Below are 143,066 nucleotides of genomic sequence, written 5' to 3' on the forward strand. Positions count from 1 at the left end.
TGTTTCTGTTTTCTTAGCCATGTTTGACTGTAAAAATCACTTCAAAGGAGAGAGGACATAGTAAAAATTTCAAGAAACACAAAATTACTGTTATGGACTTTATGAAAAAAAAATGTACCTTTATGCTACTTCAAAAATGTTAAGGAAATAGATACTGAAGACAGGAGGCTTTTTAAAGTCAAGCCCAGACGCACTGTTACATTTTAAACACCTCCATATAGTCACATTGCTAGTCCTAAAAGTGGCTCCAAATTATAGAAAATATTTCCCATTATTAATGCTAAAGCCATCTAAGAATGTCCGTCAGCTGATGTGTGAGGAAAGGCTGGCCGCCCCTGACCAGGGCCCTGTCGTCGTCCCACTTTTTTTTTTTGAGACAGCATGTTGCCCTGTTCCCCCGACCAGAGAGCAGTGGCATCAGGCTAGCTCACAGCAACCTCAAACTCCTGGGCTCAGGCCATCCTCGTGCTTCAGCCTCCCGAGTAGCTGGGCCTACAGGCATGTGCCTCCTCCCCTCCTGGCTCATTTTTTCAATTTTTTGTAGAGACGGGGTCTCACTATGTTGCTCAGGCAAGTCTTAAAACCCCGGGCTCAAGTGATCCTCCTGCCTCAGCCTCCCAAAGTGCTAGAATTAGAGGCGTGAGCCGCCACACCTGGCCTGTCCCACTGTTTTTTCTCCTGTTTCCCACAAGCTCAGACATTGAGGATGAGCCCAGTTTGCACAGGCTCAGAAGTGCTGTGTTCCGCGTTAGCTGCTCTGCTGGGCCCTCTGTGCTCGCCCACCCCGACCTCCCACAGCGGGAAGCTCTCTGGCCATAGTCTTCCCTTTACTGGATTGAAAGCAATTTGAGGGGAAGTTCTAGGTTTTGTTGTTGGATTTGGCTTTGTGGTGTTTTTAATTTTATTTTTTACCAAAGCATTTTATGTGCATAATATAAAAAGCCAACTAGTTATAACAGGGTCATAATGAAAACCAGCAGGGCCATATCACCATGGGCTTCCACTTCCCAGAGGCAGCCATTTTAGTACTTTAAATTGTTTTTCCTGGTATTAACCTCTGTATTTATGAATAATGTGGTTATATTACTTTTTAAAAATTTCACTTCTATGTCTTATTTGTTGATTTCCTCTTTAGGAAGATAAGGATTTGGCTCTAATAATCTTTCTTCCAGCCATGTCCCAAGCACATATCTCCTAACTGGCCCCCCGCCCCATGTCATAATTTTTGGCTTTTGCGTGATTAAGACTACTGAAATTTTTTACAGCTGTGCCTAGGATGTTCTTTGATTATATTTCCCTTTTGGGCATAGCCCTTTGTTTTTCCTGAAGTTGCTAAATCTTAGTGTTTTATTTGCTTAGTTTCCTATGTATCTATCATGAATTCAGGCCCAGACCCTGACAGAAGTGTAAATCTCAGCATGTTGACACACACGAAGCAATCTGTGATTTTTCTGGTTTTCTTAGAGAGGCCACTCCTGGAGCTCTCCGTTCTCTTGCTCCTCTCTGGACTGAGCGCTGTCTAGGTTGCTGTACAGATCTCATCCCGGGAAGGCCCTTCACTCACTATCATCTTTAGAACTCCCTTTCCTCTGTTCTGGGGAGGATCGCTAGCTTCCTCTTTATTGTTACACTACCTCATTTGCAGAGAGCACATCCTTTAGCAGGTCTCCGAGAAAGGAGTACATGGGAAATATATATATATTTTTTGGGAACTTCACATTTCTGAAAATGTCCCATTCTGCTCTCCCACCTGATTGATAGTTGTACTGGGTATAAAAGATAAGGTTAAAATCATTCTGAGGATTTTGAAAGCATTGTTCCATTGATTTCCAGCTGCTAGTGTTGCCCTTAAGAAATCTAATGCCATTCTAATTCCTGATTCCTTTTTTATTTCTGGTAAAATTCTTCAACTTTATTTTCTAACCTTCTTATGTGTGTTTTTTTCCTGCTAACATATTTTTCAAGAGTTCTTTCTTTTTCAGTTATTATTCTTTGTTTATGGCAACCTGCTATTGATGTATATTTTTTTCACTGAGGATATTATAGTTCTTTGTTGTTGTATAAGTTCTTTTTTGTTGTTCTATGAGGGGAACTAGAAAATGGTGGTGGTATGTAAAGGGTTGAAATTTCACTGAGGATATTATAGTTTTTTTTTTGTTGTTGTCTTTATATCCCCTTTTATCTGCTATCCAGTAGTCACTTTGGACCAGGTTTGGTCTCCATCTGTTATTTTAGAGACTTTCCTCAAATGCCTGGAGATCTTTGACTGTCCTTATGTATTTATGAGTGAGCACTAAAAACCTGATCGGAAGCTGCATATGTGTAGATAGCATTCGTTTAATGGTGGGTTCCTATGAAGCTAACTGGGTAGGAACGTAACAGATGCCTCCTTTGGGAATTTCTAGCTGTCAGTGTCTGTAGCTAGTTTAGCTTGAGCTTGTTTCTCTGAAGAGGGATCTTCCAGTGACCTGCCCGGCAGCACTAAGTCTGGTCCCTGTCTTTCTAGGAGCCACATGGAGGAAGAGGCTGTGCAATCACTGCTTAATGGATAGAGTCTTATTTACTATGGGTTGAGTATCCCTTATCTAAAACGCTTGGGACCAGAAGTGTTTCGGATTTCAGACTTTTTTGGATTTTGGAATATTTGCATTATTCGTACTGGTTGAATATTCCTAATTTGAGAATCCAAAATCCAAAATGCTTTAATGATTGTCATGTTGGTACCCAAAAAGTTTTGGATTTCAGAGCATTTCAGATTTCGGACTCTCAAATTAGGTATACTTAAACATGTATCTATATTTTTAGCATGATACCTTGCCCTGGCTGTCCCTACGTTGAAAGATTGCCAGGTTAAACTTTTGGTTTCTTACAGGCATTGGAGAGAGGATGTTGGGGTAGAACTCTTTTTAAAGACTTATGACATATTTCAAAGATTCCTCCTGTTTTCAACCTCACTGCTCTCCTGCCTTCTGAGGTTCCTGGGGCCACCACTTCCTAAGACTTTGGGGAGCATCAGTGGCACGAGTAGACTTGCTTCTGTGCCCCGCCCTGCCACCACCCTGCCAGTGCTTTGCTGTTAATGATAAACCGCCCTTCAGCTTTCCAAAGTCCAGGATTTGCTGACATTTCTTGTTGGCTATGTTGTCGTCTCCTTTTCTGTTTATCCATGTGATTTTGTGCCTTTTGATTCTTTTCTCATAATTTATTGGGACTTCAGAAGGGAGTAGAGCTAAAAGCACATGTGCAGCTGCCCAGCTTGGCTGGCAGGCCTTCCAGTGCGCCGGCATGGTACCTGGCACATTCTGGGTATGTGGGCCTTCTCAAACTGTGACAGCTGATTTCAACAGAAGTAGTGACCACCTAAATTTTGTTAAGTTTTTTTTTTTGTCTCCTGAGGGATTAAAAAAATATGAAATATAATAGGTGTGAGAAAGGCAGGTTACTAACAACACCCGGGAAATAAATACTACATCACTGAAAAAAGACTCATCCTCACTGCAAGTTTATTTGTTTAAAGCTATTTCTCTTAAAATACATCGATTCCTTTAGAATCACTTCCCAGTTAAGGTCTTCCCATGACTGGTATCGGGGCTGGATGGCTCCAGGAACCATCAGGTTTCAGCCAATTTTATTGGTGGAGAAACTGAAGCCGTCCGTGTATATTGTCTCAATCTCAATATGTATAGAAATAAAACAATAAAACAAAAGAAAAGAAAAAAGAAACTGAAGCTCCAGGTGGAGGGTGGGTGGTGGGGTGCGGAGGCTAAGGGTGGAAAGTCTCGGCACCTCTCCCTTCCTCCTCGGCCTTTGCAGGATAAGAAGCTTGCGATGGACTCTCAAGGGGCCTGTGCCAGGCCTTGTGGCCTCCTATTTGGGGACAGCTTTAGTACCTTTCTAGAGATACCCTGGACAGTAGAAAACAGGCCCATCAACATCAAAATTCCAAGCCAGTATGTAGAGCGTGTGGTTGTCATCTTGATGCTTGAATTCAGTGCCTCCAACCAGGACCCATTTATTCATTTAACTGGTATTTACTGACCTCTTGGTATGTGCCAGGCGCCCTTCTGCACACGGGGGGATCCACTGGAGAACAAGACAGACAAGGGCCCTGGCTTCAAGGAACACAGTCCAGAGGAAAAGGGCTAACAATGAATAAGGGAACGAACAAATAGGATGTTTTCAGACTTCAGACCTGATGATGCTGTGATGAAGACAAAACAGGTGCTGAGATGGGCAGTGGCTGTGCTTTGGTGGTGGCCGGGTTGGGGTGGGCAGAGAGTCCCGGGGAGGGAGGAGCTGATGCAAAGACCCTGAGAGCGAACAAGCTCGACGTGATTGCAGAATGGCAAGGAGGCCACTGTGGCTGGGTGGAGGATGCAGGTGCCAAGAGGAGCTGCCTGGAAGCTTAGGTGAGCTCTCGGAATGTTGACAGGTAATGTGCTGCTATTGTCACATCCATTTAAGGGGGCTGATGTGTGTGAGAAGGAGCCGGATTTCAGTCACTTAAAGCCATCAAGATCAGATTGGAGGCTGCACACCACGGCCCAAGTTCACCTCCCCCCTCGGCTCCCACCTGTGACTAAAGGCTGTGACGCTGCCAGGCTGGGCCCTGATGCAGCTCCACATTCTGCGTCAGAAAGCCCCAGCACCTCACGCCTGAGTCACCCGGGCTCCCAGGAGAGGACGCATGGGCCAGGGCCACGTGCTGGCCGCCCACCTCACCAAGCCACACACTGCTGCTCAGCCTGGTAGCACCGCTGGGAGATTAAACACATGCGCTTAGAGAAAGGCAAAGAAATAACTTCTTTTGATAACCAGCATCTGTTAGTTAATGGGCCTCTGAGAGCTGTATACAATTTAAACTTTTTATTAAAAAAAAAAGCTCATTTGCTCTCCTGGGAGTTGAGCTATGAAATTATCAACTGCGGGGCTTCCCCCCCCCCCACCCCCACCCCCGCCCGGCTTTAAAACGTGACTGAACATACAATGCAGAGCATTAATTGTGTTTTGTCTCGTTTCCCACTAGGACTCTGGGTTTTCCTTCCCCGTGGGTAGCAGCTCGCTCAGGTCTCGGGTGCAGGGTAGAGACCAGGTGAAAGTCCGGAGCAAAGGGCCGGAGGGCGTGGTGGCCTCGGGCCTCCGCCCCTCCCAGAGAGCCTCCTTGGCCCCTTGGCCTCTGAAATGCCCCTTCCTTTGTCAGTCTGGGCAGCAGTGACCCCTGCCCAGGAGAAAAGGGACTGTGGCCTTTCTTCAGCCTTCGTGTTTGCTCTCAGCATCCGCTGGCCCAGAGCCAAGCAGCCCTGGCGGGAGGGGAGCGGAGGCCAGTTGAAGGGAGCCAGGAAGCGTCTCTCCTGCTCCAGGCACCCCTAATGAGAGACGCCTCCCGAAGGTCCCACGGAGCAGACCACATTGCTTTCCCCAAATCCGGTCAAGGAATCCCACTTCCTCTGGGAGCCTGGACGACACCCCAAGCCCGCAGGCAGCCGCTGGAGTTTGGATGCTGGTCTCTCTCACAGTGTGACCTCAGGCAGGCCCCTTCCCCTCTGTGTGTCTTCCTGTTCTCGTGTGCACCATGTAGAGAATCATACCCTTTTGCCCATCTCAGCGGGGCCTCCTCGGGGACACCGCACCTGACAGGTGGCAGGGGCCTGTTTACCAACCTCAGTGCGAGGCTCGGCAGGGATCACCGTTTGTGTAGTCAGCCATGTTTACCGAGCTGCCCTGCGGGAAGAGCACAGCGCTGCCCGTGGAGCTTCTGTTCCAGGCAGAGGAGGCAGAGAATAAACATGAATTAATAAGATCGTTTCAGACAGTGATTAGCATGCCTTATGAAGAACATAAGACACTGTGATGCAACGAATTGACAGGACAAGGGGAGGGACTTTTTCTTGGGATGCTAATGGTGGGTCTCCTTGAAAAGGTGACATTTGCTCTGAGACTTGAATGAAGGGAAAGAGCCAAGATTCTGAAGGTCTAGGGGAAGAGCTATTAGGCAGCAGCAAGGACATGTGCAAAGGCCCCAAGGCAGCAACAGCTTGTGGGATGGAGAAACAGAAAGAAGGCCACTTGGGGGGTACGGCTGAACCTCGCGGGCAGTCATGACCCAGGGCTGGGATTTTATTCCGAGTGCAATGGAAGCCCTGGGAGTCTTGAGAAGGGCAGGCAGTGGCATGAGAGCGGAACTGAGAGCACTGGAGTTTGCCTTCACTGGTTTTATTCTCTTTCACACATTCTCTAGAAGACACTCCACTTCCTTTCTTTAGAACCATAATCCCCTTGGTTGACTTTAATAACCAGCAAGAACATTTTTCAGGCTGTTTAATTTTATTAAAACATTCAAATTTGATGATAAATGGTGGCATGGTTACTTCAAGCCTTGGATACAAGACTTGTTCAGCTGTGGACATATTACCGACACCCACCGTCACCCCCACCAGGAACTCCTCCCAACCCCGATGTAGTCTAAGGCCCTAAATAATCTAATTATTTCTTGTGCTTTGGTAAATATGTCAGGAACACTCGTAGCTGCCTGAGACCTACAGAGAATATTAACTTGGAGGTTTTTTTTGTTTTTTTTTTTTTAAAGAAGAATGGGTAATAAGTTAGAGTAATTTCAGCGGGCTGATTGAACCCTACACAGTCTCAGGGAGGACAAGGGCTTCTTTCTGAAAGCATCATTAGCCTCACAGACAATTGTTGTTCAAGATCTGTGATAAGAGCCAGAGATAGGAATTGGAGGGGGAAGGGGGTCAAACCATCAGCCCACAGTCCTGAAAACCCTTGAGCCCACCAGGATGCCAGTTAATTTTGCGGTGTACAGATGAGGCCCTGGGAACATAGGCAATGTCCCCGGAGGGGCACAGCCGGTCCCCACCAGGATGACAGCCTCTTCTTAGCAGACGAGGACACTCCTACATTAGCATCATGGCAAGGAACTGGGTGAGGCGAAGCTTCCTGGGCCCTCATGTCCAGATGTTGCCCTGCAGCCTGGCCACCCTGACCTCTCCCTGGGGTGGTCCCAGAGATCACATGCCGAGGCTCTCTGTCAGTCAAGCACAGGGAGTCTTGAAAACAGAGGGCTGCTGTGCAGGGCTAATTGCAGAGCGTGTTAGTGCTACTGCTATCATTAGTATTAATTACTCTCTGAAGGCTGGAAACGCTGATTTTCTCCCTAGACCTGGCCCCAGCAGCCAGCCCGCGCGCAGGCTGGCATCCGTGTGGGCGAGGGGGCTCGGAGGCCGCAGCCTGCTGGGGGAGACCAGCTTCTCAGCTTGGAGGGAGCCCTCCCCACTCGTGGCAGGCCCAGGAGGACTGGATTTATTTGCACGTGGTGCTGACAGCTTGAGGTTGGACTGGCAGAAGCACAGGCAGATGCAGGCAAATGCCAGCAGTCAGGACTCAGGGAAGCTGAGTCGCCCCCAAAGAGAGGAGCCCTTTGCCAGAAAGCTGAGAACTACTGAAAGCCCTAAGCTGCATCTTTAATTCATGGCCCCGCGTTGAGTATGTATTGCTAGATTCGAATTAATAATCATTAAACAACAACCTGCAGCCTTGGCAGAGCAGCTGGCACTGTCCCCAGGCACCACCCGGGCATCCTCTCTCCCGCCTCACACACTCCCAGGGGTGGGGGACGGGCAGGGACTGTGAGCCGGGAGGCTCTGTGTGGTCCCCTGGCCAGCGCCCGTCCTCGAACTGCTGATGATAAGGCAAGTCGGAAAATCGGGACTGAGCCTTCGGGAGGCCATCTAACGATCAGCGCAGCTGCCGCGCCCCAGCCGGGGGTCCGTGGACCCCAGTCTCTGCGGGGGCATAGGCCTCGCAGGTGTTGGGCTCCTGCGCTGGCCACGTGGGACGCGGCTGGCTGTGGAAGCAGTGGGGCTGCGCGTCCATCCGTGACATAGAGGAGGAGGGTCGGTCCTTCCCCACTGAGTCAGAGGCGCCCGTGGGGGGGGCAGTCCGCAGAGTCAGAGGGGTCCAGGGGAGCCACCTGGCCGTGGAAGGCCGATGTCACAGCCACCGGAGGAAGGCCGCCCCCAGCACTAGAGGCAGAAGGGGCAGAGGGGCCACGCGAGGGTCCGGGCCCCCGCCGCGGGGGGCCTTGGGCAGCGCCGGCCTGTGCTGCGGGGGCCCTGAGGGGTCTCCGGCGTCCCCACCGCAGAGCACCAGCGGCGCCTGGTAGGAGGTGGGGCGCTTCTCCGGGGTGTCCGGACTGGACCCATCCGTGGGCCTCTGTCCGATGAAGAGCAGGCTCTGCCCCAGGGCGTCGTGCTCCACCTTGAAGAGCTCGTACTCCACGTGCGGGAGCCTGATGCCCAGCGGCAGGCACCCGTTGGTGGCCGTGACGTCCCTCTCAGTGCCCACGGACCAGGCCCCGGGACCCCCGCAGCTGCTGGGCTCAGAGATGTTGAGCATGGCGGTGGTGACCCGGTCCATGGGCGTCACGTGGGCCCGCGTGACCTCGAACACCAGCTCGGTGGCGCCGCGGACCCTGGCGGACGGCGCGCCCCGGCTGTAGCGGCCGGCGGCGAACACGGTGAAGGTGGGCTGCCGGCAGGCGGGGTCGGAGAAGTGGTGGTAGCGCCCCTCCCAGGAGCGGCTGGGCCCGTGGAAGGCGAAGACCCGCGTGAGGAACAGGACGGCCGGGCGCACCTCGCAGCCCGCGCTCACCCAGCGGCCACCCAGGCGCAGGGGCCGCGCCAGCTGGGCGGGCAGCGCAGGCGGGTGGTGTACGTCCGAGCGGGCGACCAGGCTGCAGGCCGGGCAGGGCCGAACGTGATGCTGGCAAAAGACAAACAGGAAAACGGTGGCTGTCCCAGGTGGCGAAGGCGGGGGTGCAGCCAAAGCAGGGTGAGGTCACCATCTTTCTCCCTCCAGCCAGGACCTCTGCACTGTGCTCTGACCTGGGCAGCCTCGCCTCCCCAGGCCGTGGCACTGAGGTCCCTGCCACCTGGAGCTCCCACCCAGGGGGACCAGCCAGCTCCTCCTACGTAGGTCTCCGCTGAGAGCGGCCCTGAGAGGCCTATGATCACCCACGGAAAGCATCCTGGAGGGCCATCCAGCGCCCTCTTTTATTTTTCTCAGACACACCACCCCCATAGTTTCTCTTTTCTCCGCCCCTCCTCCTTCATTAGATTGTAAGTTCTAGAAAACCCGGCTGTCTTTCTGGGCTACTCAGTCCCCAGGGCCTAGCACAGTGCATGGCTCCCAGCAAGCACGTGGTTATTGCATGAATAAAGGAGAGATGAACGGGGCTGTAGGGGGCCTTATGTCTTAGGATTTGAAAGAAGTTGTCCTTTCTCGTGCCCAGCCTGCTTGGTCCTGATGTTCGACCATTGAGCTTCTCTTCTTCCTTGCGTTTGTTACTGCGTCCTCACTCTCTGAAGTCCTCCGGAAGGGCTAGGTGCTCTGCTAAGCGCTTCCCAGGCACCTGTCACATGTCACAGCTGAGGAAGCTGAAACCCAGAGGGTCAGTTGGCCTGCCCAGGTCATCCAGCCCGGAAGGGTAGAGGCCAGCCGCAACGCAGCCTGGCTGAGGCCATGCCGGTCTGAGCACCCATTTTTCTGTCCCGAAAGCCTCATAGTATACCAGGTAGGGAGGGGGGGCTTTTTATCTTAGGAATCTCACATTGGAAGGTGAGCATTATCGTTCTACCCCCTTGGAAAGTGACCATGGCAACAGGGATGAAAAGCCATCAGAATGCTTGTGCCTTTGGAGCCCGTTGCTCAGCGTCTGTGCCAAGGAGATAGCTGGAAAGCTGTAGAGACCTGTGGCTCAAACACGTTCATTCTGGTGTTACATAAAATGGAGAGAACCAACCACACTCGAGTTTTCAGGTGTCGCCACAGCCCGTGGGCGCCGCAGGCTGGGAACTGATCTTCCTCTGTCCTTGGCCTGATTTACAGTTGTCCTGCCTTACAGATTCTCAGGAGCTGGGTTTGCAGTAAAACATGTCAACAGGAAACAGATGCTGAACCCAATTGCGTGGGAGTAGTCAGTCTGCATTTTGGAGTGAAATGGTGCAGTAGAGGCCAAGAAGGAACCAGATACAGATATCTCATTGTTTTGTTGTTGTTTTTTTTAAAGGAAGCTGCTGCCCAGAATTTAGTCCAGAGCACCATTCTGAAAGGTAAATGGCCTTGGAGCTGCTACTTGTCACAGCTGACGTGGGAACGAGCAAACATCCCCTGCTTTTGGGTCAAGGGTCCGAGCAGGACAGGCCAGGGTGTGGGGGCATTTTGAGGGCCCAAATGGAAAATTGCCTCCAATATATTTTTTCTTGCAATAAAAAGACCAAAAAGATTTCCACAGATCACCGCTGGGTGAGTTTCATGTCAAAACAAGAGATGTTTGGGAGTTCTAGCTCAGAAAGAAAATATTGGATGATTGAGAATTTGGATTGCCACGTTTTAAAAGCTCTTATTATTTATTTTTGTCACTAACCTAAACCCTGCTTGATTTCCGTAATATAGGAGACCACATTGCTTTCGGTTGGGGGATTTTTGACCCAAAGTGCTTGAAGGCATCTGAAATGCCCGCAAATGGCTGCAAAACTGTGACAGAAACAAGCAAGCTTGGTAGTTAGCGAGAGTGTCAGTAATTGGGATGCCGACTGATAAGAGTCTACTTTAATTTAGGCATTTTAACCCACATTCCGACTGTTGTCACACTAATGTGTATCGACAGGACATAATGCGTTACATCAAAATAATCCCAGAGCTGCCCTTCCCTACTACAGAGAAGAAAAAAAGAAAAAAAAAAAAAAAAAAAGAAAAAAAATTAGATATCCTCTGCATGCAGAGGGGACATTTGGGGATGCTAGTTGGTAATTTGGGGCAAGTGGTTTTCTGCATAGCAGAAACAAATTAAGAACTGGCAAGCTTTTTTTTTTTTTTTTTTTTTGAGACAGAGTCTCACTCTGTTGCCCAGGCTAGAGTGAGTGCCATGGCGTCAGCCTAGCTCACAGCAACCTCAAACTCCTGAGCTCAAGCGATCCTCCTGTCTCAGCCTCCCGAGTAGCTGGGACTACAGGCATGCACCACCATGCCCGGCTAATTTTTTTCTATATATATTTTTAGCTGTCCATATAATTTCTTTCTATTTTTAGTAGAGATGGGGTCTCGCTCTTGCTCAGGCTGGTCTCGAACTCCTGAGCTCAAACGATCCACCCACCTCGGCCTCCCAGAGTGCTAGGATTACAGGCGTGAGCCACCGCGCCCGGCCCGGCAAGCTTTTAAGGTGAGAGAGGAGATGGAACAGGCATTTCCTTCTCTGGTGCTTTTGAAGGTGCTGAAATAAGATTCCCATCTCTACCAAAAATCTTCCGGGCATCTTTCTGCAGAAGTCCGGAGTTGCACGTGTTAATAAACAAGGCCTCCAGCCAGCAGAATTCACACTTGTGCGGAAGCCAAACTCGTACTGGTTTAAGCCTGTTACATAAAGTTATTTCTCAAACAGCAAATAACAGTTTCTAATTAACCCCCAGAGGTGACACCAGGCTCAGATGATTTTGGTGGAGTGTTGGCTGATTGATTAGGATTCTATACCCAGGCAATGAATTTGGGGATGAAATTGGTTTTAAATTAACTTCTAAAAATGTTCATGTTTACCATCTGGTTTGGGTCGTGGGCAAGGCTTGGGCCCTGGAGAGCAGAAGGTAACGACTAATCCGTTATTTGGGGATTTATCTGCAGCATTTCCTTCTTTTAAATTATCTTTCTTTTTTTTTTTTTTTTCCCCGAGAAGGGGGGCAGTTGGTGCGCGGACATTCAATTTAATGTCTGTGCATCTGGCACTGCTTGTTTCTGCATACATTGCTATGTGTTTTGCTTCTCGGTCACATTCCAGGCGGCTCTGGCCACCCGGGCTGGCCAGGCGGCAGGGAGGACAGAGACAGCTACGGACCCAGAGTCCTGCCTGGGGAGACATGAAATTGTCAGGCTGCAGCCCCCAGGGATCTTCCCTCTCTGCATTCAGAGCACTTTCCCTCCTAATGAGGTGGTGGGGGCCGGTAATCAACTCAGCACCCGCGCCTTCTCTTCTCTAAGTAGGATTAACGCCAGCCCAGCCCAGAACATTGGTTGCCAAAAGGGGAATAATTTTGAGGTCATAAAAAGAACTGTGAGGCTGATTTTCTGATTATGAGAACTTCTTGTCTGCTCCTTCTCTGCTACCCAGATCCTGGCTTTGGAGGCGGGGAGGGAGAGGGAGAAGGTGGGCAGGCACTGGGTCTGTCCCATCCCCAGTGTTCTTGCTAGGGGCTCTGACAAGTGGCTGCTCCCAGGGGAGGGAAGTTGCCCCAACTGGTTTAGTTCCTTGAGTGTCTAGTACACAGTAGGCACTAAATATGTGCTAAGTGACGTGAGGGCAGCCTCAGGACTCAAAAGCACTTGATAGGGACGCCGAGCTCATCCATCCCCTTTTCCATCCATTTTCACTTTCAAAAAATATTCACTGGATGCCTTGTGCAGAAATACTAAACTCAACTACATTTTCAATAACCTTTAATAAAAGTTAACATTTCTTCCCATTGTGAATGTAGGCAGCAAACCCCAGTAGCATCGGTAGAACCTCTGACTTTGTCACCAGCCTCACAGTAACGGTGTTGCAGATGCTGGAAACGTTATTTACGCTTGTCACTGCTTTGACATGAGGGCAAATAATGAATTCATATTCATAGTATTCTCATATCATAAATTAATGTTTTAGGACTTGGGTAACGTTTAAAATAGAATTGTTTTTCACTTAAATCCCATGCATTTTATCTTATGCTTTTAAAACCATTTTCCCGCGGAGGGGTCCTTAGGCTTCAGCAGCCACCAGAGCGGTCTCCGTCACTCCGCACCAGCTATGTTCCGAGCGGTGTGCCGGGAGCAGCCACACAAATAAAGATGCTTCCTGCCTGTTTGCTCATCAGGCAAAAAGGGCGACCAGACCTTACCCAAATTAGGACAGTGTGTTTGCGATGGCTTCACTTAAAGTCTAAGCTAATCAGCTGAGTGACATTCACTTGGGAGTCTGGGGGAGCCTCAAAGAGAAGGCAGTTCCCATCCGACTGGAGCCCCCACCCAGAGGGCGGCCCACAGACCACCTAGGAGCTTGCTAGGAATGCAGAACCCTGGGCTCCCCGCAGACCCGCTGAGACGGACTCTGCACTCTAGCAAGATGCCCGGGTGATGCTGTGACGCCAGGGTTTGGCATGAAAAGGTGTGTTTCGAGGGCTCTGCCTCCAGGTCAGCAGTGAGGCTCCACGCTGAGATTTTGATGGGGATGGCATTTGGGCGAGGGAGCCCTGGAGAAAGCCGATCTTTTCCTAATTGATTCACCAACATTTATTGGCCCTGATCATGTGCCAGCCCCACGTGGGGAGGTGGCAGCGGCCCCGGCCTTGTGGAGGGTCTGGCACTAGAGCCAGGAGGCAATAAACAAGTAAACAACAGAGCTTCAGGGTGTGCTGAGTGCTGCGATAGACCCAAACGGGAAATGTTAGAATGGAAATGGAGGGAACCTTTGAGGCAAAAACCCAGGGAGGGCAAACCTGCTCCAGCCCACGTGCCCAGCAGGGGCAGAAATGGGGCCCTGCCGGGCCCACAACTGACTCTGGAGGATGTGGGCTGGAGAGGACCAGGCTGGGAAGGCCAAACAGTGTTCCTTCTGGAAAAAGCCAGCCAGCCTTATAAAGGCCTGAGAAAAGATGTCTTCAGCAGAGGGAACAGCCTGTGCAAATGTCCTGAGGCAAGCAGACCAGAGTAGGAGGGGCAGTGACAAGAGCAGGCAGAAAAGGGCTAGGCAGGGACCCGCTCACACAGGGCCTGTTGGGCTGGGGCTCAGAGCTCTCCCCCCCAGGGGCCGAGACTCACCAGGGCACTCTGCAGTGGGCGCTGGTAGCCGGTGGGCCGGTATTGCTGCCTCTCTGCCCAGTCCGTGTGGATGTCCCCCAGGTACAGCTCCTCCACCAGCCGGGATGCGGCCCCAGGCTGGGGCTGCAAGTAGCGCTGCACTCGGACCAGGCTGAGCTCGTGCATGGTGAAGCCCAGGGCCACCATGCAGTCCCCCTCAGCCCGGGCACTCAGCAGCTCATACAGCGCTCCTGGCAGCCAGGCCTGGGCGGTGGGCAGCCGCCTTGCGCAGTCCTGGCCAGCCCGGGTCTGGTTGAGGCGCCTGGTGACATCGAGCAGGGCTTGGCGGCTGTGGAAGATGATGCCCACCTTGTGCAGGTGGTAGTCAGCCTCAGTGGCACCCCGGGTGACCCAGGAGGCCCGGCGCAGGCGGACTTTGCCCTTGATGAGCAGCGAGTGGGCAGGCTCCTGGCAGAAGGGGTCCCTGTAGTAGAACTGGTAGGCTCGGAAGAGGCGGTTGGGGTAGAAGGTGTAGGAGCGGGTGAGGAACTCTGGTCCGGGGCGCACCTCACAGCTGCCAGGGGAGGAAGGAGACAGGGTTTGGGGAGGGAAGCGAACGCCAGCCCCCCTGGGCTGCGCTGCTGCCCACCAGCCTCCACTCCAGGGCTCGGCTCAGGACTGTTCCCCGACATCCTCAGCTGCCCTGACCACCCTCGGTCAGCCCCACCTTGGGGCTGGGGCCTTCCCTCGCTGCCTTATGGCCTCAACAAAAGCCACCTAGTTCTCCTTTCGTTTGCTCCTAATCGCCCTAACAGGGGGCCCCTTTGCACCCTGCTGTACCGTGAGCCCTTGGGAGGCAGGGTCCCACTTGTTCCTGTCCTCACTGGACCTGAGCTCTTGCTTAGTGGACGGAGGGAGGGATGGACGAGTGAATCGGGGTGACGACTGCTTGCGTGGTGCCTCCCCCTTCGATAGGCTGGCTTCCCTGACCAGGGTCATCCCTGTCTGTGACTGGGCTTGTTGACCTAAGCCAGGGGTCAGCAAACCTTTTCTGTAAAGGGTCAGGTAATAAATATTTTTGGTTTTGTGCAACTACTCAAAGTTGCGACTGGAGAGTTACAGCAGCTCTAGACGATGGGTTAGCGGACGTGCGTGGCTGCGTGCCAGCGAGACGTCTCGCACAAGACAGGCGGCAGGCTGGACCGGGCCCGGATCTGCCCTGCCGGTGGTGCAGACAGGTCCGGGCTCGGCGGCTGCGGGGGGACGGAGGCTACGTGACTCCTGGGCCCACAGCCTCTGGGACTCCCCATCGAGGGCTCCGAGGGGCAGATGGAGGACGCGTCTGGGGGGACGCCAGGCAGGGCCCTTCACAATCTTGCCCCAACCAGGCACCCCCCGGGGCTGCTGCTGTTCTGATGTTTTCCTCCCAGGGCTGTTGGAGAAGAGGAAGCACCTTATCACTCTGCGAGGAAATAGTAACAGTTCCCTTTCCTCCTCAGAGTCCCGCGTGCCGACCACTGCACGACAGAGCCTCCTTCTGTCTCCCGCTCTTTCTGCCCACGTTGAGGAGAAGGTCTCCGCTGGGAGCGGCTGCATCTTTAACGCCAGCCCGTTTCCTCCCCGAGAGAACAGACGCGGAGCTTTGGGTAGGCAGCAGATCTGGAGAGGGTTTAATTATGTTGTTTGTGGTTATGGAGTTTCTTTTTACAGTGGCCTCTTATTTATGATAAGTGGCTCTGTTCTCCACAACCAGACTGATATTATGCTTCCTTTAAAAATAATTCTATTACCCTGCAAATGTGTGGAGTGGTACTGTGTGCCAATTATACCTCAATAAAGCTGTAAGAATAAATGAATATGTTTAAGTAAATAAAAGCAAGTTGGTTTACAGAAAAATAGTAAATACTCGTATAGGTGGTAGTTACAAATGGGGAGGGGTGACCCACAGCCCCGAGGGTCTCAGGCAAGGCCTGGAGAGGGGGAAGATTTGCCTAAGGGGACACGGCCAGTCACACTGGACATCTCGGTGGTTGCCAGACTGGACCCTTTCCCACGCTTCTCTCAGAGGCAGCAAGGTCTGCCTGGGGAGCACAGTGGGGAACTTTCTAGAGAGTTCTAGAAGAGGTTTCTTAGAAGAACTGCTCCAGAATGCTGTTGTCTCAGAGTGACCCTGGCTAGTGGGTGCCTGGATCCCACCTGGACCGTACAGCAGGGTGGGGGCTGCATGCAGCCGGCAGAGCCTGGGAATGTGCTCAAAGTGACTTTGCAGAACTCACATCCCTCCCTCCACCCAAAGCACTAGCAGATGTTTGGCAGTTGAGTTTCTCCCTGACCTCAGGAGGTACGTGGAGGACGTGCAGAGGCCAGTCCTTGACCCCAGAACAGGACTGGCCCAGTGGGGATGGGGTAGAGGGAGGGATGGGCCAGATGCAGAGGAGGCCACAGCCCCCTTCTCCCCGACCCCCAGCCCTGGGAGGCGGGACTCAGCAGGCTGCTATGGGGTTTGTGCACCACAGATGAGGGCAGAACAGCCACTGGACCCTTGAAATGTCAGTGAGCCTGTCAGGTCAGAAAGAGAATCAGACGGGCCTGCCACTTCCTGCCTCAGGGCCTTTGCACCAGCCTCTGCCTGGCTCTTCCCTTGGCTCTGTGCATGGCTGACTCTTATTTCAGCTCTCAGCCAAATGTCACCACCTGCAAGAAGCTTCCTGTGAGAACTCGCTAAAGAACGCTCCAGGCCACTTGCTGTCACAGCCACGGATTTATTTCCTTCATTGCAGAGCTTAGCACTATCTAAAGTTTATATTATTTATTTCTGTGTTCAACGTTTAGCACATGTCCCACTGCTTACCCATGCACCTAGCTTGTCATGGGTACTCAATAAGTATTCGTATAATAGGAGCTTGAGGTGTTGAATGAATGGATTTTATCCATTTGCTGTTTGTGGCTGGGTGAGATGCCGGACGCAGTCCCCGCCTCCCGCTGCACCCTGGGGCGGGGTGGCAAACAAAGCCGTGGGCTTGGCAGGTAGCAACCTCTTGGACAACTGGGTGAACTGCACCCATTTCACAGATGTGCACACAGAGGCTCAGAGAGGCAGAAGTCTCCCAGCCCAGGGGGCCATGGTTGGGTGACCTGGGATCTTACCCAGTGGAGATCCAGGGCCCGTCGAGGCGCGGGGGCAGGACTGCAGTGCTGGGCATCCTGTCTGGCAAGGGGTGCTGACAGCGGGGTTCCCAGCGCAGGCGGCCACCCCCTGCTGCCCCAGCTGCCTCTGCTGTGCGAGCTGCAAACCAGACAGGCCTGGATGAGAGATCCCAACACAGCCCAGGAACGCTGCCCGCCCCGCCTGCCTTCCCACCACCACCGGGGCCTCCCTGGGAGGCAGCAGGGAGCTTGGGGTGCTGTGCTCCCACCTCTGCCACAGAGTGCCCCCAGACCTCCCCTGGTTCTGGAGCCAGGGATTCACGTCCTGTACTGGGGCACCTGGAGTTAGCTTCCTGACTCACTTCCTCCTGGGTTTCCAGGTGTGACCACCCTGGGATCCTAGCCTCCCGGCACAGAGCAGGCCAAACCTGCCGCCCTCCCCTCGAGGCCGCCCACTTCCCATCTCGCCTCAGTGCTGGGCCTTCGGGGTGTCCATCTCCGTATCTGCGGGCCCCAGCCCAGTGCCTGGCACCTGGTTGGTGCTCAGTCGGTGTGTGGTGAGCGAATGAGCGCAGGGCCCTTCTCGCAGGGCCTCATCCCCAAGCGGGGGGCTGGGGGAGGAATCGACAGGCTCAGGGAGGAGGGTCCTGGGGGATGGACACAGGAAGCAAGGCCCAGTGCATGGGGCTCCCAGTCCTCTGGAGCGACCCCCAAATGCGCTCAGCTCGGCGCTGGAGATGAGTTAAGCCAGGGCGTGGGACTGTTCCCAATCTCTTCTAGGCACTGCTCAGAGGCGAGGGCGCCAAGACCTTCAGCTGCTGAAGAGCAGCGGTTCCCGCAGAGACCGTCATCTCCACTCAGGAGCGACGGCTTGAGACGGCCCAGATGGCGGGATGTCGTGGGAAGCTTGGCGGTGAGCAACGCCCAGATATTACAGCCACGGGCTGTGCTCGCAGGGGGCTGGCGACCCTGGCGGCCCGGCTGCTCCCACGGAGCCTGCGGCTGGAGCGGGTGGGCAGCGGCCGGCCCAGGGGCGCTGGAGGCCCTGGTGGCCCTGGCAGAGGCTGCAGCCCTCCAGGAGGCCCGGGAAGGGCTGGGGGCTGAGTGGGGAAGGGGACAACGGCAGGTTCTGCCCCGTCCCCCAGCACATAGCCAAGCCTTCCCATCTGGGGTTTGGGAGGCCTGGGGACCCCACGCTGCCCCCGTGGAGCTGTCTGACTGGACACCTTGACCCCAAGCTCCCCGCACCCCAGGGGCCTCTCAGGAAAGCAAGGCAGAGTGGATTCCTCACTTCCCTCGAGGTTGGGGGTCACATCTGGAGACTTGGGGTCTCCAGGAGCAATGCTGCCGATGACGACGGTCACATGGCTTCTGTTAACTGAGTGTGGACTCCGTGTGTTTTCACACATTGTCTCATCTGGCCTCTGCAATAACTTGGGAGGTGGTGGCAGCCTTATCTTCCTCTCACGGCCAGAGAGAGGGACTCCTCAAGACGGGTTCGTCTTACACAGGGTACGTGTCCCCCGAATGTGACAAAGCCAGGATTTGTCCAGGTGGTTGGACTTCGGGATGTGATGGCTGAACTGTGACTTGTCGTGCATCCCTGGCGAGCGCAAAGGGGCCGATTTGGAGACTGGCAGAACTGTCGGGACACGAGGGGGAAGGACCGAGTCAAAGCGCTGCTGGAGTCCTGGGTCCCCGTGTATTCCGGGCTGACCCCACCACCGTTCACTGGCTCCAACCGGCCCAATAGGAGAGATGAGAGCAGACACCAGCCAGCCAGCGCTGAGGGGACCCCACACCTCGGGCCACCCCGAGGGTGCTCAGGGCAGGGTGAATAAAATGCCAGTGGGGGTCTTGCAAGAGAGAAGCCGTGGCTTTTCCATATTAACATGGCACATCTAACTTGGGGGCGGCCCGAGCCCGACATTGCGGCCGGTGGGTAGGTGGGCGTCAAAGCTGGGCCACGTCCCGGCATAACCCCACGCAGAGTCCTGAGCCCGACGTGCAGACACCCCTCGGCAGCAGCACCTCAGCACTGGGGGGCTTCTGCAATCAACTCGGTCCACAGACGCTGGGTTCCCGGGATTCAATTCTGCAGGTTAATTTGAACATCTCGGTGTCAATGAAACCTGTCCGAAAGTGTTGATTCGGAGAATGGACGGAAGCAAAGCGAAGAAAAAGATCAAACGGGGTCAGTGTTATTTGCCTGGTGGGAAAATCGAGCTCACATCTCAGAGCAGAATAGCGAATGGGCCCTGAAAATTATCTTGTCATTGTTTCCACGAAACTTGGGTTCCTGAGGAAATGTTTTCTGTTCTAAAGAAAACAAGCTCTTTTTCTTTTTTTTTTTTTTCCTGTACCCTTCCTGAAGGCCAGGAGAAGAGATGGCCCTTGACATTATATTTTGTCACGAATCCTTGATGCTATGTTTCTGCTAAGTTGTTTTAGTTTGTCTTGTTTTTCTGTGAGAAATTAGGGTTTAATTACATTGGGAGATGAGGAGATACAGCTAAATCTCACTGCATTCAGAACGTGTACACGCAAACACAAACAGAACCAGAGACCTTGATGAGAACTCCAGAGCGGAATATAATATCGCCTCTTGGTTCTTCTGGAAGCCTTACCTTCAAGGTTGCAAAAATAAAATTAACCAATTTTAAATGATTCCATGACATTTTCTCAATCGTATCTTTTTGGGGTAGATGTTTTTATTTTTTTTTTATTTTTTTTGTTTTCCCTCTCCCTCTTTCTCTTCCCCCAGAAAAGTCTTAACTAAAGGACCAAAGAAACAATCACTGAAAGCAGCTGTTGCCGTGGGCTGGGTCACACAACTTTTTCACAGGGACCTGATAAACTGAGTTAAATACATGGACCAAATTGATTTTTATCAACCATGGATTTTTAATTAACAGTGGTATCCACTTACTGCCATTCATTATTTACTGTTTACCCACTAATTAAAAATTATGCTGCTTTTGCACTCATAAGAGCAGGGACATTTGAAATTAGATAGCATCGTTCAAATTACCTGCAGAATTAAATCTAGAATGCCCAATTGCTCAGACCAGGCTACCAGAGTTTGAAATATGATCTGCTCCAGCTCGAGGTGTTATCATGAGTCAGAACACCAGGGACAGGCTGCAGGGACAAACACCATAAGGGACCTGCCTGGGGCCTTCAGGGGCAAGAGCACTTGCTGAGCCCTACCGAGTGTGGGCACCTGAGATTGTCTCGGGGTCATAACGGTGCCCAGCGCCTCCTGAGCATGTGTCATGGGAGTCCCATGGTCAGATGCATTATCTGCATTATGGCTGTGAGCCCCCCCGAGGTCCCAGGGGGGGCAGTAGGTCAGTGCATGGATGGAGCCCAAGGATCGACAGGCGCAGTCTGCACGACCACCCAGAACATGGATGGTGTCTGTGCCCTCGTTTTGCAGATGAGGAAACTGAGGTTCAAAGAGGCAGAGGGACTTGGCCATTGCCACTCCTCCACAGGCAGACGCTTCTTGGCCAATTTAAAAAAATATATTTTAGGAAAATACAGCTAATGTAAAATGCACCATTTAAGCCACGTTGAAGTGTGCAATTCAGGAGCACTAAGTACATTCAGAATACTGTGCGGCCACCACCACTGTTTCATGCCAGAACATTTCATCCCCCAGAAAGGAGACCCTGCACCCAGGGACAGTCACTCCCCTCTCTTCTTAGACCCAGGCAATGACTAATCTACTGCCTCTATGGGTTTGCCTAATCTGGACATTTCACAGAAGTGGAAACGGACAATACGTATCCTTCTCTCACCTACTTTTCACAACAAGGCGGGCGTGGTTGTTCTATTTTGCAGATGAACAATGGAGGCTGAGACAGGTTTAACTCCCACGTCCACCATCCGCGCTTTCTTCCAAGACCACGAAAGGAGCAGGCGTGGATCAGAAGGGGGCGGGTGGGGCGAAGACGGGGGCTGAGAAGATGGAGGAGCAACAGCTCTGCACTTCCCTTTCTGTTGGAGCAGAGGCAAAAGAAAAGCACTTTTCCTCTCCTAATTGGCTTGTTCTGAGGTTCTTGAGACGAGGCACGGATGCCAGGGTGGGGTGCGAGACGATTTGAGGTGCTGTCGTGAGCTCTTCATAGTCCAATATCACATTAGAGGGTGTTACAAAGCAGCCGTGGTTCTTGTAGCCAACTTGGGCTTTCACAGCCCATTTTGCTGGGGACTGACTTTTGAAAGCGGGTTGATCTGGACTTGATTTTAAAATATTAGGTAATTTTTAAGCAAATGGTATTTAATAAGCAAATGTCTAAGTGACTGGTGGATGTGGTAAATAGCCTTGGGGTGGGGCGTGGAAGCCGGAAGAGGGAGCGGCTCAAGGTGAATTCATTACTTTTCCGTGGAGCGCAGAAGGGAGCGTATGAGTCCCCTGGGGCTGCTGTGACAAAAGACCACAAACTGTGTGGCCGAACACAGGAATTTATTCTCTAACCATCTGGAGTCTGAAAGTCTGAAGTTTGAAATCAAGGTGTGGGCAGGGCCAGGCTCCCTCTGAGGCTCTAGGGGAGGGTCCCTCCTGGCCTCTTCCAGCATCAGGTGGCTCCAGGCATTCTTTGCATTGTGGCCATGTCACTCCGATCTCCGCCTCTGTCTTCACAGGGCTGTCTTCTCTCTTTGTGTGTTTCCTCTGCCTTCGTCTCTGTATCCAAATCTCCCTCTCCTTTCTCTTATAAAGACACCAATCACTGGATCAGGGCCCCCCCCCAATCTAATATGACTTCATCCTAACTTGATGACATCTGCGAAGACCCCCATATCCAAACAGGGTCACATTCACAGGTACTGGGGTTAGGACTTGAACATGTCTTTTTTTGGAGGGATAGAGTCAACCCACAACAGATACCAAGGGCCATCCAAAGCCTAGGTCCCCCCAGCAACCTAACCATCATTCATTCATTCCTTCTACCCCCACCCACACACTTATTGAATGCCTGTTGTATGCCCAGAACCATGACAGGCTGCACACGATGGCCAGAGCTCCTGTTCTCAGGGAGAGGCTGACACTAATTAAATAGACCCACTTTGGAATATAACTTCAAACCATCCTAAGTGTCTCAAAGAAAATTTACACAATGCCCAAGACCTTTTAGAGGCTTCCCAATGCAGTTGGAGTGATGTCCAGGCTTTCCTCTACGGCCTCTGAGGCCCAGGGAGACTGGCCATCTTCCTACCCTTTTACCACCAAATCATCCACCAGATCCTGCCGTCCTCGTCTACAGCGCCTTCCTAGCACTGACCAGGCAAGCCCTTCGCTGCCTCGGGGCTGTCACCCTCACTGTTCCTTCCCTCCGCTCTGCGCCAGGCTCTCGGCTGGCATTGCTCTCCAGGCACCCCCTTCTCCGTTCCTTTCTCTCCTCCCAGGACCCATCCCATCTGGCGATTATTTATCTGCTTTCTGTTTTGGGTTTATTTTTATTTTTTGACTTTTCATTCTGAAATAATTTCAGACTCACAAAAATGTCACAAAAGCAGTAGCAAGAGTTCCAGTACATCCTTCACCCAGTTTCCCACAGGTTAACATCTTGCACAAACACTGCACAATGAGCAAAACCAGGGCTTTAACATCCATACGGTGTGTTTCACCCATTTTCCCACTAATGTCACCTCTCCGGTCAGAGATCCAATAGGATCCCACGTTGCATTTAGCCGTCACGTCTCCGTAGTCTCCTTCCATCTGAGACACTTTGTTTCCATCTTTCACGACCTTGACACCTCTGAAGAGTGCCGGCCGGTGATTGTGTGGCGAGTTCCTCAGCTTGGGATGGTCTGATGCTTCCCCATGAGGAGTTCGGCTCGTGCAGTTTCGGCCAGAACGCGGGAAGCGGTGCTATGTCCTCCTCGGTGCATGCTCCGACGAGACCCGGTCATCCTGTTGCTGGTGGCGTCGACTGTGATCATTTGCTAAAGGAGGTGTCTGCCAGCTTTCCCCACTATTAAATTATTACTTTTCTCTTTGTAATTAATAATTACCTTATGGGAATATACTCAGAGAAAATGGAAGTGTCTTGTATTTCATCATACATTCACCCACTGATTTTAGCATCTACTGATAGCCATTGGTGATCTTGCCTATAACAATTATGACTGGTGGTGTTTTCCAAGTGGCCATTCTGTAGTTTCTTCATGCTTTCCAAGTTTATTGATTGAACTGTGCTGTAAGCAAGTGCTGTCCCTTTCCCCCATTTGCCTGTTTATTCAGTTGCTATTTATATTAATACGAGCTCATAGATATTTATCTTATTATACTTTACCAGTTATAATTCATTACTATCATATATTTTTTTGCTCCAATTGTTCCTGATTTGGCCGTTGAGAACACCTCCAATTTATCTCCTGTGTCCTTTCTACATGGCCTTGTCAGTTTTTTGAAGCACGTCCTCATTTCCTGGCACCAGAATATCTTCCAGGCTCATTTTATATTTTCTCAGCCCAAGCCCTGGAATCAACTGTTTCTCCAAGGAGCTCTGCTTCCTTTTGTTGGAGAATGGTGTTTAGAAACCAAGATCTGGGTGCTAGTGTGCTCACTGTAGTGGGTGTCACTCTAGGCTCCTCAACTTTCTTTCTTTGTTTCTTCTCTTTCTTCTCCTTTCCCTCCTTCTTTCCTCCCTTTCTCCCTCCCTCCTTCTCCCTCCCTTCCTTCCTTCCTTCCTTCCTCTCCCTGTGCCCCTACCAGCCTGCCAGCTCCATGAGGACAGGGTCCTCATTTCTCCTGCTCACTGCTGATTCCTCAGCACCTAGCCCTGTGCCTGACTGATGCTCCATATGTATTTGTTGTGTTAAGTCATGGAAAGTGCTTAGAACAATGCCTTCATAAACTAAGTGCTCAAAAAATGCTAGTTATCATTACTACTTTTAGTTGAATGAATGACTTGTGCTCCATAAGAGCACATGTGAGAGTTTCTTGTTGACCCTTCAGCCCCGAGGATGTGGCTGTTAGGGTCAGGCTTGAAGTGGGAGGGGAGAAAGAGACGGTGACAGCTGTTGGAATTGCTAAGAACCTGGGTGAGGATGAAAGGGTGGTCAGTCAGGGAGTCCGCAGCAGGCTGGGGGCCCAGACTGGTCTGAGCAGGAAGACAGGAAGGAGAAGAGGTGAAGGGAGATTTGTGAGACCCTCAGATCACATCACAGGCTTACATAAGCTGGATCTAGCCTAGCAACCTAACACCAGGTGCTCTGCGTTAAAGCCTTTGTTCACTCTTGGAACCTGCCCCAGCTAAACTAGGACCCTGACATGGTCCCATACTCCTGGGGGAGGTTCCCCTGGCTCCATGGCATGGTCCAACACAAACAGGACGCAAACCATAAAGAAAATCACGTATGTGATTTCACTAGCACACGATGTTTTCTAGTAGCTACATTATATAAAAGCTAAAAAGAAACAGGTGAAGTTAATTTTAACAGTATATGTCATCCAGCCCCAAAATATTATATTTCAACATGTAACAAATATAAAAACTATTAATGAGATATTTTATATGCTTTTTTTATACCAAGTTTTCAAAATCTGGTGTCTATTTTATTAATGCATTCACAGCAAAACTCGATTTAGACCGGCCACAAGTCAGGTGCCCAGTGGCCACAGGTGGCTGGTGGCTGCCTTGCGGGACAGCAGAGCTCCGGTGCAGGAATGGAGTGTGTGTGTCACACTCTGCTGTACGGACGTTTTCACATTTGTTTCTCAAGGCCCCTGGGGTTATTTTTGGTATAGAGGGGGCGGCCCAGCAAGTGGGATCTAGTCTCCTACCCCCAGCATTGGCCCACGCAGCCCCCCTTCCCCTTTGCTCTGGTTTATATACTGAAATTCTGCTAAGATTTGGTTTTTTTTTTTAAAAAAGTCTGAAACCCTCTGGTTTATTTCAAAACCCTCAGCTTGAGGTAATTCACCTAGAATGTTTGAACTTGGAAGCTTGCGCACGTTTTAAATAAAAATTTCAGCAATGGACACCCCCCCCCCGAAAACAGCCCCTCTTGATTAGAGGAGGCCGCCTCTTACAAATTGAGATGTGCTGGCGCGTTCTGATGGGCGCCGGCCGCTCCGCCAGGGAGCTTCAGGAGCCGGCTGTTGAAATGGCAGCCGTCACCACGTTGCCACGGCAAAAGACGCGCTTCCCAATGAAGTCATTGCACAAAAGGCACGCAGAGTTTCCATTTGAACTCCCCTGAGAAGGTTGCAGATTGGCATGCTATGACAGTACCAGCGAATCACACAAATGTGAAGACAAACTTTGAATTCTAAGGAGCCCAGACTTCCCCTCTGGTGTGGGCGGCTGGTCCTCAGATACCTCACATGTCTCTCATTTGCCATAATTGAACCTTCTCATCCATCTAATCCGAGGGGCTTTGTGTTCAGGGCCGGGAGGGGGCTGGGGGCATGGACGTTGCTACCCTGGGAAATGCAGAGACGGCTTGCTCTAGAACGAGTACCCTCCACTCCCCACGCCCTTCCGCACACTCGGCCTCTGAAGTGTGCCCACCTGTGCTCGGCAAGCTCAGCTGACAGTTGCCCCAAGACATTCAACACAGACTGGGCACCTGGCAAAGATTCAGGGACGTGAGAAGCAGGAGGGCCTTCCCACTGAGCAGCGGCAGTTTGGCTGGTCACTGTCCTCCCAGCTCTCCATGAGAAGTCCCAGGTCCGGCTGGAAAAGGTGAGCCTCACTCACCTGGCGCCTCCCAGAGAAGGCGATTGTTTTGTTTGTATACAACGTGCGCGAAGCCAACATGGAGAACGTTCTGTGAGGGGAGCAGCTGGTGCTGAGGACATCTTCCCGAGGCCTCACGTCCTGCTCAGGGAAAGGGAAGCGAAGAGCTCACGGAATGGGAAAGGAATGGGGGCTTTGGTGAGACAAGATCTGGCCCACCATGATGGGCTCCTCAGCCAGGTTTTTCTGTTTGTTTAGGAATGTTCCAGAACAAAAACTGTTCGCATCAAAAGTCTTCCTCAGCCCCATGATAATGCTAATTACTCTCGCTCTGGCCAGGGCTTCCACCCAGATGAAAACTGGAAAATTCCGGCCAAAGCCCAGCTGTTCCAAACAGCCAAGGCATCAGGGTGATTGATGGAAGTTTTTCGCTCTCCTTCCAGATGTTCTGGTGTCTTGGAGACAAGACTTCATCAGCTCGACCTCGGCGCCCTCATTCCCAGCTGCAGTTGGCCCTGAGACATTCATAATTTATGCCGGATTTGGTCAACGCTCTGCGTAGATGCCAACGTTCCACCTGGTGCTTTGAGGAGCCGGGCTGGGGGAGTCACTTGGCTCCCGGTGGGTCTTGCTGAGCATTCTGGGACCTGCCCTAGGGGGGTAGTGACAGTCAGTGTTTGCTAAACAGAACGTGTGACTAGGAGTCTCCCATTGGACTGAATCCCTACTAGTTCTCTTGGCAGAAGACTGAAGCTTTCATTGTTCTATAGAACAGGAATCTGGCAAGATAATCGCAAGGCTTTGACACACCCAATAAGAAAGAAGACGCCTGTATCCATCGTGGCGAAGCCTCCCCGCAGAACCCAGAACAGGGCTCATGAGAAGGAATCTTGGGGCGGCACCTTGGGGACTCTAAGTCTACATGGGGCCTTGGGAACTGGCTGTCCACCGGGTCTTCCCCAGCAGGGCCAAGCACCTGGTGGTGTCACAGAACTATGTAGGTTTCGAGGAGAGAAGGATGGAGCCGGTGGTCTCCACGGAGCCTCTTTGGGTCTGAGGACCGTCGGAAGACGTCGGAGGTCACGGGGAGCAACCGGGGCGTGGGGGAAGCGCACCACTTACTGGGCTGTTTGGGCAAGTCCCCGCAAGGGGGCCCTCGTGAGCTGCGGTCGGGGCGGTCGTGGGCCCCGGGCGCCCGGGTCGGAACCCGACACCGCCTCCTCGGGGCCTGCGTCTGCCGCCGTCGGACCCGAGCCCAGGAAGGCCAGCGCTGGGCCGCGGTTCCGCCCACGTGGGGGACCGCCCTTTGCCCTCGCACGGAGAACATACTTGAGACCGAAGCATCTCGAAGGTGAAGGCCATGGAGCCACCTGGCCTCGCCTCCTCTCGGAGGAGTTGGCGACGCTTTGGAGCGACAGCTCAAAGGAGGGCGACAGCTCGGGTTGGCAACACAAAGGAGGGCGTCGGAAGCTTCGCCACCAACACAGAACATCCGGGCTCCCCGGGCCCTTCTCCAAAGACGCACCTGGGGGTCCGCTGGCATAGGAAGCGCAAGATTCTACATGCAAGAAAATTATTGTAATTTAACACATCAATTTTTCTTACATTGTGTTGAGATGAAGTTTGTGGTCTCTTTCATACATTCAAAGTAAGGAATTTCCTTCGAATGCAATTTTGTGGGAAAACCTACATCATGTTTTGAAAAACTCATTTTGTTAGGAGTTACCAGACTTCATTTTAAGAGAAATGGTAATATTTAATGATGGCATTATTTTACCGTCTAGAAAAATTAATGTGCTTTCGGAGTTTCAGGAGAAAGGCCGAAGGTGAGTCCAAACCCTATTTTTGAATCACCATACAAATAGAATCCCAAAGATGCACATACTGGCTCAGGTGTTGCGGACAAGGCGCAGGGAAGGGTGTTGGCTTCCTAACCGTTAAACAGGCCTGCGATTCGGCCTTCCCTCTCGACCCTGGACACCGCTCTCCTCCTCCGAGGAGTACATAGCGCACTAAGGGGACAAGGTCGCACTAAACTGATGACCACAGAGGATTAGTCGTGGGTGTCGAGGCCGCGCAGTTTTAGAAATCTCTCGGCCTGCTCAGCCGCAGTTATGCATCTGCTGTGGCACCCCCAGGACAGCCCCTCGGGGCGGGTCTGGGACAGGAGAGGCGCGTTCAGGAGGAGAGAGAGCCCGGCCGGTCTCGCTTCTGTCATGCAACCCATATGGGGAGAGGCCTAAACCCAAAACCGGGGCTGGTAACTGTAAAAGGCCCAATCTTTTTCCACCTGCTCTTACAGCCCCTGGTCTTGACTCCATACTTATTGAGCACCTACTGTGTGCCTGGCCACGGGTTGGAAAGATATGCTTCTCCAAGGGCTCAGGGCCTGATGATCTGGGCTGGGGTTCGGCCAGGCTCGGCCCATGCTCCAAAAAGCACACAAACGGGGGGCCCTCAGGAAGGGCTTGCCTGTCTTGCAAGACGAGAAGCTGCTTGACAGATGGCAAGAGCAGTAATGGGCACTCCGGGCAGGAGCTCCGCAGGTAGCAGGGAGGTGTGAAGCAGCAGAGAGCGCTGGAAGAGGACAATTAGTCCCTGTGACGGTGGCGTGTGCAGAGGGTTGTCATGGGGAGGGCTGGAGAAGGAGGCGTCGCCAGCCACCTCGGGACCTGGAGTGTCCTTCAGGAGACAGAGGCGGGGGCGGGAGGCATGAGACGAGGTGTGTGCTTGGAAGAGCAGTGTTTTCCAGAGTGCTGTGCCTGCTGGCTGGCACTGCCGGTGATCCCAGGGTGGTCTGTGGTGGACGTTTCACAGCAGATTGGTTTCATGTCTCTTTTGACTCAACTCAATAACTGATCCATCAAGCCTGGGTTGGTGTTAGGCACAGAGGGATAGATTATTTTTAAAAGCAAGTGAGAATGAATTGATCTGGAGAGAAACATTGACTCAATTATAGGACAGTAGCAAACAGATGTGGCCAAATGGCCGGGTGGCACATGGGGACAGGCAGTTGGGGACCAAGGCGCTGAGGCCCCTGCCAGCTTGTGTTAAGGATGTGGTAGTGCACGTGTGCAGGTCTGGGAAAAGGAGGGGCCTGAGAGGACCTGCGGGGACCACTTCAGTTCCTGGGTGAGGAGGCGAGGCTGGGGCCACTGGGTGTCGAGGTGCACCACAGGAGACTGTGAGGCGACCGGAGAGGGGAGGGGATGCAGGTCCTCAGCCTGGGGGATGAGGGGATGGGGTGTCGGTTGCTGAGATGCAGAACTGGGGAGGGGTTCCGTTTTCTGGGGTGCATTTTGAGAATCAAGTGAGAGCACCCAGCTGGGACCAGCCACCAGTTCACAATGTACATGCGGCTAGAGAAGCCCGCCGGAGGCAGAACCCCCAGGGAAGCAGCTCTGGAGGGCAGATGGGCACAGAGACTGAGCAAGGACACTCGGGGAGATACAGAAACACAGGGAGCAAGTTGTTTTCTAAGTACGGTTGCAGATAAGATACAGGATGCCTACTTCAATTTGATTTCCAGATATACAACAAGAAATTTTTTAGGATCAGTGTGTCCCCGATATTGCATAGATGAGTGTAGGAGTTTGGCTGTGGACAGAGGAGAGAGACAAAATCAGAGAGATGTGTGAGCTAGATTATGGTTAATGGTTTAATTATTATTTTTATATAAGTTCTTTTATGCCATGCACAGGGCAACAAAAAAAAATCAGAAAATACAGAAAAGCATGAAAATAATTTAAAAGCTTATGCACAGTCACCTCACCCACAGTGAGTTGCCATTAACCTGCTGGTACACACTGACCTCGAGATGCATGAGTCTGGGCCACCCAGAGTCTCAGCAGAGGGACTCGGCTCCCCTCTGAACTTCTGTGTCTACAACAATGGCTGGCTTGTGGTAGGCAGACAATATACTTTTGTTGAATGAATAAACAAATCTTCCTTGACATTTTTCTTTCTTATACACACAAGCATTTATTCAATTATTTTCATAAAAATAGGATCACCCTATACATATTATTTGAAATCTATTGTTTTTACTTAATAATAGATTCTAGAGGTCTTTGTAGAAGGTTGATTTTTTTTTTTTTTTTAAGACAGAGAGACTAACACATTCACAGACTGTTCACAGTCTGCAGGGGAGGAACCAGAGATGATGAAGTGGCAGAAGGAGACGCAATAGCTAAGGGAAGCAAGTGCCCTAATCAAGAAGAGTCCAATAAAAACAGGCTACACTCTTCAAACAAAAGCAATATGTGGCTTGCAGTGGAATTTTCAAGATGTATAAAAAAGGTGTAAAATGAAAAGTGCAAGTCGAGTTCTACCCTGAAGCCCTGGTTGCTTTCTCCAAAGTGAATCACTTTAACAGTTCCTTGTGCATCCTCCCAGAAAATGGTTTCATGCCGATCTCTGCACATAAATGTATATGTTTTTTATTTGGCTATTAAAATTTTTTTATGAATGCAATCTTTCCATACACATTGTTCTGCATTTTGCTTTTTACACTTAAATTATCAGAGATGGTTTTGCATCTCAGACTTATTTCTTTATGGAAAAGACAAAATAGTATTCCATTATATAGATGAATCTTGATGCAGTTAACCAGTCCTCCATTGTTAACAGTCATTTGGGTTGTGGTCAATTCTTTGGGTGTGTGATTATCAAAAACAACAATACATTGGAGATCCTTTTAAGTATATCTTGGTGTAAATTTGTGTGTGTCCATTTGAGAAAACAGAGAAATTTTATGTGTGTTTAACATGTCGGCAGATTTGGCCACATTGTCCTCCAAAAATGCTGTTTCAATTTATTCTCCACCAATTATGTATGAAAGTACCTGCGTCCTTAAACCTCTGGCCACATTCGATATTATCAAAGAGAAAAAGCAAAATTTTCATTTTTGCAAGTCTAACATACAAAACACTGGAAGAGAAATGACAAGTTAATGAAGGTTTGTGGTTAATCACACATTTTTTGTGCCTAACAAATAAACAAGGAGCATGAGTTAATCAGCAGACACTCCAGTAACTTGGACTCATACCCTTCTGTTTATTTTCACTGCCACTGCTCTGGCTCAAGCCACCATCATTTCTCAGATGAAAGACTGACAGGGGCCTCTCACTGTTTCCCTGGCACCCACTCTGGACCCTGCATTTCATTCTTCACGGAGCTGCAAGCATGATCTTTAAAATATGCAAATCAACATTCTGCTTCTTCAATATGGCTATCTGAACATTCTGAGGAACTCTCCCACTGGGCACGACTAGGTTTGATATAAATTATATTTATTCATAAAGTTGGGAAGCCTCTGGCTCCCAAAGTGAGCTGAAGGCGGACCTGTGGGACCTCTCGTGAGGGCAAATGTCAATGTCAGATTTGCCTGTGGCAGGAGGTTGGGGGACCAGGGGCTAGAGTGCTGGTTGCTGCACCTCTTGGCTCCTGGGAGAAACAAATATGAATGATCTCTTGAGGAAAGCATTATTTTTTATTTTTAAATTTTTTTTAGAGATAGAGTCTTGCTATATTGCCCAGGCTGAACTTGAACTCCTGGGCTCCAGCACTGTCGCCACCTCAGCGTCCCCAAGTAGCTGGGATCACAAGTGCATGCCACATGCTTGGCTCACAAACATTATTATTTTAGATTCCAGTATTTTCACAGATTAAGATCAAACAAATATGGGTTCTCAACTAAAGATCACCAAATGAACAAGTAAACAACCCACTATGAAGTAATAAGTAGCACAAAAAGAAAAATTACATTCCAAGAACATCAGATATTGGAATTGTTTATCACAGAATACAGAATAATGTGAATGAAATGTTTAACAAAATAATATATAGAATTTAAAAAATGAGGCTGGGCGTGGTGGCTCATGCCTGTAATCCTGGCACTCTGGGAGGCCGAGGCAGGCGGATTGTTTGAGCTCAGGAGTTTGAGACCAGCCTGAGCAAGAGCAAGACCCCATCTCTACTGAAGGTAGAAAGAAATTATATGGACAGCTGAAAGTATATATGTAGAAAAAATTAGCCGGACATGGTGGCACATGCCTGTAGTCCCAGCTACTTGGGAGGCTGAGGCAGAAGGATTGCTTGAGCCCAGGAGTTTGAGGTTGCTGTGAGCTAGGGTGATGCCATGGCACTCTAGTCCAGGTAACAGAGTGAGACTCTGTCTCAAAAAAAAAAAAAAAAGAATTTAAAAAATGAGCAAACAACATGAGCCTATAAAAATGACTCAGTAGATTTGAAAAAGAATCAAATAAAACTTTAAGAAATAAGAATATAATTGTTGAAATAAGAACTTAGTGGCTGGTTTAGGGAGTAGATTAGACACAGTTGAAAAAGAGATTAATGAACTGGAAAATAGATGTAAAGAAATTACCCCAAATTTAGGAAAGAATGAGAGGAGGTTGAAAACTAAGAGAAAGGGGTTAATAGACATAGTAGCTAAAATGATAAAGTCTAACTAATGTCTCCCAGAAGGCAAGAAAAGAAAGGGTAGAGGAAAACTAATAGGTGCAGAAAGATGTCTGATAATTTTCCAGAAGTGATAAAAGACACCAACCCACTGGTATCAGGAAGCACAGTGAGTACCAAGTAGGATTAATAAAAAGAAATCAACAGCTGAACCTGCAAAACATCAAAGACAAAAAGAAGAGAAAATAGCTACCAACCTAGATTTGTGTGCCCAACAAAATAGTCTTTCAAGAATGAGAGCAAAACAAAGCCATTTTCAAATAAATGATACTGAGAGTGTTTACTACTCTATTAAATGGACTTCTAAACAAAGGAATTTATGAAGAAGGAAAATTTATTAGAAGGAAGGTCTGATTTTTAAAAAGAAATAATGAGCAAAGAATTGGAAAATATAAACCTAAAAACATGGGCATAAAATAATTTCTAATTTTGTGGGATCAAAAAATGAGGAAAAGGGACAGAACTAAAATAATAGAAAACAAAAGCATGTAATTTGGGAGAGTAATGATAATATTGGTATTCTAAATTTCTTGCATTAATCAGGAGAAGGCTTAGGTATTATAATTTCAGGGGTAGCTACTAAGATAGTAGAAATACCGTATAACTTCCAAATCAGAAGAAAGAAAAGAAAGAAATAGGAATAAACATAACCAAAATAATTCCTTAAATATTAAAAAAAGACAAGAGAGGAAGAAAAGTGCATAAAAAGTATAATAGGTAGAAAATAAAAAATGATCGAAAGCAAATCTGAATAAATGTAAATTGATTGACTTGCCAATTAACAAACAGAGATTATCAAATTGGATTTAAAAAGCTCCAGTGTTATTTACAACAGACATACTTGAAGCATGAGGACACAGAAAGGTTGGAAGTAAAGGAATTGACAAAAACTTACTTACCAAATACTAAATTAAAGGCAACTGAGTGGCTACATCAATATCAGATAAAGTAGGATATATAATAAAAAGCATTATTAGAGATAAAGTTCATCACTCCATAAAAGATCCAATCTTCCAGGAGGAGATGACGATAAAATAGCATCAAAATATACAAAGCAAAAATTGCTATAGCTACAGAAAGATATTGACAAATCTATCAGAGATTTAATTACTTATAGGACAAGTAGACAAAAGATTAGTAATTATGCAAAAGATTTAAAAACACAACAAAGTTTAATTCATTTTATATGTGTGTGTGTGTGCGCGCGCACGCGCGCGTTTGCGCGCATGCCTGTGTGTGTGTGTGTGTGTGTGTGTAAGTGCAGGATATACAGTAGTCCCCCCATCTGTGGTTGTGCTTTCTGAAGTTTCAGTTACCCGAGGTCAACCACGGTCTGAAAATATTAACTGGAAAATTCCAGAAATAAACAATTTATAAGTTTTAAATTGAGCACCATTCTGAGTAGTGAAATCTTGCACTGTCCCTCCTGGGACAGTTCCGTGTATCCACACAGGACACACTACCTGCCCTGTACAGCTGAGTACAGGAAAAAATGTGGTATATATAGGGTTCAGCTTTATCCATTTCAGGCATCCACTGGGTGTCCTGGAATGTCTCCTGTATGGATAAGGGGGACTACTGTATACACATGTATAAATTACTGTGCCCAACAATTAGAGAATGCACATTCTTTTGAAACACACATGCAACATTTACAAAAACTGAGCCCAGACTAGGCCATACAATAAGTCTCACCAAATGCAAAGAATTTGTATCATACAAGCTACAGTTCTGACCACAATGCAAATAAGTTTAAAGCTAGTAATAAAAATATTCTTAAAATTTTCTATGTGTTTGGATATTAAAAATGCTTCTAAAACACTCAGGCATCAATGAAGAAATCAAAATCAAAAAAATAGATCTTAGAACTAAGCAAAAAGTGAAAATAGTACACATCAAAACTTGAGGAATGCAGAGACAGTAATACTTTGAGGTAAAATAATAGGCTTAGGAACTTATAGTTTAAAAGAAGAAAGTGAGAAAATTAAAGATAATCATCCAACTTAAGAGGTTAGAAAAAGAAGAATAGAGTAATCACGAATAAGGTAGAAGGAAGAAGACAATAAGTAAAAAAGCAGACACTAAGAAAATCGAAAACAAAGCCATTAAGGGAGAATGAATGGTTCTCAGAACCCCCTAGTAAATTATAATACATCAACCTCTGGTAAGACTGGTCAAAAAAAAGAAGAAAAAAAAGGAAAGAAAAATGAGCAGGTGGGGGGAGAAGAGAGGAGAGAGAAATGAATAAACATTGAGAATGATAAGTGATAAAACTACAGATCCAGCAGGTTTTTTTTTTTTAAAGAAATTTATGATCCTCTCTGTATGTGTGTGTATAACCTGAATATTCTATAACTGTTCAAGAAATTGAGAATAACAAAAAATCCACCCCCCAAAAACCAAAAAACTTAAAAAAAAAAACAACAACAAAGAAAACCAAAACCAAAAACAAACAAAAAACAGGCCAGGGTGTTTTTACAAATAAGTTCCACTAAACTTTAAAGAAACAGCTCACTCTAATTTTACATGCACTTTTTCAGAGGGTAGAAAAGAGAGTGCAGTCTCCAGCTCACGCTGTGAGTTCTTATTCTCAAGGGCAGATCCAGATTTTGTGGAGCCTGAAGTTTATTCGATTTGGAGGACCCTCTTAAGAAAAACAATGCAGATTTATACAAAAATCCAAAATTGGTGTAGCAGTAAATATTTATTTAGAAGGGAAAAAAATAATAATAAATTACACATTTTATAAAGCTGACAAGTACCACGAACATAACAAGATTTGGAAAAATAGCATACTGCTTTTATTAATTGGCTGCTTGAGTCCTCTATGACAGTGTTTTTCTACATTTTTTAGGTTGTATAATCTTTGATTGCCTCTTCATATGACAAAGACATTGTATTTTCATTTTCTATGACAGGACTAGAGAGCCCATTCAGTCTTCTTCTGTTGATTAAAAACATCTTTTGTTACTGATAATTTAGAAAGTTTTCTTCAGCCCCACAACTCCTTATTGTAATGTCATAGATTTTTAGGATTGTTATCAAATTTTGGAAAACCTTTCTTAGGTTTCTTTCACATATGAGCTATGAGATTTGCAACAACTTTCTGTAGGCTGGCTTCTTCTGGTTCTGCACATTTCATGCCTTGCTTTTCCAAATGCCTGGTACCAAGGCACATTCTCTAGGCACCGTCATGTCATGGCGGTGGACGGGTATTAGAGTGAGAAGCAAATGTTTTCCAGAAGTCAGTCCCACACTGACTTTGCCAGCGAGAACACAGGGACCCAGGAAAGTGGCTGCAGAACATGGAAATATCTGCCACCGACTAAAAGAATTCCCAGCTCATCTTCCCAAGTTGCATCCCAAAATGCCTGTGATGACTTCGATACTTTACAGCAAGAGGCAAAGTGTGACGGAAGCAGGTCAGAGAGGACAGAACCAGTGAAAGAAAGCATGGCAAGAGACTGTCTCTTCATTGATTCATGTTTAAATATGTTCTCAATATTTACAAAAACTTACATCCATGTGAACACATTGCTAGGGTTCCTGTGCCTCTTCCCTGCTCTGGGTTTTGGAAAAGACCCTTGAAAGAGAGAGACCCCGAAGCCTTTGAGGATGGCATGAGGAAGAAACGTTACTGACCACATGCGAGGGGAAAGTTACAGGCCGATCTCGTTTATGGTTGCAAAAGTCCTCAATAAAATATTGGCACATGAAACACAAAGATGATACATTATGTCCCTAGCAGGTCCATTGCAGTAACACAAGAGTGGTTAACATTAGAAAAATCTGTAAATGTCATCACCACATTCATCAGATTAAAACATCTATTCACAGATGCAGAAAGTACATTTGATAAAATTCCACGCCCATCTGCAATTTTTAAAAACCCTTATCAAAAGAGAAATAATTTGATTTGCCCTTATGTTGATTAAGGGTATTATGCACCAAAAATCTCTATGCTAAACGGTATTTCTCAGTGGTGAAATACTGAACTTTTGAGATGAGGGCCAAGACACGAATGCCTGTCACAGTGCATGCCAATCACTCCCAACGTTTTACTGAAGGGACTAGCAGCAAAACAAGAGAAAGAAACAAAAGGTATGGGGCTAGAAAGGAAAGCAAATGATCATTATTTGTGGGTTCTATGATTGTCTACGAAAAAAATCAAAATCTACAAATTACTAGAAATAAGTATTTAGCAAGATGGCTGGATAAAATAAATCAATGTACAAAAATCAATTACATTCTGTCACAGCAAAAGATGAGGAAAAAGGTAGCATTTACAATCGTAGTAAAAAGTATAAGATACCTAGAAATAAATTTCATAAAAATATGCAAGACATTTTTGGAGGGAAATTATAAAATTTCTTGAAAGAAGATAAAAATAAATGAAGTGAGATATATTCATGGCTAGGAAATAGCAAGAGATGCTTATGCTCTACAAGCCGATCTGTAGGTACAATGGTTTCCAGTCAAAATCCCAACAGGTTATCTTACTTTATTTTTTTAGGATCTTGAGAAGATGCTTATAAAATTTATATGAAAGAGCAAAGGTGTCAGGAACTGAAAAAAAAAAAGATACAGGGGTGTGTTGTATCAGAGATCAAGATTTATTGAAAACTAAAGTAATTGTAACAGTGTATATTCTACAAAGAGAGAAACAAACTGACCAAAAGAATGGACTACAGAGCTCAGATCCTGAATCCTGAAACGTCGAGAAGCTCACTGTTGGGTAGCCCTGCAGGTAAGTGGAGAAGAGAGGGAGGTTCAATAAATAGGGCCAGGGAAACTGGTTATCCACGTGGAAAGGAGAAAGAAATCAGAGTCCTTCCTTGCACCATATCTCCAAATCAATTTCCAGTGGAGAGAAGACTTAAATGTAAAAGGCAAAATGCTAAAGCTTTTAGAAGAAAATGTAGGAGAATATCTTTATGACCTCAAGGTAGCAAAGGATTTCTTAAACAAAATGCAAACATGCAAAAAGTGCTGAAAGACAAGCTGGTAAATGTGACCACATTAAAATGAGGAACTTCTGTTACTCAAAAGACACCACAGAGTGACAAGAAAAGCCAGGAACTGGGAGGAGATATTCATGACACATATTAAATATGACCAGCAAAGGATTAAGATACAGGCTGTGTAAAGCAGTCCTCCAGATATCATGGACATGACAAACCATACAATAGAAAAATAAGCATAAGACAGGATCGGCGTTTCACAGAAGAGGAAACCGAAATCGTAGATAAAGACACGTGAAGACATTCAAACTCATTAATAGTCTGGGCCATGAAAATTAAGACCCAATGAGGTAATATTTTGTGGTCACTAGCTTAGCAAAATTTATGAATTCCAAAAACAGCAAGTGTTGGTGAGGATCAATGGGAAGCCTGCCTGTGGGAACGCAAATTGGGATAACTGCTTTGTCAAAGTAATTTTACAGACGTTTACAGCGTGAGAGCTGTGGTTTACAAGCATTTCTTCTGAATTGCAGTCAGAAATATGTTTTACATCACCATCTGGTATGTATACACGGGCTCACACACACACAACACAAGCAGGCACACATGTACACACACACACACACACACACACACACACACGCATATAATGGAAACGGAAGTTCCGGGAAACAGTATTGGCCCTCACTACGAAACATGCGCTCTTGAGTAGTCATTAAAGACAACGCGCCGGGTGGCCTTGCTAATGCGAGTCATGGCTCATTAATAGATCATGACTTCGATTTTGGTCACTCTTGCACATGTGCATCGGTGACAAGTACAAGAAGGTTCCTAGCAGCCTTGCTTGTAAGAGCAAAAAACTGGAAACAAATGGGGTGTTCGTAGACAGAACAGAAAAATAACTTTCAGCTTCCTCACACATTGGAATATTATCTAGAAGTGAAAATGGAGGAACCACAGCCACACCTAAGAGAGGCTCACACCTTAGAAGCACAATATTGAGTGACAAAAGCAAGCACAGAAGAATACATACAATGAGCTATAACTTTTATAAAGCTCAAGAACAAGCACAGCTAAAAGATACGCTGTGTAGGGGACATCATACCCTGAGCAAAAGCAAGGACAGGCTAAACACAAAATTCATAAAGGGAAGTACATGTGGGTGAACAAAGACCCAGCCAATGTGTGGTCTGGGGGCGAGAGGTAGGCTCACAGATGTCCATTTTGTGTTGTACAGTTGACCCTTGAACGACTTGGGGGTTAAGGGCACTGACTCCCACATGAAGTTGAAAATCCACATATTTTTGTCTCCCCCAAAACTTAACTACAAATAGCCTACCGTTGACTGAAAGCCTCCCCGATAACATAAACAGTCTATCAACACAGATTTCGTATATGTATTATACTCTGTACTCTTACCATAGAGCAAGCTAGAGAAAAGAAAATGAAATTAAGAAATTCATATGGTGTCACGAGCCTATAATCCCAGCTACTAGGGAGGCTAAAGCAGGAGAATCACTTTAGCCCAGGAGTTCAAGACCAGCCTGGGCAACATAGCAAGACCCTATCTCTAAAGAAGAAAAAGAAAGAAAGAAAATCGTAAAAATCATAAGGAAGAGAAAATATATTTGCTATTCATTAGGTGCATGCAGGTCTTCATGCTGAGTGGGCTGAGGAGGAGGAGAGATAGGCGGGATTGGTCTTGCTATTGCAGGAATGGCAGAGGCAGAAGAAAACACGCTGGGTAAGTGGACCCAGGCAGTTCAAACCTGTTGTTCAAACCTGTTGTCCAAGGGTCAACTGTATTTCAAAGTATACACATATTTTGTATTTATCAAATATTATGTAACAAAAATATATTAATACACTTGGTTGTCACCTTCCTATTTAAAACCCCTTCCATTACAAAGTCCTACAAGTCTGATTCCTCTCTTATCCTTTTCTCCTGCGCTCTGAACATCACTGAACCACTGTCTGTTTTTGATCATCATAGCTGTGCTCACCCCAGGGTCTTTGCTCTTGGGGCTCCCCCTGCCAGGAATGCTCCTTTTGGACCTTCTAGCTCATTCTCACCCTTCAGCTCAAGCGTCACCTCTTCAGTGAGCTGAGATGACCTTACCTCAAGCTGGCTCCCCTGGTGTTCCGACCGTTTGCCCCTCCCCTCTCTGCCTCCGCAGGGAAAGAGTAACGGGGTCTGCGCGCTGCCTTTCCGACACAGACCAGTCAGTGCAGATGAGGACACTTATTGATCACACATGTCCTTCAGCCAGCTGTGAGCTCGGCGGGTGCTGAGGTCGCCTCTGTCTCGCTCAACTTGTTATCTGCCAATCCTAGTGCTGTCCCTGCCAGAGTCGTGCAGTAGATATTGGCCACCAGGACCAGAGACACGGTTTGTGGCACCCAGCGCAAATTGAAAACGCAGGGCCCCTTGTTCAAAAAATATTAAGAATTTCAAGATGCTGACGGCAGAGCATTAAAGCCAGTGCGAGGCCCTTCTGAGCGTGGGCACTGTGCCTGACTGCACAGGTGGTGACACGCCCGGGACGCGGCCCTCGTGGCCAGATAAACACATGAGGAACCGCAGCCTGAACAAGATATAGCAGGGCGTGGGGTCACAGTGGCACAGACTCACTGTGAGCCTGTGTGACCTCCCAGGCTGAGCAGCCAGGGGCTCCCCACGCCCCCACACACCTGCCCTTCGTCCTCGCTGTGCCTGGGGCCCCTTAGAGCAGGGACCACGGCTGCAGAGTCCTACGGTTGGAGCCAGGCTGAATCGGACGTATCTAGGTTGGAACCCAGGCCCTGCCATCTCCATGTAATGTGACTTTGGGCAAGATGCCTGTGCCTCACCCCGAGAAGCCTCCGTGTCCTCATGTGCACGGCAGGTCAGAGGATGTTCGGGGACAGAGAGAACGCAGGTGAAGCGCTTCTCGTGGTGCCTGCCACGCAGGAGGATGTGATCTGTGCCGCCACTTCCTACTGCAACACAGAAGGAGAAACATGCGGACCTGTCACCCTGGGCCTCAGCCTGGCGCACCCTGATCTCCTCAGCCGCTGATGGGGCCGCCAGCAGAGCGGGAGCCTGGCCCCCTGGGCTCTGAGTCCAGGGCTTGAGTGACCCGGGGCACCTGGCTTCACCTCTCTGCACTCCCAGCTCCTCTCCCGCAGCCCAGGGCTCACTGCGCCCGCATCGTTCATCCCCAGCACCTGCGGGGGCACCGGCGGAGAGGGTGGCAAGGCGCCGAGCGCGGGGCCCCGCCACACCACGGGCTGACACGAGGCTGACTCTTCATGATCATTTTTATGAGCAGCGGAGGGCAGTGGGCATTTCTACTCAGTCCTGCGCTCCCAAGGTTAATGAGTTCAGGTTGGTTTTCTGAATCCTGAAAAGGCATTTTAGTGTATGCAATTACTGCTTTTATTTAGCAATAACCTGTGCCGAGCCGGGGGTCAGGCGTGGGAGAGACACCAAGAGCAATTGTGATTGCGGCGCCAGAGGGCTTTGCAGTCCGGCCCCGAGCCAGACCCCAGATAAATTATCTTGCAGTGGGGGCCCCCGGGGGTGCAGGCTGTGTTTGCCAGATACTGGAGCAGCCCTTCTCACGTCAGGTGCCAGGCTGGGGGCAGGACGTGGCCGGCGAGACAGCCTGGTGCCTGCCCTCAGGCTGGGGGGGACAGACAATGTTCAAGTCACCTCACAGATGAAACTATGACGATAAATGCTGATACAGGTCTTTGAGGAAACCTAGTGAGCGGGCTGCCTGCGGCTGGGGGCTCGGGAAGCCGACTTGGGAAGTGACAGGTAAGAGTCAGTTAGAGCTGGGGGGGGCGCCCATCGGGACTGAGCAACAGCAAGTGCAAAGGCCCTGAACAGGCCGAGCTGGGGGGGGGGGCGCTTCCTAGCAGCGGGGAGCCCAGGGAGGGGCAGGGAGACCCCTGGGGAGGCCACTAGGGGGCCGGGCAAGGGTGGGTGCGGCCCGGTCTGAGCTGCACTGAGGAAGTGTGGTCTGTAACACTCTCATCCACTGTACAGTGAAAGAAAACAGTTACCCAAACCATGTAGAAAAGTCACTAAAAGCAGCAGTCCCCAATGTTTTTGGCACCAGGGACCGGTTTCATGGAAGACAAGGTTTCCATGGACCAGGTGGAGGCGGAGCTCAGGCGGTGATGCCGGCGATGGGGAGCGGCTGTGAGCACAGGTGAAGCTGCACTCGCCCTCCCGCCGCTGTGCAGCTGGTTCCTATGTTTCACGGGAGACAATTGGTCCACGGACTGGCGTGGACGGTGGGGGCAGGTGGGGAGGAGGCAGAGCTCAGGCGCTGGCGCGAGGCCAGGTTCCTAACAGGCCACAGACCAGTACTACCTGGGGTTGGGGACCACAGACTAAAAGTCACTGTGCAAATACGCAGATGTAAATGAAACTGTCTGAACTTACAGACACCAGCCTGCTCAGAGGGGTCCCTCCGAGGAGTGAGACTGTGCAGGGGTGAGTTGGCGAGAGGGCTCCGGGCAGCCAGGTCAGCAGAGGCCGTGGGATGGGGGGAGGGGCGCTGAGAGCCCTGGGCAGAATGGCTTTGGAGGGGGAGGGGAGCTGAGCCTTGCCGGTGCTTGGGGGCCCCTCGGGGGCCAAGGTGCAGGCAGGGGTGGAGGCCTGAGGGGCAGATGCAGATTGGGGGAAGGAAGCTGGAGCCTGGCCAGAGCCACCTGGGAAGTGGGTTTCCTTGGTTCTCGAAGGAGGCCCAGCCCCCTGCACTGGAGTCTCCCTGCAGGTGGGGAAGGGGTCCACAGATGGGGGGCTTAGATAACAGAAAGCTACTTTCTCGTAGTTCTGGAGGCCAGAAGCCTGAGGTCAAGGGGTTGATGGGGTTGGCCCTTTCCGGAAAGATTGTCCAGGCCTCACTCCATGGCTTGCAGATGGCGGCCTTCTCCCTGTGCCTTCAGGTCACCTCCCTCTGTGCATCCAAATGCTCTCTTTATGGGGACACCAGTCACATTGGATTGGGGCCCACCCTAATGACCTCTGTAGAGACCCTCCCTCTAAACAAGGTCACGCTCTGAGGTCCCAGGGGTCAGGACTTCCACATATGAATTTTTGGGAGGCCACATTCAATCCACAACCCACAACTCAAGATCACACTTTGGGGAGGCGGCGGGGAGGCAGGACCCTGCGCAGCCTCTTAATATATTCTCATATTAAAAGATAATCCCCTGCCGGGAAGCAGAATTCCCATAACGTACGCCTCAATCATTCCTCACCCCTTCTCAGCAGCAACCACTGTTGTTGGTTAGTGTGTTTTTCCAGACCTTTCTCTATGGAGGCATATACAAAAATATATGTGTGTGGGGGGGGGCGGGGCTGGCAGGCTGTTTTTAAAATAAAATTTAAATCTTTGTTACAGTGAAAAACCTGGCTAATGAAAATTATGTTTCAAAATAGACTGAGGCATTCTTTGTGCTAAATATGGTGTTCTTTGTCTCATTTGCAATGGAAAAGTCCCTTGTTTAAAAAAAATACATTATTAAGAGGCCTTACAATACAAACCACATTTTCCAATTCAATAGCATATGAGGTCAGCCATGCAAAGACAATGTAAACTAGCTTCAAAAGCATCTTGCTCAATAATGAAATTTGTTCGGAGGGGCAGCATTCTAATCCGAGCCGGGGGGCAGGCTGCTCTCGGCGATGCTGAAATTTTAGCCTCCAAAATGAACCCCTTCGGTAATTGGGAACCTATTAAAGGGTGCTTAAATGCAGTTTTCAGATATTGCATTTCCTGATTAACAAGGATATAATTTCTTGAAGAAAGAAAAAAAAGGAGGATTCAGTTAATATCTTTGGATTTCCTGAATTGGGCCCTTGTGCGCAAAGAAAGGCCGGGTGCCTCTGGGCGGGGCCCACTCGGACAGGGCTGGCGTGGCCGGGAACAGGGTGCTGAGGGCCGGCAGGGCTGAAGGAGGTTTGAGAGCCATCTGAACTGGCCACACAAGTTCTGTCTGGACCTTGAGGCCAGCTGCATCCCCTGCCCCTGCCCTGGTAACCTTGGTCTCCACCTGCAGGTCAGCCTCCCTGCTAAGCCAGAGCTTCTAGAACACGCTGCCTCCTCCTTTGTGAAAAAGCCCCTGTCCTGGGAGGCTCACCCCATATTTGCCCTGTTGGTGGACACTGTCTTCAGCCACTGGCCCTGACTGCTGTTGGCCCTCTGAGGCCACAGGTACCTGTCTCACCTCCCTACCTCCTTTCTTGGAATCCCCTCTCATCTCTGTCACACATCCCTGGGGCGACAGACCCCTGCAGAGCCCTCCAGCTTCTCATTTCATTCAGTGAACGAGGTCACGATTTTCAGTCTCTTATCCTGTCAGCCTTCTCAGGGCCACGACCTCTGCGACTTGGCCTCAGGAAGATCAGTCCCTCAACCCTGCTCCCTAGACCCCCGGAGCTTCTGGAGAAAGTCCCCAGATATGTGGGGTTCACTAGATATGGAGACTGCCCTGGGACTGCTGTCTCCAGCACCTTGGGGCCCCTCCCAAACCTGCTCACTCCCGAAGCTGCTCCCCTGCCCCTGCTCTCTGCCCCTGTCACCAAGACAATGACGCCCTCAGCCCTCAGCCCTTGGCGCGGAGCCCCTCCCCTCACCAGCTCTGCTCTCCCGCTCCCTCCCTCCTGGATCTGAGCCCCCCCCTCCCTCCTGGATCTGAGCCCCCCTCCCTCCTGGATCTGCGCCCCCCTCCCTCCTGGATCTGCGCCCCCCTCCCTCCTGGATCTGCGCCCCCCTCCCTCCTGGATCTGTGCCCCCCTCCCTCCTGGATCTGAGCCCCCCCCTCCCTCCTGGATCTGAGCCCCCCTCCCTCCTGGATCTGAGCCTCCCTCCCTCCTGGATCTGCGCCCCCCTCCCTCCTGGATCTGAGCCCCCCCCTCCCTCCTGGATCTGAGCCCCCCTCCCTCCTGGATCTGAGCCTCCCTCCCTCCTGGATCTGCGCCCCCCTCCCTCCTGGATCTGCGCCCCCCTCCCTCCTGGATCTGAGCCCCCCCCTCCCTCCTGGATCTGCGCCCCCCTCCCTCCTGGATCTGTGCCCCCCTCCCTCCTGGATCTGAGCCCCCCCCTCCCTCCTGGATCTGAGCCCCCCTCCCTCCTGGATCTGAGCCCCCCTCCCTCCTGGATCTGAGCCCCCCTCCCTCCTGGATCTGCAGCCCCCCTCCCTCCTGGATCTGTGCCCCCCTCCCTCCTGGATCTGCAGACCCCTCCCTCCTGGATCTGAGCCCCCCTCCCTCCTGGATCTGAGCCCCCCTCCCTCCTGGATCTGAGCCCCCCTCCCTCCTGGATCTGCACCCCCCTCCCTCCTGGATCTGAGCCCCCCCCTCCCTCCTGGATCTGAGCCCCCCTCCCTCCTGGATCTGCGCCCCCCTCCCTCCTGGATCTGCAGCCCCCCTCCCTCCTGGATCTGAGCCCCCCTCCCTCCTGGATCTGAGCCCCCCTCCCTCCTGGATCTGCAGACCCCTCCCTCCTGGATCTGAGCCCCCCTCCCTCCTGGATCTGCAGACCCCTCCCTCCTGGATCTGAGCCCCCCTCCCTCCTGGATCTGCGCCCCCCTCCCTCCTGGATCTGCGCCCCCCTCCCTCCTGGATCTGAGCCCCCCTCCCTCCTGGATCTGCAGACCCCTCCCTCCTGGATCTGAGCCCCCCTCCCTCCTGGATCTGCAGACCCCTCCCTCCTGGATCTGAGCCCCCCTCCCTCCTGGATCTGCACCCCCCTCCCTCCTGGATCTGAGCCCCCCTCCCTCCTGGATCTGCAGACCCCTCCCTCCTGGATCTGCAGACCCCCTCCCTCCTGGATCTGCAGACCCCTCCCTCCTGGATCTGAGCCCCCCTCCCTCCTGGATCTGCACCCCCCTCCCTCCTGGATCTGAGCCCCCCTCCCTCCTGGATCTGCAGACCCCTCCCTCCTGGATCTGCAGACCCCCTCCCTCCTGGATCTGTAGCCCCCCTCCCTCCTGGATCTGCAGCCCCCCTCCCTCCTGGATCTGAGCCCCCCTCCCTCCTGGATCTGCAGACCCCTCCCTCCTGGATCTGCAGACCCCCTCCCTCCTGGATCTGCGCCCCCCTCCCTCCTGGATCTGAGCCCCCCTCCCTCCTGGATCTGAGCCCCCCTCCCTCCTGGATCTGCGCCCCCCTCCCTCCTGGATCTGAGCCCCCCTCCCTCCTGGATCTGCAGCCCCCCTCCCTCCTGGATCTGCAGACCCCTCCCTCCTGGATCTCCAGCCTTTCTCATAAATATTCAAGCCTGCTCAACTTCCGCTCACCCTCCCTTGGCCTCAATTTGTTCATTGACGCTTTCAACAACTGTTCTCTCTGTGTGCCTACTATGAACCAGGCACTTCCATTGCACACCAGGAATAAAAAAAAGCCCAAACCAATATTTTAGTTTTTAAGTAGAGCTGGCACTTAGAAAAACAAAAGAACAAATTCCAAAGTGTGCGACGCCGAAAGGCATAAAATGAAGTTTCTGTCTCCATCAACCCTCGTCCTTCTCTCCCTAAACAAACATTCCGCTCAGATCCTTGAGTGTCCTTCTGGGGGAAATATATATATATATATTAATATATAAATTTAAAGCACTTTGCCTTTTTTCTCCCTCACTGAATTTGTAGAGAGCGTTTTCCATCCACACAACGTCGCCTGTCTGCCACGCGCTTTCTGCTGCGTGTGGTGTTCCCATACTGGCCTGTCCTTGCTCACCTTCCCTCCTCTGCTCCAGTCCTGCACCTGGCCCGAGGCAGGTCCTCAGAAACACTCAGAAGGAAACTTCGCTAGGTACCTGACATATTATTTCATTTGATGCTTTCAGCAGTGTTTTGAAGTAGGGAAGTGTCGTGTCCCCATTTTACAGGTGGGGAAACCAAGGCTGGTGGCTCACTCATCCACCCCCTGGCTTTCCTTCCTGCCGACACCTTCACCACGCCCACCCATCCCCTTAGGACATCCTGTCCTTCCTCTCGCCACACCTTTGCCTGTTCCCAGGCAGCCGGCTGGGCTGCGGTGTGTTCTTGGAAGGTCTTCAGGCAATTCAAAGTCAACCAGTTCACAAGGGAATCAGCCCAGCTGTTCCAGCCACCCCAGTTAAGGAAGCCGCCACCCACCAGGCGAACCGTTCTCCCAACTCTCTCATTAGCCAGTCACCGCGTCCAGATAATTCTACCTCTTGTGAACTCTTAGAGCTGCCTGCTTCCCCGCAGCCCTGCTGCTGTCAATCCTGGTGACCACTGTGACAGCCTCGCCGAGGTTCCGCATGCTGCCAAGCATACTGCAGTGTTATATTAATATATAACACAGCCACTGTCAAGATGAACCCCTAGGAACCCATCCTCAGGCTAAGAGCTACAACATTCCCACTGTTTCCAAAGCCTCCTGTGTGCCTCTTCCCTGCCCTACCCCCAGAGGCAACTGCAGTCCTGAATTTCGGACTAATCATGCCCTAGAATTGTTATGACTGACTATACAGTATATAGTGTATACCTTCAGATATATTTGTTGGTTTTTAAGGGCCTCTGTTATTGGCTGAACCACGTTTTTCCCAAATTCATATGTGGAAGCCTTAACCCCCAGTATGTGACTGTATTTTGGAGACAGGGCCTTTAAAGAGGTGATTAAGTTAAAATGAGGCTATTAGAGTGGACCCTAATCCAGTCTGATTAGTGTCTTATAAGAAGAGGAAACGTGGACAAGCAGAGAGACACCAGCCTGTGCTCACTGAGGAGCAGCCGCGTGAGGATGCAGCGAGAAAACGGCCCCCTGCAAGCCAAGGAGAGAGGCCTGGGCACGAACCAACCCTGCTGACACCTTGATCTCAGACTTCCAGCCTCCAGAGCTGTGAGAATGAGTTTCTGTTGTTCTAAGCCAGCCCGTTTGTGGTACGTTGTTATGGCAGCCACAGAAAACAAATACAACCCCACATCCAATCCTCTGACGAGGCCTGACAGTTCTGCCTGCAAATGCATCAGAAATAATTGCCCTTCTCTCCATCCCTACAAATGTCACCAAGCTGTCATCACTGCCTTGCACTGACAGATTCTCCACTTGGTAACAAGAGAGCCTTTTTGGACCCCAAAACCTGCCACTAGCTTTCTGAAGCCCTGAGACTTAACTGCAAGTGCCTCGGGTGGCTGGCGCACACCTGTCCCCCTGCTCCATCCCTCTTCCGCACCTGCCAGCCAGACTTTCCCTCAGCTCGTTCTGTTCCTCCCAGACCTTCATAGGGCTGGCTCCCTTCGTCTTTTAGGACTGAGCTTCAGTGTCACCTTCTTGGAGAAGCATTTCCAGGGACATCTCATCTAACAGTCCACCCTCCCTGCACACTCTCGCACCACTCCCTTTCTTTCTCCTTTCACAGTGCTTATCACCACTGTCATTTTCTCATGTATTTGTTTTCTAACTTGTCTGTCCTATCCCCACCCCACCCAGCAACTAGAATTCAAGCCCCATGGGTGCCGCCCCAGGCCCATTTTTTTCCCTGTTGTGTCCCTGGGTATAGAACCGTGCCTGGCACACAGTAGGTGCCACTTGAATGCTCCTGAAGAGCTGAATCCTTGAACGAAGAGACACTCCCACCACTGAGATGAAGTTACCTAAAAACACAGTAAAGACATGTTCATGCATTTATACTCTCCTAAATTAGAATTTGAGACAGAGAGAAAAAGACGTTTGTCTTTGTACTTAAGCAGGATAAAAAAAAGAGAAGAACTTTCTAAGCAAATTACCTATGTAAACATGGAATATGTTTCACCCACTTAATAATGAAGTCCAGCCACTCTGGTCTCACACACTCTTAGAAGCTCTTGGGCAATAAATATGCAAATTCAAAGTGATTCCCCGCCCTTGTTGAGGCCCTTACAGGACTGTGGAGCCTCGGGTCCTAACCTCTCTTCCTTGGGTCCCTGTCAGCAGCCGTAATGAATGTTCTGGATGGGAATGGACTTGGCTCTTCACATGTAACTTGGAACTGCGATTTTGCTGGAGGTCAGACTGCCTCCAATCACCCTCTGAGACAGAAATGCACACATCTCTGAATATCCCAAGCCGGCATTTATAGTCCCTGAAAGCTTGGCATGGGGTTTACTAGCAAAATGCAGCTAGTCACTCAATCACGGAGGTTATTACCTTCTCTGAGATGTCGACAGTTACCTTACAGTGACTCCCTGCAAGAAGCAGATGAAAATGCAAAAGTACAGTACGACGGTAGGAGAAATGACACATCTAAACGTTGATTATCGTGCTAGCCTGGGCACTCTCACTGGCAAGCTGGTTTCATTTCAGTAACTGTGGGCTGCTGTTAAGGAAATTGGAGCCCATCAGAATTTGGTTAAAGCCGATGGGCCAAGCAGTAGACTTAAGTTTCAAATTATCTAGAAACCACACCCAACCACCAAAAATACATGTTAAAACAACTCTAATTATACATTTCAAAGAACAAGTAATTTTGTTTTACTGTGGTCACCAGTAATTCCGAGCTAAATACATCCATGTCTTGCCCTCTGTACTTATGGATACTTTTGGAAAAGAGTGGGGTTGGGTGAGAGCTATTGCTTTTCTTCCTCTTTTCTATGTGATTTAAGATTGAGGCTTGAGGGAGTAGCTCAGATATTTTTCATGCACACCGAGCTTTGGGGGTAGCTAACAATGGGGGTGTATGGCAATGAACACTATTTACCTAACTGCTCAGAGAGCATGATCTCTAAATAAACTTTGCAGGCATATTGGTTAGATGCTTCAGCTGCAAGCAACAGAAGCTACATGTGACTCACGTAAGCTAAAAAGGGATTCCTTAGGAGAGCATGGGTCCTCCATGAGCCAAGGGATGCTCTGGGAATCCAGCTGGTGGGAAACACTCTGTGGTTTCTCCAGGACTGCCCTGTGGGCATGAATTCATTTAGCTTCTGGCCACTGCACTTAAGATTCCAGGTCCTGGAGCAAGAGTCCCATCAGCCCAGCTGAAGACCCACAGCCCAGGCACCTTGACTGTCAAGCCCTCCAGGACTGGAGCCAAAGGAATAAGAATGGAGCCTCGGTGGGCAAAACAGCACACGTCCACTGCAGTTTTGTTTCCAGCAGAACAGGACTTGAGGTGGGGGCAGGGGGGAGGGCAGGGACTCCTCAGGGCAAGGGCCCCACTGCTAATGGTACCAACAAGCAGCACAACGCATCTCCCTGGCTTTGGTGAAGGACCCCACCTGCCCTGGTTCTTCTTGTGGTGGCAATGGGTCCCCTTGCCTCTGGGCTGACCATGCAGAGAGGCTGTTGGCTCGTCAGGGCTACCAGGCAACGGTGAGTGCTGGGCTTACTGGGTCCAGTCTTTCATATGCTCTGGTTGGCTCCTGAGTGACCGAGAGCCCATCAGGCTGCGGTCTTCCCAGGCTTCTGTCCCTTCAGAAACACCCCAGCCCAGTGGCATCTATTTCCTCCGGTGTTAAATGCAGACAGCGGTACCTAAATCGCAAGACAGTTGTGAAGAAATAATATAATACTCCTGTAGTGCTTAATAAGCAAAGTGCATGGTGGATGTTAGGTATTGCTGATATTGATCCATCCATAGCTAGAATCTGGCCTCAGTCACCCTACTAGAATTCCAGTCCGCTAGACTGGGGACAGGACACCTTTGGCAGCCCCCTCTCCTCACAGCAGGGAGGGCACAGGACTCTCTCAAAACATATGAATGTTTGGGGCCCTGCTGTTTCCGGAGCTAACTCCCAGGGGTACCAGCATTTCTAAGAGCATCTCTTGCTGGGTCCCAAGGTTGGAACCTGCAGGGGAGTGTCCTGTCATACACGACATGCGTGACATCTGCTGAGCACTCCTTCTGGCACTGTAGTAAGCTTTGCACGTGGACAGTGTCACCTCCTCGCAGCAGCCCCAGGGGGTAGATGTGATTTTGCAAAGGAGGAAACTGAGGCTTGGATGGATGACGTGGTTAGCAAGTCAGCGCAGCAGCTGGAATTTGGACCTGGGTGGCAGAATTCCAGAGTCCAGCCCACTCTGCAGTGTTTGCAGACGGACAATTAGGATCTTTCTCTCTTCAACAACTCTCAGATTAACATATAATTGGGGATTTTAAAAACTGTTCTTGTAGCAAGTCTGTGGTCTCCCCACTGCAATCTTCCCCATTAAGCCATGTTATGTAAACAGTCGGCCCAGATGCCTCAGAGCATGTGTGTCTCCTGGAGCCCAGGCTTTGCTTGTAATCATGGTTCTTTAAAACAGGCAGCAGAGTGGGAAGGTGTGTGCACGGATTGGGCACCGAGCTTTCTCTGGAAGGGGGTGGGTGAGGCACGCAGCTTGGTGGCCCTCAAAGCTCCACTGCTGGGCTTGTTGGCTGGATGACTCGAGCGTGTGGCCTTGCTTCCTGCTTCTGTAAAATGGTGTCTATTGCATAGATAGGTTGTGGGGACCAAATGAGGTGGCATCTATAACATACTTTGCACAAGGTGCAAGCTGTTGAGCTGTCTTTTTCCTTTAAGGAAAGTCAATCTCCCCAGCCCCAAACACACGCATCAGATGTGGTCATTTGCGGTAGGAACGTCTGGCCATCTGTTCTCCCCTCTGGGGAAGGTGCACATTTGCTGATAACCCATGCACTGCTGCACACGTTTCAGTGGCTCGAAGGGGAAGGAGAAGAGAAACAGCAAATTCTCTTTCAGGATGCTTGCTTGAACAAACAGCAAGCTGGGAAAAAACTGCAACATGTATAGGAGATAGCTACTTTTCTGTATATAAAGAGCAGTTACAAATCAACAAGAAAAAAGATTTTCTTAAAGGGCCAACATAACAGTGGGTGAAAGATGGGACCAGGCTGTTCATCCAAAAAGCAATACAAGAGGTCCATAAAAACACAAATAGATGCTCCTCTTTGCTCATAATTATAGGAATGCAAATCAGAACAACCAAGCATCGCCACTGGCAAGATTGTTAAAGGACAATAATGGTGAGGGTTGTCGAGGATCTAAGAAATTGGTGCCCCCCTAGGCCATCTCATAGGTGCTGCTGGTACAACCATTTGGAAGGAAGGCTAGTGAAAGAATTTCACACACACACACTTTGCCACAACAATTCCACTGCTAGCTATTTACACTAAAATCTGCAGGTGAAGGGGAGGCTGGTGGCAGGGAATAGTGTTCTAAGCAGAAGGAACAGCATCTGTGTGCGTACAAAGGCTACAGTGTGAAGGAATGTGACTCCGTGGACAGACTGACAGATTCTGCGTGACCGTGTCATGGTGTGCCCTGGGTTTCCCACCTGGCAGCCACCATTGCCTCTAAGAAGAAAGAGAGCTTGCCTGTGAGTGTGGGGACAAAGATCACATGGGGACTGCAGGGCACAGGAAGGGAGAGAGCAGAGGAGGCCATCCTGGGACTGGCTGAGGTTGAGTGCCGTCAATTGGGGGAGACTCCAGCAGGTGGAAGTTCACGTGCCCTACATCTTGGCAGAAGACAAGTGTTTTAAATCTCCAAATGCCCCTGAAGTGACTGACGTCCTTGTTTAGGTGCCTGTCCGTGGTGGGAAGAGATGAGGACAGAGGAGCCAGGGGACTGAGCTATCGGCGGCGGCTGGGGAGAGGCTGGAGGAGTCAAGGAAGGTCTGCAGCACAGGGCGCAGGTGGACCCTGGAGCTCAGCTGTTGCCCTTGCTGCGTATCCGCTGCTGCCTGCACTATATGTGAGAACTTACTGAGCACCTACTGTGTGCCAGGCACCGTTCTAGAAACCAGGGAAACTACCGTCGATAAAACAGGCCAGTTCCTGCCCTTGCACAGCCCACCCTGTAGTGACGAGCAGATGGTAAACGGAGACCTCCAAAAAGGAGACGCACATGAAGTGACTCACCCAAGCTCAAGCTGAAACTCGAGGTGCAGAGAGCCGGGTGCCCCCTCTTCCCACTCCAGGTCTGGCGAGTTTCGTGCAGGGTCTGCCTCGCTGCAGGAGCAGCACAGAAGGCTCACCGGGGTCTCAGTGTTCAGCACTGACCACACGTCGCCTCAGTGGACCCTTCCAGCACACCTGAGGCCAGAGCTACCGCCATTCCCAACTCTCTGATGGGGACAGAGGCCCAGGGAGTCTGCATGAGTCCAGGGGACAGAATGGAAAGGTAACAAGGCCAGGTGGGACCCAGGTCTGTCTAACTCCAAAGATGCTGCTCCCAAGCTCTGTAGCACAGGCAACGTGAGGACTGAGCCCAGCCCCGCGAGCTCTGGGCGCACAGGCAGAGGTCTCGGGCGAGAACAGGTTCTGCCTCCAGCTGCCATCTGGGTGCCCACAGGCCTGCTGCTTGCCCCTCCAGCCCGGAGGTCTGACGTTCTCTGGGACAAGGTTTCAATGTGGCATCTTCACTCTTGCCTTTCTGCTGTACATCTCACTCCCCGGGGGGGACTCAGACAGTTTCCTGTATCTTTTGGAAACTATCTGAAAATCCAAGGGTGGACAGGGCTGGCTTCACACAAAAGGCCTCTGCAAGCCATTCCCATTTAAGGAATGACCACACCAAACCCCCGGCCATAACTCATAATCACCCCCTGCACCAACTCGGGAATTCTGATCCTTCCCTACTGTCCCCCAGCTCAGCTGAGGTTCCCTCAGGTTCAAACTGCTTTAAGTGGCCTTCCCTTCCCCTTCACATTGGGCTACGGGTCTCCATTTTCCAGACTGACGTTGGGGGTGAACCACTGTGTCTTAGAAGTTTTATCAAGGGCTCATTCTGGCTTAAAGCTTCCATTAGCAGAGTTAACTTCCAACACATTGCGCAAATATTCCTCACGTGTAGCTCCTAACTGGTTTGCCATCCAGATGGTTTTAAAATCAAGAAAGCTGCTATATTTGCCTTGAGCTGGTTATTTTGAATTTAGAGATTACGGCCTCGGTCAGGAGGTAAGTGAAACAAACAGCTGGCCACGATGATGCGTCCTTGCCGAGCACCTCGCAACCCGGCAAGAGGAAGTTCCCGTTGATAATTTTCTTTGTTTTAAACAACTAAAACAATTACTGATCTCCATTCACATTTGATTTTTGGATGCATGTATTTAAGTTAATTTTCCTTCCACTTTTTATTCTGGGTTTCAAAACAGAGCTCCACATCAACAACTAATTTATTAGGGACTAGCCTGTGATTTCATCTTGGTTAATCTGTCTCTAAATGATCACTTGCCATTGCAAAGTATATGGCTAGAGATAAAAGCAGAAGTGAAAGTAGAAAAAAAATACAAGTGCGGAAAAAAAAAAGAAGCTATGGTTTCTCATTTTCCCCCTCAGGCATAAATTGTTGAGTAAGGAGATTTTTAAAAGCCAGAAATTGCTGTGGAGTGAACCAAAGCTGGCAGCTGGAGGACTGTCACAGACACATCTGGCACCGCAGGGCTTGGAAGAAGGCGTGCTGCAGCGGGTAACTGCACATACCCCCAGCCCAGCTCGCTCGTCCACCAAGAAGACATTTTCAGATACAAGAGGGAGGGAGAACGAATGGGAAAAATCAACGTCCAAATTAGAAACCACCTAAGCTATGTTGTTTTTCTTGGGGCCCTACTGCGCCTTTGATTTCCTGATTGTTCCGAGCAAGAATAACAAAATCCATCCAACCCAGTGATTTTGACAAAGATTTATGGGAAAAGCTACCAGTTGGGTTGATACATCCGTACCAGAGATCCTCAGCTGGGAGGAGGTGCTACCAGCACTGGGTAGGAAGAGGCCATAGATGCTGCTAAAGTCCCCAAAATGTACAGGACGGCCCTGCTCCCCCCAGCTGAGAATCAGCGGGTGCCACACATCCGCAGTGATGAGATTGAGAACCCCTGATGTGAGTGTAGACTCATTCCAAACTCCCCTGGGGAGGGGCTGGAGTGCCACCATTACATAAACTTTCTGGACCCTGGAGGCATGGAGTTCAGGCATGCCTCAGCTCAGGTCCCTAAATTATGTAAGTAGCTGCAGGATTAACCGGGTTCTGTTTCCTTTCACTAAAGCGAAAGGATCTCGTCGTCTGGTGATTCAGCCAGCGGTGAAAAGGACTTTTGAAAAAAGCGTCCAGTGTGAAAAGGGTGCCCCACTTAGCGTGGGGAACTGTGGCTGCGCCCGAATCGAGGGCCGGTGGGTTCCAGGGTGGGCTCCGGAGCGGCTCCCCCACTCGCATAGGCCCTACCGGGCGCTCTGGGCTGCTCTGCTGTGGAGTCTGTCCGACTTGCTGTGGCAAAAGGTCACCGACCAGCAAAGCAGCAAGTCTCCCCAGGAGCGAGCCACGACGCTGAACTTGCACTGATTTTATTGGCATGACGGGAAGCTCAGGGCCTGCCAGGAAGCTCAGGGCCTGCCAAAGACAACAGCCCCGTGCTGTGACCCAGACTGCAGGTTCCTGGGGTAGTGTGTCCTGCTGCTCTTATTGCCCCATGCAATAAGAGTTCCCCAGGGTGGAACAGCCTGGGGAGGAGGTGGAGGAGAGCAGGGGACACTCGATTCCCATTCTCCCTGTCTCAACACCCAGCATGGGCGTCCTTGGTCAGCCTCTTGCCACCCTTCCAGTTCCTGTTTCCCTGCCCTGTCCAACAGACCAGCAGGGCTGGCTCGGCCTCTTATTACGATGATGAGGGAGGGACTCTGTGACTGCTCCCTTCCAGCCTTCAGGGACAGCAGCCCCTGATGAGTGTGCCTTTGGACGAGTGCATCTACAGCTCTCCAGGTTGCTACTGGGCCCCTCCCTTAGCCCTGGCTCCAACCCCTTTCATCTCTTCTCAGAATACATTGCTTAGAAATTTGGGGCTGGGGAGAAAAGACTGGCATTGGCGAGCCCCTGTGAGTAGCCTTGATCATTGCTCTTTGCCTGTAAATGGAGCAGAGAGTGCTCTGTGGGATCGTGGGCAGCACATCTTCCTGCAGGACCTCACAGCCTTGCGGGACCGGCTGCGTCCTCTGAACACTTGCTCAGCGCCCAGCAGTGGGCAGAGAGCCCCTCCTGCACTCTGTCCTGTAACCTGCACAAATCCCAGACGGAGGTGGGGGTTTTGGGAGCCCATTTGACAGCTGAGAAAGTTGAGACTGAGAGAACTGATGGGCATGCTTGCCCAAGGCCACGCAGGTCGATGTGAAGCTGATCTGGGCTTCCCAGCCAGATTGACTCTAGGGCCAGAATTCTTAGCCCTTCACAATGCGGGGGTGCTTGGGGATGAGCCCTGGGCTGCGCACACTTCAACAACTGTGGCCGTTTTGTCGTTTTCTGCCCGTGGTGATTGGGCCCCCATGATGGAGCATCACAGTCATTTGGCAATCGTAGAGAATTTTGGCCACCCCCCAACCCCCAAGAAGAGCCATCAGGGAAGCCATTAGTCCTGGAGAAAGTGCTATCTCTTCTACTGGGGTTTCCTGGGGCACCAGGCCTCCAGGTCCCAGGGAAAGCGCCTTGTGCTGGGCCCAGGGGAGCAGGGGCCTCCAGGAAGATGCAAGAGGATCCTAGGCCCACTGAGACCCCCAATGGCAAGGTACAAGCCCTGAGCCACCCAGACCAAGGGTGCTGGGGTTGATCTTGGGGCCCAGCTGGGGCCCACTGAGTTCTGGACCTGTGGGTGCTCAGAACTTTTGTCCTGCCCCTCCCCGAGGGTCGCACACATTGAGCGGTGATGAGACTCCCTCCCTCAGGGGCCAGGAGGCTCCTGGACACAGGCGGCAGGTGTGGGCCAGGTGAGACGAGAGAGGGGGCTGCGGAGGCACAGCATCACCGCTGGTGCACAGGCCCAGTGCCTCAGGCCCCAAGGGCCCTTGGGGGACGTGAGACGGCAAGCTCCCTCCCTTCCGACCTCGGCGGCCAGCGGGTTGCGGGAGGGTGGTACCTACCTCCCAAAAGCACCAGGACGCAAGCGTAGGGGAGCATGGCTGCGAGCATCCCGTCGGGGCCGCCACGGGGCGAGGAGGGGCAGCGCGGGCGCGGGGCTCTGCGGCGGCAGCGGAGGCCGGCGGCCAGGCTGGGGTCCTATGGAGAAGTTGCAAGGGTCCTGCGCCCCCCTGGCGGCTCACATGCACTCACCCTCCCGGGCTGTTGATAGTTGTAAGTCGAGCTGCGCACTCATAGGTCCAACTTGCCAGAAGAGGTGGAGACAGCCCCGGGCGTTGCGCACACCCGCGCGGCACGCCCAGCCCTCTGGCGCGGCTCCTCCTGCCATGCAGACCCCCAGCCGACGCCCTCCGTCCCCGGGCCCTCCCCCAAAGTCTTCGCAGTGGGCAAGGAGGCCTCCCCCAAACTCTTGCCCTGGCCAAGACTGAGCGATGCGCTCCTCCCGCCAAAGCGCACCGTTAGCCAGGCCGTTCCCTGGAAGGGCAAGGGTGGCGGGGAGTTTCTCTAAGCCTCTCTGGTCCCAGGACCCCTGAAGTTTCTGTTTCGGGCTTTCCAGATTCTCTTGGAAAAGTCGAGTCAACTTGGATTCCAGCAAGCGCAGGAGCGCAGTGAGAGTGGCCAAGCCCAGGGCGCCCAGGAGCCAGCAGCCACTCTCTGTAATTAGGTCGCCACCCCCTTTGCTTGCACACACCAAAGCTCGCAGGGAGCCGACCAGGCAGGCTTCCTCCTCCCCCCAACTCCTCCTCCGGCCCTTCCACCCCATTCTCGTCCAAGTGAGTCAGTTTAGGGTGGCAGCTCAGACGCAAGGCAGCTGTGAGGCAGACGGACAAGATGCCCCCAAACTAGTCCCCTCTGGCCCCCACCCCAGGCACCAGGCCTCTTTGGTGGCATCCGGGCTGGCTGGCAAACCTTAGAGGAAGGAGTGTGGGCCCCTGGGGAGGAGAGTCATGGCCAGTTATTGGATTTATGAATGAAGAGGAAGAAAGAGGACCCCTCAGATGGGAAAATCTAACTGGATTGTTCCTACCTGCCTGGATCATCCGGGTAACTGAAGGAAAACTGTGCTGGGCGGGAGTGGGGGGTGCTGCAGATGTGTGGACCACAGCTCTGTGTCCTCCTGCTGCCGTGGGCCGAGAGAGGGAGAGAAAGTGAGAGAGCAAAAGAAGATGGAAAGAAAGAGAGAACAGAAAGAAAGTAGGGGGCGGAGCAGGAAAGGAGAGAGAGGAGACAGACAAAGAGGAGAGAACTGAGAGGGAGAGAAGGAAAAAGAGGGAAAGGAAAAGAAGAAAAGGAGAGAAAGACAGAGGGAGAGAAAGGGAGGAGGAGAGAGAGACAGAGAAGGAGGAAAAAAGAGGAGGAGGAAGGGGAGGAGAAGGGTAAGAGTAAGAAAGCACAGGAGAGAGGAGAGACGTCTCCTTGGGGAAGGGCAGTGGCCGGTGCCCGGGTGCGCGTCTGAGCATCGGGGTGCACGTCCCAGCAGCCGGCCGCCCCTCTGAAAGGTTCCATAGCTTCATCTGTCCTGCTTTTGTGGGCCGATCGTCTTTGGGGATCGGGGACACCGCCTCACCTTTTGATTCCTCACCAGACACTCGGGCGAGACCTCCAGGAGCCACCAGAGCCCTTCAACCTCAACCCCGGGGACCCTTAACTGGGGTCCCCTGGCTGTGCTTAGCTTTCCCCTGCTCCAGAGGGAACAGTGCGGAGTGCAGCCACAGCATGATCTTACACAAATGGAAATGTGAGGAAAACTATCACTTTCCTTTTCCTGAAAATGACATTTTTTTTCTGATTTCTGTGGATTACTGAGAACAGCGTGAGACTCGAGGTGGCCTTGCTGAAACTGAAATTGGTACACGCTTTCCCTGGCAGAAAATGGCTACATGCCACATACTAAGTTCTCATGAAAGGGATAACCTTTATGGGCAAGAGGAGAGTTGTGCAGGGTGATTATTTATGATTGTATAATTCTGATTATTTGTGGCAAATTTGCAAAATTTACAATTATGGGTAGTTTTAAAACTACACGCTATTCTGGCCATAACTGTTTGAGATCACACTCTCTAGGCTTCCCGAATATGGACATTTTGAAATCCCAGGCCACTAGTGGGGATCTAAGCATTAATGGTTTGTTGCTGGGGGGACAACATTGGTGTCCCAGGTGGGGATCATAATTTGGTACTTTTAGAACTTATTGTACAGCTATTAAAATTAGGAACCTCCCCACCAAGTACGGCACTCACGTGTTAACAGTTGCATTGGCTTAGGTGCGCGTAAAAGGGACTGCTGCCTGTCACTGTGACCATGGTGTGGGCCAGGTGCCGAGTGGGCTAAGTGTTTTATGTGCATGCACCTTAAATCTGAACAACCTGATGAGAAGTGGGAATTATTGTCAGCCTCATTTTACAGAATGGGGAAATAGTTCAGAGAGTGTGGGTGACTGTCCTGAGGCGCACAGCTGGGAGGCGTCAGAACTTCAGGGTCCCTTGTGACCACGGTGCTTTGTGTCCCTATGGGGTGCCCCATCTCACCCAGATCCAGTCTGAATCTGAAGATCCCAGATGAAAAGGCCCTTTCTGGAATAACAGCCTGTCTTTGAGAGGCGTAGGGGTGACAGAGGAAGCATGGTCCCCAAGTGCTTTTTCTGAGTCTTAGCGAAACTCCAGCTGTTAAGGCTGAGAGTCACAAGTGGGACCTGCGCCCGCTGCACCCTCATGCTAGCGCCAGGGCCACACTCGGACGAATAGGACAGGCCGGAAAGGGCGTCCAGGCCGCTGGGTCCGGCCATCCTCGTCCTACAGGCGAGGACACACGTGCCAAGGCCATGCAGATTTTACTCCCAAAAAATAAAAAAGCAAAGAAAATGGACAAATAGCGTTGGAACAGACTCTCCTTGAGTCACAAGGACATCAAACAAGAGCGGAAGAAGGAACCAAAGCTAAAACTCATTGATTGGCTACAAACATTTATTTATTTTTAACCAATAAAAAAAAAAAAGAGAAAGAGAGAGGAAAAGAAGATAGTTATGCTGTCCAGACCTTGCCTTTTGCTCGAGGAAGGGTGATGCTCGCTGGGTTCCCAGCCTCTTTCTTACACACAGAGTAACGCTGGAGGCATTTGCGATGGTGGCAACTGCAAGGCTGTGTGGGGGAGAGGCCGGTTCAGCGCTGGCCTGGCCGGGTGTCGCGTCCATGGGCTTCACAGCATTTTGGCCTCCAGAGCTGGGCTTTTCTGGGCTGTTAACCACAAGGGCCCTCCCAGGTGGTCAGAGTTGCCCAGGGTTTGGCGAGGACGGGGGAGGGTGTCTTGCTGGGGACAGGCACAGTGGGTGTGAGGGAGGCGGTGGTGAGCAGGGTGCTGTGAGTGGCAGCCAGTCTTCCTGCTCCGTGTTTATCTCCCACCCCATCCCTCCCCCAAAATCAGTGTCCCAGAAAGGTGGGCAGGAAAGCATTGCAGAACAGGGCCTTTCTTCCTAAGCCCACCCCTCCAAACACCTTCCTCCTCATCCTTGTCCCTGTTACAAACACCACGGGACCCCACAAAATCTGGCTGTAAAACGGTCTGTTTCCTCTGCTTGTTATCAGGGGAGTCTGATCAAAGAAATGGTGCCCAGGGCCTGGTTATCTAATAACCAAATAAACATCCAGGCTGGCCTCCTGGGCTGGGAACGGCCGGCCAGTGTGGGCTGGGCCCCTCTTGGTGACCTGACGATCTCTGTCTCCAGAATCATGCTAGCCAGGCCCAGAGTCGCCCAGATCTCATGTTACAGATGGAGAAACTGAGGCAGGGAAACACTGTGTCTGCTCTCCTGAACAGCCCATGGTCACCAAGTGACTGACACTCATCTGTCCCCTCTGGTCACGATAGCTTCGTCTACTCGGTGCCTGGTTGGTGCCCTCTGTCCATGGAACTGATGGACATTTGGAGGTGTCTAGACACACCAGGCTGGCAGACAGTCTGTAGAGAGAATGGGCTGGCTATGTCCAGTTTCCTTGAGAACAAGACAATTCAGTGCAAGAGAGAAATTCTGTCGATGCCGGGACTGAGGAGAGGCTGCCCACCCCAGGGAGAAGGCAGGTGTGGGGCATCCGGTGGAGTTCACGTCTTGGTGCGACCACTCCTGAGGTGTGTGACTGTGGGCCTTTGGGCACAACCTCTCTGAGCCTTGTGCTGGTCACCTAAACAGTGAGAATGTGCAGGGTTTGGGGGAGGGTGATGCAAGGACAGCTCTTGGCATGGGGCTCTGTGGGTTGTAGGTCCTGGGTAAGGTGGTGGATGTCACCACTGTTTCACAGGGACACGTGGGTCTGTGGGTGAGTGGCTCCTCTTGCCCAGGACCCCATGCTGGGCTCAACACTGCAGGGGCTGGAGCTGGGGGGCCTCTGGCCTCATCTGGTCCACTCCTCTACAGATGGCTCCTTGGGGGCCTCCCAGGGATGAGAGGACAGGAGCCAGGCAGAAAGGACGGTCCCCAGCCCTCCCTCCTCTTAGTGGTGCCCCCCAGGTGTCTGTCAAATGTGAGGACTGCAAGGAGGGATCCATGGCGGTTGGAAAATGAACGAGATGCTGGTGGTGGAAAGATCTAGAAGCAAGACAGCATCTCATTAAAGAGGCAGAAGAGCTCGTTGGTGTAAACTCAGACCACAAACCTGCACGCAGACGTGGTTTTCGTGTGTGTGTGTGTGTGTGTGTGTGTGTCTAAGACAGCCCATCGCACATACTCGGGGGAGGAAGGAAATGGGTATGGGGATGGGGCAGCAAAGAGGAAAATCTATAAAATAAGAAAACAGGACAAATGAGGATCCTAACATAGACTGAGGTTATTAGCGAGCCATGAACTTGGGAATGTTGATGGAACTTTCTGCATCTGAGGCCGAAAAAAGTAAGATAAGCTAAAGAGAAAGTAAACCTCTGATCCCTGTCTCAGCTACGGGGAAACTGAGGCACAGCAAGGGGAAGGGGATTGCCAAAATGGTGGTTGGGTGTCACACTCGAGTTGGACTTACCGACGCCTCCTGGTTTTCCCCTCAGTGCCACTCTGCCGAGACCAGAGAGCAGGTGTGGTTCCGTCTCATTCCCACCAGCGTTTGCAGAGGGGCTGCTGGGTGGGGACAGGGTCTCATCTTCCCACACCCATCAGCCCCAACCCATCTACCATGCAGGTGGCAAGAAAAGGCAAACCCATTGGGACAGATTCCTGCCTTTTGAGGGGCTTTTGTTGGGGCGGGGAGAAGAAAAGTTTGAGAACGTGTGTCTTCAAACCATGTCAATCGTGAAGTTTACCGTTGTCTCCTATTATTTAAAAAAATCAATATCTGTTCCTAATTTAGTATTTTAAAAGTACAACGTTTATTATTTCTCTCCCATTATAAGAGTAACAGTGTTCCTAATATACCATTTGGGAAATACAGAGAAAATAGAAGAAAAATGAAAGTCCTGCATAGTCCTACACTGGGGACAGCCCCTGCTGTCACTGATATTTATTTTCCAAACTATGGTCAAATTTAATAATGCGAATGTCTAAATAAACCACTAATTTCCCAATTTCATCTTTGGGCTTAATTTGCTGGCCTTTAAGGAACTGTCAGGTGCCGGACCATGGGCAGGGTGGGAGGGGCCCAAAAGGGAAGTCATAGCCTTGTTTGGCCAAAATAACCCACATGTCGGTTTTGCCTTTGTTGTGTTTTGAGCTTTTGCCTTGTCAGGCAGCTGTTTGTAAACTTTCCGCAGCTTTGGATTTCAGTCTGGAACAGCAAATTGATTTTAAATAGAAATACCTGAAAGGGGTATTGTTTGGAGAGTTTACAGATCCACCCGCCCACCAGCTACCACGTGTGCGTTCAGTCAATAAGAGGACTGGTGCAGCGCCAAGGGGCAGGCTGGCTAACTTCAAGGTGAACGGTGCTCTCTGTTTCTCTTCTGGCTGTCTGCCGGGTTCAGGGGTCTTGGGAAATGGGAGAAGCAACATTTGGGGGTGGGAGTGGGAACCGTACAAGTGCTCACAGCACAACCCAAGCAGAAGACCTTATTTTTTTCTTCCTTCCTTCTCTCTTCTTTTTTTTTCAGTTTACAATTAACATTCAGGGTTTAATCTCCAACCCCCGCCCACCCCACCCCTGCTTGAAATGGAATTTTTATCTCTTGATTCATGCTACAAGATAAAATCCGTGTTTATCCAGTTGCATGAATAATTGATAAGCTCTCTCCAACTTGCCTGAGCAACTTAGCAGTCTTGCCTTGCGGCCTGGAACCCCTGGCAATTTCCAGAGCTCCGGCAAGAGACCTTCGCACAGTTTCTGCTTGGAGTCCACCTGCTTGGAGTCCACCGACTTTCTGTCTCAGAGGTGGGGGTTTAGCTCTCTATCCCGACTCGACTGGTGAGTCACGGATCAGGCACCCGGGGCTCCAACGTCGGGGCAGCAGGTGTGGCGGGGGCTCATCAGTGTCCACTTAGATTTTCTGAACCTACATCTGCCACAGGTGTGGACCTGGATCCCACAGGGGGCCTCCCAGCTGGCGGCTTCAGAGTTCACAGCATTAATTAACTCTAATCTGTTGCCTGATAGTTTAAAACAGGCCCAAGATGTGAAGGCATTTTCTTTCCTACATATTTAACGGGCTTAAGGAGATAACAACGAGGATCTGTGTGTAGGCTGTTTAGTGCATTCGAATCTCTGGCGGTGTTTGCATGATAAAAGGCAGTGGGCTGTGATTTATGCGCTTAGCTGGGGGTTATCCTTTTTAAACAGGTCTGGACACCTACCTGTTTTATTTGGCTCATGCCAGCTTAAAAAAAGAACTCGTAGACCGTATAGCAGAATGTCCCGATTCTTCAAGACCAAGGTGAGTGCCGCTTGGGCTGGCAGTGAGGGTGCAAACTGCCCCCAAGAGAAAAGATGAACAAGATATTGTCCCTTCCGTGCTGTCCCGACCCCCTCACCCCAGAGTCTTCCCACCAGGCTTCAGGGTGATGAACACCTGGGTCTGATGCAGCTGAGATCTGCTCGTGCCCGTCACCAGCAGGGCACTCTTACCGAAACGTGTTGAAAGCAGCCAGCTTCCTACGCTCTGCCGAGACTCGGCCACGGGGGAAGCAGGGCTTTGATTTAAGCCACTCACATTAATCAACCACAGACATTCATTCAGTTTTCTCTTTCATTTGGAGAAGGTGGAGAGAAAATGAATCAGAGGCTGATTTTTTTCTGGCCCGTTTCCCCAAAGCTCTGGGAGATTAAGAAACGTGCCGTTAGTTTTAGCAAACAATTTAAACAAACTAAGACCAAATCTCCCACTGAAGGCCCAGGATCACGACGGAGATCCTGGTGTGAGGCCTCCCGGCCTTGCTTCTGGACTCTGCCAGCCGTGGAGGCTGGCCACTGAGTGAGAAGGGAGCCGTGGGTGCCACGGGGTGGTGTGAGGGACGGTTCACCTTGTGCCCTTTTCTGCTACCACATTTGTCACAGCTCGGATGTTTGTGGCCTGGTAGCTCCAGGGAAAGGGGGACAGAAAGGGTTTCTGGGGTGACATGCCCAGACAGTGGGCTGGTCCACAGGGGGAAGCTGGTGGGTGTCTGTGTGCTTCGGCAGACCCACCTGCAGACCCGGGACCAGCAAAAGCCAGTCCCCAAGGTGGCTGTGGGTGGCCTGCCCCTGCACCTCACCTATATCCACAGGGTCCTGCTGTGTCTCAGGGCTGCGTGGTTATTGGGAAGTAGCGTGTATGGTGGATTTCAACAATCTCTACACAAAATGTAAAAGGGGTGGGGAGAGGAGCTAAGGCACCAGTGCTGGTGACCCTGCCCCGGTGGTCACCACTAGGCCCTGTGGACACAGGACAGGAGCCACAACCGTGCTGCTCCCCTTGGGGACACAGGGTCCCATGGCCTCTGCTAGCCGGGGTGGTGCACCATTCTGAGGAGGGTACTGATGTTGAAGGTGTACGTTTGTTGGACCACGTTAACCAGTCTCGGACGGCTATTCTGAGTAAACGGGATGATATGGGTCAAGCCCCAAGCCCAGAGCCTGGCATGAGGCAGCATTGGGTAATGTTGAGCCCTGGAGACGACGATGATGATGAGGAGGAGGTTACTGGGGCCCAGAATCCTGGGTCTAGCCCAGCCAACCACCGTCCAGCAGTGGTGGCAAGTCTCTGTCCCCCTCTGGACTCAGATTGTTCATCCATAAAACATCCAAGGTGCATTGTGTGGAGGTGAAGGTCCGTCTCCCAGAATGCAGGTATCTGTCCTCTCTTTTACTTATTGCAATGTGGAATACATCAATACTGCAGAAAGCTGTAAAAAGCAGGAAAACCTCACTCAGCATTCATTCAACAAATGCCCTTTGGGAGGGATAGGAGGTGAGCCCCTGATGGGAATGGGGTGAAAACGTGGGCTTTGCTGTGGGTGGGTGAAGTGAGGGTAGCTGGGCAGCACAGCAAGCCAAACGTCTGCTTTCAGGTGTCAGCAGTTGTACCAGGAGAGAAGGATCCTTTGAGTCTCTGAGGTCCCCAGAGAAAGGGCTCCTTTCCTAAGGAGGAGCTGAAGCTTAGGGCCCACCAGGCAGTGATGTTTTCTCAACTCTGTGGGTGGCAGAGTGCAAGACCTAGGGCAAGGAGGCCCAGGAAGAAGGCTGCAAAGTGTGTGTCCTCCAGAAAGGGGGTGGGGTACCCAGTGAGAAGGTGGCTGGGACCCCGCTTACGTTGCCTGCCATGGGGTCCAGCAGGAGGTGTGCAGTTCCCCACTGGAGACGGCTGAGATGGTTTCAGGTGCTTTGTGGACACAGCATGAAATATCATTGACTCCCTTCTCAGTCGTTGTATCGTTAAAGAGAAAGTGTCTGTTGGGTGTTGCTGTCTCGTCAACGCCACTTAACACTCACCCCCTCCAAGGTAAAGGAGTCCTCGGGCTCAGAGCTTGTGAGTAGGGAGCAGTATCTCACCAAAGTTTAATTTTGACACTTTGTTTTCACTGCCCTTAGAAAAGGATGGTTATTTTCTATTTGCCGTGAGAGAGACTGCTTCCCCCTTCTGCTTTTTCCCATTTTTCATTGAGGTATAATTTGTGTACAGTAAAGTTGAGCCTTTTAGCGTACAGTTCTGTGAATTTGCGTAAGTGTAGACAGTGTGCAACTACCACCACAGCAAGATACAGAAGAGTTCCATCTCCTAAATGCTCCCTTGGGAGTGACAACCCCTCCTAACTCTCCTTTGCCACTAATGATCTGTTCTCTGTTCCTATAATTGTGCCTTTTCCAGCATGTCCCATAAATGGAATCACATCGCATGTGGCCTTTTGAGCCTGGCCTCTCTCACTTAGTGGAATGCATCCAGTATTCATTCACGTTATGTGCGTATCAGTAGTGCATTCCTTTTTGTTGATGAGTAGTGTTCAGTTGTCAGGATAGACCATAATTTGTTGAGGGACATTAGGGTTGTTTCCCTTTGGCAGTTACAAATAAGGCTGCTCTAAACATTCATGTACAGCTTTCTATGTGAACATGAGTTCTCATTTCTCTCGGGTAGTTACCTATCAATGGGATTGCTGTGTTGTATAACAAACGTGTGTTTAACTTTGTAAGAAATTGCTAAGCTGTTTTTCAAAGTGGCCACACTGTTTTTGCATTCCTACAAGCAGGGTATGAGCATTCCAGTTACTCTACAACCACATCAGCACTTGATACCATCACAGGTTTATGGCTTTTGTTGGTCTAATTGGCATGTGGTGAGTGGGATCTCACTGTGGTTTTAATTTTTATTTCCTGGACGACTGAGGATTTTAGCATCTTTTCATGGGATCATTTGCAATCATATTTGTGGGGAGAGGAGTAAAGATTTCAAATCCTTTGCCCATTTTTTATTTGGGTTGTTCATTTTCTTATCATTGAGCTTTAAGTATTCTTTATTATTATTTTATTTTTTTATTTATTTATTTTTTTTGAGACAGAGTCTCGCTTTGTTGCCCAGGCTAGAGAGAGTGCTGTGGCATCAGCCTAGCTCACAGCAACCTCAAACTCCTGGGCTTAAGCAATCCTACCGCCTCAGCCTCCCAAGTAGCTGGGACTACAGGCATGCACCACCATGCCCGGCTAATTTTTTCTATATATATTTTAGTTGGCCAGATAATTTCTTTCTATTGTTAGTAGAGACGGGGTCTCGCTCTTGCTCAGGCTGGTCTCGAACTCCTGACCTTGAGCAATCCACCCGCCTTGGCCTCCCAGAGTGCTAGGATTACAAGCGTGAGCCACCGCACCCAGCCTTAAAGTATTCTTTAGATATTCTGAATTTGAGTCTTTTACCTGATATGTCCTTAGCTTCTTTATTAATTTTCTTAATGCTATCTTTTGAAGATCATAAGTTGTTAATTTTGATGAAGTACAATTTAAGATTTTTTTCTTTCATGGATTATATTTTTAGGACCATATCTAAGAAATATTTGTTTAATCCGAGGTGATAACAAGATTCTGGTTTCTATGGCTGGCCTCAGGGGAGTGGGAGGTTATAGAAATATAATTAATTTTTGTATATGGACCTTGTGTTCTATGACCTTGCTAAACTCACATTTTAGTTCTAGTAGTTTTTAAAATAGAGTCTTTGAAATTTGTATGTAGATAATCATGTGATATATGAATACAGATAGTTTTGTTTCTTGCTTTCCAATGTGGATTTTCCCCCCTTGCCTTGTTGTACTGGTACCATATTGAACAGGAGGGTTGAGAGCCAGTATCCTTTCCTCAGTCTTGATCTTAGGGGAAAAGCATTCAGGTTTTTACCATTATGTATGACATTAATTGTAGGTTTTTTTTATAGATGCCTTTATCAGGTTGAGCATGTTTTTTCTAGTCCTTATTTTCTGAGAGTTTTTATTATGAATGTGTGTTTATAAAATGCTTTTCTGCATCTCTTGTGATGATCATATGATTTTTAATGTTTATTCTGCAGACATCTTGAATTACATTGATTGACTTTTGGATATTGAACCAGCCTTGCATTCTTGGGATAAACCTCATTTGGCTATAATGTATTGCCCTTTTTACATAATGTTGGATTCGATTTGCTTACATTTTGTTAAGGATTTTATCTATATTCGTGAGAGTTATTGGTTTGTAGTTTTATCTTATTGTAATGTGTTTGTCTGGTTTTGGTATGAGGGTTATGCTGATCTCATAAAATGAGTTGAGAAGTGTCATTTCTTCTTTTCTATTTTGGGAAAATATGTGTAAAATTAGTATTATTTCTTTCTCAAATATTTGGTAGAATTCACCAATGAAGCCATTTGGGCCTGGAGTTTTCTTTTCCAGAGGGTTTTTAATTATACATTTAATTTCCTTAGTAGATATAGGGTTATTCAGGTTATCTATTTCTTCTTGAGTGAGCTTTGACAGTTTGTATCTTTCAAGGAATCTCCCCATTTCATCTAAGTTGTTAAATTTGGAGGCATAGAGTTGATTGTAACATTCCCTTATTGAGCATAAAGATTGATGTCCAATTTTTCATTTATGATATTGATAACTTGTGTTCTCTCTCTTTTTTTGGTCAGTCTAGTTAGAGATTTGCCTGTTTTATTGATTTTTTTTCAAAGCAGTAGCTTTGGGTTTAATTTTTTTCTCTGTTATTTTTCTGCTCTCAATTTCACTAACTTATATGCTTATCTTTATTATTTCTTTCCTTCTATATATGATTCCATTTTATCATCACTATTGGCTTATTTATATCTCTTAAAAATTTTTAGTGGTTGCTCTAAGGTTTACAATATGCATGTTTAATTAAAAATTCTAACCTTAAATAATATGATAGTGCTTTAAGTCCAGTCTAAGAAACTTACAAATATATGCTGATAATTCTTCCCTTCAATGCTTTGTGTCATTGGTGTCATATGTTTTACTTTTATGTAGGCTATGAGTACACAATGACTTGTTCCTACTTTTGTTTTTGCTACTACTTTTTTGAAAGTCAGTTATCTTTTAGACCAGGAGTTGACAAACATTTTCTGTAAAGGGTCAAATAATAAATAGTTTAGGTTTTGCAGGCCATATGGTTTTTGTCACAACTTCTTGACCCTGCCACCATAGTGTAAAAGCAGTCATAGATAATACATAAATGAATTTGTATGGGTTTGGTCCAGTAAAAACTTATAAAAATTAGGCAGTGAGCTGGATTTGGCTCACAAGCTGGGCATAAATTTGGGGTTGATAGTATTTTTCTTTTAGCACTTTCAAGTTGTCATTTTCATTGTCTCTGGCTTGCCTAACTTCTGATGAGAAGTCTGACGTAATTCTTATCTTTTTTCCTCTATATTTAATGTATCATTTTCTCTGGCCATCTTTAGATTTTTCTATTTATCCTTAGGGTTAGCAGTTTGAATGTATGATGTGCCTAGGTGTTTGTTTCTGTTTCATTTATCCTGGTTGGTGTTCTATGAGCTTCTTGGGTCTGTGGTTTGGGGTCTGTCATTAGTTTTGGAAAATGCTCTTTGTATAATTTCAATTATTGTAAGTATTGACATTGTCCAGAATATGGTTTGTTTGGTGAATGTTTCTTATGTACATGGATGGACTGTTCTATGAGTGTCAATTAGATAGTTATTTTTATCAAATATTTTTTTCTGCCTCATTTGTCTTGTCCTTCTGAGATTCCAGTTATGCTTCTGTTAGGCCACTTATTATTGTCCCACAACTCTTGGATGCTTTGCTTTTTTTTTTTTTTTAACTCCTTTTCCTCTTTGAGTATGAGTTTGAATAATTTCTATTGACCTATCCTCAAGTTAGTTGATTCTTTTCTTACCTACGTTAAATTTATTAATGAGTCTATCAAAATCCTTCTTTATCTTTGTTAGCATGGTTTTTATTTCCGGCATTTCCATTTGACTTTTTCTTATAGTTTTACTCCTTTGCTTAAATTACCCATGTTACAATTCATGGTGTCCTCATTTCCACTAGAGTCTTTAACATATTAATCATAGTTATTTTAAATTCCTATCTAGTGATTTCAACATCTATATCATAGCTGAGTCTGAGTCTATTGATTTTTTTGTCTCTTGACAGTGTGTTGTTTTCTTTCTCACTTCTTTGAATACCTCACACTTTTTTATTAAAAGCTAAACATCTTGTGTAGGACAGTAGGCACTGAGGTAAATAGTTTTAATGTCTGGGAATGGAACATGCCTTTATTCTTGCTAGGCCTTTAGTATGGGGAGTAGAGTTGATCTATTTAGGAGTTCAGGAAGGCCATAGTTACCCCCAGTGTAATTTCAAAGTCCATTTGCATTAGCCTGTGTTTAGGTTGGGGGCTGCTTTGCTAACGGGTTTTTATCAACATCTGCTCCACCCTCAGCTTTAAGTCTTCCTTTGCACTTTGGTACTGAGTGAGTATCTCTCCCTGCTCTTGTCCCTTTCCCAGAAGTGGACCAGTGTTACTTGTTACTCCATGCCTGTTTGCCTAGTGGTGGGGGTGGGGAGCGTTCTGTCTTGTTCTGAATGTGTCCCCCTTTTAGCCAGGCCCTATGTGATCCTGTCCAGCTCCAGCTATAGGTCTGGGCTCAGGATGTATTCCAGCCCACCCTGAAGCACCACGGGAATGGAGGTTTTGTTGTTGTTCTTGTTTCCTTCAGTCAGCTTCAATGGTTTTCACTCGTGCCTTGATGGTCACAGGTTTATTGCCCTTCCCCTAGATGTTTTAGGGAGATCAGGTGGGGCTTGGTGCTTTTCCTGCAGTGGCTGCTGCTCCCCTCTCCCAGGATACTCTGTGAGGGATGTGTTCTCAGCATCCCACCTTTCTGTGAGCACCTGGGCAGCCATGGAAACAAACCTGTGTATGGAGTGAATTCCTCTTGTGTCTGTGGCTCCCAGTGATGTATTATCTTGCTAGCTAACACAGCCATTAGCAATTCGGTAAATATTCTAGCTGATTTTTTTTTTTTTTTTTTTTTTTTTTACCAGTGTCCAGTGGTATCTCATCCAGGTAAACATGTGTTTTAGTCCTGTCTCTCCTTACAGGCATCGCTTTTTCCTTAGATTTCAGGTTAATTGGTTGTAGTCTCAGCTCTCTATTGGATTAAAGAAAAGTTGCAAAGTTTCACATTGTCATGCTTGTTTTTTGTTGCAGTGGTAAGGATGGGAGTGATGCTCTTTCTAGCTTTCTGAAGCAGTCACCTTCTTTTAAAAATAAATTTTCTTCAGTAAAAATAATGTGTCCTTTGATAAGTGATTACTGTGAAGCAAAGCAAATACTATGAAGGAAAGTAAATGACACAAAGCACCTAAGCTAGGTTAGGGACAAAGGGCCTTGGGACCAGCGTTCCCTCTCATGCTCTCCGCGTGACGTCGGAGAAGGTGCTTGGCCTCTCTGAGTCTCAGTTTCTGTTTCCTTATCTGTACAAGGGAGATCAAACGTTACAGAGAGAATGAAAAGAGCTAGTAAATAAAAAGTGCTTGGCTGCTGTTAAGCTCTCTGTTAGATTAATAAAATCAATGGAGGGTATTAATTGACATAGATCTAAAGAACATCTCTGCACAATGGAAGGAGCCCAGATGCACACGAGGGAAATGAAGTGGGTTTTGTCTGTGTAATTCCCATGTCCCTCAGACTCTAGCTGTGTGTGTGTGTGTGTGTGTGTGTGTGTGGTGTGAGATTGCTCACTGGTGGGATTCTCTGAACTTTCCACCATCTGAAGCATATCTCAAGGCAAGAGAAGATGTGTAGGTCCGGAAATGTTTGAAGAGAGCAAGAGACAGAGAAAATATCCAGCCCAAGACGGGGCACACAGAAAGCACCCGGGAAACATTGGCAAAGTGAGGGGAAGAAGGAAATCTACAGAGGGAGGGAGTGATGTGTGACTGGGGAGAGACCCCCAGCTTAGGCCCACTTTTGTCAGCGTGTGTCTGGGTGACCTTGGGCCAGCCCCTTGACTTTTCCGAGCCCCACTTCCCCATCAGCAGGAGGGCAGAGATCTTTGCTGCCCTTGCTTCGTATGGTTGTTATGAAGTTGAAACAGGACAATGCCTGTGACCGTTTGAAAACTCCACAAACACAGAAGGCATTAGTGTTAAAAATGAGCACTCAGATCCGCTCTGAAAGGTTGAAGGATACGTGAAAAGTGGACCTTGGGGCCTTCTCCACTGTGGCTTCGGAAAGAGTTAAGGTAAAGTCAGGCGGCAAGTGATCAATTCCTCTCCCTGTGTCTTTCCCAAGGAGGCTCGGATTTTTGCAGCTGCCTGACATGTTTCTTAACAAGTTACCTCCAACTGGAGAAACATCAGTAGTTGTCGAGGCCACAGTTTGTCTGGCTGATTTATACAAAGCAGTGAAACAATATCTCCAGCCTGTTCTTTGATCTTGGTTTGAAGCAAGTCAACTTAAACACGCGTGGGAGCTGGAAGGCGCTCCTTCATATAAATGTGCCCACAAATCTTTCCTGGGTGCTCAGGGTGAGGCCTCCGCTCGTTGCTTCAAAGGCCTCATCCGTCACGACAGGGGGAATAAAAACTCCAGCTATGCTTTATTAATCGTATCGATTGCCACCCTTGACCCAGCTCAACCCACGTCCAGGCGCGGCAGGAATTTCTAACTCAGCTCTGGCTGCAGCAGAACCGCACTTCTGCACACGGTCCCTCCACACCCCACCCTGCCCTGCCGGCGATCGAGGAGAATGGGTGGGGGAGGAAGGTTTCCTTTGCTGCAGTGCGGTGGGAGTCAACGGTGCCAGCTCTGGGGCCTGCCTGCCTGAGTTCGAATCCCGGCTCCAGCATGCACCGACCCTGGGCAAGCAACAGAGACCTGCCCGTGGCTCGGTGTCCTGATTAGAAATGTGCATGGCGTCCTGGTAAGGGTTGTGCCGGACAGAATCAGCAGGATGTACACATGAGGAGATTTATTCTAAAGAATTGGCTTACGGGACTATGGGGTCTGGCTTAGTGAGTCTGAAATCTGCAGGGCGGGCTAGAGGTCCCTGGGTTTGGGCAGATGAGGCTGCGGCCCACAGGGAAAATGTCTTCCTCCTCAAGGAAACCTCGATTTTGCTCTTAAGACCTCTCCACTGATTGGATGGGGCCCCCAGATTATTAAGGGTAATCTTTACTTAAAGTCACCTGACTGCGGGTGTTACCCCGTGGACAAAATACCTTCCCAGCAATGCCTGCAGTTTGAGTGGTCAGAGCCCAGCCGTGTCGACCTGTGAGACTGATCATCACGGATGGTTTAGAACCGATGTGTGGAGTAGATGAGGAATCGTACGTCACATTTGTAGGATGGGGCCCAGCGTCGAGTATGCACCCCTTAAATATTAGCCATTATTATTGCTGGGAGGATTCCAGCGAACCCTGCCTGTGCGCAGTGAGAGCTCACTGAACATTAGCTATTCCTGTGTCTTTGAACTGTCACTCAGTACGTGTGTGGAGGTCCTGCCAGGCATGCTTAGTGTGGGGGCTGTGATGCTGCTGATGGGGCCGATGGTACCAAGTAATTACACACACACACACGCACACGCACACGCGCACACACACACACACACACACGTGCGCACGCGCGTGCACACACACACACACACACACACACGCGCGTGCGCGCGCATGCAATTGACGAAAAATGGTGCCTTAGAGGGCAAGAACTTGGGAAGGTTTTTTGAAAACCCGAGTTTGGGCTGAGGCTTGCAGGATGACGGGGGTTCCTGAGGGACGGGCGGTGGGGGGAGGGAGTGCATGGCGCCTTCCAGCACAAGCGTTGCCCCCCAGGCCGGGCCCCTGCCAACACCTGTATATCGAATCCTAACTGTGGTACTTGGCTACTTTGATTTTGTATTGGCATTTTGTTTCTCTCTTAGTCTGAACATAATTAAAATAATTGGTCATTGGCTCTACCTATTTTAAAATCATAATAGTATTATTGCTAATAATGATTTGTTTCTGATGAGTGAAGCCAGGAGTTGGCAAACCTTTTCTTAAGGGCAGGACAGCCCAGGTACACGAGGGCACCCCCTCTTGAACGGAAAGAGGAGAACAGAGCCGTTCAGCACGCAGGAGCCTGGGGGTCATGCGTGGCCCGTCTGGCCCAGTGTGTGTTCACAAATATCCTCTTCATCCTCCCCCCGACCTCGGCGTTCCAAGCCATCCTCACCTCTCGCCTGACAGCGTCACAGCTGCTGAAATTGTCTCCCTGTTCCTGCCCCACCCCCATCCTATTGCCCATGAAAGCCAAAGTGATTTCTTCTCCCGACTGAACTGTGACATCACACAGAGAAGGGGTTCAGAGACTTACCACACGGTGCACCTCTGTGCAACCTTGACCTCGACCAGGAAGTCACCCCCTTGCCCCATCTCGGAGACCACCCCTCCTCACCCTGGAAAGAGAACCCCTGTTTTGACATCTAACATTATTATTTCATTTTGCCTGTATTTCTTTAAATGGTGTATTAATAATTTGGACTGTATTATGTTATATCTGATGCCTTTTTGCATAACATTTTTTGAGGCTCATCTGTGCTGTCGTGGGTATAGCTCTTTCATTGTCTTTGCTGCATAGTGGTCTGTTTATGAACTTGCCACAATTTGCCTCTTTTGCTCTTGGTGGATGTTTGTGTCGGTTCTGTTTTTGGGCTACTACGTATATATGAACATTCTTGTCCAGGTGTGTACACTGCTGTTGGGCAGAAGGTGATTTTCTATGTTACGGGGTATCTATAGGTTCTCTTTCTACAGATCGGGCCAGACAGTTTTCCAAAGCAGTGGTCCTATTTCCACACTCCCAGCAGCAGCAACCAAGGAGTCTAGCTGTTCTGCACCCTTGCTTATGTGGCTTATTTGTCTGGGGGTTTTGTGTTTGTTTTTTTTCTTGTTTCTTTAGTTTGTCATTCCTTGAAAGTGTACAGTGTCTTACTGTGCTTTTAGTTTGCAGTTCCCTGATGCCTAGTTGGGTTGGGCCTCTTTTCATGTGCCTATTGGTTATTTGGATATCTCTTTGCAAAGTGCTTGTTCAAGGTTTTGCCCATTTTTGTATCAAGTTATTGTATTTTCTCCTGACTTGTAATAGTTCCTTGTAGAATCTGGATGTGACTCCTTTGCCATGTACATGACTTAATTACCAAAGTGCATCTGTTCAAAGGAGAAATCTGGTCATGCTGCTCTCCTGGCTTCTCCTCCTTCGTAGATCGGAGCCTCGGAGGGGCTGTGGCTTGCCGCAGTTCTCCAGCCCCCCAGGGGCTGGCCTGTTGTGTGGCTTCTCCTTCAGCTACATTGGAGCCTCTCAAAGCCCCTGTCTTTCTGTGCCTGAATGTGGCAGAAGGCAATATGACTTAGAGGCTAAGGCCCAGACTCTGGAGTCAGAGGGCCTGGGCTTCACTCCTCGTGTGTCACGCAGTGGTGGCAGTGATCATCTCACCCTTGGGAATAGCTGTGAGTTACAGGAAGGCCCTAGAGGGTGCTGAGCACATGGCGAGGGGGATGGGAGCATTTGCTGTCATCACTTACTGTTCGTTAAGGTTCTGTTTTGGGACGTGACCTCTCCTTTCATCCCCCTTGACTGGTTCCCACCCGCCTGTGAGTCTCAGCTCCAAAGTCGTGTCCTCAGGGAAGCCCTCGTACCGGGCAGCACAAGCTCCGTTAAGCTGCAATAACAGACAACTGCAAACTCTCAGTTGCTTAAAATCGTCAGAGTCTGTTGCCCACCCCTGGCTCCTGTCCCCTGTGGGGTGGCTGGGGGCTCTGCTCCCCTAGTTTTGCATCCTTGTTCCAGGGCTGAATCCAGCAGATCAGTCCTTACCTGGGACATGGACAGGTGCAGTGGTGGGGGAGGAGAGGCTCAGGCAGGTCTCACACAGGGCATTAGTGCCCAGCCTGGAATGACTTACATGCCCTCCCACTCTCACCTTGAAGACCAGCGCTGGGCACACGGCCACATTGACCACGGGGGCAGGGAGTTCCGTCTGACCATGTGCTCAGAAGGGGAGAGAGAACGGGGCTATTTGGAGAGTTGCATCAGTGACTGATGACACGGTACCTGAGCCCTGTGCTGGGTCTGGGCATTCTATTGTGTGCCCAACTGGCTACTTTATAAGACGCCCCCCAACACACGGCAGCGTGCAGTTATGTGTGGTGTGACTATTTGATTGTTGTCTGTCTCCCCCACAAGGCTGAGTCCCACGGGGCGGGGTCTGGACTGCTTATTGCTGGATCTCGGTTTCTGTCACTTACCCCTGTAGCATTTGAGGAGTTGTCATAGGTGCCAGCCCGTCACTGAAGGGTAGGTGCTGGACTCTTCATCCTGCCATCTCTAGGTGCCTTTTTTTTCCCCTTTAATAATCCATTGTGGAAATTTTTGGATCTATAAAAAAATAGACCAGCACATCCTCACGTCCCTGGCTCCTACTTCAACGGTTATCAACATTCCAGTCGTGTCTCATTCTCATACTCCCTTCCCACCGTTGCTTTAAAGTAAGTCCAACACATCCTATCCTTTCGTTCATAAGTCATTCACTAGAATGTAATACCGTTATTGTGCTTCAGAAATGAACAATGATTCCTTAATGTCGTATACTAGCCAGTCGATGTTGCAATCCCGCTGATAGCCTCATAAACGCCTCTTTGCAGTGCTCATTCAAACTGAGATCCCACCAGGGGCCACGCGTCTCATTTGGTTGATTTGTCTTTGGAAATCTTGGATGAGTCTCCCTGTCCTTTTTTCTATTCTTTCTGTGTTTCTGTCGAAAACCATGTCGTCTGTCCTGTAGGATTTGCCACGGTCTGCGTTTTGCTGATTGCGTGGCATTTTTTATCATGTCCCTAGAGCCCCTGTGCTTCCTGCTAGCCCTAGTGAGCTCTAACTCTCCGTGAGATCTAGGAATTGGGCGGGATTCACGTTTGATTTTGTGTCCTTCCAGGAGGCAGGTGATGTCTGCTTGTCTGTTAAGTTTGATCAGAGGCTTCCGACGCGGTTGGCCTGACCCATCCACGCTCAAGCGTCCCTTTGGCCTGTCACGGAATGGTTGCATCAGCCAGTCACGATCATTGCCGGGATCCATCGCATCAGTAGGGTTGCAAAGTGGTGGTACTTGGATGGTATTATTCCTTCTGCATTCGTTAGATGGGATTCTTCTGATAAAGAACATCTCCTCATTAAGTCTTTGGTTGTCCTGAGATCTAGTTGGTAGAGGAAAGACAGAATAAACGTTTACATCTTTCTCTTTATTTAGTAATTTTCAGAATAAAGACGTTAGGTCCCTAGGACCTCCAAAGGTGGACCAATGAGTTTAAAATTTGGGTATCATTATAAATTCATAGATTCCAATGTATTTGATGAGTTTTAATTCATTGAAGTAATTATTCTTTTTGATGTTCGAATTGTTCTGTTCTTGGCCAGCGGGAGCCTCTTCAAGTTGCTGTCTGTGCCTTGTTGACACCCTCCCCTGGGCCTCCAGGAGTCTTTGATGACATCCTTGCTTTCTGGGGTGTTAAAAAGTTCCAGCTCGCTCATGTTGTACATTTCCTGGTCCAGACTTGGAATCAGACATTTCTCCGAGGAGTTCCAGTTCTTTCAGGGGTAATTAGTGTTTAGAGAACATTAAACACTGGGCCATGTGGGTGCCTGATGCTACTGGACCGACTGAACCTTTTCTCTAGGCTATTTCAGTGGACAGAGCTAGGGCACAGATACGAGAAAAATTCATCATGTGTTCATACTAATATTTTCATTGCAAGTTTAAGATGATGGGTTTTTACTTGATTACTTTGATTTTGTGTTTGTAGTTTTCTTTTAGGTTGGTAATAAATAAATAATTGTTTTTGGCTATATATAGGTATATGTTTCGAATTAGCAATACCAATAATATTGCTAATGATATGATTATTCCTAAAAACAGCTTAAGATCTCTTTGCAGTGCTTTTTGTCCCACCAGAATGTACCTCCATATCAGTGTATTTTAAAAATCACCTGAAATGGTTTTTCTCTGATTGGTTAAACCAGGGGTTGGCAAATCTTTTCTTATAGGGCCAAAGAATAAATCTTTTTAGCTTTGCAGGCCATACTGCCTCCATCACAACTATTCACCTCTGCTGATACAGTGCAAAAGCAGCTACATAGACAATATGTAAATGAGTGGGCTTGGCTGTGTTCTAATAAAACTTTATTTACAAAAACAGGAAGTGGGCTGGATTCGGCCCATCTGCAAGCCATAGTTTGCCAACCCCTGGCTTAAACCACCACCTTGATGACCACATTCATGTTTCTTTGTTTGTAATAATTAAGGACTGCTTTTTTCACTTAAATTTTCCTTTGTTATATAATTATGTAAATAATTTCATAGTTCCAAAGCCAAAACTATAAGATACAGTACATTTGGAAAAGGCTAGCTTCTCTTAATGCCCTTTTGATAGCATCTCTGGCCTTTGCTGAGAGAGAGAGAGCCCCTTTGGCCTGGTTAGTCTTGTCAGTGGCCGACTCCCCTCCAAGGAGGACCTCCTGCCCGCCCCTCCTTTGATCTTTGAAGAGGGTCCTGGTGCTCAGTACTGATTCCTGTCTCTTCTTCTGATGCAAGTGATAAATAGGCAGCTCCAATGGCCTAAGCAACCAATCAACAACTTACTGGCTTATTTAATTGGGGAGCTTAGGATCAGAATGGCTTCAAACCATTTGGGCCAACACTAGCTGATGTAGTATTTTTGCATGACTCAGAAGACGAACTTCCTCTGGGCAGACACAGCTCTGGATGAGCAGCTCATGCCTTCGTGCAGATTAGAAAGAGGTGCCCCTACAGGTATGTGGCTTGGTGAACAGAGTATCAGCTAGCTTTCAGTCCCTACTTGCCCCTTCAGCTGGAAGACCTTGTGCAGTGCACAACCTGCTCAGCTGTATGTGGTGGCCTTGGCTTGTTCCTAGGTTTTGGATTCTTCCAGAGTGGCTCTATTCTCAGAACTATCTCCCTTCTTGGCATCAATGATGACTGTCAGCAGTGCAGGTTTGTGTCCTGCCAGTTTTGTAACCACCTCAAAAAGAGAGCACCCTGTCCCCATTAGAGCAGGAACTAATTGGAGAGTGAATAACCAGGCTGGGTCTTGTGCCCTTCCCTAGAGGCAGGGAGGTTGGGAGGGGTTCCTCCAGGGTACCTTTTATCAACTTGGACTGAGAAACTTCAAGGTAAAATTGAGGGGTTATTACTAGAAAAACTGTGAATTAATTCTGGGCAGGAACAAGCTACCAAGTGTCCCATATGATTTCCTTGCCCCTCATCCATGGTGTCCCCCTCTCCTCAGTCATCCCACTCCTGTATGCCTTGTTCCACTTTCACAGGAGAAAAATCATACCCCAAAATGTTCATTCCCCGCCTGGAAAACCCATCCAGACGCAGCTCAAGTCATAAAAGAGCATCAGACAAGGGTCTTCATCCGTTATGAGCTCAGTGGGCATCAATTTTATCAACAGCCCCTGTCTTTAATCAAGAAGGAATTACCCAGTGGCAAGGCATTATGCTTTTCTTTTATAACCGGCTCGTTTAAAAAAAATTAATTTCAGTTCAACTTTTAAGCGAGGAAAGAGAAAGGATAATTGTGCGGCGTTTCCAGGAAAGTTATGAAAGGAAGCAAGGGGTCATTTTTCAGAACTCTGCTCCTCACAATTAATAATCATCATTCTTGGGCCTCTCATGTGTCTTGCAGCCAAGCTGTGAGCTCTGGAATTGACTGACTGGGCTTTGCCTCTGAAGATATTTCTCGCATTCTCCTATTTCTGAGGAAGGTGTTTGGAATTGGGAAACAGCTGGAGTGTCTCATGGGGAAAACCTCACTGGAAGGCTCACGGTTCCCGCATTCTCGTGTCTTCTGGGAATAAGCACCCTTCCCGCTCCTACCGTCTTGCTCAGCAACCCTTTCCTCTCTTCTCCATCCTCATTTTCATTCGAATCAGTGGTTATGCGGTGCTCTCAAGCCTGAGCACTGATGCACGGATTTTTCAAACCGTAATTTATCATGTGGATGAAGGTTTTATCTCTTGTTTGGTGCCCACAACATTGGGGTTCTAATTTCCACCCCACTAGTTCCCTATGGAGCGGGGCAAGCCTCGCCTAACCTTTCTGTGTTAGTTTCATCTCCTGGAAAATAGAGTTATATCTACCCTGCTCACAGGAACACAGGAATTAGTCATTGTTTTTCAGAGCGGTAATCTCATACCTTTGCCAACACAATGCAATTCCATCAACAGCCCCCAAATTATATCTGAAAGCGTAGTTGCTAGTGAGCAGTGTTTATTATCATTATTTCCATTGTGAGGCTCTGAGCTAATACTCATAAGGTTGCCACTTAATTCATAAATCCAAGAAGCTGTCGTAGCCATGGCAGTGAATGGGGTTCAGAGCTGAGGGCCACTCTGAAAAAACCCCCATCCGCCTCGGCACAAGGCTTCATCCGAGGCTGGGCAGGCAATCATGACGGAAATGAGAAGGTCAGAATGGGATGTGACTGCATCCCTTTCAATTTCAAGCTATGATTAATCTCTTCTGATGTTATTTTATTTGAAAAAATAATCTAAAACCGGCCCCAGACAGAATCAACTCTTCTTAAAAGGGAAATGTATGAAATGTACACGAGGGGAGAGAATGTTGCTTGCAGAGGAGAAAGGACAGGGAGCCCTTTGGCAGAGGTTTGAGGCTGCCGAGACCACCACGATGGGGCCTGGCCATTAATTTATGGCTGTAACAGGAGGGGTCTTTCTTCCTGAAAGTTGGTGATTCACAGCCTCATCTGAGGTCTGACTCCATCAAAAACACATCCCATTCCAAGAGCTGCCAAAAAAGTAGGTTTTCTCTCACCCAGGAGACCCCACACAGCTTCCCTGCCAGCCTGGAGACCCGGGTCTGTTGTTTGCAGGGAATTGGTGAGTTTTCCTGCCCTCCTGAGTGGTAACTGGTCCCCAGGAAACGCCCTTTGACAGACAAGCTGCCTTGGTCTGGACAGCTGAGGCAGGGGTTCTCAGCCGAGGTGCCACTGACATTTGGGGCTGCGTCATTCAGGATCGTAGAATGTTAGCAGCACCCCTGGCCCCCACCTAATGGCTTCTGTTAGCAGCCCCTTCTCCAGTGTGACAACCAACAATGTCTGCAGACATTGCCAAATGCCTCGGGGGTGGGAGGGGGCAAAATCACCCTGGTAGCAATTCATGGGGCTGTGTAGTCCCTTGAGCCCTTTCGCAGCTGACCCTGGGTTTGCCTTCATGTTGGCAGGGGAGGTGCAAAGCCCCAGGGCCTCTGGCTGAGTGACCAAGACCCCAGGACAACAGAGAGCATCCTGGTGCGGGCTGCATGTTTGCCTGGTGTGCACGTCTGCCTGTGGCCAGCCGCCCAGGTGCCCCTTCAAATTGCACCCGCAAACCAGGTTATTAGTCAGTTCTCCTGAGCTGCTTGGAAGTGTCCCTGCCTAAGCGAGCATGTAATTACCAGCTCTGCACACCCTCAGCCGTGGGCTCACAGGAGAACGGCAGAGGCAGAAGTGGGTAGCTCATTTCAGGAGGCGGGGGGGGGCCTTGGAAGCACGACAAGAATGCCGGGGATGATGGTGTCTGTCCCCTTTGGAGGATGCACATGCATTGCTGGCCTTTGTTGGGATGCAGCTGCCAGCTCCTTGCACGTGGCTGCGGCTGCCTGACCTACCTGTGTGAGGGAGCAGGGCCTCCCAGTCACGGGGACCTCTTGGAGGCTGCACACCTGAACTTGCATTAAGCCCTTCGGTAGCTCCAGGGGGTCTTTCATTTGGCAGCCTCGCTCCCCATCATATCAAACAAATTAAAACACACCCACGATTTAACTATAATTTATTTGCAGTAAAAGTATTTGAAAGGAGTTTAATGATTTTGCTTCTTAAATTATCTGGCAGTGGGTCATTCATCAAAGTCGCAATTACCTGTGATTTGCCCCACAACCAATAGGCATCCTTAGGAATTCTTGCAACTGTTTTCTCAAACGTAATGAAGTTTTTATGACTACTACATCATGAATACTGCATCCAACAAGCAGTGAGGAGGACACATTGCCGCCATCGGCAGGCGTTTAACGAAGCATTTATTAATTTCGATTTTGCAGCTTTCTTGTCGAATTTCAGAGGCAATAATTTCATTCCACATTGCACACACTTGCATGGGCCCCAGAAAGGGCTGTGTTCAAGGCTCTGAAGGGAAGCCTTGCTCATTTCTCTTGCCTATGAGAAGGCGAGAAGATTCCAGAGGCTGCTCAGCAGTCACTTTGCCAGGGAGGGTTCTCTTGGTTGCTGGAGTCAAGCCCAGTTTCCTCTTTCTTGGTTTTTATGGGGGTAAAAATTAAGTCCAAACATCTGGAGATCCACATGTGTGATTTGCAAACATCAAACATGGCGTTCATTCCTTTTTCCTTGGCTAATTTATTGGCCTCGGCTTTCCGATCAGCCGACCAGCTGGGCATTTTACTTTTCCCTGTTACTGCAAACGAAGCATAATTACTGCGATGCAAACAGGTCGGAAAAACAATGAGAAATTAAGTGTAATTGGGCGCATTTCCTGACGAGTTATAAACGCCTAGCCTGTATTTTATTTTATTTTCTACAGATAGGGACTTCGCAATTATTCATTGTGGGAGAGCTCTACCCCCTACTGCTCTCCCATGCGTGGGACGGAGAGGAGGGATAATTTCCTTGCTCCCAACCAGAGGTAGTGAGTCTCCAGGACGCATATGGTAATATTTAAAGACATAAAAAGGGACAGGACAATTAAAAATGTGCACGAGTAGCTTTAGGGCTGACATTATTGATGCCTTTGTGATCAATAGTGCTATTTTTATTTGGATTGCTGGGTAAGAACGAGCCTCAGGAAGCTACCGCCACGAAATTTAGAGAGCCCGGCAGAGGCCCTGTAAACCCTGCTGTAACTCTCGAGTCCGGCCCGGGAATCACGGCTGATTTAAAGGCTTTGGGTGATGGAGTGAGGCGGGGTTTCCATCACTGTATGCCCAGGAGAGGGGATTACATCTGCCCGGCATCCAGACCCCAGGTGGAGTGAAGCCGTTTATAACAGAATTTGGCTGCCGTTAAATTTTAATCTTGGGATCCACCGATTGCTTTAAGGGCAGCTCGAGAAGCCGCCATTTGCTTTTAATAGCTTTGCCCAGAGACTGAAGAAATCCCCCCTCCCCAATTGCTCTGCTCAGGGCTGTTTTTGTGGAAGGGATTTGAAAGAGAAAATTTTATAAATAGGAGCCGTGGATCGTAGCTCTTTCTGGGTAAACTATTTGAACATGGGCTTTCTGATTATAATTGCAGCTAATATTTACTGGCTGCTAATGACACGCAGGGGTGTTGCTAAGTGCATTTCTCGTCTTGTTTACCTGAAAACTCATGACAGTGTGCGAGACTCTATTTCAGGCCCATCTCCCGCACATGCGCCAGACACTGGTAGCCACTTGCTGCTGCACTTGACCTGTGGCCGGTCCACATGGACAGCGGCTGCAGATGCAAAACGCTCACCAGATTTCAGACTTAGGGCAGGAAAAAAAAACTGTCAACTACTTAATTAATAATTTTTATATTGATTAAGTGCTGGAATGATCATAATTGGGACATATTGGGTTATATCAAATGTATTGTTAAAATTATATTCTTTTGACTTTGTACCTTTGTTTTTATTTTTTAAGTGTGGCTAGGAAATTTTAAAAAATTACAGATGTGGTTCCTATTATATCTCTGTTACTGGTCTAGAGGAAGAAAAGAGGCACAGAGAGGCAAAGTAACTTGCCCAGGTCACACAGCATGCACATGGCAGGGCCTTTTAGATGCCGGTGGTGTGACCCCAAACCAGGCACTTGGGCTTGAGCCCGCCCTTCTCCACATCCCTGCAGACCCCTGTTGCATCTGTAACCTGTGCTCTCAGTCCCTCTCTCCGTCACTGGAGGCTTGGCCGATGGATCTCTGTGGCTTTTTCCAGATGACATTCTCTGCTTTGTACTCTTTAGCATGGAGTGGTGTGATGTGGAGAGGGGAGCATCCGTCTCTCTCTTAATGCTTATTTAATTATATTTAATTAGGAATCTTGTCATATTTTAGCCTGCAATTGGTCTCCTGGGGCCGTCTGCTGTGCAGATATTTGAAAAATCCAAACTTTATTTCTTGCCATTGATCCACATGGTTAATGGGCCTGAGTAGGAATGATTTCACCGTCTTCTAACTCATAACAAGGGGCCGAAGGAGAAACTGAGCAAAACCGGGCCGAGCACCAGGGAAGGCTGCACTTCGGGGAGGTGGGGTGGGCTCATTCCCTCGGTGTCCACTGACCGTGCCCAGCTCGCCACACCCCTTGCCGGGGTCCCGGGGAGGGTTGGGCCTGGCCTCCCCTGTGCCCTGGTTGACATGGCACCCTGAAACCCGTGCTGCCTGTTGGTAAAAAGGTGGTCTGCACGTGGTCAGCACCGCTTCGCTACATCCAGCGCTCTTGAATGGGCCCCTTGCCCCCAGGCTGCCTCCCAGATGGCCTGTGCTGACTCACCGCCTGTTCTTCCCCCTCCAGGTGGAACAGACTGCTCAGAGGACTGGGGCACTAACGAGAGGGGGGCTTCCTTCCTTGCTGCCATTGGGGTCCTTGGTGGAGACTTAGGGCAGGACACACAGCAAGACTGACATTGCCCCTGCTTCCCCAGAAGGGAGCCTCTGGAGGCTGGCTGAGGGCTGGCTCTCCCGCCCGCCAGCCAGCGATACTGGCGCTGCCTTCAGCCCGCCTCCTGCCCCCACTGTGGGCATTTAATCAGTGCAGCTGATTAGTGGAAACACAGCACAGACTGGGAGTCTGAGACCCTGGCCGGTGTCCTGCGCTGTCGTTTATGGCTGGGTGGTTTGAAGCCAGGCTTCCCACCCCGCTGAGCCTCAGAAACCTCATTTGCAAAACGAGACTCATATCTGCCCTGCCTCCTCTCCCTGAGTTGTTGAGAGGTTCCAGCAATGTACAAGAGAGTGATATGAAAATGTGGGCAAACAGGAGAGTGGTATTTAAATGCGTGCCATTACCATAATTGTCTCGTATTGTGTGTGTATATCTCATCTCCCCAATTAGACGTGGGATCCTTGGTGACAGCCACTGCGTCTCACCCCCTTTTGATATTCCCCACACAGCCAGGATGGTGGAGAGCATATGGCCACTGCTCAGTGAGTATTTACTGAATTGAACCGCATTTCATTTTGGTTCCAAATTCCCCTAAAAACTTGATCGGTGCAGCCCAAAGGTTTTCTCAAGGAGCAGGCAGAGTGAGTGAAGCTCCTCAACATGGCTCTGCGTCCCGTTGTGGGAAAATGTCTGCGGAATGAATGAGTCAGTGAATGAATGCACGCCTTGGGGCCTTTGCTTTACTCTCCCAGCTCCTGGCTTTGACAGTAGCCGTGAAATCTGCTGCCTCTGTTCAAAAATGACTTCTCCTCCTGCGGGACTCGCTTCCCGCGTCCCGCCTCGCCGTAGTTCGGATTTCTATTAAGTAGTCAAACATAATATAAAATTGCCAACAAAAAGATTGTTCCCGGATTAATTAATCTCACCTTTACACAGGGAAAGACATAAAAGAGAGCATAAGATAAGAAAAGAAAATGAAATTAATCTTATACTTTCTAAGGCTGCCTGTTAATTTCAAGCTTTCCTGCATCCGGGTGCCTGTGCTCCTGCTTGCCTTCTAGATTGCTTGGTACTTAAATGAAACATCTTATTAATCATTTCCCCGGAATGCTGTGCAGCCAAAAAAGAAAAAAAAAAAAAAAAAAAGGCATTCAGGAGCCACAATGAGTTTATTTTTATAGTAATGCATACCTTATCATCAGGTATGGCCAATGCATCACGATGAGGAGCCAAATTTGTATACTATCTCACACCGCTATCGATAAATCACCGTAACACTAAGCTGCTGAATCAATTCCACCCTGACACCAACCTCTCCGCGCAGGAGAGATTTGAGAATAAATGTGGAGGTAACCAGGAAATAAAACTGTCTGAGAAGTTTCACAAAAGAAGCTGAAGTCTGCTAATCAGAAAATAGATGCATCCTTAATTCCAACATGACCGAGCATCAGGTCAGCAGTCCTGAGGACGGGCAGCTTCTCAGCCCCGGGGTGGAGATGGACGGCTTACGGGTCTTTCCCCTGCCCGGGCTGCATTCTCGCATCTTCCAAAAGGTCCATTAACCCCAGAGGACATTCCAGCTGGCCCCTCACCCCACCGAGATGATGTATATGCAGTGATTAACCAATCCACATGAGCATCAAGATTTCTCAATGCTCTTCTTCACTGAAAAATGCATTAGCTCCTGGCAGTACTGTCCAGAAATTAATTCACAGACAACTCAGCGTCATTTTCCAGGGTCTGTCCTGGCTAACTGCTCTCCGTTAGTGAATTTGGGGGTGGAAATAAGCTATTTCCATCTACTTTATCATCCAGAGACCTCAGTACATAGTGTGTCTCTGGTAAGTGCTGTTATTATACCCTGTTTCTAGAATTGCTGTTCCTAGTAATTCTGCAGAAACAAGCTCCCACCCAAAGCCATCAACACAGTGCCTTTAAGTCTTGAGATCAGCCTTTAATCTCTACTTTGAAGTTGTTGGCAGAGGCAAGAGTTTCATTGCAGCCCAATGGCTGGGTGTTTAAATTTTTTAAGTAGTGAGCTATTCCCTCCATCCCTGCCCCAAACACTGAAGTCCAGGGGCCACTTTGCAGGAGAAGGTCATTGCCAGAAGCCCAGGTGCTGGGGCTGGTTTGGTAGACAGGGGTAGAGAGAACCGAAAGGGCTCCCTGCAGGAAAAGGTCGGGGCTAGCACAAGCTGCCTTTACAAAACGCAAAGTGAGTGATGAATTGGGAGAACCCCTCGATGGACCGCACGTTGAGTTTAGGGTCACCCTCTGGAAGGGCCCCTCCTCACTGCACCACGATGCAGCCCTCCCCAGCACCTCCCTCACATCCTCTTACATGTGTCACCCTGCCTAGCTCTTCCCTAGTTGCCCACTCTCCCTGGATGGGAGCCCCCTCCCACGATTTGCAGACCACAGGGGCCCCTGAGTCTCTAACTCTAGTTTTCGTCCATCTTCTGTGCTCCAGACCCAACACTGGACTCCTTGTTTGACATTTCTCCTGCAGTGCATCTGTCCCCTCCTTTGTCCCCATAGGCAGCTCTTACTTGTTATGTATTTATTTATTTTTTTATTTTTATTTTTTTACCCATGCCCTGCCCCTCTTCTCTGTCTTTTAAACCTTTGCTTTCCTACAGGTCCTCCCCTTCCTTCATCCCCCAAAGCACAGACAGCTGCACCTTCCTCTGGACCCGCTATACATATATTCCTGCTGTATGTTTTGGACCGTGGGGCTAATGAACTGGATTTATTTCCATCTGACTCCTCAAGGAGACACTAGGGCCTCCAGGACACGGTCTGCATCCTGCTCCTTTGAAATTCCCCTTTTCCTGCAGGGCTTGTTGCACAGTAGGTCTCCACAAACATTTATTAAATGAACACAGATTCAAACCCAGGACGACGAAGGAGAAAGATCCGAGGGATGACTTGATAAACAGAAGGCTTCCAAGAGATGGTTTCCAACTCAAATCAGTTCTTTTTAAATTTTATTGTGGTAAATAAACTTAACATGAGGGCCGGGTGTGGTGGCTCACGCCTGTAATCCTAGCACTCTGGGAGGCCGAGGAGGGTGGATCGCTCAAGGTCAGGAGTTCGAGACCAGCCTGAGCAAGAGTGAGACCCCCATCTCTACTAAAAATAGAAAGAAATTATCTGGCCAACTAAAATATATATATACAAAAAATTAGCCGGGCATGGTGGCGCATGCCTGTAGTCCCAGCTACTCAGGAGGCTGAGGCAGAAGGATCGCTTAAGTCCAGGAGTTTGAGGTTGCTGTGAGCTAGGCTGACGCCACGGCACTCACTCTAGCCTGGGCAACAAAGCGAGACTCTGTCTCCAAAAAAAAAGACAAACCATGAGATCTATTAATACCATTCTATTTATTTTTTTATTTTTTTGAGACAGAGTCTCACTCTGCCCCAGGTAGAGTGCAGTGACATGATCATAGCTCACTGCAACCTCCAAAACTCCTGGGCTCAAGCAATCCTCCTCCCTCACCCTCCCTAGTAGCTGGGACTACAGGCGTGCATCACCACGCCTGGCTAATTTTTCTATTTTTAGTAGAGACAGGGTCTTGCTCTTGTTCAGGCTGGTCTTGAACTCCTGAGCTCAAGTCACCCTCCCACCTTGACCTCCCAGAGTGCTGGGATTACAGACATGAGCCACGGCGCCCAACCAAATGATCCACCATTCTAACAAATTTTAAAGTGAATCGAAAATTATTAGATCAAATGATGACTGGAAAAAAGAGTTGAAAAGACTCTTAATATACACACACCACCTTTAGAACCAGAGTAATCATTATCATCATGACATGGCTGCCGTGGATTGAGCATCTACTGTGCTGAACGAAAGCTTTGCACCTGTTCCCTTTTCAGCCATCCCCAGATCCTCTGTGGGAGGTCTGTGCTCACCCTCATTGGAGATGGAGCCCCACCCCCATCCCCCCGCCAGGCGCTGCCTGAGCAGAGCAAGCGCGTCCATGTTGGTGGACTTCGAGTTCCTGCCTCTCTTTGCCATGCGTGTCATCTCCGGGCTTCTAAAAGGTTGAATGATGCAAAAGTCCTGTTGAGGACCCATTATGGAGAGGGCATGTTCTTTGTTTTCATCCTAGTGCAGAGCATTTTCCACCCACCAACGTATTCCGTTCAATCTGCATTATGATCAGTAATATATGTTAGCTGGAGAGAGGTTGTTGTGTGAGCTGCAGTCGGCCACAATGAAGCAGAAACTTTACCTCTAAGAGAAGCTAATGGGCCCAGTTTAGGGGGGCACAAGCCCCTGACCTTGGTTAGATCAGCCCCAAGCGCTAATCAACATTACCGAGAATGTCTGCATGCGAGAACAAAGCATAAATATTTGGTCTATATTGAAGGTCTCCAGGGCCATGGCAAACAGCAGCCTTAAACATGCATAGTCTACCTGCCTGCTAAGAAAGAGAAAACACAGAGAAAAACAGCCCTTTGAATCCATTCTTCCCCATAGAAACAGAAACGATGTCCTGATCATTATGTCTAAAAAAGCAGCAGATACGAAAATTGGATTTGGTTAGAGCTGGATTTTAGCTGCAAATGGGTGGTTTTTAATAAAGTGCCTCATAGCAACCGATCTGTGAAAAGCTGCTACTTAAAAGCAAGTTCATATGATCTCGAAAAATGTCTCATCCAGACAGGGCAGTCTGTAACTGTTTATTTACAGTCGTCTGCGCCAGATCAGATAAGCTGGTGCTTGTGGAAGTGGGGGGCTTCCAGAAAGTACCATCCCTTGGAAACCCACAGCTTCAGACTGTTTATGTGATCAGGAAATGGATCATTGGTTCATGCTTTTGGAAACAGGGCCCGGTGGGGAGGGCGATGTGGGTCGGTGGGCTTTGCCCTGGGGTGGACACTCGGCAGGCGCTGAGCACCGGAGCTGTCCCTGACGCCTGGGCGCTGAGAAATGGCCCTGGGGTCTCGCCTCGAGACTCTCTGGCTGTCGGACTCTGGGCTCGTGCCTTGCCGTTTCTCTTCTTCTCATTCTTTCTTTCTACAAAGTCTTTATTGAGATACAATCCACATACTACACAATTCATCCATTTGAAGTGTAGAACTCGAGGGTGTTTAGTATAGTCATGGAGTTGTGTGACCGTCACCGCTGTCATTTGTGGACACTTTCACCACCTCAAAAAGAAACCCCGTACCCTTTAGCTCGCACCCACGGCCCCCAGCCCCTCTCGCCCTACACGATCTCCAGTCTGCTTCCTGCTCCGCAGATCTGCCTGTTCTGGACGTTTCCTTTGAATGGAGTCGAGCGATGTGGGGTCTCCTGCGTCTGGCTTCTCTCACTGAGCGTCGAGGCTCCCCGTTCCTCCACGTCGTAGTGTGGACAAGGAAGTCATTCCGTTTTAGGGCTGGCCCTTTCTGGTCACCGGGGTCTTTGTGGGTCAGATGGGGCCAACGCTGCGGCCAGAGGCTGTTTCTGTTCTCAGTCCCTGCTAATCTTTGCGGAGCCGGGTCTGCCTGCTGTGTTGGGGGTGGAGCTGTGGGAGCCCCCCAAGGGGCAACTACTGCTCTAGCTCCTCCAGCCCTCTGCCCTCCCCGCCAAATGTGGTAATGTCACCCACAAAATAGAATGTGTCCTTTCTTTCCCCCTCAGACCCCGCTTTTGTCCCGTGTGATGCATCAATTTGTGTCTGTCTTGATAATAGCAGCGACACAACTCGCCCACAGGTATTGAGCTTCAGGAGTGGCTAAGCCCTGTGTTTGGGCTTCACGACAACAGCTCACAGCGACCTAGCGAGGCAGAGAATCACAATCCCCATTTAACAGATGAGAACGTGGAGGCTCAGACAGGGTAAATGGAGCCCTCTACGTTCTCTGCAGAAACTGTGATTCTTTTATAAATGCCTTGGGGTTCAAGAAATGTGGTTTGCCTTGATGTGCATTTTCCAATACAAATCTTTTGAAGTGGGTCTCCGCGGCCCCGGAGAAGCTGTGAAATTGGTCTCCAAGCCCAGCACCTTGCTGCCCAGGGACCCAGACCCCCAGGAATGCAGAGATGTCAACAGACAAGGCCGGCAAGACAGCTTGACAATGGGGATGAGTGGGAGGGGGCACGGTGGGCCCCAAGCATGTGCCCAGGAAAGGGAGTTTGGAAGAGGTTCCCCTAGAGGTCACTCCTGAGTGGTGTCGTACAGCATAAAGTGATGTCACCCCAGCGGGTGGGGGGAGGCCCTTTGTACAGCCTTTGATTAACTGTACTTAGAGGAGGTAGGTACAAAATGTCGTGGGAGTGCGGGGGCGGGGTGATTAATCCTCCTATAATCTGTTGGCCACAGTTTTGCTGTTGCAGGAGGTTTTGCTGGAGAGATCGATCGGGTCTGAACAGAGTGGTGAAATGGTGCAGTGACTCCGCTGCTAACTCCAGTGGAGCTCACCTCCCTGGGCCATGCAGCTTTGGGGGTTTTCACACCGGTGTGTCTCTCAGTGACTGAGGAAATTGCCCCAGAGATCCCATTTGTATGCTGCAGGAAGTGGGGAGGACCTGAGGAGAAGGGAGGAGGAAAGGAAGAAAGGGAGCGATCGCAGTGGTAACAATCCCTGTATTAGATTCATTATCGAGAAGGTGAATGTGCTCCTTCATCCTACTTCCACGTTCCTCGTTTCTCTCAACCCTCACCACAACCCCATGAGGCAGGTTCTTGTCCCTCATTTCATTGGTAAGAAATCTGGAGGCCCAAGAAGTGGAGTGACTTGCCTGGACTCAGGCAGGCAATCAGTGCCAAGTCCAGGTCTTAAACCAAACACTTGGGAGTGAAGGAGGCACTCGTGGTGCCAGTGATAAACCAGACCTGAGGTTAGGGCTGGTGCAGGGATTGTACAAGGACAATCTTGCCACATTGTTGTGCTGGAGGACAATTTGAGTTGTGCACACTGGGCTGCGAAGCACAAAGAAAGGAACCAGAATCTGTGGGGGAAGTGAGGAGAGGCTTCTTGGAAGGGGGTTATTGAGGTTGGGCTTTGAGGGATGTGTAGGAGTCCTTGAGGTAAGTAAAGGTATAGGTTCATTCTGGGAATGAATCAAAGCAGTGTGTGCAAAGGCTCAGAATTAAGATTGAGGGTCACGTATGGAGGGAACAATAAGACTTGCAGAATGGCTGATTGTAGGATGTGGGGCTAGTGGGAAAAGAGAGCTAGAAGGAGCATTAAGGTACCCAGCTCCTCATTCAGCTCTGCCGTGTCAGGTGGGCATAGGTAGCCTTGTCCGGGGGTAGGATTTTACAGGAATTTAGGGAACTGGTAATTGCCTTAGAGGTCTTTTATGTTTGCCGCCCCCCATACTCATACTTTGGAAGCTAACAATGGATTCTCCAAGGAGTGACAGCAAAGTCACAAGCAGCAAAGGATTCTGCTGCTGAAATTGTGTAACTGGCTCCCTCAGCTATTATTTAATTAAGGAAGGGGCTGGGGGAGCCCCAAGGCTTTGAAGTAGCAAGAGAGAGAGAACTCTGAAATGCCTCCAGCTGGGCCCTACAGAGGGGTCTAATGACAGAGCAGGGTTCTCCACGTGTGACGTCACTCAGGGGCAGTGGGGGTCAGTCACGGCCAGTGGCATGGGGTATGTGGAGGTGGCTTTGGTATGTAAACCACAGGACGAAAGTATCTGCAGCCACAGCCCCAAAGGCCACAGCTGGGCACGGCCATTCTCTTTCCGGGTAGTGTGGTGGGTCCTGGACAGTTTTCCTGGATGCTGGGTGTGCGCAGGGACATTGAGGAAGGAGCTCCAGAGTTGAGCATTCTGCTCTAGCCTGTCATCTTGGCTCTTGACAAGGCTCATTTCTTTTTCAAGATAAAAGTGAATTGTTTTCTGGAATAGATGTTCAGATCCAACAGCTCCATGGTTGGTCAGAAGGAAACAAAGAAGAAGGATAGGTCACCACTCCAGCGACTTAATCAGGCCTCACACACCACCTGGATGGTGCTTTGCATCAGTAGATTTTTGAGAGGTGATGGTGGCACCATCTTGAAAATATTGTCCTGCCATTGTGCCTGAAAATGCCACTTTAGGGGAGTCGCCAGCTGAGCAGATCCTTAAAGAAAGCACCCCGTATGTGCCAGGGGCAGTTAGGGCAACAGACCCAGGCCCGGTCACCGTGGGAGCGTGGTCTGCAAGCGGAAAGCAGTAGACACCTGTGCCAGCCCCAGGCGGGAGTCGGCTCTGGGGAAGGAAGGAGGCAGGCAAGGGCGGCCAGAGGCTGTGCTCTGGAGGGAGGCTGCTCTGCAGAGTGGAGGGACAGGGTCCGGGGCCGAAAGGGTGGTCTGTGCGAAGGCTGCCGAGGCATCAGCCTGAGCCCCGTGTGTCTGGAAGGTGGGAGCAGGGGAAGGATTCTGAAGGGGGAGGTGGGAGCAGCTGGGAGGACAGCTGTGCTTTTTCACGAGGACCTGGCCCAATTGGGACCCTCAGGCCCAGCCCCTGACCCAGGGGGTCTATACGCCTTTATGGGATGGGGGGACAGGGCAGGCAGTTGGATTTATCCCTCCGTTTTTAGGTTTTTGCATCTTGAGTTTTTGTACTCCGTAGCTACTGAGGGGGTTGGAGAGTCTTTCATTTGAAATGTAAGATGATTTCTTCAGAAAAAACGATCAGATTCCTCCTGACCTCTTGTTCCAAGGAGAATAGGCAGTATTTTATCATTGCGGCATTGTATCATAGCTACAGCTAAACCCATCTGAATGCTTGCCAACATAACAAAGGGAAGATGAAGTGGGATGACTCAGTCTTGGGTCGTGAAAGCTCAGGAAAGCGAGACAGCCCCCTCCCCCGCCAGCCGGGTACCAGGAAGGAAGAATGGCAGGGGCCAGCGTCCCTCGTGCCCTGCCACGATCTCCGTTTAGCAGACATTCAGCTGCCCAGCCCGGGGTCCTCAACCCTCTCATTCACCTGCTTGGAATATTTACCGGTTTAACATATCTTAGAAGAGGGATGCTTTGTGAGCAAGTTCATTAGGAAGACTTTAAGCCAACATGTAACAAAATAACATTGTGCAAAACACGTCTCCTCACTGCAGGAATTATCCAGGCTAACAGGGACATCACGACCCCTCCATATGGAGGTTTTAGTAGCTAGTGTTTTCCAAACTCATTTGAGGATAAGTACTGACTTTAAGGTACATCTTATGGGCTGGGGATTTTGTGTAAATCAGTTTGGGATATACTGTTTTAACCTGATATTATTACCCCATTACCTCTGTTGTCAAGAACAATTTTAAAAATGTCCATGAGCAACCGTCTATTCTTCTACTCAACTATCCATCCAACCACTTCTTCGACCAGTCATCTGTTCATTCATCCAAGCAGTCACCCATCCACCCTTTATCCACCCTTTATCCGTACACATCCCAGCAGGCAGCCATCCAGCCAACAGATGGGACAATACTAGGACTTTGGTAGATCCAAGATGTCTTCAGGGAGCTTCTAGTCTAATAAAAGACTACCTCCTATATACAAATAACCAGATCTCTGGGTGGAAAGTGATTTTTGTCCTTGGGAAGATGGAGTTCTTGAAGCTCAGAAAGGGAGAATGCTCCTCTCCTTAGGTGAATCCTTGAGGGCTTTGTGGAGGAGGTGGCCTTTTTACTTGGAAAAGAGATTTGGACATGACGAGTCAGAAGCTGGGGGCCAGGACCTCCTGCAGGGGGGACCAGGAGGACAGAGGGCCAGAGCTTCGACAAGGGCAGGCTGGGCGAAGCCACCCGCCTCCCCGCCCCCCCTCCTCCCCCCAGCCTGCCCAGCTGAGTCGTGACTGCAGCGTGGATGAAGAGCTGCTGCCCTGCTGCCTTGTTACTGGCAGGAATGTCGCTAACGAGGCCTAATTCTTCCATCGGCATGCCTTTCCTTTGATGCCGGCTTCAGAAACATTTAGCTCCATTTAGAATCAGAGGCTAAAATGTGTTTGTCATCACGGTATCCACAGACGAGGCCTCCAGAGCCCGTCTTCGGCTGCACAGGGGATGGAAAGGAACCGAGGCTCAGTGTTGTGCACCTTTCACCTGGGGCCCCACCCACACCCTACCCTGGGGCCCCAGAGTGGGGGAGATCTCTGCACCCCGCCCATCTGCCCAACAGAGCTGTTTGCTCAACATTCAACGTGGCCGTGGAGTGTGTGGTGGGAGCCGGGCGCCGAGCGAGAGTACGGAGGGGGCCAGACAGCCGGGCACACTGACCCCCAGAGTTTGCATTCAATGGGGGACACAGACGATACGCCACTGAATAACTAAATGGGATAACTACACGCAGTGATAAATACTACAGGGAAATAAACAGCGCGATGTGCTGGAGGATAACTTCAGGGGAGGATGGTTTTAGATGGAGTGGTTGGGACAGGCCTCTAAGGAGGTGGCTTCTGAGCTGGGACACAAATGACAAGAAGGAACCAGGCAGGGGCAGAGCTGGGGAGGGAACAGCCGTTGCAAAGGCCCTGAGGTTGAGGGAGTGGAGGCACTTTGGGGAACAGGAAGGCCAGTGTGGATGGGGGTGGCGAGCGAGGTGGGGAGTGTGGTGCGAAGAGTTGATGGTGAGGTGGGCAGGGCCCGGTCACTCAGGGCCTGGGGACCATAGGAGGGAGCTTCGGTTTTATTTTAGGAGTAGTGACAAACTATTGGAGGGTTTAGGGAGGTGAGCGGGTCTGGGTTTCATTTTGAAATCCGTGCTCTGGCTACTGAATCGAGGGTGGGTGCTGGGGTGGGGTGGAAGCCAGGGGCTGCCCAGTCATGGGGGACCCAGGGCAGGGTGGGCGGCAGGGAGCTGGAGGGAAGTGGAGGGCAGGGGTCTGTGTAGAGGAGCAGCTGGCGGGATCTGCTGCAGGCTTGGCTGTGGCTGTGGGGGCAAGAGGAGGGTGAAAGACCACTGCAGACGGGGCCTGAGTAGCTGGGATGTGGCTCTACTCCTGGGATGGGGAGGGTGGGGAGAGACAGGCCTGTGGACAAGAGAGCCAGGGTTCTGCTGTGGTCAAGTTGAATGAGAGAGGCATCTTAGCTGTTAAGGAGGCAGTTGCATATGTAAGCCTGGATTTTGTGAGGAAATCTGGGCAGTTGAAAATGGGGACAAGGGCCAAAGAGAAGCAGAACCAAATAAAGCAAAGAGATGGAGGGATGGAGGGGAGAGAGCACAACTCTGTTTGAGCTCCTGGATCCAGCCATGCCTGAAGCTCAACCCACGTTGGACTGTAGTTATGTGAGCCAACCAGCGCCCCCATACCCTTTGTTTCCCCGGAGTCAGTTTGAGTTGAGTGTCTGTCACTTGCAATGGAAAGAGTCTCGGCCCAGCACGGGAGGCATTCTAAGTGCTTCGGGCCAACATACACGCCCTTCCTCTTCCGCCCAGGTGGGGAGAGGGTGGTAGAAAGAGTGGACCTTTGGCATCAGGCAGACTCAGGACCCAGTCCTGGCCTTGCCTCTGGCTGCCTGTGTGACCTTGGACAAGGAGACCTGCTTCTCTGCCCTCCACGTCCTGGCATGGAGGGGTTGCAGCAGGATGGGAGGGAAGAGGCGGGGAGGGTGCGGGGCCAGCTACGGGTGCATGGCAGGTGCTTAATAAGTATCAGCTTTTGGCCTCTCTCCCCCTCTCCTCATGATGATTAAAAGCTCAGGTTGGCAGTTATTTATATCTTTGATTAATTAAACAATTGAAAAACAAATTAATTATTACACAACGAAGGCAGTTTGAGCAACACAATCTTTGAAAACATGCGGCCTGGTGGGGAGGAGAACAAAAGTGATGCTCGGCAGCGGGAATGGAAACCACTGGAGTAGAAAATCTCCAAGGTCCTTCTCATCTGGAAAATTCGCCTTTTCTAGACGTGCAGAATGTGGCTCCCTACAGATAAATGTTGACTTATGGTTTGAGTGGCTTATTATATGTCACAGCGCCTTCAAATGGCAGCCAGGTAATCACTCTGGTGTCACCTACGTGGAGTTTATCCAAGGCAGGAGGCAGAGAGGGAGAAATTGGACCTGAGTCACGGCCACGTGGCTGGCCGCTGCCGTCATTCGGGTTAAAGCCACCTCTGTCGCTGTGCTCCACAACAGCCCCCTCGCCCCCGTGGCCGGCCCTCCACGGCGGCTGGATCTGGACGGCTGGATCTGGATGGGGCCGCAGTGACCCTTGCAGATGCCTCGAAGTGCCCTTGGCTCTGAGGGGGAGGCGGGGGGGCGGAGCTGGGGGAATTGTTGTGCTTGAATTTCCAAACTGCCCGGTTTTTTCGCCTCATTAAGTTACCACTCAATTCAAGGAAAAGTTCCCAGAGTCCAGGGTCTGCGTGATGTCGCCCCCAGCCCCAGCCCGCAGCTTCCTTGGTGCCTGCAGCACACTCAGCCCCGGGTTGCCCAGGAAAGAGCATTGCCGCTGCCCGGGCTGCTTAATGGCGGCGCTGGAGAGAGCGTCGTCTCATTGTTTGAAGGCACTACAGTGGTTTATGGCTTTCTCACCTCCAGACCCGCCCTCACTGGGTGCAGGAGAAATTCCGATTTATCAGGAACCTGTCCGGTCATCCGGAACCTTCCCCAGGGCTAGGAAGGTCAACTCCTGCCATGGGTCGTATTGATTTTATTGGATGGCTTTTTCCAAAGCAGTCGAACAGCAGCAGGGCCAGCGGGGAGGGGGGTTCCAGTTTTGCTTGCGAGCAGCCTGCCCTGCTGCTGTGTCTGAAATGGCTCTCTCCCTTCCCCCCGTATTGAATTCCCTCCTAGGTCGGGCCTCCCCCACATTATCAGAGGGGGGCTGAGTCAAGCCAGTTTCCTTCAGTTGCTGTGTGAGCCTGGTCTGTGTGTCATCACAAAGCTAGACACCCCATGCACCCCACGGGACACATCGAGTGTTTGTGCATCGATGGCTGTCAGCTGCCTCCTGGGAGCTGCCACGGAGGCCCCGCCAGCCCGCATTAGGAAAATGATGTTAATGCGACCAGCGCAGCATGTGCCTTAGGAAGAGTTAAAACAAAGGGGAAGAGAGAAAGATGAGCATGAGTTGGAAACCTGCTAGATCTGGGCCCTTTCCTTTGCTACCTTCCAAGGGAGGTTTGATCCCACTGTACAGACGAAGAGCCCGAGGCCAGAGGAGGCAAATTGGCCTGACCGCTGGGACCAGAAGCCAGGTCTGGCCCCGCACCCTGTGCTGATAACAGAGGAAACGGCCATTCTCTACCTTCGGTGCAGTCAGGACCAGAATGCTTCTTACGATGCTGTTTCCTAGGCCCCCACACCAGATCCAGGGATCAGAATTCTCTAGATGGCCAAGTCATAAATGTGTACTGTTGGGGGCCAAGTGAAGGACCCACAGGTATGCTTCTGGTGGAAGGTCTTCTCCAGTGACAGGCAAACAGCTCAGGCCCATGAGAACTGGAGGAAGGACACAGAGGGAGGGACTCGGGGGACACTTGGGCTCTCAGGTTGCAACTTCTAGCCCCTGTAATTTATCTGATCCTGCTCACTCAAAAGGGCAATGATCCTGGAAAGGCCAGTGCATCTGCTGCCTCCTCAGAGACACATCTGTGTTCTGTCATGCAGCAAGGACAACCTGGGCACAGACGCGGAGGTCTGCAATGACATGGGTGTTTGGGGACTGCAAGTCGCTGGATGTTGCTGGATAGTCAAACATGAGACGGGATGTGAAGGGGTAGATTAGAGAGATGGTGAAGGTCAAATATTTTCTCTCCCCCTCCTCTTTTTTCTAGCGGTGATAGGGAATCCATCATAAGGGTTTTAATCAGGGCAGTGACATGGCCAGTCCTGGGTGTTTGAAGGCTTACCATGGCTGCAGTATGGAGAGGGGAAACTGTAGCCAGGGTTGCAATCAGTCAGGAGACTTGTGTGGTCCAAGCAAAAGACACAGAGGGTCTAAGCTAAGGCAAGGGGGGTGGAGGGAAAAGGGCAGGAGAGAGGGCTATTAGTATATGCCCTTTTCTTCAATAAGTCCTCACTGATCATCTCCCTGGTACTCTGGCAGGTGCTGGGGAAAGAAAAGTGAGAAAGACAGATCCATGCCATCGTGGGGCTTGCATTCTTTTAAAATAAGCAAAAACCAGTCACACCGAATGTAAAATTGCTAATGTTAGTTCTTCAAAGGAGTAATATAAGGCGTAATGAACAGATATCACAGGGACACCTAGTGCAGCAAGGCTTCCCTAAGGAGGTGCAAGTGACCGAAGAGATGAAGAATGAATAAAAGCGACCCAGGCAGAGAGCGGAGGAGGAGTGTTCTGGGCAGAAGGAATAGTGTTTGCAAAGTCCATAGAAGCAGAGAGGAGGGAGGAAGGGAGTTGAGCAGTAAGCAGGGGTCAGTTCAGACAGGGCCTTAGGAAAAGTGGTGTGGAGTGTAGCCTTTATCCTAAGAACATCAGGAAGTTTTAAGCAAGAATTTTAAGTATGAAGTGATTTACATTTGTAGAAGACTGATGTCTACTTCTGGCCATGGTGGATAACAGGGACCAAATGGAGTAACTAGGAAAGTGGAAAAAACATGTGACAAAACTGTTGTCAAACACTGGGTAGGAAGAAGCCTGGGACTGTGACCACAGAGAAGGAAACAAACCAGGTGAGCCCACAATCACCCTGGCTTTCTGTCTGGCACCATTTTTCCCCTCTGGGGAGTAGGGAGGGGAACACCAAGCAAAACATGACAGTCTTGATAAACTGAAGAGGCACAGTTGGAACCTTGGGGAGGTCAAGGAGGCTAGAATGTGTGGGATAGGATTATGCAGAGGAGGGAGCTATGCAATAAAATAACTCCAGAAATTTTTATGGTCTTGTGTCTTAGCTGAACACTAAGATGCATGTGTAGAGGGTGAAATGTTATGAAGTCATGCAAACAGCGGCCTGGGTGGGAACTCTGAGCTAACACAGGACTAGGAGGCATTTGAGTTCAGATTAGCCAGACTGAAGAGTCCTTACTGATCAGTCAAGACATTCACTAGAGAAACCAGAAGAGCCACACCTTAATAGTGAGCCTAAACTATTCCTAGGGTAAAAGCTACATTAGACCCCTCCTAACCAAGATTATCAACAAGCCTCAAAAGGGTCAAACTGAACTACAACTTCACTTTGTTTGTCTGAAAAAAGTTTTTGCCCAAAAAAGTCTTTATTTCATCATCTGCTAACAAAGCAAAGCCCAATACTCTTTGAAAGAAGACAACAATATTTAGACAGTCAACAGTATAATTATCATAATGTTCAGTATCTAAACAAAAATTGCTAAATATGTTAAGAAGTTAGACAGTGTGACCCATAACCTGGAGAAAATCAGTCAAGAGAAACAGTCCCAGAAATGACAAGGATGATGGAATTAGCAAACAAGGGCATTAAAACAACCATTAAATGTATATTCAGTTATTTAAAAAATGAATATAGTGAAGAGAGAATTTTAAGAGATAAAAAGAATCAAATGGAATTTCTAGAGATGAAAACTACAAATATCAAAAATGAAAAATGTATTGTATGGGATTAATAGCAGATTATAAAATGCAGAAAAAAGAGTAGTGAATGTGAAGACATAGCAGTAGAAACAATCTAAAATGAAAAACAGAAATAAACAAAACTGGAAAAAAATGAAATAGACTTTCACTTTGACGTGTGGGACAATAGCAAGCATGTGTAGCTGGAGTTCCAAGATGAGAATGGCAGGGGGAGAATGCAGGAAAAAAATGGGAAGAAAATAGTGATTGGATATTTTCCAAGTTTGTTGAAGTCTGTAAATCCTTAGATCCAAGAAGCTCAGCTAGCCACAAACAAGATAAACACACACACACACACACACACACACTCTACTCTGACATACATCATAATCAAGCTACTAAAAACCAGTTATGAGGAAAAAAATTAAATAACAAATGACACATTATGTACAGAGAACAAGAAATCCACAAAAATATGTATGCAAGCCAGAAGACAATTGAATGACATCATTCAAGTTCTGAAAGAAAAAAACTAGTCAACCTAGAATTCTATACTCATATCATTCAAATGATGGCAAAATAAAGACATTTTTGGGACAAACAAACAAACAGAAAGCTGATAGAATCCAGCAGCAGCAGCCCTGCACTTCAAGAAGCAATAAAGGCAGTTTGTAGTGCACAAAGAGAATGATACCAGATAGACACTTAATCTACAAGAAGAAATGAAGGAATGACAGATATGTGTGTAAATATAAAAACCATTTATTTCTTATGTTTAAATTAGTTTAAAAGCTATTTGGCTGTTTAAAACATAAACAATTACAATGTGTAGTGGGTTTTATAACACGTAGAAGAGATGACCACAAAAACACAAAGGGCAAGGGAAAGAAATGGAAATCTGTTGTTACAAGGTTATTACACTGCATGAAAGTGGCATAATATTATTTGAAGGGAGACTAGGTAAGTTAAAGATGCAAATTTGTAAAACTAAAATAAAACAAAGAAGTCTAACTTATGAGCCAATAGTGGGAATAAAATGGAATCATTAAAATACTTATATTAGCAAGATGGTAGATATAAACCCAACTGTATCATTAATAACATTAAATATAAATGAAAGAAGATGATTAGATTGGATATACAAACAAGACCCAGATTTATGCTGTTTCAAGAAACCCACATTAACTATGAAGATATAGATGAGTTAAAGTATTAAACAAAATGATGAAAGAAGATATATTATGCAAACACTAATCAAAAGTAGACTGGAATGGATGTATTAATCAAGTTGGATTAAGAACAAGAAATATTACCAGAGCTAAAATTAGAAATTCTGTAATGATAAAGGGGCCAATTCATAAGAAGACATAACATTCCTAAATGTGTGCATATAAGTAACAGAGATTCAAAATACCTGAAACAAAAATACCTGAACTGGAAGGAGAAAAAGACAAATCTAACATTATAGTTGGAAATTTCAACATCCCTAAATTGATAAAAGTACAAAGAAAATTGATAAGGATATAAAAGGCCTAAACGATGTTATCAACCAACCTGATCTAATCGACATTTTTAGTATCATTCCACCCAACAACAGCAGAATACACTTTCTTTGAAAGTATATGTGGAAGAGTCACCAAAATAGATCATGGCTTAAAAATGAAAACAAAAACCCTGACATTGTGAAGTGCTGGTGAGCAAGTGGAGCAACTAGAATTCTCCTACGTTGCTCATGAGAATGGCAAATGGTCCAGGCACTTTGGAAAGTAGTTTGGCAGTTTCTTGTAAAGTTAAATATACTTTTACCATAAGACCTAGCAATCCCACTTCTGTGCATTTACCCAAATAAAATGAAAATAAAAACATGTACAGGAATGTTCACAGTGGTTTTGTTCATAACTTCAAAAAACTGGAAGCAACCAAAATATCCATCAACTGACGAATGGACAACCAAACTGTGGCACATCTGTATGAAGGGGTTCGTACGCTGGCACCACTCAGCAATGGAAAAGAAGAACGCTGATGCGAACCGCTTGGAGGGATGTGAAAGGTGGTACGGTGAGTGAACGATGCCAGGCTTAAAAGGCTACATGACATATGATTCCATTTATATGACAGGCACATTCTGGAAAAGGCAAACTTGTAGGGAGGGGCTGATTAAAAGGGAGCAAGAGGGAAGTTTTTGGAGTGAAGAACAAAAGAACTTCTGACATGATTAATAAAACCAAAAGAGAAGGCACAGACTGGGGGAAAACATTTGAATACATATCTGTTAAGGACTTTTATCTATGATATATAAATAGCTTCTACTATTCAATAAGAAGAAGACAACCCATGTTTAAAACGGGCGAAGGATTTGAGAAGGCATCCAACAAAAGAAGACATGAACAGCCAAACGTGTAGAGATGTTCGGCACCATTAATCATCAGGGAAATGAACATCACAAGCACAATGAGATGCCACTACGCTCACCAAATGGCTAAAATTAAAAAAGATTATACAACTATTATGTACCCATGATAAGTAAAAATAAAAAAAAATTTTAATTAAGAAAATAAAATTAAAAATATAGACAATATCAAGTGTTGGTGAGGATAAGAAAAGACTAAAATTGTCCTACATTGCTGATTGGAAAAGAAGTTTGGCAGTTTCTTAAAAAGGTAATATATTTTTATCATCTGACACAGTGCATCCCACTTCGTGTATGCACCCCCAGTGGAAGGCGGTTAGGGAATTGCTGGTCTGCGCAGGTCTGCTGTGGCCACACCGGTCCCTTCAGGGTCCATGGATGCGTTTGTCCTGTGTGGTCTCAGGTTGCTATGTATTTTTATGAGCTCGTGTCCAATTTTGATAGTTTTTCTAGCTTGTGTGCTGTCGTCAGGCTGTCAGAATAATTTTTTATCAATGTTCCCATCTGTAGCATCTTTTCTGTAATGGTGACCTGGAGCGGCTGTGACCTTCACACAGGCAAGAACACTGATTGTCGTTCTTACTGCTGTCTGGCTTCATTTCTTTGTGGCCTTTTCAAGCATCACCTGACTTTGTCTGCTGGGTAGGGACTGTCACTCTCATTTACCACTGGGTCCCCAGCCCTGGTGCCGTGCTGGGATTCAGATCCAGGTGGGGAGGACTCCAATGTGTTTTTAAGTACCAAGCTGACAGCAGGAAGTGAGAACTCACAAGTCAGTGCCGTGTGTCGCACAGACAGACACCATCGGTGGGAGGCCGGGGGAGGGAGCGGGGTAGCTAGGGGGCTTCCCGGAGGAGGTGGAAGGGGATCTCCACCTGGAGGTTCTGGGCAGCAGAGAAACCCCACAGAAGCCCATTTAGAAGTGCTCGAGGGGATCAGCCCGGTGGTAACCGGGGAGGTAGGAGAGCCAGCTGTAAAATTAATTTAGTGCTGGATTGTGTGGGGCCTTGAATGCCAGGCCAAGTGCTGAGCGTGACCACATGAGCTGGTGCTGAAAGGCACCGTGCCCAGGTGCCCCAGCTAGGGGTCCCCGGCTCATGTTAATGATACTGGAATGCTAACAGGCTGTGCAAATGAAGGACAGCTAGCCAGTGGCTGCCCACTGTGAGTCTAGCTCCCTTCTCTTGCAGGAGGGCCGAGGCAGAGGACAAAGGATGTGTCCTCAAGCTTTCCTGTTTGGAGGGCTTTTTGTCTTTCCCAGGACATAAGGGGTGCTCAGAAGCCTGGCTCTCTCTTTTCCTACCTCTCTGCTCCCCTTTGAGAGGGCTCAGCCTTCCTCAGTGGGATTAAGTGGCCACAATTAGTAGTAACTTTAGACAGGTGTTAAAAGACACGGGTAAATGTGTCTCACCGGTTCTCAAGCACGTCTGTTCCCTTAGCAGTGAGTCAGCAAGGCAATGTGAAATGGCACACACCTGGTAATCCTACGCCCCACAGCTGCAGCCGGAAGGCATAGAGCAGGTGGCAGAGCCTGAGTGTGTCTGAACACACTGCTGCCGTCCACCCCAGGAGGTGTCCTTCCCTGACCACTGCCTGTTCTTCCGAGCAGGACCAGCTACCCAATTTGAAGGGCCTGGTGTGAAAGGAAAACGAGGGCTGCTCATTTTCAATCATTGTGAAGAATTTCAATTAGTGACAGCCGAACATGAAACCAAGTTTGGGGCTCTGCTGAGCTCGGGGCCTCGGGTGGCTGCACAGGCCGTACCCCGCCCCCCCCCCCCCCAGGGAAGCTGCCCCTGTTCCTGAGCCCGGCCTCATTCCCTCCTGCGACAGAAGCTGGCTGGTCCGCAGGGGGCACTGCCCCTGGTTGTGTTCCCTCGTGTGTGTGTGTGTGTGTGTGTGTGTGTGTGCGTGTGCTGTCCTCGTTCTGACAGCATGGAGGTGAGGGGCGCCTGGGCGTGGTGCCTTGCAGAGCCCTGCTCGTCTGCTCAAATGGGGCTGGGTGCCGGCCCCCCCTGCCCGGGAGGGGTGAGGGTGCGTGTTCTCCGTTTTCCGCAGGCCTCTCTTCCTATCCCTCTGTTGCCCACTCCCGAATTTGCAGTCTTAACACATTGTCTTCCCTCCAACCAAGCCCTCCTCCGAAACAGCAGATTTCCTCCCGATCAATACCGACTCCTGCCCAGTTTTGATGGGTTTCAGGGCATCCTTTCATATTCCTACGAGCTGGTCAGCATTCCTTCTTCAAAGTGTGAGCTCAACCTCGGGGCAGGTTGTGGCTGCGCAACTTCTCAGTAGGGCAGGCAATTAGTTGAGACATCTCTTTCTTCTGCAGCTGTGATGTGAGCTGGCTCCCTTCCTTCCCCTCCAGGAGACACTGTCTCCTTCTGTCTGCCTGGGGCCGCCTTGGGCCCCGTGAACAAAGGCCCAGGCATCACCCAGAGAAGTGTCAGCGCTGTGTTTTCACTGTGGTGCGGCGTTCAGGCATTCACTCACCTGCTGGTTCTCGCAGTGTGAACTGCGGTGGGGGTTGGGGATGTGCAGGGGCTGCGGATGCAGGGATGAAGGATGAGAGGAGAGCGAGGAAAGCAGCCTCTGGAGCCCTAAGACTCGGGTTCGAATCCAGCTCTGCCACTTGCTAGATTTGTGACTTTGGGCAAGTCTCTGAACTTCTCCTGTCCCCAGCTGCCCCCGCACCTCCCTTGGAGGTTGTGGGGGCAAGGGAGAGGACTGGGCCCCTACCCACTAAGGGCTTGGTACGGTGAGCGGAGGGGTAAGTTCTGATTCCTAGCCCAGCCCTGATGCGGCCCCACACAGAGTGTCCGAGCCTTGGGGAAGGCTCACGGCATGGATGACCCGGAGCCCTGGCACCAGCGACACACCTCCCACCTGACTCTTCCCGCGACCAGAGGCCTCCTCCCTCTCAGGCTCCAAGCCAAGACTCACCCCTGCCTCCTGCCTAGGGTTCTAGCCGCCCTACAGCCCCGAAGCCCCCCACCCCCTTCTTAAATGCTCTCCAGGCCCCTGTACTTATTCGCACTGGCTCATGTATTTACATTTAAAATATGTGTGTAATTATTTGGTTAACGTCTGTCTCTGACACCTCACTGGAAGCCCCTCAAGGGCAGGACAGGGACTGTCCATGTGTCCCTGTCGTACCACGGTGCTTAGCCGGGGGCCAGGTATGAAGGTAAAGCTTGAGAAATCTCTGTTGCAGGAAAAAATGAGTTTCTGGGGGAGAGAGAGGGAGACAGAGAGAGAGAGAGAGAGAGGGAAGGAGAGAGGGAGGAAGGGGGGCGGAGAGAGAGGGAGAGGGAGAGACAGAGACAGAGACAGAGAACTCCAAGGATACCTTGCGCCTGGGGTGCAGACACAGGTGCGGGGGTGGCAGTGGGTCCAGATGTCTTGGGCATGGACCATCTGGCCCTGTGGCCGGGGCTAAGGCTTTGGGTCTTTCTCCGGAGGGCCCTGGCACCTCTGAAGGGCATCTTGGGGCCGTGGGCCGCATCCGATTTGCATTTTAGGAAGATCAACCGGCAGCTGTGTGGAGAGTGGATTTATAGCCTGGCTTCTTTGCTCAAATCCCCAGAGTCATTTTCTTCTTTTTTATAGGATTCTGCTTGTTAGGGACAGAGCCAGGAGCTGATTATTTCTTCCTAACTCACTTTGTGACCTTGGGCCAGTCCGGCTTCTCTACAGAGAGCTGGTGACAGCCCCTGGCTGTTCCTCGTGGCTGCACAGCTGTGGTCTCCCAGGAGACCCAGTGTCTGGCCCAGAGGGCCCTCACCTGCCATCTTCCCAGCCCCGGGGTCCCCATTGGATGCACCTTTTCCCCACTGTGCCTGGAGCGACCCCTGGGGCTTCATGCTGGCGCTGCCCTGAGGGGGATGGGGGCACATAGACACCACAGTCAATGAGAAACCCATCTGGGCCTGCCTGCCTTGGTCCCAGGTCTGAGCACATCCACATGGGTCGACTGTTGGTTCCTACTTACCTCCTGTGCTCCCCTCCGCACCCTACCTGTGCCTGCTCGGCCCTCCGTGGGGCTTGCAGAAGTCTGCCTTCCTTAACACACGCGGCGCCCACCCAATCCTGCACCCCCTCGGAGGTAGTGGGGTCCTGGTGGTGTTTTGAACAAGGCCGACAGAAAAACTCCACTCGACTCCCCACCACTGCCAAGAACAGCTCTCCTGCTAGATTTACAAAGCTTGCCTAACTTTCCTTCTGCCACCCAGGAGGGGTCTTCCCTGCGTTGGAAGAAAACACCTCCATTCTTTTTTTGTTGTTTGTTTCTCTGAAGAACACATGAAGAGTTTGGCTACAAGTGCGGAGGTCTGGCGGGGTGGTGGGGGTGGGGGGGCGGCAGGGGCCGGAGATTCAGCCGCGGTTTATTGCCCGAAGGAAAACCTATTTCGGTTATGAAGTATGCCCCCTTGAAATCTCACTTGACATTCTGTAAAGAAAGAGTAACGTTTTTAAGAAGCTGGCTCAGCCACCTAATACCTTCCCTCCGAAGCGAAGCCTTTTTGAAAGATTAATACAGAGTCGCAGACAGTTGGTCACCATAATTGTACTTATCCCGGCGTGTTCCTCTGCCCACGCTGTCGCGCGCTGGAAGCCTCAGGAAAGCTCCATCTGGTGTGCCCGGTGGGCGAGACCCCAAAAGGCCGCCAGCCCCAGATCCAGGGGGCGGCAGGTTTCCACGGCCACCTTTCTTACCTCTCCTCTGAACGGAGGACGGGGCAGAGTGCTGTGCTTGGTGTTTGTGGGCATTTATTAATGGCATTAAGGATGATTTTCAAAAACCATCTACTGTTCACACCTCTTGCCTCCTGCCATCTACTTAAGAAATGCAATCCCAAGCAAAGGCTCTGCATGGGCGGCTTGCCCTTCCCGCTTGTGCTCCGTGAAGCCTGGGGTGGGCCGGGGCACGCTGCCTTCAGGACAGAGCGTCCCTGGGGAGGCACTAGGCTGTGCTGGAGGGTGGTTAGCGTAAGCGTCCAAGTGTGGGTCTTGGCCCCATTTCGTGTCCACGAGACTCCCTCCTTCAAGGCCACGTAGTGGCTTCTCAACCGTGGCTGGTTTCAAGACTGCTGAAGCTTAGGAGTGTCACCTCTGACAGCTCCCCTAGGTTCCTTGGTGGCCTTAGACACGTGCCTTGCAACCAGAAACATGGGAGTAAGTGAAGTTTGCCTTCCGGCTTCTTCCTTTTGCCTTTATGTCCGTGTGCCTGGGCACACCAAGGAGCCCGGAACTCCACCGTGGGCACCCTGGGACCTCAGCTTGTGTGTCGGGGGCTGGCCACGGAGACACTTGAAGTCGACCCTCCACTCTGTGTGTGCGAGGAAAGCAAAGGCTCACGCTAAATGATTTTTTTTAAGGCACCATTCCACAGAGAATGAAGTTTTAGGATTTTGTCGGGCAGAGGGGATCGGGTCAGAACTGCCAATGTTGGGAAACCTCGATGTCTTCATCTGGAGGCGGGTGGTGCAGAGCTGGATCACCTGAGGCCACACCCCCGGCCGGGACTCCAGCTCACTGACCCGCTCTAGGCTGGATGTTGATTAACTTCACCAAGGGTCCCCTCGGCGTCTGAGGGCAACTTCTGACCCGGATCGAGTCTGCGCTAACCGCATGACCTTTACAGAAAGGCAGTGCCGTGCCCCCTCTGGGGTCCCCGAAATCATAAATCACCCGAGGACCAGTGGAAGACGAGGCCACTCGAGGAGACAGACAAAGGACAAAAAAGGGACAATAAATCTCACTTCCAGGGAACAGTCATTTTTTTTTTTTTGCCGTAATTTTTCTGAAATGTAATTATGATCCGATAATACAAATATCAACATCTGGAATTCTGCTGTCTAAATCCCTGTCCTGTTTAGAAATGGAATACTAATGAGGCCCAGTTTCTCTTCCGTTCGGGCAGATCGCAGGTCGTCAGGGAAGGGCGGGGAGGGGGAAAGCCATTCTGTCTGCTCTACTCCTCGCTTCCAGCCGTCACTCAAGGAGACGCCCCTGCGAAAGGGCCATCCACCCATCAGACCCCCGCCCTTCCTGACCTGCAGCCCAGGACATGGGCATTCACCACCCAACCAACAGAGGCCCGGAGCAAACACTCTCAGAGAAGACCTGGTTTGAAAAGCACCAAGAAAGAAGCCAGACTTGGTCAATTAAATAATTGCACTTGTCCTTTGCATTTCTATCCTGGGTCAAAAATATGAATGAGTTTGAAAATTATTTTTTTTCTTCTGAAATTAAGGTCCAGGGAAGAAGAGGACGAGCTCACCAAGAGGCTGGAATGTTGCCATGTGCCCAGTGTCTCTGTGGCTGCTGCCTCCCGCCCCTCTGGGAATCCTTTCTGTGTGTTTGGGGGCTTTTTACTTTAAACTTTCTAAACCCTTTTCAGGCTATCAGAGGTGGGGGAAATGCATTTTTCTCGAATCCCGAATCCAAGCTCTGGAAAATCCAAAGTCTGTCCCTTTTCGTGATTTAGTGAACAAAGAAAAACTAAACTCAAAAATACAAAAGTGGAATGTCTAACAAATATACCTTGAAACGGTCTTCTTGCACATTTTAGGGGAAATGTGCAATGCTGCCAGAAAGCAAAGACCCTCTCTTGGGAGAAAGAAAAACTGCCTCAAAGTCCTCTAAAACATGATTAATCCCTGGTGGTTATTAATTTTTAACTTTTGATAGTTTTTATTACCCAAGCTTGTGCATTCTACCTCAAAGGCCCTAACACAAGAAAGATGGCTGAAAAGAGTTTTGCAAACATTAAAAAAAAAAACCCAAAAAAATATAGTTTCAGGATTCATTGCTAACTCTACTGTTACAAACCCAGCATTTGGAGTAAAGTACCAGGTGTCCTAAGAATTATGCAGCGACTGACTTCAAACCAATGGCCCACAGAGTTTTAGTGACCAGGTGTTTATCTACCAGCATTAATTCTGATGTGTATTTTACAAGCCACTGGTCAAGACATAAAAGTAGCGTAAGCCCCAAAACAATCACTAAGGTCAGAAATCAACAGTTTGTAAATCCATAGAATTGTATGCCTTGGGGATAGAAAATCTTCCCTTTTCTTCAGATAATGTAAATTGGACTGAAGTCATAAATAGGGAAATAACAAAAACTGTTGTGACCTCACGTCCACTCCCAACACAGAAAATCACAGACTGGAAATCAGCACGCCACCCGTAGACAGCAAGGGGGAACGCTGGTGGCAGGGCCCAGACTGCTCGCGGGGTCGGGCATTTTGTCCTTACTGGTTTAATAACCCTTTCTCACTTGACGTCTTTATTGAGAGCCAGCTCGGAGGCCCCAGCCACCTTGGCTCCCAGCAAACTCATTTTTGGGCGCTTGCATTTGTGCAGGGGCAGTTACATTTTCCGTTTTCTAGCTGGGAATGGAATGTTGATACTGTGTGATTGTTTTATTTATTTTATACGTTTTCCTTGGAATGTCTACGTGTGGCCGCTGCCCTGGCTTGGCGGCCTCTTGATTTACGGTAGTTATAAACATTCCAAAGTAGACATGTCAGTTAAATGATACCATAACATTATACAGTTACAATTCTGTTATAAATGTGCTGACAGTTCCAAAAAAAAAAAAAAAATCCTCATTCGGCTCCCCTCCCCCAGCCCACTCCTTCCTGCTACCTACTCGTGGTGACTTTGGAAGCCACCAGCTCAATGGAAAGACCCAACATTCAGTCATGGCCTCACCATCCCCTGGCCCCACCTTCTGGAACATATTTCTGAGAAGCCTCAGTATCAGTGTCCAGAAGCAACATGCTCCTTTAAGGAACACATTTGAACTTGCTTTCCATTGAAAATCACATTTATGCACATAATGCACATCCCCCAGAGAAACGCAGTTCTGAGAGGGGGGTGGTTGCGGAGCAGAGCAGGGAGAAAACTTGTCTCTCTCAACCCGCTGGCTGCTCGCGCCTTTCCTCTTCACCAACACGGAAAGAGTGCTTTGTTTTTCCTAAAAGATGCTGAAGAGGGAAGGAAGAAAATTTCTCCATGGACGCAGCAGTTTGGAGGCTTCACATTCAATCAGAAAACCCACCTCAGTAATCTTCCACAGAGACATGTCATGGAGAGATTCCCTGTGCATCTTCTCACAGAAAACACTGGAACGTAGGCCACTTTCGCTGTTCACTTCTCTTGGTTGTAAACAAATCTGACAACTGGTATTTGAGGTAGAATGTGCACAAGAGAATTTTCATTCCCTATCCTAGAGCAGGGGTCTGCCCGTGGCTGTCTTTGTAAATAAAGTTTTATTGGCACACAGCCACGCCCGCTCGGTGAGGCCTCGTCCGCGGCTGCCACGGGGCTGCGCCGGCACGGCTTAGCGGTTACAGTGGGGACTGTGTGGCCTACAAGCCGGAAACTTTTACTGCTTGGCCCTTCACAGGACAGGTGTGCTGGCCCCTGTCCACAGATCAGCTCTGGCAGTGAAACTGGTCCGATTCTGTCCGGGCTGGGCACAGCGTCCCGGCCAGTCTGCACGGGACCTACCGCGCCCACCTTGCCTGGCCGCACAAACCAGGTGGGATGCGTAAGCGCTCCGAGCTTGAGTTTTCTCATGCGCAAACCAGAGAGAGAAAGACCAGTTTGGAGGACGGTTATGAGCATGGAGTAAAATGGTGTGTTTACAGCCCCAGCACAAATAGCAACCGCAGCTTCGTGCAAGGATTGCTTTCCCCGTGGGACAGGGCTGCCATTTCCTCAGTCTCTTCCACCCAGTCTGGGAAGCAGGTACCGTTACAATCTCTGTATGAGTCTTTTCATTCTTTTGGAATGTAATTGGCTGTTCACGCGTCTGACGCAGGCACCGCAGCCCAGTTCCTTCTCTCTCTGAACCCTGTGCACCGGCGCCCAATCGACAGATGTTATCTCCATCATGTCCATCCCAGATCTTCCATTTAACTTTTTAGGAGGTGTCGTGAGCCCAGTTTGCCACCTTTAGAGGGTTTTAAGTAATCTTTATTAACTAGCAGTGGCTCTTGCACCTTTAAAGAGGCGTGGCCAAGAAGTGCCCACAAGGCCAGTGGGGGCAGACCTGGAGGTCCACGTCTTCCAGGCCGTGGGCCCTGTTTCCTGGAACTGGCGTGGACCACCCTTCCCAGTTCCTGCTCTGAAACTGTTCTTGTGACAATAAGCTGCTCCCTCAGGAAACAGCAAGGCTTTTGCCTGTCAGGTAAGGTGCTTGGGGAGTGTAGGTTCCGGCCAGGGATCCAAACAGGAAACCTATGTTCATTCTTATTCTTCACCCTGCATATCCAAGTCCATGTAAATCTGTCTTCAAATAAGCTCTCAAAGTCATCTGCCTGTCTGTCTTCAATTCCTCTTAAGTCACTACCGTTTATTACTTGGATGACTGTAATAGCTTCCTAACTGGTTTCCCTAAAACCCATTTATTCATCTATCCCTTCCACCATTCCTCACACCATTGCTCCATCTTCACCACCCACCCATCCCTCCATCCATCCACTCAATTCTCCATTCATCCATCCATCCCACCATCTATCTTTCCCTTATCCCCCCTTTCCTCCATCCATCCATCTCACCACCCATCCATCTCACCACCCATCCACCCAATTATCCATTCATCCATATCCATCCCACCATCTATCCTTCCCTTACCCCTCCTTTCCTCCATCCATCCATCTCACCTCCCATCCACCTCACCAACCATCCACCCATCTCACCTCCCATCCACCTCACCACCCATCCACCCAATTATCCATGCATCCATCCACACATATGTATTTAGTGGTTATAAGGTCCCAAGCACTGTGTAGTCCTAGTGTGGGTGGAAAACAAAACAGATTCCCTGACTTCAAACAACACAGTAAATTTCAAAGTATGAAGCCCCATGAGGGAAAAAAAGTAGGCTGTCTTGAAATAGAATGACATTGGGGGACATACATAGAGAGGGTTTGAGGGGCTGGTGAGCCTCACCAGGGAGGGGATATATTGGTAGAGAGACTATATAATTCATTGTCTGAACACTTTTGAGACACTTTCGAGAGTTAGAGGGGGAGCTATTAAAAATCATGCCAGGGCACCAGGTATACACCAGGGCTGGCCCAGGTCAACTCAGAGGCATGGTCACCTCCTGTGAGCCCAGACCCAGAGAGTTAGCTGAGACCGTAGGGAACAAGGGAGAGGGGGCTCCTTCCTTTTTCAGTGAGAGGCTGTAAACCTACAGGAAAAGATCTAGGAGGGAAAGGAAAGAGAACTCTGTGTGGTGTCGGGGCAAGAGTGAGTTTTGGGGATGGAAGTTATGTGCACAAGAGTCTCTGAGGGCAATGTGGGATGGGAAGGAGTTGGGGAGAGGAAATTCGGTATCAGGGAGACGTTTCTCTGCACTGTGAATTGGGGCTCCCTTTAAGACTGCGTTTACTGTGGTTTTATCAAAAGATGCAAGTGCAAGAATGGAATTCTTTTTTAATTTCTCTAATAAGCTTTTGCTGTGTGGGATGCACATCTTTGGGTAAGTCTCCTTCTGGAACTTGGACTGCCAGGGTCTGGCATCACTAAGTTTATCGTGCCCAGATCACCTTGGCACGGAAGGTGCCTGAAACTGTTGTTGTCTGCGCACCCTTGCTCGACCGCGAGCTTTCTGAGGGCAGGAACTCTGCTCATCTCCAGCCCCCACACCAGCACAGGGCTGACGCTTAGCATGTGTTCAACGACTGCTCCGTGTAGAGTGTGTGCCAGACCCCCAGAATGGTTAATGTCCTTCATGAGGTGCCTCGGAGGAGCCATTTTCTGAGCTCACGCTTCATTTCACGTCCTGGTCCTGCAGAACCGGAGCAGCTGCTCCGCTCGGGTTATTTAATGTCAGAGTTCCATCTTCCCCACGCTAGGCTGGCCTCATGCCTATCTCCATCAATCCTCCAAGGCCATCCAAGGAGCCTCGCGAGAGCGGACATCTGCAGATGGCTCATGTGACCCGCGGATGGGTGTTGAGCGTCACGCCTCGCTGCCTCAGAGTCTGGCCTCTTCACAGCATCAGCGGGCCAGGCGGGGTCTCCAGGCAGACCCCCAAACTCCCAGGGTCTCTGCCTGCCAGTTCTGGACTGGTGCCCTCCAGGGTCAGGGATGTCACGGTGGGCGCTGATTACAGGCTGAGAGTCTCAGCCTCTCCACTTCCTCCAACGAGCTCGGTGATTCGGGAGAGGCAGGTTGTCTCCGAGCCTCCACTGGCCCTTCTGTAAAACAGAGATAACATAGCACCCTCCATACTAGGTGCTCGACACATTTGAGCAAGATTCATTGCCACCACGCTTTGATCAAAGGCTGCTTGTCCTCCGAGAGGACTCTTAGTGCGGCTGTGGAGCAGCCCTCTATGGGTGCCCAGGGGGCTGCTGTCGAAAGATCCTCTTTTCTCTGTTCTTGTCCTTAAAGGTGTAGGACATTGCTCGGCTGGGCCAGGTGTCCAGGCCTCACTGCCTCTGTGACAACTCTGCTCTCACCCAACTCAGGCCATGCAGCACAGGCCATGACTTTGACTGGGCCTGCCCATGGCTTTTGGTGGCCATGCTGAAATATCTGATGCCAGCTGTAGTTTCTGCCCAGAATCTGGTAATGAGGGTTGGCACCGTGTCCCCGACATGATTTAAAACAGGCTTTGTTTATGCTCTCTTGGAGCGGACGAGATGTGCATTTAAAGCATCCCAGTGAATTCAGAGAGAGGAGGGTGGCTCCATCTCTGGGATGGGCGACGTTTCTAGGGGCCCAACACCGAGTCTGATGAGGTGAGAGGAGTGATTGTGGGGGGGAGGGGCTGCGGATGGCCAGCTCCTTTGTTGAGGACCCACAGTCTCAGGGTAAAGTGTGGAGAACACGGTGGCGACAATCCGCCCATCCATTCAGCACCTGTGTATGCACTGAGCACCGTGTGTCAAACCTGGGCGAGATGCCACACAGGTGATGGGGGCTGGATCGGAGTCCAGGCAGGAGTGGCATTGTTTGAGGAGACTGGATTGGAGTGTGCGGGTGTGGGCAGGGCTTAGGAAAAGCAAGGAGGCATGGAACGGGCCAGGAGGACAGATCACAGCGGGGAGCTGTTCCCACCCCAGGGCCAGAAGGCCAGGGTGGGGCAGTGACCAGAGCCAGGGAGGGGGCTCCATGAGAGGAGCGCTGGAAGGAACTGTGCCACCCGGTGGGAAGAAAACCAGGACAGTAAATCCCCCCGTCCGGGTCTCCTATAGGTGCCTCCACTGGCCCAAAGACCCAGAAGCCTGAGAGCTCACGGGCCTGATTATTGCCCACTCAGAGCAGCTTCCCAAGGCCCAGAGCCAGGAGGAGAAGTGTGGTGTGGATCCGGGTGGATCTGTGGGGCCACCGGGACAAACCAGCACAGACCTGCTCCCATAGTTTCCAGTAACTGGTTCGGGGGCTGCACACTCAGGCTCTCTGGGGCCAGGCAGGTCATGGTAATGAGGGAGCCAGTCCGGTGTGAGATAAGGGACAGGTAGGGAGTGTGGCAAACTGGAGTGTTCCCACCAGGTGGGGAAAGTGGCCCAGAATAGCCAGATCTTCCGGTTTTTTGGCAGAACCTGGAAATGAGGGGTTTGGTGAGCTATCTCCTCATTTTAGATTTTAGCAGTATAATTAAATTTCTGAAAAGAAAAAAATTTGCAGGCAGGACAAATGCAATTTGTGGGCTGGATGCCACTCCTGAGCGGCTGGATTGGACCCTCCCATCGGCTGGGGCGATGGGATGCATGAGCGTGACACACAGACCTGGACTCGCTGTCCCCACCGAAAGGGGGTTGGGGCGGGGGATAGCGGTCAGGACGCCCTGCCTGGGTTGGGGGCTGAGCTAAACCTGCCATCTGCGAACAGCATGCCTGGCACCACATCTGTCCCCTACCCCACCCACCCTGCCTCCCCATCCTCTACTGCTGCACCCTGCTCTTTAGGGCATGTATCCAAAGTTAGGATCATATATTTCCTTTTCACTTATTGGCTCTTTCCCCTCTTCGCAAAGATCAGGCATATGTCTGTTCCCTTCCATGTCCCCAGAATAGGGCAGATAGGAAATGACTGATGGATGTTTGTTAAGTAGCTGCTGTTGAACGTCCCAGAAGGGAGGAATTATTACTGTTATTCATAGTGGTAGTAATAGGTGTCATTGTCATAGTCATCACCCATGTTTTTAATAATTGCTTTTAATTTTCTCAATTTTTAATTATTCTGGCTACATATGGTTGTATATATTTATAGGGTACATGTGATATTTTGATATAGGCATACAATATGTCTTAATCAAATCAGGGTAATCGGGTAGCCATCACCTCAAGAATTTATCATTTTATCTTCTAATTCCACTCTTTTAGTAATTTAAAAATAGACCATAACTTATTGTTGACTATTGTCACCTTGTTGTGCTGTCAAATAATGTTGACTCTATCTAACTATCTAACTATATCTTTGCACTTATTAGCCACCCCCACCATATCCCCTCCTCCCTGCTACCCTTCCCAGCCTCTGTCACCATCATTCTACTCTCTGTCTCCATGAGATCAATTGTTTTTAATATTGAGCTCCCACATTTGAGTGAGAACATGTGAGATTTGTCTTTCTGTGCTTGACCTATTTCATGGGACATAATGTTCTCCAGTTTCATCCATGGTGTTGCAAATGGCAAGATTTCATTCTTTTTTTGGTATGTAATATTCCATTGTGTATGTGTACCACAATTTCTTCCTATTTATCTGTCGATGGACATTTAGGTTGATTCCAGATCTTGGCTATAGTGAATAGTGCTGCAATAAACATGGGAGTACAGATACTTTTTCCATATACTGAATTCCCCTCCTTTGGATGTATACCCCGCAGTGCGATTGCTGAGTCATATGGTAATTCTGTTTTTAGTTTTCTAAGGAACCTCCATACAGTTCTCCACAGTGGCTGCACTAATTTACATCCCCACCAACAGTGTACTAGCATTCCCCTTTCCCCACATCCTCATCAGCATTCATTACTGCCTGTCTTTCAGATAAAAGCCATTTTAACTGGAATGAGATAATATCTCACTGCAGTTTTGAGTTGCATTTCTCTGATGACTAATGATGTTGAGCACTTTTTCATATACCTGTTGGCCCTTTGTATGTCTTCTTTTGAGAAATATCTATTCAGATCTTTTGCCCATTTTAAAAATTGGATTATTTGATTTTTTCCTATTGAGTTGTTAGAGCTCCTTATATATTCTAGTTATTAATCCCTTGTCAGATGGGTAGTTTGCAAATATTTTCTCCCATTCTGTGAGTTCTCTCTTCACTTTGTTGATTGCTTCCTTTGCTGTGCAGAAGCTTTTTGCTTGATGTGATCCCATTTGTCCAATTTTGCTTTGGTTGCCTGTGTTTTAGAGGTGTTACTCAAGAAGTCCTTGACCAGACCAATGTCCTGAAGTGTTTCCCCAATGTTTTCTTTTAGTAGTTTCAGTTTCAGGTCTTAGATTTAAGTCTTTAATTCATCTTGATTTTTGTATGCGGCAAGAGATAAGGGTCTAGTTTCGTTCTTCCACATATGGATATCCAGTTTTCCCAACACCATTTTTGAAGATACTGTCTGCACCCCACTGTATATTCTTGACACCTTTGTTGAAGAAAAATTCACTATGGATGTGTGGGTTTACATCTGGGTTCTCTATTCTGTTCCATTGGTCTATGTGTCTGTTTTTATGCCTGTACCGTACTGTTTTGGTTACTACAGCTCTTTAGTATAATTTGAAGTCAGGTAATGGGATTTCTCCAGTTTTGTTCTTTTTGCTCAGGATGGCTTTGGCTATTCTGAGTCTTTTGTGGTTCTATATAAATTTTAGGATTTTTTTCTATTTCTGTGAAGGATGTCATTGGTATTTTGATGGAGATTGCATTGAATCTGTAGATTACTTTGGGGAGTATGAACATTTTAACTATATTGATTCTTCCAATCCATGAGCATGGAATATCTTTCCATTTTCTTGTGTCCTCTTCAATTTATTTCATCAATGTTTTATAATTTTAATTGTAGAGATCTTTCACTTCTTTGGTAACTTTATTCCTAGGTATTTTACTTTATTTGTAGCTATTGCAAATGGGATTACTTTCTTGATTTCTTTTTCAGATTGTTTGTTGTTGGCATATAGAAATGCTACTGATTTTTGTATGTTGATTTTGTATCCTGCAACTTTACTGAATTCGTTTATCAATTCTAATAGGGTTTTTTGTGGAGTCCTTAGGTTTCTCTAGACATAAGATCATATCATGTGCAAACAAGGATAATTTGACTTCTTCTTTTCCAATTTGAGTGCCCTTTATTTCTTTCTCTTCTTGTCTGGTTGCTCTAGCTAGATCTTCCAGTACTACGTTGAATAACAGTATCGCCCATATTTTTTAAACAAGGAAGCAGAATACACAGTGGTTAAGAGACTCAGTTCAGATTGTACAGCCAGGAAGCACTGGAGTGGAGATTCGAACCCAGGACTGACAGAGTCTCAAGGCCCCTGCTCTCAGCTTGAACACTGGCTCAGCTCTAGGCATCCCTCCAATTTGAGTGCAGACCTCTCCTCCTCCAAGAAGCCCTCCCTGACTTACCTGTCCTCTGGGTTAGGTGCCGCCCCTGGCTCCCCAGGCCTTTGGTATCTTTTACACAGGATCTACCCCTCTGCTCTTCGGTTTCCCGTTTTGCTCTCTGTGCTCTGGGTCGTCAAGTTCACCTTGAAAGCAGGGAGCTTTTTGTGGCCACAAGTCTTCTCTCAACCCCTTACAGCCCAGTGCCTGGCATGTATGAATAATAGTGACAACACTAATGTAATAAAAAGGACAGGACTGTCACTAATGAGTGCCTCCCATATGCCAGGCACTGTACCAAGTGCCTCCTGTTTGTGTTTGTATTTAATCTTCTTGACATCCCTGTTTACAGATAAGGAACCTGGGACTCAGAGGGCATTGTGGTCAGAGGTAAAAGTAGGATTCAAATCCAGCCCTGCCTGTCCCTGAAGCCCCCGTACTGCCTCTGACCACCACCCTGACAGATCCCACTGCAGGTTCTCCATCAACCCCAGGTGATATAAAGGGCCAGACCACACATCCCTCTGGCGTTGCGCCCCTACCGTCTCTGTTGCAGCTACTTAACTCTGCTGCTGCAGTGAAGAGGCAGCCATAGCCCGCTGGTAAACAAACAAATGAGCACGGCTGCACTTCAGCAAAGCTTGGTTTACAGACACAGGTGGTAGGATGGATTTAGGGTGTGGGTCTTAGTTTGTGACTTCAGTGTGTGTCATTGAATCAGAGATCTCAATGTTACAAGACATCCTGGTTTCAGATGTATCGTACTGTAAAAAACTGCATCTTAGAGTTAAGGAGATTTGATATTTGTTGGGTAAATGAATGAGTGAATGACCAATTCGGGTGTGTGCCCCTGAGTGTTCAGCAGGGAAGACAAATACATGGCAGTGAGTTCCATGAATGTTCCATGAATGTCCTCCAAGTGGCCTTACCCAGGGGACATACGGGAAACTGAGGCCCCAAGGAATGAAGAATTTGCTCCAGCCCGCAGGCCTCGGTGGTTCTGCCAGGATCAAGGTGCCATCCTGGTTACCAGGCCTTTAGAAGCGGGATGAGTGCAGCTCCTCACCCGCTAAGGAAGCCAAGCCTCAAGGTCATAGCAAGTGCATAAAGAGTAGCATCTCACTTCAGTTCCATCCAGGTTAATTCAACGGGAGTTTATTGAACACCTTTCATCACAGCTGGACAGGGAGAGGGGCCCATAAAACACAGCTCCTGCCCGCAGGGAGCTTAAGCACATCTAATCTTATATACCACCCAGATGCAAAACCAGCATGAGAATTCAGAGGGGCCAAGACCCCTTCTTGTCCCCACGGAGCCTTCTAAGGCCCGAGACATAGATATTTTCCAGGCAGGAATTAATCAGGGCTCTGTCGGTGCTCCAAGCTAGACCCTACTTAATGCTTTCTATAAAGAGCCTTATTACACCGAAACGTTGTATATTATATTCTTCACTGCACACCAGCTCCGTGCGTGGGCTGCTCCCTATGTCCCTGTGCCAATAAATTAGATTTAGATTACAACGGGAGGAAAGGCAGCCCAGCGCGTGAATACCTAACGGTCGCTGTGGACTGAGATGTCTTGATTTAGACAGCTAAATGGCCCGGCGAAGGGGCTGGGAGGGCGCAGGCTGGCACATAAAATGCTCGTAGGCTCGGTAAGCAGACTGTCACCTTGAGCAAACAGGCCTGCGGGCAAGGGCCGGAGCTGCAGGCTAATTGGCAGCTCGGACCCAGTGTCACATTCATTTCCCGAACCCAATCACTTCCAGCTACAGGTTATTGATCCCTGTCGGGGAGCGTGGTCTGGCTTTGACACAGAGGCCCCTTGTCCGGCTCAAAAGTTTTCCAACTTGGGGCATTGGTAGTTTTCAAGTGCCTCTGCGGGACCGGAGGCCAGGAAAGCTGATGTGAAGTGTGAGTTACTATAACCCCAGGGCCCTGGTGGGCAGCTGGGAGGGCTGCAGATGAGCAGGCAAATTGTCTTGCTTGGAGCCCGGAGGGGTGAGTCACAGTGCTGTAGTGGCCAGTGGCCCGGCTCCCACACGTGCTTGGGGGAGGAAAAATGCCCTTCCTCCCACTCCGCCGCTGGAACTTCTGATTCAGAGGATCTGGGCTCAGGCTCCGGCTCCAGGGTTTCAACAAGCCTCCTAGGTGATTGTGGGTGTTTGAGCTCCTGGAGGCTCTTCTTCTGGAAGCTTCTACTCAGACAGCTTTGCTGAAATTGACGCTACAGGGGCAGCTCAGCACCCTGGGCAGGAAATGGCCAGTTGGGGGCCCAGCCACCAGCCACAGGGCTGGGAGTTCTTAGAGGGCTGGGCTGAGCACCCCGCTCTGTCCTGGACCAAGATGAGCTGGTTAGGTGCACAGGAAAGGGACAAGCACTCCGAAGGAAGAGAGAATGGGGAGGGTGAGAAAAGTCCCTCAAAACTAGGATTCTTTATGATGCCAGAAAGTGCCAGGAAATGAGCAAAGGTGGTGAGAACAGTGCACACAAGTGATGCCAGAGGCAAAAAGACTCGAAGTGAAAAATCCTCACCCGCCCCCCAAGAAGCGGCCCCATTAGCACGTGCTGACTCTTGCATTGCAATGACATACGACTTCTTTTCTCTTCTCCCACAGACAGGACTGTGCCCTGTGGGCTACTCCCTGACTGCCTCTTCACTTAACCGTGTGTCTTGGGGGTCTCCCCACAACCTAGAGGCCTCCCATGTTCCGTTTTTCAAATAAAGCACCCCATTTTTAAAGTTCTTGAGGTCACAGCACATGTTTAGTGAAAGCAAGGGAGGACGGGCACTGGCAGTGGAGGACAGAGAGAGGATGTGGGGGCTTCAAAGTGGAGCAATTCAGGGTCCCACGAGTAGCAAAGGGAGCGAGAGGGTCAGAGGTGGAGGAGAGAGGAGAGGGGGGTTGGTTGAAAGATCAAGGAGCCAAGAGGCCGGGGTGAGCAGTGGGTGGCCCAAGGGACACTTATGTAAACCCAAGTTGATGGCAGGACCTGGAGTGGTGAAGCCTCAAAGCTGCAGCGGAGGAAGGTATGAGTTAGCCAGGTTGCTTTTGTGCACAATTAAACAGAACCCCCATCAGATAGGTAAAACCTAGAAAGAGGGATGTCATTATTAGCTCCTTAAACACAAAAGACCAGGAAAGAAGATTTCAGGAATGGCCAGATCCAGGTGCTCAAATGACATCATTGGGGCTTGGATCCCTTGCCATCTCTCTGTTCTGCTTGCTTCTATGTTGGTCTCACTCTTGGGCGGTCTCTCCCTGAGTGGCAGCAAAGATGACCAGTAGTAGCTACTTGCTAATGTCCCCCAGTGCAGCAACCCTGGAGACAGAGAAGATCTCTTTTCTAAAGTTTTAGTGAAAGTCCCAGGATTGGCTTTGGTTGGAGTGTCTTGGGTCATATGTCCACTCTGATAGCTGGGACAAGTCTGACCCAAACTGTGTGCACTGGGAGTGCGTGAGGGTGGTAAAATTGGGGTGCCTTCCAGAAGAAGGGGGACTGGGTGCCCCCAGAAGGACCTGCTGGCTCCAGCCCCTCCCCCTCACTGTTGGTACCACCTCCCAGCCCCTGGGCCACCCCTTATAGAGGACACTGTGCCCAAAACTGCTAAAGTTTAGCGAGTTTCCCTAAGTCACTCAGAATTATGTGGCCCATTGCGATGATTTCCCTTTTTGCCTCAGCTGCCAGGATGCAGGGAGCCAAACTATAATATGTAATCTGTTACTATTTCTCTAAGCCTGGATATTTAGGAGATTTCCTCCTCCTCCTGAGTGGTGTTCTTGATTTTTCTCTTTCTAGTTAATAGCCTTTCCATTTTATGTGTCGTTTATTGTAAACCACCTCAAATCCTTTTTGGAAGCAGGCAAGGTATAAATTATAAATAGATTTAATTTTAAAAACTCAATAGGGCAGTCTCTCTGTAGGGCTCCCAGCAATCGCTTCTGCTGACATTTCCCTCATTACCCCAGTGGAGTGGGAGGGGGGCAGTGGGAGCAGTTGGGAAGGGGCTTAACCCTTGGGGTGCCGCGTCTCGGGGCATGGCACAGACAGGCAACCACGCAGCCCTCGTGGTTCGGAGAGGCCGAGCTGCTGCAGAAAGCGGGTGACTCGTGTGTGCCTGACACTCCCACCCCTCCTAGGAATCCATTCTTCTCCGCAGTTGCCCTGTGTTGAGGTTCCACACGTGCGGGGCTCTAGCTGGCCTTTCCTTGTTTTTGTCTTTTATGAATCACTCGGGCCTCACACCGCCACAGTGCAACAGCTGAGGTCCACGTGCCAGGTCACAAAATCCCGGAGAAGTGACGCTGGATCTGTGGCCTGGCATATCAGTGGGCTCTGGGGGCTGCTTGCCTTTCACAGGTCCCCAGAGCTGTGTAAAGTGTCTCACTTCTGGTCACCAAGCTATAAATGTAGGCCTTGAGCCATGCCAGCTCTGAGTCCCAAAGCGTGTACGTGGCCGAGGCGCCCCCGTGGAGGAGCCGTGGTTGGGCCATCCCAGTGCCAGGCCATGTAAGCAGGTCAGGGTGTAGGTGCAGAGTGAAGTCCGCCTGCTCAAACACAACGGGCTGCCCTGGGCTGTGTGACCTCGGACGAGATACCCTGCCTCTCTGAGCTTCAGCCTCCTCATCTGTAAAGTGGATATAATGTAGCACCCATTTACGAGGGTTGTTGAGATGATTGTTTGAGTTACTAAAACACGGCTGAAATGCTCAGAATGGTGCTCAGCACATCATAAGAACTTAACCCAATCTTCATCATGGTTTTGTACTTTTGCTTTTGGGGAGTGCACGCACCCACACACACACACACGCATCCCGACATAGCTCACTTTTACAATTTTTATTCTCTATCCCGGGCCTCACCCTAGAAACCCACATCATTTAATGGAGGTAAGGTCATAAGATCCGTCCATCTTCCTTCCCTCCTTCTCTCCTTCCTTCCTTCCGTTTGTTGAGTGCTGACTTCATTCTTGGTACAGAGGGACGCAGTGGTGAGCAAAGACTGATGTACTCCCTGCCCTCCTGGAGGCCACATTCCAGGTGATACTGTAGTAAACCAGTGAACAAGAAGCATGTCAGGAAATGAAAATGCTATGACGCGAACAAATGGGCTTAGGAGGCTAGATTGTGGGGCTGGGGCGCTTGTGGAGGGGCCATTCCAAGGTGGGGACAGTGGAGCCTGAATGATGAGAGGCAGCCAGCAAGAGAAGCTCAGGGACCAAACATTCCAGGTAGAGGAGTGGCAAGTGCAAAGGCCCTGAGGCAGGAGGGAGTTTGGCGGTTTCAAGGTCCAGAAAGGATGTCAGAGCTGGAGCCTGTGGAGCCAGGGGCAGAGGGGAGGGTGGGTGGGAGATGCCGGCTGAGGCTAAATCCCACAGAGTCTGGCGGGGACGGTGCTGGTGAGGAGTTTGGATTTATTCTAAGTGCTTAGAGCAAAGAAAGAAGACTCCAGGGTTCTCTTCTCTGGCTACACTCTCATCCCCTCCCTAAGGCTCCGAGGCAAGTTGACCATAATGCTGGACGTACAGCAGTTAGATCTGGGAGGATCCACCGTGGTCAGAGGTCCCTGGTGGCCTCCCCTCGATGACCTGTCAAGCAATTTTGGTTGTGGCGGGGCTGCAGGGGCCAAGCCTCCCAGAGCGCTCAGTTCTCAGGGGCCGTTGCCGCCGGGCTCTGTCCACAGCTGTAATGAATGACCGGCGGATCTATTTACGTCATTGGTTTATGTTCCTTCTACACAGAAAGTTTGTACTTTATTAAATATACATATGCCTCACATTTTCCAAGGGGAGAGGAGTTCTTTTCCCACCTGCCCCAAGCCAGCTATAGAACTCCGCAGCTTCAAGAAACGGTGAATTGATTCATTTGCTTCTCAGAGAGATTTGTGTTGCTTCCCCTCTGTGGGGATGCTAGGCCTGGAGGGCATGAGAAAGAAGGAAGAGGTCATAATTTCTGCCCTCAAAGAACTTCCAGTGGAGCAGATAATATTAGCATAAACCAAAAAGCTAAAATGAAGGAGGGTGGATTGTGATTGCTTGCAGGAACCTGTGTGTCTGTACACTGTGGAATATTCCTTCCAGAAGCTGTTGATAGAGGCCGAATAGAAGAGGGTCTGTGGCCAGAGAAGTCAGATGAAGCAAAGTTAGAAAGCTCCTTGTCCTGCAGGACTTCTCAGAGCCTTTACACTTAAGTGCGCCATTCATATATCCGAGTCCCTTTGCCATTTTCATGCTTGTTCCTGGGAGCTTTCACTTCCAGCCTACAGCACCTGAGTCTCTCTGCTGAGAGCTGCTCTCGGGTTTCCAGAACCTATTTTGTCTGTCAACATGGTGAGCAGAACACACCCCCGGCCCTGGGGCAGCCTTTAACCGATGACTGGAGAATGTGGGTGTGAGGGTATAAATGCTCCTAAGTTCGGTGCATGTCAGAGCTTGAGCTCCTAAGACTCTGCTAACCTGCTTTAGATAAATAATGTCTCCCTATAAAATCTTTCACTAGAATGGGAGTGCCATGAGAGCGGGAGCTTTATCTTGCTCATTATTGTGTTCCCAGTACATACGACAGTGCCTGGTGCAGAGGAGGGGCTCTATATATCTATCCATCCATCTATCCATTGATCTATCCATCTATCCATCTACCCATTGATCTATCCATCTATCCATCTATCAATCCACCCATCCATCTGTCCATCCATCCATCCCTCTTACCATCTCTCTATCAGCTATGAATAATCTCTTATCTACCCATCAATCTTATCATTTATCTATTGTCTATCAATTATCTATCTCTGTCCTTTATCTGTCAATTATCTATCTTATCTATCTAGTCTCTATCTACCATCTATTTATCTAGCTATTTTAAATGAAAATGAGACCCTTCTGCATGAATTGTTTTGTGATTTTCTGTTTTCCCTTAACAATTTATTATAAATAACCACTGCTCCTTGTCCATAAATATAGGCCTCCTACACCACTGTTTTTGCTACCTGCACAGTATTGCATTGTGTGAATGTATTGTCACTTGCTTAATCGATGTTCCTTGGGACATTCAGGTTGTTCCCAGTCTTTCATTATTGTAAACAATGCTACAATGAATATCCTTGTTTATGGGCCTTTGGGAATGTCCACAGTAATTTCTTTAGAACCAATTCTTGGAAGCAGAAGGGCTTGGGTCAAAGTGTATGTGCCTTAAAAAGATTGCTTTAATATTTAGAAAAACATTTTTGATGGCTCTTCATGATGGATGTTAACGTTCATCTATAAAAAGTGACCCCCACCGGCTTATTTCTACCCTGACTTCTGTTTGAGAAATAGATGCTAAATCAAAGCTGCGCTGGAGGGCGGTGGTGAGGGTCCAGTTAGATGGTGTCATTGTCCTGGCGGCACAGAGCTTAGCGGGAGAGCACTCTCGGCAGACAGTGCCCAGGATCACGATTGTCACCTGCTGCTCACACTGCAGCCCCGTTCAGCTTCCTCTGGCTGCCTAGAGGGTCTTCGTCTGCCTTTTACTCTGAAACTTTTGGAGTCTCTTTGTTGACACGCAGCCCCTCTGTTCGGGACCTCTTTACTTGTTTGGTCCCTGCTCTGTGGGCAGGACACACGTCTTTCCTCTCTGGGTCTGCTGGACTTTGGAGGCCATATACCAAGTAGCTAAGACCATGAGCAACCTGGGTTGGAGTCCCAACGTTGCCACTTACTAGCTGTGGGGCCTTGGGAAAGTTACTTCACCTCTCTGAACTTTGGGGAGCAATCGCTGTGTGCCCCAGGCTTACTGGGAGGGGTGGGGAACGAGGTCCAAGAGACTCAGGAGGCCCTCGCTGCACGGCAGAGCACATGTTGAGCTACCTGTAGGGCTTGGCTCTGAGCACATCGGTCTACACGTATTTGTCTGAGGCCAAGGGAAAGCATCTGGGGTGTGAGCAAATAGCATCAAATTGTCTTCTGCTGGAGTAAACTCTGGAGCTGGGGGTTCTGTTCTCCTGTTTCCGTCACGCCCCCATGCCTGACAGGTGCTGAACACAAGGCCAGTGTGCAAGGAGTGCCTACAGGATGGATGGATGAAAAATGGCTTGAAACCCTGGGGACAACACCTCAGTCTGACAGTGTCACCCTGGAGCACTAACACTGGGAGGGAAATAAAGTGAGATGGGGATTAGCCTAGGGGAGAAGAAGGTGAGTCCTTTTTTTTTTTTTTTTTTACAAAAAGATGCCAGTTGATGCTACTGGGACTACAGAGGGAGCAGGTTTCTGGGCAGCCAGAGAATCCACACAGCCCGCGAGAGAGAATCCATTCCGCCCGGGTTGCTAGGCAAAGGGCTGCGGACAGAATCGATTGGTCTTTGGGGACTGCAGTGTTTATGCGGCGCGAGGCTGGAGGGGCAGAAACAGCCTTCGGAGCTGTCCGATGCGTCGGTGGGATGTCCTCGCCCAGGTGGAAAGGAAAGAGCCAGGCAGAGCCGGGCAGGGTCCTTGGCTTTCCGAGCATGTGCCACTGGGCGAGGCACGTGCCCTGCCCGAGCCTCTGTGTCCTCAGCTGTTGCCGTGGTGGGAAGGAACACATGCCCATCTGTGAAATGGAGCAGCAGTCCAGCCCCCAGGGCACGGTGCCTACATCACGGGGCTTGGTGCTGGGGGCTGAGTTGGCCCTGCATGGATTTTAATTGTCACACCCACTTCCCCCACCGCCTCTGGTGGTTATTGCCCAGCGTGTACAACCACCCCGGTGGGACACTGCAGCCTTTCAATAAACATGTGTGGGATGAACAAGTGAAGGAAGAGATTGCACCAGGCAGCACCGTGCTAGGCTGGAGCATTAAATGTGCATTGAACAAAGGCTCAGAAGTCAAAGCAACTTGGAGCTCAGTCCCAGCCGGGTCACCTCACTGCAGTGTTGCCGCGTCCCTCTAAGACCCTCGTGCGTGAAACGGGGATAACACCACTGCCCCTTCCCAGCTGGGGCTGAGAACTGATGTTGGGATGTTTTATAAGGTGCTGGGCAGAGCGCCTGGCCCGGGGCAAATGCTCAGGTGCTCAGGTGCTGGGCTGCGCTGTTGCTGTTGTCACCACGGGGTACGAGTGGGCCATGGTGGCGCTTCAGGAAGTGAAGGAAGGGCCGGACGTCTCAGGCTGTGCTGTCATGACCAGCGTGAGCATTTTGTGCTCACCAGGGCGTCGTTCTGCGCTCTTCCTCCCCTCTGCAGTGTCCTTCAGTAGCCCCTGAAGTCAGGCATGTGTGCTCACTCCCATTTCTCAGATGCAGATGTAGAGGCTGGCAGGGGAAGTGCTTTGCCCCAGAGTGCACCAGTCACACTTAGCACAAAGCGATTTGCTCATTCTATCTTCCACCTTGCCCTGGCAGCGTGCCTGCTGCATTCCATCATCCTGACAGCTATTGGCGGTCGGTGCTATTACGAGTTCCATATGCAGATGAAGAACCGAGTCCAAGGCAGGCACAACTGGAGAGCCTGACTCAGGGCTCGGTGGCCAGGGATGGCTCCGCCTGCACTCCGTGGGGCCAGAGAGCAGTGACAACTTCCTTTTTCCCTATCTGAGGCTTCTGGCCATCAGCGTGCAGCCTCCAGATGCTACAGTCTTCACTGTCCCCTCGCTGTAGCTCCTGTCCCACCTTTGTGCCCACCACACGCACTTCGCTCGTCATTCTCTCTTGGGCACATCATCGATTTCCTGATGGAGTTGGTTGTGTTTCACACTTATGGTTTCTTGGTTTAGTGGTGATGGCATGGGCCTGGGAGGGGCCTGCGCCGGACTCCTGGCTCCGTGGCTTTGAGCAAACCTCTGAGCCTCCCCATCAGCAGCCGCAAGCCTCCTTGCGGGTCTTCAGGGGCGATCCTGCCTCCCAGTGCCTCTGCAGGTCGGGAGGTCATGTTCACCGTGGTGTGAAGGCACAGTCGAGGGCCCCCCATCCCCCCACAGTTCAGCCTCCCTGCCCCTGCCTTCCAGTCTTCTCCTGCAACTGCTGCTTGGCTGCCTAAATGTTGGTCCTTTTTGGTAGTCTTGTAAAAATTTTCAAAAAGCATCTTTAGAAGTTGGGCTTTCGAGGTCCAGGAACACCGTGTAGGTGCCTTTTGTGTTCCTTAACTCACAGGCACCACCTCCCTTCCCTGCCACGCGGGACGCTTGGCCCAGCAGAGAGGACGCAGGTTCGCGCCCGCTCCTCGCCGGTCCTTGTCCTCAAACACTTAGGTTGACGAACGAACCACGGCTGGACGAAGTGGTGACGGACGGAGAGGGCGTGAACCCGTGTGTGATAAAGGAATGGGTGCACTGGTGATGAAGAGGGGTATTTTCTGTAGCTCAAATGATCTTGGAGAAGGTATGTTCTGTGGCCTGCATTTTCTAAAGTATATTCCATGGATGAGCAGTTTTGTCAGGCAATCATAGGTATCATCCAAAAACTGTTAAAAAGGGAGTGGGAGGGTACTTCCCACGGCCAGAATAATTTGGAAAATGATGGTGTTCAACAAAGTTAAACAGACTTCTTTTGGACAGGACTTCTCAGAGCCTTTGCTATACTAATACGCCTTGCAAATGACCCCAAAGGAGTGTAGAGTATGCAGTTCTCTCCAACATATAAACCGCGGGGTCCATGTTTCAGGGCTGGGGTTTGGTGGAGCAGGCTGGCAGACAAGCTGCCTGGAGGAGGTTGTTGTGAGGAGGAAGGAAACGTCCTCTGAGCTGCCAGAGGAGACCCTGAGCGGAGAGCGAAGGGCCACGAGCAGCTTCTGCTCAGCCCTGGCCGGTGGCCGGCAGATCTGCCTCTGCGGGAGCAGCTCTAGTGTCGTGCGCAGGCAGGCAATCCTGTTAGACAGCCCGGCGCCTCGCGCAGTGAGGAGTGCTGTTGTTGTTGTTGTTGTCAGTCAACGATTCCCTGCCTTTGTTCCAGGCAAGCTCAAGGAATCTGCTGTTTTTATTTTTTCTTCTTCTCTTGCACCCCCTGGGTCCATGCCACTGGTCATCCTTTTTCCCCAGAAAGTGCTTGTCGAGGGTTAATCCATAAGGTCACTTGAAAACGAAGCCATTATTCCCTTCTTAAAGGTTAATGTGTTTTTTTCCAGGAGTGTGTGAGTGGAAATTTCAAGTATTCCACATTCTTCATTGAGCTGGGTAAAGTCCTGAGCTCCTCTGGAAAAATGAGCCCTTGGAAAGCAAGACGGGGAGCCCCCAGCAGGAGAAAGCAGGCCGGTGGGGTGGCTGCCCCTCCCCCAGGGGGTCACGGCCGCAGGACAGGGATCCTGGCAGGTCTCAGGGGACGTGGGACCCCTGGACTCTCTTTTTCTCCCCTTGCCAGCCATTCTGGCCCTTTCTGCAGCCAGCCTCCCCTGCCTCCTGCACCCCTAAGTCTGTGTGTCCTCAGAAGGGCTGTGTCCCAATTCCAAATGTCACCACAGGTTGGGTGTCCACCCCAGTCCAATCAACCATGGTCAGAGGGCAGCATTGTTTGGTACAAGCACAGATCTCCTGTGGATGGGAGAGGACATGGTTCTTGGAGAAGGGAGGATGGAGCCAGCCAGTATCCCCAAAAGGAGCCCACCGCAGGCCTGGACATTAGGTCTCCCGACTCCTCGTCTACCGAGTCTACCGGGTAAGCACATCTCAGCTCTACGAGATGCCACTAGGTCTTCTTCACCCCCACCCTAGGGCATTCATTTTTGTTTTAAATAAGGGGTTAACAAGCTATGGCCCACTGGCCAAATCCAGCCTGCACCTATTTTTGTAAATAAAGTTTTATTGGCACACAGCCATGCCCATTCATTTACAGATTGCTTAAGGTTGCTTTGGTGCTACAATGATAGAGTTGAGTGGTTGCAATAGACACCTTCTGGCCTGCAAAGCCAAAAATATTTACCATCCAGCCCTTTGCAGAACGAGTTTGCCGATTCCTGTTTTAGATGACTGTTGTATAATGCTCACCTCACTCATGTGAGTCCTCAGTAGACATCAGATATAATGATTATATTATTACTGTCATTATCTAAGAAGGTCTTTGTTCATTTAGCAAGTACTTACTGAGTGCCTCTGCATACCAGGCCTGTATTGAGCTCTGGGGATAAAACAGTGACCGAGATGAGGTCCCTGCCCTCACAGAGCTCTCCACCCTGAGCTGGCAGAGCAAAGCTTTCTTCTGAAAATGCCTGGAGCACTCAGCCCTTGGTGTTTACTGCCTGAGGGTGTAGGTGTGGGGCTGGGAGCTGTGGATTTGGCACACACTAAAGAATTAATGGAATCTCTGGCTCAGGAAACATAGAACATGCTGAAGATACGAGGACAGACTTGACAGAAATAGCTGGTTTCCAAAATAGCCAAGCACCTGGTAGAGAGAAGGTAGGGGGAAAATGAGGTTGACCAGTTGGCCAGTGACCTGGAGTAACTCATCCTGGAAGTCTGCTTGGAAAAGGGGAATTTTGCATATTGCCTTGAATGCCGAGAAAAGGGAGAGGCATCAGCCCTAAGCCCAAGATCATACCCAGGAGATGCTCTGACTGGAGGCTTTCTTCCTCACCCTACCTCCGTCTCACTCATCTGTGGAACCAACTGCTCATTTCCCCTTCCTCTGAGTTAACAGAATACATCAGACACATGATCACCCAGAGTAAAGACCACATTTCCCAACCTTTCCTGCAGCTAGATGTGATCGTGTATAGATTTTAGCCAATGTCATGTGAATGTCAGTGGTATGAGCTCTCACAGGGAAGGGCCAAACCCACTCCTGCGCTTTTATTCCTTCCCACTTGCTGGAATGTAGATGTAATGGTAGGAACTGGAGCAGCCATTTCGTATCTGGAAATGGAAGCTGTGTGCGTGCAAAACGGAGACATGAGCCGGAAGGGACTTGGGTCTCTGATAACTGTGGAGCTGCCCCACCAGCTCTGGACTGTGAACTTAGACCTTTACAGGAGAGAGAAATGGATTTCTGTGATGTTTAAGTCCCTACTATTTTGTATCTCTCTGTTGTAGCAGCCAAAACTATGAGACCATCCCCAGGGCGTTCCACATAGACATAGAACCTAAAGGAAAACAATGGGGTTGCCATGCAAATAAAGCTCCGTCTGCAGCTTCTTCCTCTTGGAGATTCTGGTAATGCCTGGCTGCACTCTGCTGTCTCAGCCGAGCATGCAGACAGCTCCTCTCCTCCGACTCGGGCCCTTCTCTGCCACGCTAGCTCCGCACCACCGCCAGGTCTCAATTCTGGATGGGGGAGAACTGGGCATGGGGGGCATGTGGCCAGCCAGACCAGTGGAAACTCCCAGACCGCAGCTGCCCCGGCCTTTGTCCGGGCCTCCCCCCGCAGGTGGACGGGGGCAGCCTGCGCAGGACCCCGGGTCAGCCGTGCTGAGGGGCTGCTGGGAACAAAGGACTGCACGGGATTGCAGATGGGCCTACCACGATGTCAGAATAATAATTCAAGTCCCCGGTTCATCTGGCCTCTGCGGGTGAGGCTGCTTTTCTCAGTGATCTCAGCCTTCCCATCCCAGCCCCATTCCCATAAAATCGCAGGAGTCTGCCAATTAGAGGCGGCCAACCGAGGCCCCTCGGAATGTAATCGGCCATAATAACTTAATAGCCTTAAGTTTGGGAGGCATCTTTGAAGCTCAGCATCTTCACCCCCAGTAGCCTGGCTAATCTGGAAGGGCTTCGGCCCTGCCCTCCCCATGCCAATTATCCTGGCGGCCTGCTCTCCCGCTCCCAGGGACCCGCCACGAGGGCCTGCTTCACCGTTTAATTGACAGGCGCGGGACATGCTTCAGGCCTCCTGGCTGCCATTCCAGCCAGCATCCCAGCACAGATTCCCGAGAGAAAACAGAATGCAAAATACCAAAGGCTGGGCTTGCGCCACGCACGGCCACGCACACCAAGAGCAATCAGAGATAGTACCCACTGGATGCCAAAGATCATTCGAGAACGAGGAGGTCTGCAACCGGGGAAAAAATTTAATATGCAATACTTCACGTTGGATTAAGTGTACCCAGCAGCTGAAAAATGAGGCTGCAGCTAGAAAACAAATGTTCAAACGTCTTCGTGGGTGACCTCCAAGTTTCCACCGGCTCCTAATCCCTCTGTCATAATTCAAGCTTGTTGGCCTGGAGATGATGCCTTGGCCGGTGGGATTCCATGATCTGTCAGCGGCTCTCCAAGGCTGCCTGCGGTTCCCTCCGCGGAGCCCAGCACGCTGACATGTTTCTCCAGCAGGATGGAAGCCCGTCCTGCCCATTTGGCTGGGCGGAAAACCACCTCTGAGCTCATCTTCCCAAGAGCTCAGTCTGTGGGGGGGAGGGAGGCCAGAGGGTCTGCCACAGGTCAAGTGGTGTGAAGGCCACCGCTTGGGAAAGAACTTGCCCTTGGGGGGCTGAGGGGCAGGGGTCTTTTAGGGGATTTGGGCAGAACCAGCCTTCAGCAATGGACTATCCAGCCATCCTTGTGTCAGCCCATCTACTCATCTTTCCATTCATTCATTCATTCATTCAACTTTCAACTACCTGGCTACCCTCAGCCATGCTACAATCTTAACTGATTACCCCAAAGCACCTAAAAGGCATCATATCCTAAGTTAAAGTTTTGCTTTTCTCCCAGTGTGGCCGGCAGTTTTGCATCCTCTAGCGGGCCCCGCCCCTGCAGGTGGGCCGCACTGGTTGACTTACTCTTCACACCAGTAGGACATGGACAAAGTCATGGGAGGCCAATCCCGAGCTCAGGTCACACGGAGCGGTGACTACATTTTGCTCCTTCTCTGGCCTCTCCCAGGTGCTCAGTTTGGCAAAGCCAGGGAGGCCCAAGTGCCAAGGAACTGTCTCTGGCAGCAGCCAGGGCATCCTGAGCCCTCGGCCCGACAGCCCTGAGTGGCTCTCCTCTCTCTCTCTCTGCCCATCCATCCATCCATCCATTGCTCTCTCCGTCACCCGTCTCCCTCACTGAAATGTAAGTTCTGTGAGGTCAGAGCCCTTATTTGTCTTATGTACTAATTTCCTGTTGCTGCCGTAACTAGTCATTAATACCAAAAACGGAGCGGCTTACAACAGCTGAAACTTATTCTCCTACAGAGAATCAGGGGCCAGAAGTTCAAAACCAAGGCATCTGCTGGGCCGCCCTCCCCCAGAAGGCGCTGGGGACGTCTTTCGCCATCCCTTGGTTTCCGGCGGTTGCAGGTGTTCCTCCACCTGTGCCACATGGCTCCAGTGTCTGCCTTCTCTGTGTTGTCTTCTTTTCTGTCTCTTTTAAGGACACTTGTCACTGGGCTTGGGGCCCCCTGGGTAAGCCAGGACGATCTCATCTCAAGATCCTTACCCATTTACTACATCTGCAACCCCTCTTTATCTAAATAAGGTCACAATCAAGGTTTCTGAGGACATGTCTTTTGGGGGCCACTGTTCAACCCACTCTGTCTCCTTCTCCACTGTATTTAACCCTTGGGCCTCTAACAATGGCAGGTATATCTGGAAGGACCCAGTAAGTATTTGTTGAATGGATGAATGATGAGTGAATCCACCCATTAGTTCAGTGGTTCTCAGCTCACATCAGAATCTCCCAGAGGGCTTTTAAAAACACAGATTGCTGGGTGGGCCGCCACCCCGAGATTCTGACCCGGCAGGTCTGGGGTGTGGCCTGAGGACTTGCATGGCGGATGGGTTTCTAGCTGCTGCCGTGGGACCCCTGTTTGAGAATCCCTGCCTTCGATAACCCATGTCTCCCGTCAGCCATTAGCGGAACTTGAGTTGTGGTTAAGATTCCATTTTCCGCTCAAAGAGCCCCCAGCACCTCCAAGGTGTCCCTGCTTCTTCTTTGTCAGGGGAAAAGAAGTGATCTCATCGCCTAATTCTTCACCGTAGAGCTTGGTATCTTATATCTTCTCCAGGGATGATTGCAGTTAAGACAGCTGCCTGGAGAAGGCAGGGCAGAACCAATGGTGGATGGGCCCTGCTGGGTGTGGAGGGTTTGTCTTCCTGAATTCTCTCGGATCACACCTTGGAGGCCACACCTGAGGGGTGTTACAGAGTTCAAGGGCTGGACCAAGATTCATCCCCCAAAATAAAATTTCTGGTTTCTGGGGCACATGTTCTACAGAGGAAAAAATACAGGAAGAGAGGTGGGGTGCAGTGGCTCACACCTGTAATCCCAGCACCTTGGAAGGCCAAGGAGGGAGGACGGTTGAGACCAGGAGTTTGAGACCAGCCTGGGCACCACTGAGAGACTCCGTCTCTACACAAAATTTTTTAAAAATTAGCTAAGCATGGTGACGCACGTCTGTAGTCCCAGATATACTGGAGGTTGAGGCAGGAGGCTCGCTTGAGCCCAGGAACCCAAGGTTGCAGTGAGCTATGATCATGCCACTGAACTCCAGCCTGGGTGACAGAGCAAGACCTTGTCTCTAAAAATATATATATATATTTAAAAATAAAAATACAGGAGGAGAATACCTTGAAAATATCATTATTAAGATAGATTTTTAGCCAGGAAGGCATGTGGTTCATTAGGGACCTCCCACTGAGTGCGGCGACCTTCCCTGGGCGTTTTCTCAGTACTTCCATCTGCAGCCCAGCAGGGGCTGGGAGTGTCTCCATCCTCCCTTCCTTCCTTCCTTCCTCCCTTCCTTCCTTCCTATAGCTTCATTGAGACATAAATCACATGCTATACAATTAACACATTTTGAGTATACAATCCAATGGTTTTAATATATTTACAAATATAAGCACCTATCCCCACAATTTTAAGGCATTTTCATCACCTCAGAAAGAAACCCCATAACATTTAGCTAGCACACCTCTATCCCCCATACGCTGCCCCTGGCCCTAAATACCCGTTAATCTACCTTTGGTCCCTGTAGACGTCCCTGTTCCGGACTTCGACACACATGGAATCATACAGTATTTGTCTTATGTGACTGACTTCTTGCACTTGGCAGACTATTTTCAAAATTGTAGCAGGTGTCAGTACTTTATTCCTTTTTATGGCTGAATAATTAATATTCCACGGTCTGGATTTACCACATTTTGTTTATCTATTCATCAGTTGATGGAAATTTGGGTTGTATTCAGCTATTATGAATAATGCTGCTATAAACATTGCTGTACAACTTTCTGTGTGGACATATGTTTTCATTTCTCTTGGGTGTATACCTTGGACTGAAATTGCTGGGTAATGCGGTAATTCTGTTTAATCATTCAAGGAACTGCTAGACTGTTTTCCAAAGCAGCTGCCCCGTTTACAATTCCTACCAGCAGTGCACAAGGGCCCTAATTTGTCCACATCCTCTGAGAGCCAACACTTACTGTTATTGGACTTTTTGATGCTAGCCCTCCAAGAGGGTGTGATGTCATATCGCTTTGTGGTTTTGATTTGCATTTCCCTCGATGACCGGGAGCATCTTTTCATGTGCTTATTGGCCATTTGCATAGCTTCCTTAGAGAAATGTCTTTTCAGACCCTTTGCTCACTTTTAAATTGTCTTTTTATTATTGAGTTGTAAGAGTTCTTTATATTTTCTGCATTCAAGTCTTTTATCAGACATATGATTTGTAAATATTTTCTCCCATTCTGTGTATTGTCCTGATGGTATCTTCTGAAGCACAAAAGCTTTTAGTTTTGAAGAAGTGCAGTTTATCTAATTTTTCTTTATTGCTCGTGCTTTTGGTGTCACAGGTAAGAATCCTTTGCCAAACCAAGGTTATAAAGATTTGCCCCTTTGGTTTCTTTTAAGAGTTTTACAGTTTTAGCTCTTACATTTAGGTCTTCGATCCATTTTGAATTAATTTCATATAGGTATGAGGCAGGGGGTCCAACTTCATTCTTTTGCACGTGGATATCCAATTATTCCGGAACCATTTATTGAAGAGACGACTCTTTACCCATTGGATGGTCTTGGCACTCTTGTCAAATGGGAGATCTACTTAAAGGTCAAGTTTTTTGGAGTATAATTTACCTAGAGTGAGTTCGCCCTTTTCAGGTGTATAGTTCCATGAATTGTGATAGACAACAGATAATCCTGTGACCACTGCCACAGTCAAGGTCTAGAACAGTGACATAACTCCAGAAAGTTCCCTCCTGCCTTTTTGGAGTCAAGCCCTCACCCCTCAGCCCCTGGCCCCTGGAAACCACTGTTCTGTTTTGTGTCCTTATAGTGTTGCTTTTTCCAGCATGACATATAAATGGGGCCGTACAACATTTTGAGCCTTTTGATTCTGGCTTCTTTCACTTCGCAGAATGCATCTGTAAAATATCAGTTCATGTTGTGTGTGTATCAGTAGTTTGTTCGTTTTTAATAACGAGTGGTGTCCCTTGTAAGGATATTCCACAATTCGTTGAAGGACATTGGAGTTGTTTCCAGACTGGACAATTACACATAAGGCTGCTATAAATGTTCATGTGAAAGTTTTTATAAATATGAATCTTCATTTCTCTTGGGTGAGGACTTAAAAGTGGAATTGCTGGGATAAATATGCATTTAACTTTATAAGAAACTGCCAAATTGTTTTCCAAAGAGGCTGCACCATTTTGCATTTCCACCTGTAATAAATGAGAGTTCTGGTTGCTCTATATCCTCATCAGCACTCCGTATTGTCAGATTTAAATTATTTTTTCTATTCTAATAGGCGTGTAGATGTTTTTCAATATGGTTTTAATTTGGATTTCCCGAATGACTAATGATGTTAGCATGTGTTTATTGTCTATTCGTATATCTTTTATGAAATGCTAGTTCAAATCTTTTGCACATTTTCTCGAGTTGTTTGTTTTTTTTATTACGGTGTTGTGAGAGCTCCTCATCTATTCTGGATATACGTGTTATTAGAGATGTGTCTGGCAATCATTTTCTCCCAATTTGTGGGTTGTTGTATTAATTATCTATTGCTGCATAACAAATTGCTCCCAAACTTAGTAATTAAAGTGATACACATTTATTATTGCTCACAGCTTCTGTGGATCATGAATTCAGAAGCAGCCCAGCTAGGTGGTCCTGGCTTGGGGTCTCTCATGAGTTTGCAATCAAGGTGTCAGCCAGGGCTGCAGTCATCCAAGGGCTTGAGTAGGTCCAGAGGATCTGCCTTCAAAATCGCTCATTGGTGTGGTCCTGGTTGTTGGCTGGAGGCTTTGGTGGCTTCCCAGATGGCCCTCGCCAGGTGCTGCTTGAGTGTCCTCACAACATGGCTGCTAGCCCACCCCAAGGGGGCAATGTCGGAGACAGCCAGGGCCAAGCCAGAACGTGACCTAGCTCAGAAGTCATATGCGGTCATTTCTACAAAAACCCACGTAGGTTTACACAGCTCAGCCCTCCTCAATACCAGAGGAGACTGTACACGGGTGTGAATGAACAACAAGGTATGAGGATCTTTGGGGACCATCTTGACAGCTGACAACCATGTGCGCATTTTTATTTTCTTAACAGTGTCTTTCAAAGAGCAGCCTGAGCAAATTTGATTCTCCCTTCTGAGCCTCAGTTTCCTTCCCTGAATAATGGGGACAACAGTCCCACTTTTGGGAGGTAACATTTTGGGGAGCACTTTGTGGACCACACATCCCTTCCTCCCCACTCACCTTGCAGGGTGCCACCAGCTCACTGAAGCTAGACTCCAGCTTCTCCCAGACCCAGAGGCATTCATTCTCTTCTCCGTTCACCTAGGAAAACCTTCTTCAGCCTGAACTGTCCCAGATGCTGAATGCTGGTGACTCGGCAGCAGACAAAATAAAATCCCTGCCTTCATGGAGCTTCTTGTGGGGAAAGTGGACCCTAACCAACGCAGGAAGGAACAGAATGTTAATCAGAACAGCGCCCACCACGTGCCAGGCACTGGGTTTCATGTAATCCTGTAACAATCCTAGAGTGAAGGCATGGTCAGCTCCATTTTACAGATTTTATAAAGGTCCAGAGAGGTGAAGTGGCTTGCCGAGGTCCCGAATTTAGTCAAGGCATTTGCACTCTGCACCATGTGCCTCTCAGAGCCTGGGGCAGACAGGCGGCTCCTGGAACTCCTCAGCACAGTGAGGGTGGTCTGCAGGAGCCAGGGTGGGCGCCGGATCGAGGGGAGGCGGATGGGCGAGTGAGCTCCAGCGTTGCTCCAGAGAAGCCCCTTGGCACCTCCTGGCCTCCCCGGAACGCTTGAGTCTCAGAGGAGCCGCTGACCCCTCGGCACCTGGCCAGGGATGAAGCAGGTTTCTCAAGCAATTACATTTCATGCAAGATGAGACTGCAGAGGAGATGCCTAATTAGATTCTTTCTAAACCTTAGGTTTCTTTGAAATGAAACAGCCAGAGGGCTGCTGAGTGTTGTGCCTATGTACGTATTCCCCTTCCCAGAAACGGTTGATCTCTGGGACTGGAATGAAAACAGAGCCGACCCTACGAAGGCTACTGGGCTGGTGCTGGTGCCGCCCCAGCCCTCCAGCTCCCCGGCTCTGCGGGGCCATCTGGCCACCATGGGCGGGAAGTGGTCCCAGTGGGACAGGGTGGGCCGTTTCCCGCTCGGGAGATGCCAGGTGTCAAGTCTGAGCCCAGATGGCCCGGGCTACCGGGAAGGCCTGCCTGGGGCGTGGGCTCTACCCACGGGGCCGGCGGTCCCTGGGCCTCCCCTGCCAGCCTCTCCGAGGGACCTCCACAAGCGCGCCTTCTCTCCAGGCCTCAGTCTCCCCACCTGGGCGAGCTGGGGCAGCCCTGGACGGTGCAGGAATGTGAGTCTGTCAAGAGGAGGGACCTTGCTTGTGTTACTCATGCTAGAGCCAGGAGCCTGTGACAGGGATGGGTCCCAGACTCCGTAAAGACCGGCCCAATTTGGGCTCCTAAGGAGTGTCCATGGGACAGTCCTCGTGTTTTGGGCATCTGTATCACCTGGGCAAAGGCTTGCCAGGACAAATGTAGAACCTCCAGTTAAATCTGAATTTCAGGTGAATAACATACAATCTCTTCGTATGAGTATGTCTCATGAAATATTTGGGACATGACTATGCTAACAAGTTATTCATTGTTCATCTGAAATTCAAATTTAACTGATGTCCTGCATTTTCATTTGCTAACTCTAGGGAAGGTACCAGCCACCCAGAGAGTCAGGGTTGGTGGGGTGAGGCCCAGGAATTTTGATCTTACTTCCTGCGCACGTCCACGCACAAGATCCTTCATCCACACTTGGACAGACACGCAGGGTTTCCCTGGGGCCAAGGTCAGGAGGTGAGAATGAATGAAGGAGCAAGCCTTCCTCTCATCTCCTCAGCTAACTAAGGCATTCCTCACCCTCCCTGCACGCTGGGCCCGATGAGGTAGGGTAAGTAGCAGGTCGGGGCCGCCCAATGTTCTGGTTTAGAGCCCTGCAGTGAAGACTCAGGTAGTCCTGGGTTCAGATCTTGTCTTCTCTGTTCACTGACTCTCTTGACTTTGAGCAAGTCTCTCAACCTCCCTGGCCTTCAGTTTCTTGCAGAGAATGAAAACAGGAGCGCTTCACAGGCTGTCACAAGGATGAATTGAGACCACACATGGAAGGTGCTGAGTATAGCACTTAAACATAATAATGATTAATATTGGTAAGAGAGTAATAGCAACACTCCTTGCTAATACATATTAAGCACCCTCCATGCCTGGTATTGTTACAAGTGCTCTGCTTACATCATCTCAGGAAACCCTCATCCTGTCCAGGCTTGCTGAGAGGCACAGTGCTGGGGTTGTGCCGTGCAGGACCGGAACAGCTGTATACAGCCACCCTAGGGGTAGGCTCCATGAGGATCCCATTTAACAGATGGAGAGCCTGAGGTACAGAGAGATGCAATATGCTCCCTTGTGGCCACAGTCCCGGGGGGTGCCTTGTGGGCATGTGGGCTCAGGGAATAGCCCCACGGTTCACCACAGCACGAGATGCTCAAGGCTTGGCAGATATTAGAACTAGGAGTGCATCAGGCTCACAGCTGTGCTGCTCCTGAAAGTTCAGATGTCAGAGAGACAATGCACCCTCAGTCACATGGAGGACGTAGGAGACCACCAAGTACAAAATAAAACCAGGCAAAGGACAGTGAGAGCCAGAGGTGGGCCCCAGGAACAGAACTGACTGGTCTAGCTGCTTTGGCCTGTGGCTGGTAGGGGACACAGAGACACCCCGGCAGAGACAGAAGCCAGCAGGCTGTTCTGGCAGAGCTGGAGGGTGCAGGCTAGACCTGGGCGTGGGTGTGTCGAGAGAGTGGCCAGTAGCCCCAAGTCACGTGCTTTTAAAAGATTGAGGCAACCCATCCCAAAGGACCAGTAAAATCTGGGGTACCTGTGAGACCTTAATTTCTGCTCCTGAAAAGATACTGTCTTTCTTTGGAGACTCTCTTTGGTTGCCCAACCCCCTACCCCTCATGACTCCAGGGACTATACTCTGGGCTTTGTTTCAAAGAGAATTCCATATTATCTTTGGAAATAACGTTTGCATCATGCTAAGGGTTTGCTAACCACTTTCATACATGATTCTGTGATGTCCTTCTGCATGCCTTGATGGCAGTTTTTGGTATTGAAGTGTATCTTGCTTTAAACTGTAGCTAATATCTTGAACAGTTAATACTATTAGTTGAGCCATAGCAAATTGTCAATACTGGATTTTGACCTACATAAAACAGTAGCTTCCCATAGTCTAACCAATAATACAAACATTCCCGGCGCTCTGACGACAGAGGCAGGGCCCCCAGGAGTATCGCCAGCATTGTTCTTAGCATCCCTGTGAGTTTCAGAGAGGTTAGACATCTCACTCAAAGTCACACAGCAGCAACTACAAGAATCAGCATTTGCACCCTGGAGGCTCCAAGGAGGTCCTGAGTAGTGCTGGACAGCATCTGGCCACTGGGTCAGGTCACCTGTTGTACCCCAGCAGCTTCCCAGCTGGTCTTGGTTCCTCTGGTTGCATCTCCACTCTGCCACCAGGTCACGCCCTGTTTAAAGTCTCCTCAAGGGCTTTCCACGGGCCTGAGGAATGAGCGTGACTCCAGACCCTGGCTCAGGAGGTCCTGCCTCCTTGTCCCACGTGCAATGCTCTCTCCACTCGAGCTGCATTGAATTTCTCTCAAGTTCCTCTGTGCCGCCATGGGAGGAAGGTGACAACCACACAAACCGTGCAGATGGGCTAATCTACTCATTCGACAAATGCCGACAGAGCAACTCCTGTGTGCAGACCCTGCGATAGAGAATGAGCAAGCCAGCGAGGACCTTGTCCTCCCTAAGCTGAATTTGAGAGCAGGAGGCAGAAGTCACCCCGTAAACAAACACCACAGTGAATGTTGGCACTGTTGCCATACAGGGAGAGGAGAGTGGGGGTACAGAGGGACAAGCTGGCCAGGGAAGCCTCCATGGGGAGCAGGCCTTGGAGCAAAGCAGAAACACATCCAAGAGAAGAGCATTCAGGGGATGGAGTGGCAAGTGCAAAGGCCCTGCGGCACGAGCATGCATGGGCGTTCAAGGAGCAGCAAGGGTTCAGGGCTGCGGAAGCAGGGGGCTAGTGAGGGAGGGAAAGGAGGCCGGGGAGGTGACCGGGCAACGTTACAAATGACCCGTGGGAGACAGTCCTTGGCACAGAGGAAAATCTTGAGAACCACTGGGCATTAGGATATAGAATCGTCCCCATTGCCATGGAGAAGCTTCCTGGGGGGTAGGGGGTCCCAGCCAAGGCCCAGGGTCTGACATAATTCCTTGTCTGTCCATCCATCTGTTCATTCCTCTACTCTCTCCCAACTTCCACCCCCAGCCCTGCTCAGTGGGGAGAGAACGCCGCCTGGCGCCTCCTGCCCGCCTTCGCCCTGCTCCGCCCCAGCTGAAGGAAGCCAGGCCACACCTGGCACCCGGCTCGCACGTGTGGGTCCTAGGCGGTGGGGTGGCTGTCGGGATGGGCCCTGCAGCGCCCGGCTTCCTGTCTGGGGGCCGCACAATGCCCCATTGTTCCTCGGCGCTCTGCAAAGCTTCCTCAGGACGTGGAGCCCCGGGCCGGAGGTGCCAGCTATTTTGGGTGCCGGGCGAAGGCCTGGGTTTACTCGCCGCGAGCGTTTTTCTCAGGAGAAAGGTCAGTGGGCCCAGCCTGGGAGGTAAACCAGTCCCACTTGGCTCCGGTTCCCACCGCACTCCCGACTTCCTCTCTGCAGAGGGAGGGGCAGGGTGTCTGTGCAGTGCTGGCCGGGGGCCCACGAGGGACGGGGGGGGGGCTTCGTTTCCCAACAAGCCCAAGGCTGTTCCCAGAGGGCTTGCCACCTCCTAGGAGCCCCTGCAATGTCAGGGGGTGCAACTGCAGGTGCCTGAGAATGCAGGAACCCCAGTTTCAGAGCTCCTGGGCTGGGTGCAGCACCCAGCACACACAGCCAGGTTACAGGGCACAAACACCCATGTTCAGTCCCCGGCTCGGAGCCAAGATCTCCTTCCCGATCCCCACGCGTGCACAGCTGTTTTGACTGCTGCCTGGGTCGGGGGCCCCTGCGGTTACCCACGCCAGGAAAATGCACGTGGTGGCTCTGGACCTTGGGCCGGCCTGTGGGTCTGGTGTGTGTCTGTGGTCTGCCGCAGTCCTAGGCTGACCTGACATCATCACGAAGACAGGTCCATTCAGGTGGGACCCCTGCTCCCCCACTTCCGAGCCTTGCAACCAGGGATGAGCCCTTGAGCCTCAGGCTTATAAAACAGGGAGATAATCATCCTACCTCGTGGCCTTGCGGTGAGGAAGGAGAGAGCACGAGTTCCCCATGGGCAAAACATCCCCAGTGGGGCAGGATTTAATCCTTGAGGGGGGCAAAAACATTTTACTCTTTATGTATAAAGTGCAGATACATAAGCGGTACCTAAGCGGATACACAGTATATCTAGGGTATTAAGATTTCATGGGAAGGAGCTAGCAGGAAAAGTGTCTGAAAAGGCTCCTTACAGGGAGCAGTAATGAAAGCAGCTCAGGAAACACTGACATGGAGAACAGAAGAGGTTCCGGGAATGTGGCCTCAAGTGCTCAGCAAATCTCAGCTGCTGCCCGGGTATTATCACTGGCAGCAGGTGTCACAGAGGAATGGTCAGGAGCTTGGACTTAGGAGCCACACTGCTGGGGGTCCGATCCTGGCTCTGTAGCTTTCCAGCTGTGTGACCTTGGGCACGTTGCTTGACTTCTCTGTGCCTCAGTTTTTTTCATCTATAGACAGAGCTAATTAGAGTACCTATCTCATGTGGTCGCCGTGCAGATGAAGTGAGTTGATTTGTGTAGTGTGTGTAGTTCAGTGCCTGCTGCACAGTAAGCAATAAATGTGAGTTAATAGTATTATTTATTATTAATTATTACATGTTTAGGAAGTTGAGGGCCAATGGTTCTAAGTGGGAGGAAGCTCTAAGGGACAGTGTGTTCAAGGGTAGCCCTTAAAGGGCTCTTTGCTTCTCCTGGGCATCTGGTCCAGCTCTAGCTTCAACCACTAGGGCCTGTTTTTGGCACCGGAGGAGGGGCTGGTTGTCAGCCTGGGGGACGGGGACACTCACCAGGCAGATGAAGCACTTTGCACACAGATACACACTCTTAGGCCCGAAAGTCTCCAGGGAGCAGCCTGTCTGAATACTGGCTTTAGAGCAAGGTGTCCTCAGTGCATAAACCAGCTGTCACATGCAGGGAGCTGGGACTGCTGTCCCCAGGCTTCTGGCCACTGTACTCACCTGCCCTCCCTCCCCCCTTGCCCTTTCCACTCTTTGACCTGGCTGGGGTGAGGAAAGAGGGGTTTATACTCTTTACAAACTCCCCAGGTGGATGGTGAGCCCCTCACTTTCGTGATCTGGACCCACAGTGCTTGGAGAAGAATCGCTGTCTGGGAGCCCAGGGAGATCTCACAAGCCCCTGTGGTCCAGCCTGCCTGCCTCCCCCACCTCTTCCCCCACGTCACGCCGCTGGCTCCCTGCTGTTCCTGGGCACACCACGCCTGTCCTGCCTCAGGGCCTTTGCCCGTGCCGTCCACTGCCTGGAACTCTCTCCCCGTAGCTGGGCCCTTCTCAGCCTCCAAGTCACAGCTCAGCTGTCCCCTACCCAAGGAGGCCTTCCCAGGCCACGCGGTATGAACTGGCTGCCCCACGCCCTCACACCCCCAGTTCCTCTCACCTGCGTGTATGTCCCTTTTTTGTTCCTCCATTGCTCTAGTCACAAACAACAGTTC

At 49.7% G+C, this 143,066-nt stretch overlaps 1 protein-coding gene across 1 annotated transcript; it reads right to left on the bottom strand.

The window, feature by feature from the left end:
• Positions 1–8,007: 8,007 nt before the first annotated feature.
• Positions 8,008–58,751, bottom strand: APCDD1L (APC down-regulated 1 like). The gene is made up of 10 exons (XM_069495788.1): positions 58,659–58,751; positions 55,969–56,104; positions 40,256–40,324; positions 39,968–40,096; positions 18,491–18,625; positions 18,275–18,361; positions 17,793–18,083; positions 16,984–17,122; positions 13,858–14,410; positions 8,008–8,778 (listed from the first exon to the last, which is right to left on the bottom strand). Exons 1-10 carry the CDS (start codon positions 58,749–58,751, stop codon positions 8,008–8,010), a joined length of 2,403 nt encoding a protein of 800 aa, XP_069351889.1.
• Between the last annotated feature and the right edge of the window lie 84,315 nt (positions 58,752–143,066).

Source organism: Eulemur rufifrons, chromosome 20, assembly GCF_041146395.1.
Source record: "Eulemur rufifrons isolate Redbay chromosome 20, OSU_ERuf_1, whole genome shotgun sequence".
Taxonomy (NCBI): Eukaryota; Metazoa; Chordata; class Mammalia; order Primates; family Lemuridae; genus Eulemur; species Eulemur rufifrons.

Coding starts and splice junctions, on each gene's coding strand:
- APCDD1L (XM_069495788.1), bottom strand. CDS start 58,751: ATGGCCGGACCCAGCGGCCTGGACGCCCTTTCCGGCCTGTCCTATTCG. Junction 56,105..58,658: donor TGAGGGTGCAGCGGGCGCAG/GTCCCACTTGTG, acceptor ACTTCTCCATAG/GACCCCAGCCTGGCCGCCGG. Junction 8,779..13,857: donor GCCCACTGCAGAGTGCCCTG/GTGAGTCTCGGC, acceptor GTCTTTTGCCAG/CATCACGTTCGGCCCTGCCC.